The following is a 144,179-nucleotide window of genomic DNA, read 5'->3' as shown; positions in this document are numbered from 1 at the left end:
GGAACTATGCGCCATGTGTTTGTCACTCTCATCAATTGTAATGACTCTTGCATGAATAACAGTTGCCTTAAGTACGCTTAGGGAACATGTAAGTTAACTGGCTAAGGGAGGCCTAAGAAGCTCTTAGTTATGCACAGTAAGGAGAGTAATTGCTAAAAGTAACTAATCAAACCTTTTAGTAGACGAACTTTGTTGACATGTTTGCATATTGATTGTTAGTATCCAGGGTAATTGCATCTAGTTTATTTGTTAGGTTTAGCTGTGAAATAGTCAAAGACACTAAACCACAAGTAACAAGGGAATAAGGGATTATTCTTGGTAATGGGGTTGGGCGACCTCTATAAGGAAATAGTCAAAGCTTATATGTTGTGCATGTTTGACGTTCTCACGGATCTTAATGACTCTTACATGGGTAACAGCTGCCTTAGCTTGAACTAGGGAACATGTAAGTTAACTGATTAAGGAAGGCCCAAGAAGCTCTTAGTTTATGCATTAGGAGAAAAATTGCGAGAAAGTAACTAGCCAAACCTTTTTAGCAGTCAAACTTTAATACATTGTGTTCAAATTAATTGTCATTAGCCTTGGATGGTTATTGCATGCTTATCTGATTTGAAACTGAAAACTTAACATTGCAAGATAGAATAAAGGGTGTGTGCGTGTGGTGATGTGTGCGTGTGTTTTCATCTCTTAAAACCCCCCATTTAGTTATTCTAGTGATTATTTGAATTGATTTGTTGTTTATTAACCATTCCCTGAGGGATCGACCTCGTGCTTGTACGCTTTGCTACTGATGCGATTCGTGCACTTGCGAGTATACTTGGAATGAAATAGATGTTTATTTTGTTCTAAGAAAACAATCAACAGCTTGCGGCAAGGGCTTGCATCTTGGGCTTAAGTGACTCAGAAAAGGCCTCTAGGGTTTCAGTGCATGCGCATGGGCTGCTGGTCTTGGTGCATTGGTGATGAGTGTGCATTTTGCATCACTTTATGATACTAATTCCTTAACCTAGAGTGTTAGAACTCGATATTTTGTGTTTCTTGTCTTGTTTTTGTGTTTTCAGGTCAAATGAAGCAGAAATGAGAAAAAGAAGCAAATGGAGCCATTTTAGGACATTTCCTGGTCAAACCAGGAAAACAAGTGAAATCCTGGTCAAACCAGGAAAAGTACAGAAATCCTAGTCGAATGAGGATTCCTAGTCACACTAGGAAACATCAAGTTCAGAACCATCATTGCGGAGCCAGAAATGTGAAATCCTGATTCGAACAGGAAATCCTGGTTGAACTAGGAAACCTAACCCAACTAGGAAAAGGAGTCCTAATGACACTAGGAGACCCCAGGGGCAATATGGTCATTACGAGAAGCCAAGGAGCCCATGCGCAAGCCCAAGATGCAAGCCCAAGGTGGAAGCCCATGGAGTGAAACCCTAGCCCATCTTGTGCAAGCCACTTCAACCCAACATGCAAGCCCAAAGCCCAAGACCAGCAGCCCATGCGCAAGGAAGGAACCCTAGCTAGGCTAGGCGTGAATCACTTAAGCCCAAGGAGCAGCCCATGCCGCAAGGCCTGATTCACCCTAACCCTAGCTGCTGCCGCAAGTCACCTTCTCCTTGCCTCTCAAGGATCCTCTATAAATATATCATGTACTTCAGAACCCTAGAGCTCTTCCCTCCTCCTAGTTTAATTTTCAGTTTGTAGGTTTTTATTTTCAGAAGTTAGAAAAAGTGAGAGAGAGCCGAATTCAGAGGGATTTAGAGAGAGAAGGTGGCGTGACAAGTGAGAGAGAGAAGGACCAGCCTGCTCCCGCAAGCCCTGGCTCACCTTGCCGTGAGTTCCTCCTGCTTGCTAGGTGCCTCCTTCTTCCTCTCTCCTTGCCGCAGCCACCAGTGTTTGCATCTCTGATTTTGTTTCTTTTTCCTTCTAGTTTTCTATTTTATTGTTGGTTTATGCTACTGAAATTAATTAGTTTATGATTCTGATTTTATTTAATGCATGGTTCTGATTTCATTTGGTTTATGCAATTTAATTTAGTTGTTTAGTTTATGTTTTTAAGTTTGTTTACTTTGTGTTTCTGATTTCTTTTGCAAGCATGAATTGGGACTTTGTTTATTGTTTCTGTTTTGTTTTATTTAATTTAATTATGTAGGGTAGTTATTCTATCTTGCATGTTAGTCGTAGGTCGATTAATGGATTTGCATGTTCTAACAAATCGTTTATCCGTCTCTTGGTCTGTTAGTTTGATGTTTGCATGTATTAAATTTCCACTATCTATTAGAACCCGTCACTAGTTGTTTGCATCCTTTGACTGGCCACCTTAGGGTAATTGCATCTAGTTTATTTGTTAGGTTTAGCTGTGAAATAGTCAAAGACACTAAACCACAAGTAACAAGGGAATAAGGGATTATTCTTGGTAGTGGGGTTGGGCGACCTCTATAAGGAAATAGTCAAAGCTTATATGTTGTGCATGTTTGACGTTCTCCTAAAACTTAATGACTCCTGCATGGGTAACAGCTGCCTTAGCTTGAACTAGGGAACATGTAGGTTAACTGGCTAAGGAAGGCCCAAGAAGCTCTTAGTTTATGCATTAGGAGAACAATTGCGAGAAAGTAACTAGCCAAACCTTTTTAGCAGTCAAACTTTAATATGTTGTGTTCAAATTAACTGTCATTAGCCTTGGATGGTTATTGCATGCTTATCTGATTTGAAACCGAAAACTTAACATTGTAAGATAGAATAAAGGGTGTGTGCGTGTGGTGATGTGTGCGTGTGTTTCCATCTTCCAAAACCCCCCATTTAGTTATTCTAGTGATTAATTACATTGATTTGTTGTTTATTAACCATTCCCTGTGGGATCGACCTCGTGCTTGTACGCTTTGCTACTGATGCGATTCGTGCACTTGCGAGTAAACTTAGAATGAGATAATTGTTTATTTTGTTCTAAGAAAACATTCAACAAGTTTTTGGCGCCATTGCCGGGGAATGGTGTCTAATATCAATGAATTGATTTGATTAGTCATTAGAATTAGGTTATATTAGTTAGATTTCAGTTTTTATTAATTTTTAGTTTTTAATAAATGCCATGCCTTTATATGCATTCTTTCTACTGATTGTGTGTTTTTCTCTTGATTATGTGTGTTTATAAACCCTAAACTTGTTGAAAGGTTGGAGAGGCTCAAGAGCGAAGCTTTAGGTACTTTACAAGTCAGCCCGCAACCTAGTGCATCAGATTCGAGTAGTGAAGAGACTGAGAGTGTCGACATGGCTGAGACAAATGAGATGATGCTGCAGCCCCTGAGCCATTTTTCAGCACCTTCGCTGCCCACTCAACCATCTTGCATTCGGTATGCAACCATAGCCACTGATTTCGAAATCAAGAGTGGCCAGATTCACTTGTTGCCGAGCTACCATGGGCTGAATGGGGAGGATCCGATCCACTTTTTGAAGGAGTTTTCCGGGGTTTGTGAAGTTGCACAGTTGAGGGGTCTGAATGCCGATCAGTACCGTTTGAGGATGTTCCCTTTTGCGCTTAAGGACAAGGCAAAGAGGTGGTTGTATTCGCTGCCCAGTGGTTCCATTTCGACATGGGATGATCTTTCGAGCAAGTTCCTGAACAAGTTTTATTCCATTTCCAAGACAAATTCGATTCGGAAGGAGATCCTTGGATTTGTGCAGAAAGCGGACGAGCCATTCCATGAGACTTGGGACAGATTCAATGAGTTACTTACTAGCTGCCCACACCATAACCTATCTCCTTGGTATGTAATTTGTTGTTTTTATCAGGGATTATTGGAGAGAGATCAAGCCAAGGTGGATTCGGCCCGTTTATGTCAAAAACGGAGGATGAGGCTACAGATTTGTTTGAGTCACTCTCTTTGAGTTCTCAACAATGGGATTCCAATCGTTCGAGAGGAGGATCAAAGAAAGGGTTATATGAGGTAGCTGATGTGCCAAACACCATGGAGGGACAGATTTTGGAAATCAAGACTATGGTGCAGAAGTTATCTTTGGCTCAAGAGAAGATGATGGGTATGCAAGAACAAGGAGGTGATGTGGAACACGTGAATCAGGTTGGGAATTATCCTAGGGTGCCATATGATCCATTTTCTAACACTTATAACCCTGGATGGAAGAAAAACCCTAATTTCAGGTGGAGCAACAACAATGGACAGCAAGCTAGTGGGAGCACCAACAAGCCATATATGCACCCTAATGTCGAGAGGTCTAGTTTGGAGGACAAGATTGCTCAGATTGCTCAAAGCACCACTTCCCTTGCTCAGAGTACCAATGCCTTCATGAACCGTACCGAGCAGCAGATGCAAGCCAATTCGAAGGCTATTGCACATTTGGAGAGTCAAATGGGTCAGATTGCCACTACTTTGGGTCAGAGAGAGAAGGGGAAATTGCCAAGCCAGCCCATCGTCAACCCGAAGAATGAGGAGCATGTAAATGCTATTTTGAGGACTACTCCAAGAAAGAGAGTTAGAGTGGTCAAGACTAAAGAGGTGATTGAGATCATGGATAGTGAGGAAGAGGAGGATCCGGAAATGATTGAGGAGAAAGCTGATACACGTGTGATTCCCCTCATTCCGGACATTGACATCACTAAGTTTCCAGCAACCATGAAGGAGTTGAAGTCTATTGAGAAGAAGGTTGAGGAGCAGGGGCATAGTCACAACGTTCCTAGGGAGATTTGTGGTTATCTCTTTGCATCTTTTCCAAGCAAGAAGAGGGATCCGGGCTCGTTGGTCATACCATGCAGCATAGGGGAGTATGAGATCGCCAATGCCTTAATTGACAATGGCTCAGCTATCAATGTCATGCCGCTGGTTGTGTTCGAGAGGCTTGGATTTGTGGAGGCTGATTTGCAACCGTTTGATTTGAACATTCGCTTCGCCAACTCTTCAGTCGAGAAAGCCCGTGGTATGCTTGTGGATGTTTTGGTTAAATATCGTAAATTACTAATTCCCTCTGATTTCATAGTGCTAGATGTGCCGAGACTTCCGGGCGACGTTTCTATTATTCTTGGGAGACCATTTTTGTGCACCTCTAACATAGAGTACAAAGCAATGGAGAGTACCATGAAGATTCGGCACTACACCAAGCAAGAGGTGTATTGTCTCACTTCCGAGATGCCACAAAGCGAGGAGATCACTTTTTATGGAGAGGAGAAGTCAGAAATGGAGAGCTTCTTCAGTGCGTTCTTAGGGAGTGCCGAGAGTAGCAGTGGCAAGAAGAAGAGGAAAGGACGCAAGTAAAGGAGAAGGCAATGTCAGGCTGAAGACAGAAAAACAAGCGCTTATTGGGAGGCAACCCAAGTTTTTGTTTCGAATAATGGAGGAGTCATCGAGGACCAAGGAGGCCGCGCCTACCCTTGGAGTGTCCACGCTTGCGTACGCAAGTAAACAGTTTCTTTATTTCGCTTCATAAGACAATTTTTCATTTTGGTGTGTTTATTTGGTTTTGGATATTTGCAATTTCCCGTTTCGCTTAATTTGATCATTCTTGCATTTATTTCATATACATTGAGGGCAATGTATCATTTAAGTGTGGGGGGAAAGGCAATTGTCATTTGTTAGTGTTTTTAGGTTAGAACAAGTGTTTAGGGTGTTTTAAGTGTTTTTGAGTGTTTTTAGAAAAAAAAAAAAAAAAAATTTCGTTTTTAGGTTAGGAAAAAAACTTTTTCTTTTGTTTTTAAACTTAGGGTGTCAAAAACCACATCAAAATGCACGTTTTCATTAGATCCCATTCACCTTAGTGATGGATGTGATTCTTTAGAAGTGTGCGACATTGTTTTAAAAACAAAAAGTTTTTGAGTCATTTTGGTTGTTTCAGGTCGTTTTGAGTCCCCAACTAATTGATTTGAGTGTGCATGATTGTTATGAGCATGTTTTAGTATTGTGTGTATATTTGGTGTTCTTTTCATTCTAATAGTGTTCCATAACATATCTTGCAATTCTATGTCATTTGGCCTTGTTGATATGAATTTAGGTTGTGATTAGCATTACTAATGATTATATGCATAATAGAGTAGACTTACATGACCTAAGTGAGCTTTTGAGCCATGTTCTTCAATTCTTCAGTGTTGCGCGCCACTCTGATTCTATCATTGTCATATAAGTTGTTGTTTTGATCTCATTATCTTTCATTTGGTCATTTGCTTGGAATATGCATAATCTTGAATCAATGAGCTAGAACTCTTTTCTTGTGTACACAAAGCATGTCGTATTTGCATAACTCTTGAGAAATGAATTTAGGCCCTGTTTGCATGTGTACCCCATAGCCTGAAAGCCTACCCATTACATGTTTTATCCTTAGTTATCCATTTTGAGCCTTTTAAGCCGTTTTCTTTGTTACCCCATACCAAACCCTAAGTTTGGGGGTGTTACACCCGTTTTACCCTTTTTATGGTACTGCAAGTTGTTTATATGTTGATTGAGGTGAAAAAGAAGTGAAAATGCATAGCTTATACAAAAATGTGTCAGAAAAGTATGTCGGCCGTGCCCAAAGAAAAGAAAAAGAAAAGAAATCAAAGAAAAGAGATGGGACGGTTTCAAAAGAAAAAGTGAGCAAAAAGAGTTCAAATTGAGCTATGAAGTGCAAAGAAGCAAAGTGTACCTCAAAATCTTCTAGTAATACTTGCAATTCCATGAATTTAGCCCTTTGTGTTTCCTTTTCATTTCAATACCCTATCCTAGCCTATGCCTTCATTATAACCCCATTAAAGCCCTAGCTGATCTCAAGAGGTGTGTATTATACTTATGTGGAGTCTATTTGAGAAGGGAGCCTATGGTTATTGATTCTATTTCAAGCATTTGGATTCCTTTCATGAGATCAGTATTTCTTTCTAAAATGTGCCTTTATTTCATGTACATATGTGAGCTAATTGTTTTTGTTACATATTTCCTCTCACATATACTTTTGAGTGCACATATCAACACAATTCTTGAGTGTTTATCATTGAGAGTATGCCATAGTGAGGATTGGAGTTAATCTATTATGTATGTATTGATTTAGTTTTGTTTGTCTAATACTTGAATTTGTGTCAAGGACGGCCTATATGCCAATAGAGGAGCGAGGTATGTTATTTGAAATGTTATTAGAATTTGGAGAATACAATTTATATGCCTTGCTTTCCTATGTGAATAATGGTTGTGCGCATGAATTCAGTTGTTGGGATGTTAGAATCAGTCTTGAGTCTTTTCTTTCCTTTATTTGCTCGAGGACTAGCAAAATCTAAGTTTGGGGGTGTGATGAGTGTGCATTTTGCATCACTTTATGATACTAATTCCTTAACCTAGAGTGTTAGAACTCGATATTTTGTGTTTCTTGTCTTGTTTTTGTGTTTTCAGGTCAAATGAAGCAGAAATGAGAAAAAGAAGCAAATGGAGCCATTTTAGGACATTTCCTGGTCCAACCAGGAAAACGAGTGAAATTCTGGTCAAACCAGGAAAAGTGCAGAAATCCTAGTCGAATGAGGATTCCTAGTCACACTAGGAAACATCAAGTTCATAACCATCATTGCGGAGCCAGAAATGTGAAATCCTGATTCGAACAAGAAATCCTGGTTGAACTAGGAAACCTAACCCAACTAGGAAAAGGAGTCCTAATGACACTAGGAGACCCCAGGGGCAATATGGTCATTACGAGAAGTCGAAATGGATAAGGAATCTCTCATTTTCAAGGAATCCTAGTTGCACCAGGAATTGTTGGTCACAGTCAACTCTACAAAGTCAAAGTTCCAGAAGCTTCTAGAAGGTGGTGGACATCCATGGAAATGAATGGAGGGAAGAAATGAATTTGAATTCAAATGGAAATGAGGGGCAAAATGGGAAGTCAAAAGTCAAGGGCCCATGGGCCCTAGGGATGCCGAACCAAGATGGGCCATGCATGCACATGCATGGGCCCAAACCCTAGCAGCCCAAAGACCATGCGTAAGGAGCAAGATGGCAGCCCATGCATGCGCATGCATGCCATGCAAACCCTAGCAGCCAAGGAGCCCATGCGCAAGCCCAAGATGCAAGCCCAAGGTGGAAGCCCATGGAGTGAAACCCTAGCCCATCTTGTGCAAGCCACTTCAGCCCAACATGCAAGCCCAAAGCCCAAGACCAGCAGCCCATGCGCAAGGAAGGAACCCTAGCTAGGCTAGGCGTGAATCACTTAAGCCCAAGGAGCAGCCCATGCCGCAAGGCCTGATTCACCCTAACCCTAGCTGCTGCCGCAAGTCACCTTCTCCTTGCCTCTCAAGGATTGCACCTCTATAAATATATCATGTAATCGCTGAGTTCTGGCAAACAAACAACAGCCTAGGTCTTACCTAGCTACTACCTCAAAACTTTACTTACTCGGTGAACTAACTCTTCAACCAACTAAAGATACTACTCCACTATTTCCCTTGAACCTTTGTTCTCTAACTAATAAACTTACTCCAACTTCAAACTCTTCTAAATTCAAACCTCTTACTAAGTCTCCAACTTCCAACTTTCCTGAACTTGCTGAGGAGCAGAGAGGCGATGGCAGTGCAGGGGACATTTCTCAAAACTTTCTCAAATATTTTTCATGGCTCAAATAAAATACCTTTCTGAAATCTCTTGAAAATCATTTTCTTTCTCAAACTAGCTTTCACAAACATTTTCTGAACTGATTTTCTCAAACTGATTTCTCAACTGATTTTCTCAAACTGGTTTCTCAAACACTTTCTCAACTGATTTCCTCAAACTTTTTCTATAACATCACCATTCCTCACCCGGGCAGTGTGGGTTCACTCACTTCTCCTCACCTGGTAGCTCGCCACTGCCTCGCGCAGCCGCCCACTCAGGATCTTGGTTCCTGGGTCTTGCAATCCACACACTTCCGGCCGGGTCTAGCTCTGATACCAATTTGTAACGCCCCGATCCTTGGGCCCAAAAATACACTGAAAGTTTGTCCTTTAAACCTCTTTTTAAAGAATGAGCCATGCACTTAATATAATAAATAAATACGTTAAATAAATCAGAGTGTGAGCCCAAAACATTTATGTAAAATTCACTGTATAAAATCAATTGAATCAAATTAATATAAGTCCCACTGCCTCGTCTTCTCCTCACTGCCTCCTCAGCCTGCTTAACCTGCAAAACACCAATAACCACACTGCACCATATTCATGGTACACCGGGTCATTCAAACAAATAACCCGGTAAGCTCACTAGAGCTCGTATGAGTGAAATAACAAAATAATTAACCTCAATAAAATCCTCAACTTCCATAGTCAATATAATCCACAAGAGTATCCATAATTACTCAATCACATCACAAATTCATCAACAAATCATCCAAGCATCAAAATAAACAAAATTCCTCAAATTCACATCTTAAATCCCATCAATAAATAATAATCCTCATTCTGGCAAATCAATTACCTAAACGTCAACTATTAACCTCAATCCCGAATCATTCACATCCTAACTCATAACCTCAATGCATAATGCATTCATCAATTTCATCCTCAAGATTCAAGCCTAGACCTACCCAGTCCTAGTCAAATCAAGTCCTAGCAAACAAATGCACACAAGAAATCCAGCAAAAAGTTAAACTAACTAATTTCACTCACGTCGCTCTTTGAAATCCCCCTAATCTCACTCTTTGGAATCCCCCAGCTTAAAAACTATTTTCAAAATCTCTTCCTTCAAATCCATTTTTAAATCTCCTCAAAACGTAAATCAACTCTGAATGTAACACAGTTCTCAAGCTGAAATCAATATTATCAACTGTATATAAATAATTTAGGCTAAAAACTTTCAACTCAAATAAACCTCGATATACTGAAAAAGCAATGAAACTGTTCAAACGATGAAGTATCAAATCTGAACTGATTTAAAACACAAGGTCTTACTGAAATGTCATTTAAAATATTTACTGATGCAAATTCATTTATCAAAATACTCCACAACTGAAAAAAACTCACGCCACACTAGTACCCGGAGAACTGCTGGTCATACACCGCCGAGTCATCTCTAGGCAAGTGCAGAGCAAATTTATACCTGCTGTGATGCTGGTCATACACTGCCGACTAGGCAAGTGCAGAGCGAGTGCTGGTCGTACACTGCCAACTAGGCAAGTGCAGAGCGAGTGCTGGTCGTACACTGCCAACTAGGCAAGTGCAGAGCGAGTGCTGGTCATACACCGCCGAGTCATCTCTAGGCGAGTGCAGAGCAAATATACACCTGCTGAAGGGGGTACTAATATGGCGGTTTGAAACCGCTTCTGTATACCTCAATCAACCACATCTCAAAATACTCCTTCAGATAAAAACTGAAATTTAATTCTTCTACTAAATACGCTTAAATAAATCATTTTCAAATCATAAAAACTGCTAGATTCAAATCATTTCCAGAAACTATCCATACCCAATTAAATCAAGAAGATAGTTGAATTATAAAATGTGCAAAACATTTCGGAAACCAGAGATCCACTCACAGTCTACCCCGAGCTATACCGAATCCTTCTCCGAAACTGATTCCTACTCACGCCTCCTCACTTGCTTGCCATTCTTACTCACAGTCTACTGTATAATAATTGCTTAATCCTCACTCATATACCTCGACCATAAACATTTCTCAAATTTCTAATCAATCTCTTAGCCTCAAATCCTCGTCGCTTCACTCTCAAGATTCACATCCTACACTTTGCTTCCTCTAACACATAGCAACAAACACACAAAACAGACAATTTTCTAACGGTACTCTACAATAAAACTAGAAAGTTTCACTCACTGTTTAGCCACGTAAAATGACAAAAATGCCCTTCTTGGCTCCTTTGCTCGGATCTCAAATCCGGCAGCATAACAGCATCGGGAATGTGATTTCCCAAGCCCGTGTACCTGTTAAGACCAGACAACCAAATAAACACACACACAATTCACAATTACGCCACTGAACGACTGAAACGGGTGGCCGCCACCCTACACGGTGGCTGCCCGGCCTAGAACAACACCCAAAACAGTTCAAAAACAACAACAAACCTTGAATTATAGTTTCTGGAGGTTCCAAAGAGGCATACCGACGAAGAAGACCACCCAAATCGCCGCCACACAAAGCGGGGCTACAGTGGCCGTGGCTGCAAAATAGGGGAATCGAAATCGAATCACAAATGGCTCAAACTAAGTACACAGACACGAAGGAGACGTCGAGAGGAGCCAAAACGATACCTGGGTCGACGGCCAATTCTCGTCGAAAATGGCCGAAACTGGCCGGAGAAGACGATCGGACAACGATCTTCGATCCGCCGCCGTTTGAGGTCATCGGAGCATGGGGTAAACACTGTGAGACTCGCCGTGGCCTGGGGAAGAGAACCCAGGTGGTCCGGCGCCGCGATTTGGCCGGAAAATGCGAGATCGCCGACGAGAGGCTCGGCCCTGTTTTGCGTCGTTTCTCCGTCGTGGGTGATCGGCCGGAAAAATGAAGGCCACTGGGAGAGAGAGGGGAGGGAGGCGAGCAGCATGGGCCAAGCACCCAGCCCAGCCACCGTCGGACGCGCCGCCACGCGCCGGTGGCAGGAACGGTGAGGGTGAGGGGCGAGAGAAAGACGCGCGAGGAGAGAGAGAGAGACAGAAATGAGAGAGGAAATCTGATTTTTTTTGGGGTTTTAAAACCCACTTTCGTAAAATTTACAAGTTTGCCACTCACTTCACATGTCCGTATCTCTCAAACGGTAACTCCGAGTGACGCATGCCGCATGTCTACGAACTCGTGGACTCGAGACCTTTTCAACGTGCCTAAAGTCAAAGACAAAAGTCCATTAGTTTTAAAAGTCAACTTTTGGGTCAAGCCCAATGTAAAACAAAAAATTAAAAATTAAACCAAAACCCTTTTAAATTTCCAAATAAATTCCCAAAATCCTTAAAATAAATTCGCAACATATTTAAAATAACTCCTTGAAAAATACGGGGTCTTCAACTTTTGGGTCAAGCCCAATGTAAAACAAAAAATTAAAAATTAAACCAAAACCCTTTTAAATTTCCAAATAAATTCCCAAAATCCTTAAAATAAATTCGCAACATATTTAAAATAACTCCTTGAAAAATACGGGGTCTTACAATCTACCCCCCTTAAAAAAAATTTCGTCCTCGAAATTCCCAAGGAAAAGTAAAGGCAAAACAGTTTCACACAAACTCAAGCAAGCACAAGCAATATAAAACACACTTCAGAAAAACTCCTTTAGTCCAAAGAAAACTGAGAATAACGCAAGCAAGACGGAAGATAAAATACGATGACGAATTGAAACCTTCACTTGAGAATCTATAGGTAACGAGCTTGTCGTGTTCCATCTGCATCCATTTTCCAAGATCTTCCGAGTGCATCCAACTTGGTCTTCATTTCCTCGAGTAGCTTGCCTCAATTCTCGATGACTCTGAATTCTCCATCTTCAGAACTTCCATCTTCATGTGCGAGTCGCTCAACCACTTCTGAAGCGTTGCCGCTTGAGATTGCAAAACTGTAATCGCTGAGTTCTGGCAAACAAACAACAGCCTAGGTCTTACCTAGCTACTACCTCAAAACTTTACTTACTCGGTGAACTAACTCTTCAACCAACTAAAGATACTACTCCACTATTTCCCTTGAACCTTTGTTCTCTAACTAATAAACTTACTCCAACTTCAAACTCTTCTAAATTCAAACCTCTTACTAAGTCTCCAACTTCCAACTTTCCTGAACTTGCTGAGGAGCAGAGAGGCGATGGTAGTGCAGGGGACATTTCTCAAAACTTTCTCAAATATTTTTCATGGCTCAAATAAAATACCTTTCTGAAATCTCTTGAAAATCATTTTCTTTCTCAAACTAGCTTTCACAAACATTTTCTGAACTGATTTTCTCAAACTGATTTCTCAACTGATTTTCTCAAACTGGTTTCTCAAACACTTTCTCAACTGATTTCCTCAAACTTTTTCTATAACATCACCATTCCTCACCCGGGCAGTGTGGGTTCACTCACTTCTCCTCACCTGGTAGCTCGCCACTGCCTCGCGCAGCCGCCCACTCAGGATCTTGGTTCCTGGGTCTTGCAATCCACACACTTCCGGCCGGGTCTAGCTCTGATACCAATTTGTAACGCCCCGATCCTTGGGCCCAAAAATACACTGAAAGTTTGTCCTTTAAACCTCTTTTTAAAGAATGAGCCATGCACTTAATATAATAAATAAATACGTTAAATAAATCAGAGTGTGAGCCCAAAACATTTATGTAAAATTCACTGTATAAAATCAATTGAATCAAATTAATATAAGTCCCACTGCCTCGTCTTCTCCTCACTGCCTCCTCAGCCTGCTTAACCTGCAAAACACCAATAACCACACTGCACCATATTCATGGTACACCGGGTCATTCAAACAAATAACCCGGTAAGCTCACTAGAGCTCGTATGAGTGAAATAACAAAATAATTAACCTCAATAAAATCCTCAACTTCCATAGTCAATATAATCCACAAGAGTATCCATAATTACTCAATCACATCACAAATTCATCAACAAATCATCCAAGCATCAAAATAAACAAAATTCCTCAAATTCACATCTTAAATCCCATCAATAAATAATAATCCTCATTCTGGCAAATCAATTACCTAAACGTCAACTATTAACCTCAATCCCGAATCATTCACATCCTAACTCATAACCTCAATGCATAATGCATTCATCAATTTCATCCTCAAGATTCAAGCCTAGACCTACCCAGTCCTAGTCAAATCAAGTCCTAGCAAACAAATGCACACAAGAAATCCAGCAAAAAGTTAAACTAACTAATTTCACTCACGTCGCTCTTTGAAATCCCCCTAATCTCACTCTTTGGAATCCCCCAGCTTAAAAACTATTTTCAAAATCTCTTCCTTCAAATCCATTTTTAAATCTCCTCAAAACGTAAATCAACTCTGAATGTAACACAGTTCTCAAGCTGAAATCAATATTATCAACTGTATATAAATAATTTAGGCTAAAAACTTTCAACTCAAATAAACCTCGATATACTGAAAAAGCAATGAAACTGTTCAAACGATGAAGTATCAAATCTGAACTGATTTAAAACACAAGGTCTTACTGAAATGTCATTTAAAATATTTACTGATGCAAATTCATTTATCAAAATACTCCACAACTGAAAAAAACTCACGCCACACTAGTACCCGGAGAACTGCTGGTCATACACCGCCGAGTCATCTCTAGGCAAGTGCAGAGCAAATTTATACCTGCTGTGATGCTGGTCATACACTGCCGACTAGGCAAGTGCAGAGCGAGTGCTGGTCGTACACTGCCAACTAGGCAAGTGCAGAGCGAGTGCTGGTCGTACACTGCCAACTAGGCAAGTGCAGAGCGAGTGCTGGTCATACACCGCCGAGTCATCTCTAGGCGAGTGCAGAGCAAATATACACCTGCTGAAGGGGGTACTAATATGGCGGTTTGAAACCGCTTCTGTATACCTCAATCAACCACATCTCAAAATACTCCTTCAGATAAAAACTGAAATTTAATTCTTCTACTAAATACGCTTAAATAAATCATTTTCAAATCATAAAAACTGCTAGATTCAAATCATTTCCAGAAACTATCCATACCCAATTAAATCAAGAAGATAGTTGAATTATAAAATGTGCAAAACATTTCGGAAACCAGAGATCCACTCACAGTCTACCCCGAGCTATACCGAATCCTTCTCCGAAACTGATTCCTACTCACGCCTCCTCACTTGCTTGCCATTCTTACTCACAGTCTACTGTATAATAATTGCTTAATCCTCACTCATATACCTCGACCATAAACATTTCTCAAATTTCTAATCAATCTCTTAGCCTCAAATCCTCGTCGCTTCACTCTCAAGATTCACATCCTACACTTTGCTTCCTCTAACACATAGCAACAAACACACAAAACAGACAATTTTCTAACGGTACTCTACAATAAAACTAGAAAGTTTCACTCACTGTTTAGCCACGTAAAATGACAAAAATGCCCTTCTTGGCTCCTTTGCTCGGATCTCAAATCCGGCAGCATAATAGCATCGAGAATGTGATTTCCCAAGCCCGTGTACCTGTTAAGACCAGACAACCAAATAAACACACACACAATTCACAATTACGCCACTGAACGACTGAAACGGGTGGCCGCCACCCTACACGGTGGCTGCCCGGCCTAGAACAACACCCAAAACAGTTCAAAAACAACAACAAACCTTGAATTATAGTTTCTGGAGGTTCCAAAGAGGCATACCGACGAAGAAGACCACCCAAATCGCCGCCACACAAAGCGGGGCTACAGTGGCCGTGGCTGCAAAATAGGGGAATCGAAATCGAATCACAAATGGCTCAAACTAAGTACACAGACACGAAGGAGACGTCGAGAGCAGCCAAAACGATACCTGGGTCGACGGCCAATTCTCGCCGAAAATGGCCGAAACTGGCCGGAGAAGACGATCGGACAACGATCTTCGATCCGCCGCCGTTTGAGGTCATCGGAGCATGGGGTAAACACTGTGAGACTCGCCGTGGCCTGGGGAAGAGAACCCAGGTGGTCCGGCGCCGCGATTTGGCCGGAAAATGAGAGATCGCCGACGAGAGGCTCGGCCCTGTTTTGCGTCGTTTCTCCGTCGTGGGTGATCGGCCGGAAAAATGAAGGTCACTGGGAGAGAGAGGGGAGGGAGGCGAGCAGCATGGGCCAAACACCCAACCCAGCCACCGTCGGACGCGCCGCCACGCGCCGGTGGCAGGAACGGTGAGGGTGAGGGGCGAGAGAAAGACGCGCGAGGAGAGAGAGAGAGACAGAAATGAGAGAGGAAATCTGATTTTTTTTTGGGTTTTAAAACCCACTTTCGTAAAATTTACAAGTTTGCCACTCACTTCACATGTCCGTATCTCTCAAACGGTAACTCCGAGTGACGCATGCCGCGTGTCTACGAACTCGTGGACTCGAGACCTTTTCAACGTGCCTAAAGTCAAAGACAAAAGTCCATTAGTTTTAAAAGTCAACTTTTGGGTCAAGCCCAATGTAAAACAAAAAATTAAAAATTAAACCAAAACCCTTTTAAATTTCCAAATAAATTCCCAAAATCCTTAAAATAAATTCGCAACATATTTAAAATAACTCCTTGAAAAATACGGGGTCTTCAACTTTTGGGTCAAGCCCAATGTAAAACAAAAAATTAAAAATAAACCAAAACCCTTTTAAATTTCCAAATAAATTCCCAAAATCCTTAAAATAAATTCGCAACATATTTAAAATAACTCCTTGAAAAATACGGGGTCTTACAGTATACCCTTGACCATTGACTTTGACTTCCCATTTTGCCCCTCATTTCCATTTGAATTCAAATTCATTTCTTCCCTCCATTTATTTCCATGGATGTCCACCACCTTCTAGAAGCTTCTGGAACCTTGACTTGATAGAGTTGACTTTGACCATCCTTTCATAGTCCAACTAGGATTTCTTGTAAATGAAGGATTCCTTATCCATTTCGACTTTTAGTAATGACCATATTGCCCCTGGTGACAGAACCGCCCCCGGATTCCACCCTAAAACCCGGAGAGGTCCTGCGGAATCCAAATTCAAGGAAAATCCTACCGAAATATTGGCAGAACCTCCCCTGAAAATGGACTAACCCAGAAATTTCAAACCTGTTAAAAACACTTCTATGTCTTTCAACCACCTCTACCACAAACCAAAACAATAAGTTCTCATTCACCAAAGCACAGGACATTCAGAGCATAACTAAATTTCCATTACACTATAAAATTAACTCCTCAACTTAAGGGAATTGACGCCAAAGATCTGAAAGTTCTGCCTCGACGTGGTACAGCCCAACCTCAGCGATTTGTAACACCTGGGGGAAATTTAGACAAAAATAGGAAAATGTGAGATAACTAAGTGAGTGGACAGATTTATGGAAACGAAAACAAAAGTAAACTTTCTTTCTTCAGAAAATCCTTCAAAACCATGTGTAGCTCAAAGACTTCACGTCACTATTTGAAATCCCCCAATTAAAATATACATTTGAAACTTTTCCCAATGATCAAAAGAAAGAAATATATCAAATATTCTTGTAATGAACTCTTTCACAACTTAACAAAAACCTTACATCATCAACATAATTCAAATAGGAAGATTTTATATAACAACTTCAACCTTGAAATTCCTTTTGAACATAGAAAATAATGGTAAGTAATAGAAATGCTGTATCTTATAAAATTTCTGGCTAAAACCTTTTTTGAGTCTTGAACTGATAGAAATAACTAAAAATATTTTTATCTAATAAAGCTTTTAGTAAAAACGTTGGCCATATAAGTACCCATTTGACGGGCTCCACATTGGTACCGTACAAGACCGTCGCACCAAGTGGACCGTCTTCATAACCTTCCACCCGCACCGTCGCAACGCCGTCATGCGAGTGGACTTACGGTGTCCCTTGTACCATCGAATCGCCGTCATACAAGTGGACATACGGTGGCCCTTGTACTGTCGAATCGCCGTCGTACAATAAGCCAAAGTGTCGTACGTGCATGTAGATTGCCCTTCCACCCGCACCGTCGCAACGCCGTCATGCGAGTGGACTTAGGGTGTCCCTTGTACCATCGAATCGCCGTCATACAAGTGGACATACGGTGGCCCTTGTACCGTCGAATCGCCTTCGTACAATAAGCCAAAATATCGCACGTGCACATAGACTACCCCTAAAGGGTGAGGCATCCCGGCACATGGCCCAAAGCCTATATGTGTGCCGTTATGGGTCCCAAAGACCTATCTGTATCTGTACCTGTGAGTGAGGGTACTAATATGGCCATTGAGGGTACTTTCTAAACCCATTCTTGTAAATAGATAAAGTCTGCAAATTACGATTTCTTAAGCTTTTCACAAATCCTCAAATCATGCAATTAATAAATCGTCTCAAAATAATATAATTCTTAAAACCATGAAATCAAATGTCAAGCCCAAACATTATAAATTTATATGCTCATCTCATGAATCCAAATAAATGAAAACTCCGAATGGTTGACGCTAAAACCAAATTTAAAATATTATCTTCCGCATAAACATAAATCTCAATAGATTGAATTGGAAAAACAATCATTCGAAAACCATGAACCTTTTAATATCAAAATCAAATTAACCATTCAACAAATCCAAATAAAACTCAAGGCAACAAATAAGAGTTTAAATTATGAAACTTCATAAAAACGTTTATAAAACCAAGTCCACTCACAGTGAGAATACTAGCTCCGATCCTCCGCCGAATCGTTTCAGCCCACGGTCGTCTCACCCAAAATTAAATCCATAGACGCCTCCTCATTCAGCCCGAAAGCTTTGCGGCTTAATCCCAACGTCACCATCACTTCGAAAACTAAACCTAATTTAAAAAGAACCAGCACAAGTCTTGTTTTTGTCGGAAAGCTCGTCTTACAGAAATTTTCGACATCGGTAAAGTCTCACATTTTTCCCAAAACAATTTCAACTTCTCCAATCACGTTCCGTTCTATTTCTCGAGGGTTACGTAAAATGACCAAACTACCCTTAGAACTTAACCAAAAGCCTAGGGTTTACTCAAACGTTATCTCGAAACTAAATCGATTAGTTTTAGTAAAATGAATACACATGCCCTCATTGGTAAAATACCAAATTAAGCTTCCAGGTTTCGGATTTTGGATTCATAAATCGAAATGGCATCGGGTTACTAATTCTCCCGAGCCAACGTACCTGTTAAGACCAGACAACCAACAATATACAATAGATTCTTCAACTAGCTGTTAAACAACCGAAACAAGCGGCCAACCACCACACACGGTGGCTGCCCGGCCATAAACAACACACAAGAATAACCCCAAATAGTCACCGAACCTAGAATTAAGCTACTAGGACCCTAAGGAAGTGGAAAAAATACGAAAAACCATCCAACCCGCCGCCACGAGTGGCGGAGCCAACGGTGGCAGTGGCGGCACAAACCTAGGAATACCCAAATTCAACTCTAAATAATCCTAATTGCATAATAAAACCTTCAATTGCACAAAAACAATTCAAATTCAAGTCCAATTTCAAGAAATTCGAAATATAAGAAACACCCTAAAATCAAATTTTGAATTTTTCAGAATTGGATAAACACACCTTAGGGGAAAGATAGCCCGTACCTAGAGGGTCAATTTTCGTAACTGGGTCGATGGCCAAATCTCACCGGAAATGCTGGAATCGACGGCGGAAGCCGGCGGCTGCGTTGGGCATCTCGAGCTCATTGCTCCGTCATGGGGCATCATCGGAGCATGGGAGTACCATGGCTGAACTCGCCATGGCGAGAGGATCAAGACCTAGTGGGTCCGGTGTCGCGTCGTCGCCGGAAAGAGCAGATCGCCGGCGAGAGCGTCTTCTCTGTCTCGCGTCGATTCTCGTCTACGGTGGTCGGCCGGCGAAGGGAAAGTGACAGAAAAACTCGCCGTGATGAAAGGAAGTCATCTCTGGTGGTCCGGCATCGCGACGTGGCCAGAAAATAGAGAACATCGGCGAAGAGGCTCGGCCTGTTCTGTGTCACTTCCTCGCCGTGGGTGATCGGCCGGAGAAACAGAGAGTAATGGGAGGAAGAGGGGGAGGAGGCGAGCAGGGGTGGGTGGTCTTGCCGCCATCCCTCGCCGGACGGCGAGGATCCGAAGTGAGAGGAAAGGAGAGTGACCGGAGAGGGAGAGAAAAGAGAAGTCGGGGGAGGGGGTTGTGCGTGAGGAGAGAGAGAGAGATAGAAATTTAAAATAAAAATTTGGGTCTTTCTAGAAATCCCTAGAACCCAAAAGTCTAAATTGGCCCCCCAAACTTTGTTCGTCTGTAAAATCCAAACCGTAACTCCGTTTTACGCGTGCTTCGTGTCTACGAACTCGTGGGCTCGAAACCTATCCAACGGACCCGAAGTCAAAATCGAAAGCCCATTTATTTTAAAAGTCAACTTTGGGTCGGGTCGTTACACCTGGGGTCCCCTAGTGTCATTAGGACTCCTTTCCCTAGTAGGGTTAGGTTTCCTAGTTCAACCAGGAATTCCTGTTTCAATCAGGATTTCTCATTTTTGGCTTGACAATGATGGTTCTGTACTTGACGTTTCCTAGTGTGACTAGGAATCCTCATTTGACTAGGATTTCTGCTCTTTTCTTGGTTTGACCAGGATTTTACTCGTTTTCCTAGTTTGACCAGGAAATGTCCCAAAACGGCTACATTTGTTCCTTTTTCCTATTTATGCTTCATTTGACCTGAAAACATAAAAACAATACAAGAAACACAAAATATTGAGTTCTAACACTCTGGGTTAAGGAATTAGTATCATAAAGTGATGCAAAATGCACATTCATCAAGAGGAGAAGATGGGAAACCTCACACAAGTAGGTGGACTCACGGCTAGGGTGAGTTAGGGCTTGCGGCAAAGGCTCCCTCTCTCTCTTGCTTGTCACGCCAAATTCCTCTCTCTCTCTAGCTTTCGGCCTCTCTCTCTCTATGGAAATCTGAAAATCTGAAAGTCTGAAATATTGGAACCCTAAATTATGAGAGAATAGGATGTATATATAGAGGTGATGGAGAAATCCTTGTGAGGCAAGGTTTTAGAGGGTGTGCGGCAGCAGCTAGGGTTAGGAATACAAAGGGTTGCGGCATGGGCTTGCTTCTTGGGCTTAAGTGGCTTGCGCAAGGTCCTCTAGGGTTTCAATCATCCATGCGCATGGGCTGCCACTTGGGTCTTGCGTGATGGGCTTTGGGCTTCTAGGGTTGGCGCATGCATGCATGCATGCCACCTTCTGGTTTCGGCATCACATAGGCCCATGGCCCATTTGACTTGATGACATGTCATAGTTGACCCTTGACCATTGACTTTGACTTCCCATTTCGCCCCTCATTTCCTTTTGGATTCGAATTCATTTCTTCACTCCATTTGATTCCATGGATGTCCACCACCTTCTAGAAGCTTCTAGAACCTTGACTTGATAGAGTTGACTTTGACCAACCTTTCCTAGTCCAACTAGGATTTCCTGTTAATGAAGGATTCCTTGTCCATTTCGACTTCTCGTAATGACCATATTGCCCCTGGGGTCTTCTAGTGTCATTAGGACTCCTTTCCCTAGTAGGGTTAGGTTTCCTAGTTCAACCAAGAATTCCTGCTCCAATTAGGATTTCTTATTTCTGGCTCGACAATGATGGTTCTGGGCTTGATGTTTCCTCGTGTGACTAGGAATCCTCATCTGACTTGGATTTGACCAGGATTTGACCCATTTTCCTAGTTTTACTAGGAAATGTCCCAAAACGGCTCAATTTGCTCCTTTTTCTTATTTCTGCTTCATTTGACCTGAAAAGACAAAAACAAGACAACAAACACAAAATATCGAATTTCTAACACTCTGGATTAAGGAATTAGTATCATAAAGTGATGCAAAATGCACACTCATCACACCCCCAAACTTAGATTTTGCTAGACCTCGAGCAAATAAAATAAAGAAGAGACTCAAAACTGACACTAACATCCCAGCAATTGAATTTATGCACATAACCATCAATCACATAGGAAAGTAAGGCGTATAAGTTGCATTCTCCAAATTGTAATAACATTTCAAATAACATACCTCACTCCTCTATTGTCATATAGGCCATCCTTAACACAAATCCAAGTGTTAGATGATGAGTGTTCATTTTACGTTATTTTATGATACTAACTCCCTAACCTAGAGTGTTAGAACTCGATACTTTTGTGTCTGTTGTCTTGTTTTTGTGTTTAGGTCTAATGAAGCATAAATAGGAAATAGGAGCAAATGGAGCCGTTTTGGGACATTTCCTGGTCAAACTAGGAAAAAAGGAGAAATCTTAGTCAAATGAGGATTCTTAGTCATACGAGAGAACATCAAGCCCAGAACCATCATTGTCAAGCCAGAAATGAGAAATTCTAATTGGAGCAGGAATTCCTGGTTGAACTAGGAAACCTAATCCTACTAAGAAAAGGAGTCCTAATGACACTAGGAATCACTAGGGGCAATATGGTCATTATGAGAAGTTGAAATGGATAAGGAATCTTACATCTACAAGGAATCCTAGTGGGACTAGAAAAGGTTGGTCAAAGTCAACTCTATCAAGTCAAGGTTCCAGAAGCTTCTAGAAGGTATTGGACATCCATGGAATCAAATGGAGGGAAGAAATGAATTTGAATCCAAGGGAAAATGAGGGGCGAAATTGGAAGTCAAAGTCAATAGTCAAGGGTCAACAATGCCAAGTCATGAAGTCAATTGGGCTTTGGGCCTAGGAGAAGTCGAAATGAGAAGGATGGTGAGGTGGCAGCCCAATGCACCAGTTGCAACCCATTCAGCCCAAATGCCCCAACCCTAGAGCCCAAGCCATGCGTAAGCTAGTAAGGAGGAGGCCCACACGCAAGTCACGTAAACTATAGCCCATCACGCCACTTGCTGTTGCAGCCAGCCCATGTTCTTTTAATTAAAACCCTTGCCCAATGACTAAGCCCATGTGCCTATTCCTTGCCCTAGAAGACTTTCCTTATAATGAAATCCTAATTTGGCAGGAAGATATTTGGAAGACTCAGTCAAAGATAAGAAGGAGTCCTTATCTTGCAAGGAAGTCAAAACCCTAAAATCTGAACATCAAATTTGGACAGAAATTCTGTAATTCTCCAGAACGAATCAGGTAGCATACCATATATGGCTGGAAAGATACGGATGTTAGCTTTGCAGGAAATTTTACGGATTTCGATTCTGAGTTTTCTAGCTCAAGTTATGACTATTTTAATGGAGGTAGCGCAGTAGTTCCGCGAGCTGAATATAAGTTACGCCCAAAAAGATGTTGGGTGTTCATTTTACGTTATTTTATGATACTAAGTCCCTAACCTAGACTGTTAGAACTCGATACTTTTGTGTCTGTTGTCTTATTTTTGTGTTTTTAGGTCAAATGAAGCATAAATAGAAAATATGAGCAAATGGAGTCGTTTTGGGACATTTCCTAGTCAAACTAGGAAACAAGCAGAAATCCTAGTCCAATGAGGATTCCTAGTCACAAGAGGAAACATCAAGCCCAGAACCATCATTGTCAAGCCACAAATAAGAAATCCTAATTGGAGCAGGAATTCCTGGTTGAACTATTAAACCTAACCCTACTAGGGAAATGAGTCCTAATGAGACTAGGAATCACTAGGGGCAATATGGTCATTATGAGAAGTTGAAATGGACAAGGAATCCTACATCTACTATGAATCCTAGTGGGACTAGGAAATGTTGGTCAAAGTCAACTTTATTAAGTCAAGGTACCAGAAGCTTCTAGAAGGTGGGGGACATCCATGGAAACAAATGAAGAGAAGAAATGAATTCGAATCCAAGGGGAAATGAGGGGCAAAATTGAAAGTCAAAGTCAATGGTCAAGGGTCAATTGTGCCATGTCATGAAGTCAATTGGGCTTTTGGCCTAGGTGAAGTTGAAATGAGAAGGATGGTGAGGTGGCAGCCCATCACGCCACTTGCATGCATCCCTTGCACCCATCAGGCCACTTGCAGCCCATTCAAAGCAGCCATGAGCCAACCCTAGAGCCCAAGTCATGCAGCCCACATACGCAAGCCCAAGGAAGCCCTAGCTCATCACGCCTACAAGGTTGCAGCAGCTCACATGTGTGTTTTAAAACCCTAGCCCAATGACTAAGCCCATGTGCCTATTCTTTGCCCTAGAAGACTTTCCTTATTCTGAAATCCTAATTTGGAAGGAAGATATTTGGAAGACTCAGTCAAAGATAACAAGGAGTCCATATCTTGCAAGGAAGTCAAAACCCTGAAATCTGAACATCAAATTTCGACAGCAATTCTGTAATTCTATAGAATGAATCAGGTAGCATGCCATATATGGTTGGAAAGATACGGATGTTAGCTTTACAGGGAATTTTACGAATTTTGATTTCAAGTTTTCTAACTCAAGATATGGCTGTTTTAGTGGAGGTAGCGCAGCAGTTCTGCGAGCTGAAAAGAAGTTACGCCCAAAAAGAGCCCAAATCAGCCCAAGGCCCACTTTTGGCCAAAAATTAGAAGTCTTAAGGAGCAAGGAATACACTTATCCCACATTGGAAAATCAGCAAAACCTCTCCACCTCCTCACTACTATATAAGACCCTCACTCTCTCACATATCATACATCTTCTACACCTTACACCTTTTTATTTTCTGAAAGTTAGAGAGAGAGAGAGAAGTTGGCTGTTCATTTTAAATTTTAATACTCGCAGTGCACGAATCTATATATAATATAGATGGCAAGCAAGGTCGATCCCACGAGGACTATTGTTGATCTTTGAATGATAATCTGAATGCTAAAAAGAAACAAGAGAACAAGACACGAGTGGCTGCCCAAGTTGTCACGCCTAGGGCAGCTGCTCACTTGAAATGAAACATACACACACACACACACGAATGGGAGGGAGTTTGTATGACTTGAAAACAGCAAATTAAACCTACTTTAAAGACTAAGATGCGCAACTAGCAAAGAGTATGAAACAGCAAGTTATCTTGTGAAAATAGATTGATAGATGATACTAGGACTCTAGGACTTTACCACTAGACCTCATATTCAATGTCATGATGCAATTTATGAAACCTTTAATTCCTATTGATGAATGCATTCGCATATTCACCTATGGCAAAGCATGAAATGCATGATTCCCCAAATGTATAAACAAGTGCATGACGTCTACCCTAGTTCTTGTACTCTATATGTGACCTATGCATGGCATCTACATAGGAACGCACAAACAGAATTCATTAAGCTTATATGAGAAAATAAATGCAATTAAACCCCTAGTGCATGGCGTCTACCCTAGGTGATCTAAAATTGATTTCACACAATCAGATTTTAGTCAATTACTAAGCCCTAGATTGTTTATCACTCACATTAGGGATTGATTGGTTATCCTCACCCTAAATTGATTAAATTCTAGATGCATTGATTAAATTCTAGATGCAATAATCCTAGGTGATCAATCAAGGATTGGAAACAACTAGAGAACAATGATAACAGTGAAATCAAAATCATCAAATCCATGGAATTAAATAAATAAGCAGCAACTACATAACCAAACCATTGAATATTCGGCCTAGGGCTGAATCCTAGGCCCTAGAAAACGTGATTAGTTCATGCTAAAAAACAAGAACAGCCACGAAATCATGTTTTTCATCTAACAATTACAAGAAAAGAGAAGAAGAAGAGAAAACACCCAAGGAGAGCTCATGCCTCCAGCAGCCCCTCTCTCTCTATTTTCTGATTTTTTCCAAGTGTGTCTCCTCCAAAATGAGAGAAAGAGATGAATATATAGGGGTGTGCGGCAGCTAGGGTTATCAAGGCTAGGAAAATGCGGCAGCTAGGGTTTGGAGAAAGAAGGATGTGCGGCAGCTAGGGTTTTGGGCTTAAGTTGTATGCGCAAGGCCCTAGGGCCTACCTCTCTCTCTTGCGCAAGGTGTAGCTGACTTCTATGGGCTTGGTGTAGCTGATTTCCTCCCCTATGAGCCTCCAATAAATCAGGAATTAAAATGAAATAAACAAGGTAATATCAAATCTGATTTTTTTAGAGCCCAATTAGGAAAGGAGAGCCTTGCAAGGTGCGGCCAGCCCTTCTCTCTTAGCACACACGCCACTTCCTTGGGCTGGGTTTCCATTTCTTCATGCTCTTGGACCCTCTCTTGATCTTGAGCTTCTCTTTAAACAGCAAAAATTTATTTAAGCTCAAAATGGGTTGATTTGCATCCGTTTAATTCCTATGGGCTTTCCACCTACAAAAGAGAAAAACACAAATAAATAACATAAAATATAGGGACTAAGTACAAAATACATGAAGATAGAGGGCCTAAAATGCAAACATTTAAGGACCCAACATTGGCGCAAGAAGGAGGAGGGCAGCAAGCCTTCTTGCTACCCTAGCCGCATCTCCCTTGGGTTTTTCTTTATTTTCTTTCCCATGTCTTTTTCTTTTGATATTATTTGTTTTCTTTAGTTATTTTGTTTGTTCTTGCTTTCATTATGGATTCAATGATTAGAATGGAAGTTAGATCTTTTATTTTCTTTTCTATGGTTTGAGTTTTTATTGCTTTGCTAAGTTGGATGATGAAACTTTAATTGTAAGTTATGCAATGGTGACACTTGTGATTTAATTTGATGCATGTAGTAAATCTTTGATCTCTAGTAAAATTGATTCTATTTGTTTGCACCCTTTGACTAGCTACCTTAGGGTAATTGTATCTAGATTATGTTGTGAAATTAAATAAGCTCAAAAGGATGATAATTTCAATTGGCAGCAAGTGAGTATCCTCAGAACGTACTCATGAGAAAAGGTATCATTGGATGTTCATAGGTTACATTAAGGTGGGTCTATGAAACGACCCGAACCTCGGGTCCATAAAAATACTGAATCTCAACTTTTTAAACCTGTTTTCTCTTTCTTTGAGCCATGCACAACAACATAAATAAATACAATTTTACCAAAAACATTAAATCGAAAACATTGTGTAAAAACAATTAAATAAAACTCCTGAGTCCCACTGTCTCGTCTTCTCCCCACTGCTTCCTCAGCCTGCTTAACCTGCAAAACAACTACAACCACACTGCACCATATCCATGGTGCACCGGGTCAATCAAACAAATAACCCGGTAAGCTCACTAGAGCTCGTATGAGTGAAATGATGAAATAATTATCCTCAAATTTCATATTTGATAATGATCCACAATATAATAATAATAATCACTCCATCATTCTGGCCAATCAATTGCCTAATCGTCAACTATTAACCTCAACCTCAATCATTCACATCCTAATTAATAACTTCAAACACAATTATATGCCTATACCATATCTCTAACTGGTTCACGATAATCCAATCCACTCATCATATTCCATAATCTTATGACAAATCATCAACATTCTCATCCTCAAGATTCAAGCCTAAACTTAACCAAATCCTAGCAAACACTGCAGACAAGCAACCAAACAAACAAACAGACTATCTAGTTTCACTCACATCGCTCTTTGAAATCCTCCAGCTTTTAAACTTTTTCTCAAATCCATTCTTTAAATCATCTCAAAACTGTAAATCAACCTCTGAAGAACGATTAATGCTCTCAAAATACTCCACAATTGAAACTTCCCGCCATTCTAGTACCCGAAGAACTGCTGGTCATATACTGAGGTAACTAAACTCGCCACATCTCGTGCATAGGCACGAGCAGGCAGATAAGCTCGCCATTTCCCGTGCAGAGCGAATCAATGCACGGGCAGGCAGATAAGCTCACCACATCCCGTGCAGAGCAAATCGATACACGGGCAGGCAGGAATGCTCGCCACTTCTCGTGCAGAGCATATCAATGGACGGGCAGGCAGGATAATCACCACTTCTCGTGCAGAGCATATCAATGCACGAGCAGGCAGGATGCTCGCCACTTCTCGTGCAGAGCGAATCAATGCACAAGCAGGCAGGTAACTAGGCTCGCCACTTCCCGTACAGAGCGAATCGATGCACGGGCAGGCAGGTATTCTCGCACAACCTCAATCACAACATTCCCAAACCATCTCATAAATATCCTTGTTTCGCAATATAACACCTATTGTATTTCTTTTCAGACTCACATCTACATAGGCGTCATCATCAACCCTTACTGTTTTGTCCGAATTACACCGAATCTTTTCGGAAGTTGATTCCTACTCACGACCCATCACTTGTCTGTCACTCAAATCATACTAACATTTCCTCAATAATTAATTTGATCGTTTTGTATAATAACTGTCTAATCATCATTCTCTATCCTCGACAATAACCATTCCTTAGCCTCAAATCCTCGTCAAATCATTCCCATGATTCAAATCCTACACCTAGCCTTCTCTAACATAAGTCAGCAAACACACAAAACAAACAATTCATTAACAATACTCTACAATAAAGTTCGATAAGTATCACTCATAATTTAACTACGTAAAAGACCGAAATACCCTTCACGGTGCCATTGCTCGGATACCAAATTCGGCAGCATAGTGTCCTCAAAAAGGCCTTCGGCTGGTAAACTTTATTACATTTATGCATTATCTTGAATTGCTTGGTTGTATTTCCATCAATTGCTGGTGGATTCTGAATTCTTAGCATTGCAAATGTTTGTTTGTGTGTGTGTGTGTGTATGTGGTGTGCGTGAGTTTCACAATCTACAAACCCCTTGCCGCGTGTGTGTGTTTGGTGATTATAATTGGTAAGTTGAATTGGTTTGATGTATATTTACCTATTCCTCGTGGGATCGACCTCGTACTTATACGCTATGCTTACATGAGCGATTCGTATACTTGCGATCTACAACTTGGTATTTGTTTCTAAATTCCAAGTAAAACAAGTTGTACAAAAAGGAGCAACAAAATGGCCCAAATCAGCCCAAGGCCCACTTTTGGCCGAAAATTAAAAGTCTTAAGAAGCAAGGAATACACTTATCCCACATTGGAAAATTAGCAAAACCTTTCATCACCCTACCTCTATAAATATATCTCATTCTCTCACAATTTGGAAGATTTCATTAGGTCAGACAATTCAGAAAAGAGAGAGCAGCCGAATTGGGAGAGAGAGTGAGAGGGTGGCGCCACTTGAGGGAGAATGAGAGACCATGTGCCGCAGCCCTAGCTCACCTTTGCCGTGAGCCTCCTTGCTGCTATGTCTCTCCTCTTCTTCTCTCTTGTGCTACTGCCATCCTCTTGTGATGTTCTTTGTTTTTCTTTTGATTTTCTTCTTTTTCTTTAGTTAGTTAGTTTGTTCTTGCTTTCATTGTGGATTCAATTATTATAATGGAAGTTAGATCTTTTATTTTCTTTATTATTATGTTTTGATTTTTTATTGCTTTGCTAAGTTGGATGATGAAACTTTAATTGTGAGTTATGCAATGGTAACACTTATGATTTAATTTGATGCATGTAGTAAATCCTTGATCTCTAGTAAAATTGATTCTATTTGTTTGCACCCTTTAACTAGCTACCTTAGGATAATTGCATCTAGATTATGTTGTGGAATTAAATAAGCTCAAAATTATGATAATTTCAATTGGCAGCAAGTGAGTATCCTAAGAACATACTCATGAGAAAATGGGTCATTGGACGTTTATAGGTTACATTAAGGTGGGTCTATGCTCCATGTGTTTACCGTTTTCACAAAACTTAATGACTCTTGCATGAATAACAGTTGCCCTAGGGAATGCCTAACAAAGCTCTTAGGGAACATGCAAGTTAACTGACTAGGGGAGGCCTAAGAAGCTCTTAGTATATGCATAAGGAGAACAATAGTTAGAAGTGTCCTCAAAAAGGCCTTCGGCTGGTAAACTTTATTACATTTATGCATTATCTTGAATTGCTTGGTTGTATTCCCTTGAATTAGTGTGGATTCTGAATTCTTAGCATTGCAATTGTGTGTGTGTGTATGTGGTGTGCGTGAGTTTCACAATTTACAAACCCCCTGTCGTGTGTGTGTGTTTGGTGATTCTAATTGGTAAGTTGAATTGGTTTGATGTATATTTACCTAATCCTCATGGGATTGACCTCGTACTTATACGCTATGCTTACATGAGCGATTCGTATACTTGCAAGCTACAACTTGGTATTCGTTTCTAAATTCCAAGTAAAACAAGTTGTACAAAAAGGAGCAACATTAGATAAACAGAACTAAATCAATATATACACAATAGATTCAACTCCAATCCTCACTATGGCATACTCTCAATGATAAACACTCAAGAATTGGGTTGATATGTGCACTCAAAGATATATGTGAGAGAAAATATGTATCAAAAACAATTAGCTCACATATGTACATGAAATAACGACACATTAGAAAGAAATACTGATCTCATGGAAAGGAATCAACGTGCTTGAAATAGAATCAATAACCATAGACTCCCTTCTCAAATAGACTCCACATAAGTATAATACACGTCTCTTGAGATCAGTTAGGGCTTTAATAGGGTTATAATGAAAGTTTAGGATAGGATAGGATATTGAAATGAAAAGAAAACACAAAGGGCTAAAAACTATGGAATTGCAAGCATTAATAGAACATTCTGAGGCATACCTTGCTTCTTTGCACTTCATAGCTCAATTTGACTCTTTTTACTCACTTTTTCTTTTGAACCCGCCCCATCTCTTTCTTTGCTTTCTTTTCTTTTTCTTTTCTTTGGGCGCGGCATACATACTTTTCTGACACATTTTTGTACAGGCTATGCATTTTCACTTCTTTTCCACCTCAATCAATATGTAAACACATTGCAATATCATAGATAGGGTAAAACGGGTAAAAGGGGAGTAGCACCCCCAAACTTAGGGTTTGGTATGAGGTAACAAAGAAAACGGCTCCAAAGGCTCAAAATGGGTAACTAAGGATAAAATTAGTAATGGGCAGGCTTTTTAGGCTATGGGATTGATGATTGTTCATTTTACGCTATTTTATGATACTAACTCCCTAACCTAGAGTGTTAGAACTCGATCCTTTTGTGTCTGTTGTCTTGTTTTTGTGTTTTTAGGTTAAATGAAGCAATGATGGAGAAAGAAGCTAAATGAGGCTATTTTGAGCTAAAATGGAAGAAATGAGAAAAAGAATCTTGATGGAATCTGCTAGAAGGATCTGGAATCTGGAAGGAATCTTTGGAGAATCTCAGACAGAATCTTTTAGGGAATCTTTTTGGTCAAGGTTGACTTTTGGTCAAAGTCAAAGTCAATGGTCAACTGTGCCACATCATCACATGACATGGACTACACATGCAGCCCATGCACTATGGGCCATGAGCATAACCCTAGCCCAACGGACCAAGGCCATGCGCCTATTGCAAGCCCAATTGGAGGAAGCCCAAGTTGTGTCATTCCAAGGTCCAAGAGCCCAAGTCATAAAGCCATGCGCAAGCCATGCATCCCTAAAGCCCATCACGCCACTTGCTTGTTGCAGCCAGCCCATGTTCTTCTAAAGGAAACCCTAGCCCATCACGCCTACAAAGAGAAAGCCCAAGGAATCCTAGCTGAAAAAGAAGTCAAAACCCTGGAAAATAGAGTACCAATTTCGACAGCAATTCTGTAATTCTCCAGAATGAATCAGGTAGCATGCCATATATGGTTGGAAAGATACGGATGTTAGCTTCGCAGGGAATTTTACGGATTTCGATTCCGAGTTTTCTAGCTCAAGATATGGTCATTTTAGTGGAGGTAGCGCAGCAGTTCCGAGAGCTGAAAAGAGAGTTACGCCCAAAAAGAGCCCAAATCAGCCCAAGGCCCAAGCTTGGCCGAAAATTGTAAGTCTTGGTGTGCAAGGAATGCACTTATCCCACATTGAAGAGAAAGAGAAATCTCAGCCCCACTCTCCTCTATAAATACATCTTTATAACTCAAGGAGAGGGTTCTCCTCTCTGAAATTTCAGAAACCCTAGTTGTTCTCTCTCTCTCTCTCTCTCTCTCTCTCTCTCTCTCTCTCTCTCTCTCTCTCTCTCTCTTGTAGCCGCCAATACCCTAGCCTCCTTTCTCTCTCTTTCTTTTCTCACGCAGCCTAGGAACCCTAGCAGCCCCCATTATTTCTCTTCCCTTACCGCAGCCACCATCATCTCTCTTTCTTTATTTTTCTGCTGAACCGAAGGAGGAGGAAGGAGTCAAGTCACTGCCACCTTGTGCCGCTGCTGCCACCTTGTGCCGCCGCTGCTGCCACCTTCTAAGGATGTTCTCTTTGTTTTTCTTTTGGAATTCTAGTTTTTAATTGTTTTGTTTAATTAGTTTGCTTTCCAACATGGATTGAGAATTTATTTATATTAGTCTGATTTTCTTTTCTATTTTAATTATGTAGGTTTATTTATTCTATCTTGCATATTAGTTGTAGGTTAATTAATAGATTTGCTTGCTTTAACAAATCGTTTATCCGTCTCTTGGTCTGTTAGTTTGATGTTTGCGTGTATTAAATTTCCATTATCTATTTGAACCCGTCACTAGTTGTTTGCATCCTTTGACTGGCCACCTTAGGGTAATTGCATCTAGTTTATTTGTTAGGTTTAGCTGTGAAATAGTCAAAGACACTAAACCACAAGTAACAAAGGAATAAGGGATTATTCTTGGTAGTGGGGTTGGGCGACCTCTATAAGGAAATAGTCAAAGCTTATATGTTGTGCATGTTTGACGTTCTCATAAAACTTAATGACTCCTGCATGGGTAACAGCTGCCTTAGCTTGAACTAGGGAACATGTAGGTTAACTGGCTAAGGAAGGCCCAAGAAGCTCTTAGTTTATGCATTAGGAGAACAATTGCGAGAAAGTAACTAGCCAAACCTTTTTAGCAGTCAAACTTTAATACATTGTGTTCAAATTAACTGTCATTAGCCTTGGATGGTTATTGCATGCTTATCTGATTTGAAACTGAAAACTTAACATTGCAAGATAGAATAAAGGGTGTGTGCATGTAGTGATGTGTGCGTGTGTTTCCATCTTTCCAAAACCCCCAATTTAGTTATTCTATTGATTATTTGAATTGATTTGTTGTTTGTTAACCATTCCCTGTGGGATCGACCTCGTGCTTGTACGCTTTACTACTGATGCGATTCGTGCACTTGCGAGTATACTTGGAATGAAATAGATGTTTATTTTGTTCTAAGAAAACATTCAACAAGTTTTTGGCGCCGTTGCCGGGGAATGGTGTCTAATATCAATGAATTGATTTGATTAATCATTAGAATTAGGATATATTAGTTAGATTTGTTTTTGGTTAGTTTTTTGTTTAAATAAATGCCGTGACTTTACAAGCATATTCTCTATTGATTTGGTGTTTGCTTTTGTAGATGCTGAGAGCAACAATGGGAGAAAGAGGAAGAGAAGACGCAAGTAGAGGAATGACAATGTCAGGCTGAAAGACAGTAAATCAAGCGCTGATTGGGAGGCAACCCAAGCTTTTTCAAGAATCCAAGAGATCACTATAAGGAGGCCGCGCCTACACTTGGACTGTCCAAACTTGCATCCGCAAGTAAAAAATTCCTCCATTCTTGTTTCATTTGACCATTCTTATTTCATTTGTGTGTTTATTTGGTTTTGAATAATTGCAATTTTCCTATTGCTTGTTTTGAGCATTCATGCATTTAATTTGTATACATTGAGGGCAATGTATCATTTAAGTTTGGGGGGAAAGCAATGGTGTCGTAGCTTGTTTATTAGGTTTTTAGTTTTTAAATTTTGTAAAATAAAAAATTTCGTTTTGGCTTTAGAGGTCCGGTCCTCTAGGGCATTTTTCAAAAAAAAAAAAAAAAAGTTTTGTTTCTTTTGTTTTTAAACTTAGGGAGTCAAATCCCACATCAAAATGCAATTTTCTAAGATTCATTTCACCCTAATGATGGAATTGAATCTTTAGAACCTTGTTGCAACATTGTTTTTAAAGTGATTTGAGTCTTTTGTGTGTTTTGGTTAGTTTTTGAGTCCCCAACAAGTTGATTGATTGTTTATGACTTTTGAGAAGCATGTTTAGCATTGTGTCTATGATATGTATTCTTCTTTTCCTAATATTGTTCCATAACCTATTTTATGATTCTATGTGATTGGGCCTTATTTTCATGAACTTGAGTTGTGATTTGCATGATTTAGTGATTCATATGCATCTTAGAGTAGACTTATGTGACCCATGTGAAGTTTTGAGCCTTGTCCTTCATTTCGCGAGTGTTGTACATGACTTTATTCTTTTCTCGTTATTTAAGTCGTTGTATGATCTCATTGTTTTTCATCAAATGCTTGAAATGTATATATTTTTGAATCAATGAACTAGAACTTCTTTCTTATTCTAGGCAAAGCATGTTTATAACTACATGAATCTTAGAAGATGATTTTAGGCCATGTTTGTTTTACCTATAGCCTAAAAAGCCAACCCTTATGTGTTTTATCCCTAGTTAACCCTTTTGAGCCTTATAGCTTTTTCTTTGTTTACCCATACTATATACCCAAACCCTAAGTTTGGGGGTGCTATACCCCTTTTACCCGTTTTACCCTATTATGGTAGTGCAATGTGTTTTACATATTGATTGAGGTGGAAAAGAAATGAAAATGCATAGCTTATACAAAAATGTGCTGAGATTGTACACCGTGCCCAAAAAGAAAAAAAAATAAAAATAAAAAGAAAGAAAGAAATAGTTGGGACGGTTTCAAAAGAAGAATTAAGCAAAAGAGTTCAAATTGAGCTATGTAGTGCAAAGAAGCAAGGTATGCCTTAGAATGATCTATTGTTCTTGCAAATTCCATAGTTTATAGCCCTTTGTTTATCCCTTTCATTTCAATATCATACCTTACCCTAAGCCTTCATTATAACCCCTATGAAGCCCTAATTGATTTTAGAGAAGTGCAGTTCTTAATGTGGAGTCTAGGAGGGAAGGGAGCTTATGGTTATTGATTGTATTTCAAGTGTTTTGATTTTCCCTTCCTTGAGATCTTGTTTCCTTTCAAATGTGCCTATCTTTCATGCTAATATGTGAGCTATTTCTCTTTGATTATATAAATTCTCTCACATATCCTTTGAGTGCACAATTCAACCCAATTCTTGAGTGCTTTATTGTTGAGGGTATCCTTTAGTGAGGATTGAAGTTGAATCTATTTTGTATATGTTGATTTATTTCTTGTTTGTCCAACACTTGGGTTATGAAGAGAATGACCTATATGCACAATGGAGGAGTAAGGTATGTTATTTGAAGCAGTATTAGAATTTGAAGAATAAATGTTATATATGCCTTGCTCTACTATGTTATTGTTGGTCATACTCATGATGTCAGTTGTTGGGAAAGTTAGTTAGTTTGTTTTTGAGTCTTTGAGTCTTTTTCTTTATTTTCTTTGCTCGAGGACTAGCAAAGTCTAAGTTTGGGGGTGTGATGAGTGTTCATTTTACGCTATTTTATGATACTAACTCCCTAACCTAGAGTGTTAGAACTCGATCCTTTTGTGTCTGTTGTCTTGTTTTTGTGTTTTTAGGTTAAATGAAGCAATGATGGAGAAAGAAGCTAAATGAGGCTATTTTGAGCTAAAAATGGAAGAAATGGGAAAAAGAATCTTGAGGGAATCTACTAGAAGGATCTGGAATCTAGAAGGAATCTTTGGAGAATCTCAGACAGAATCTTTTAGGAAATCTTTTTGGTCATGGTTCACTTTTGGTCAAAGTCAAAGGTCAAAGGTCAAAGTCAATGGTCAACTGTGCCACATCATCGCATGACATGGACTACACATGCAGCCCATGCACTATGGGCCATGAGCATAACCCTAGCCCAAAGGATCAAGGCCATGCGCCTATTGCAAGCCCACTTGGAAGAAGCCCTAGTTGTGTCATTCTAAGGTCGAAGAGCCCAAGTCATACAACCATGTGCAAGCCATGCATCCCTAAAGCCCATCACGCCACTTGCTTGTTGCAGCCTGCCCATGTTCTTCTAAAGGAAACCCTAGCCCATCACGCCTACAAAGAGAAAGCCCAAGGAATTCTAGTTGAAAAAGAAGTCAAAACCCTGTAAATAGAGTACCAATTTCGACAGCAATTCTGTAATTCTCCAGAATGAATCAGGTAGCATGCCATATATGGTTGGAAAGATACGGATGTTAGCTTCGCAGGGAATTTTACGGATTTCGATTCCGAGTTTTCTAGCTCAAGATATGGTTATTTTAGTGGAGGTAGCGTAGCAGTTCCGCTAGCTGAAAAGAGAGTTACGCCCAAAAAGAGCCCAAATCAGTCCAAGGCCCTAGCTTGGCCGAAAATTGTAAGTCTTGGTGTACAAGGAATGCACTTATCCCCCATTGAAGAGAAAGAGAAATCTCAGCCCCACTCTCCTCTATAAATACATCTTTATAACTCAAGGAGAGGGTTCTCCTCTCTGAAATTTCAGAAACCCTAGTTGTTCTCTCTCTCTCTCTCTCTTTCTTGTAGCCGCCAATACCCTAGCCTCCTTTCTCTCTCTTTCTTTTCTCACGCAGCCTAGGAACCCTAGCAGCCCCCATTATTTCTCTTCCCTTGCTGTAGCCACCATCATCTCTCTTTCTTTATTTTTCTGCTGAACCGAAGGAGGAGGAAGGAGTCAAGTCGCTGCCACCTTGTGCCGCTGCTGCAACCTTGTGCCGCCGCTGCCACCTTGTGCTGCCGCTGCTGCCACCTTCTAAGGATGTTCTCTTTGTTTTTCTTTTGGAATTCTAGTTTTTAATTGTTTTGTTTAATTAGTTTGCTTTCCAACATGGATTGGGAATTTATTTATATTATTCTGATTTTCTTTTCTATTTTAATTATGTAGGTTTATTTATTCTATCTTGCATGTTAGTTGTAGGTTGATTAATGGATTTGCTTACTTTAACAAATCGTTTATCCGTCTCTTGGTCTGTTAGTTTGATGTTTGCGTGTATTAAATTTCCATTATCTATTTGAACCCGTCACTAGTTGTTTGCATCCTTTGACTGGCCACCTTAGGGTAATTGCATCTAGTTTATTTGTTAGGTTTAGCTGTAAAATAGTCAAACACACTAAATCACAAGTAACAAGGGAATAAGGGATTATTCTTAGTAATGGGGTTGGGAGACCTCTATAAGGAAATAATCAAAGCTTATATGTTGTGCATGTTTGACGTTCTCATGGATCTTAATGACTCTTACATGGGTAACAGCTGCCTTAGCTTGGACTAGGGAACATGTAAGTTAACTGATTAATGAAGGCCCAATAAGCTCTTAGTTTATGCCTTACGAGAACAATTGCGAGAAAGTAACTAGCCAAATCTTTTTAACAGTCAAACTTTAATACATTGTGTTCAAATTAATTGTCATTAGCCTTGGATGGTTATTGCATGCTTATCTGATTTGAAACTGAAAACTTAACATTGCAAGATAGAATAAAGGGTGTGTGCGTGTGTTTCCATCTTTCCAAAACCCCCCATTTTGTTATTCTATTGATTATTTGAATTGATTTGTTGTTTATTAACCATTCCCTGTCGGATCGACCTCATGCTTGTATGGGTTTGGAAGCCCATGAAGAGAGGAGAAAAACCCACTAACCAATTTCTCGATCGGAGCTCCAAGGTGGCCGAAATCGGCAAGAGAAACCGACGGCGCGACTAGCTCTCTCCGGCGATTTCCTACGCACAGGGGTGGCGGGCCGGCGAGGGGAAGCACAGAAGAGAATGGCCGGCTCACAGGGGTCACGACGGTGGTCTCGTGCCGCCGGGAAAATGGCCGGAGGCTGTCCTCCGGTTGTGGTGTCGCGCGCATAAAGAGGAAGAGAGAGATGAGAGTCTGCGAGGGAGAGAGAGAGAGAGAGGTCGGGAGAGAGAAAACTCAGGGGGGTGGTCGGCGTCGGGGTGCTCGCCGGACGTCGAGATCGGCGGTGGCTGGGAAGGGGGGTGTGTGCGCGAGAACGAAAGTTCGAGAGAGAGAGAGAGAGAGAAAGTGTAATCGGGGAGAGAGAGAGGCAAAATCAGTTGAGAGAGAGAGAGTGAGATGAGATTTGGGTTTTAAAAACTATTTAAGTAAAAATTACACATATGCCCCTCGCTTCAAACGCCCATATTTCTTAAACCGTAACTCGGATCGATGAAATCGTGGGCTCGAAGCCTATCCAACCGACCCAAAGTCAAAATCAAAGGCACATTTATTTTGAAAGTCAACTTTGGGTCAACCCCAGATTTTAAAAAAAATTAAGTCAAAACCCCTTTTATTTTCCAAATAAATCCCAAAATCTTTAAAATAAAATTCAACATCCTAAAAGAAAACTTTTAAAATCATAGTTAAAATAAAAATTTAAATTTCGAGTGAAAATTTGGGTCGGGTCGTTACAAAAGGACGCAAACAACTAGTGACGGATTCAATCAGATAATGAGAATTTAATACATGCAAACATCAAATTAATTAATCAAGAGACGGATAAACGATTTGTTAAAGCATGGCATCTCTGAAAATCAACCTACAACTAACATGCAAGATAGAATAATTAAACCTACATAATTAAAATAATAAACAGAAAACTGAAATAAATAAAAAAAATCTGAATTACATAAATAAAATCTCAATCCATAATTATAACAAAATCAGAAACACAAAACTAAATTAAAAGAAGAATTCTAAACAAAAATAATTGAAGAACATCAAGAGGGGGTTGCGGCAAGGCAAGGAGGAGAAGGGAACCACACACAAGCAGGTGGCTCACGGCTAGGGTGAGCTAGGGCTTGCGGCAGAGGCTCCTTCTTCCTTGCTGCCACGCCTCTCTCTTCCTCTCTCTAGAACTCGGCACCTCTCTCTCTCTTTGGAATTCTGAAACTCTGAAAAATAATAAACATTGAAGGTCTAAAGGTTGAGAGAACATGATATATTTATAGAGGTGTGAGGGAGAAATCCTTGTGAGGCAAGGCTTAGGGTTATGCGGCAGCAGCTAGGGTTTGGGAAGCTTGGGCTTGCGGCAAGGGCTTGCATCTTGGGCTTAACTGACTCACACAAGGCCTCTAGGGTTTCAGTGCATGCGCATGGGCTGCTGGTCTTGGCGTATTGGGCTTGGGCTACTGGGCTTCTGGGGTTGGTGCATGCATGCATGCATGGCCCAACTGATTTCGGCATCCCATAGGCCCATGGCCCATTTGACTTGTTGACTTGTCATAGTTGACCCTCATTTCCATTTGAATTCAAATTCATTTCTTCCCTCCATTTATTTCCATGGATGTCCACCATCTTCTAGAAGCTTCTGGAACCTTGACTTGATAGAGTTGACTTTGACCAACCTTTCCTAGTCCAACTAGGATTTCTTGTAAATGAAGGATTCCTTATCCATTTCGACTTCTCGTAATGACCATATTGCCCCTGGGGTCTCCTAGTGTCATTAGGACTCCTTTCCCAAGTAGGGTTAGGTTTCCTAGTTCAACCAGAAATTCCTGTTTCAATCAGGATTTCTCATTTCTGGCTCGACAATGATGGTTCTGGACTTGGCGTTTCCTAGTGTGACTAGGAATCCTCATTTGACTAGGATTTATGCTCTTTTCCTGGTTTGACCAGGAAATGACTCATTTTCCTAGTTTGACCACGAAATGTCCCAAAACGGCTCCATTTGCTCCTTTTTCCTATTTCTGCTTCATTTGACCTGAAAACACAAAAATAAAACAAGAAACACAAATATCGAGTTCTAACACTCTGGGTTAAGGAATTAATATCATAAAGTGATGCAAAATGCACACTCATCACACCCCCAAACTTAGATTTTGCTAATCCTCAAGCAAATAAAATAAAGAAAAAACTCAAAACTGACTCTAACATCCCAACAATTGAATTCATGCGCATAACCATTAATCACATAGGAAAGAAAGGCATATAAATTGCATTCTCCAAATTCTAATAACATTTCAAATAACACACCTCACTCCTCTATTGTCATATAGGCCATCCTTGACACAAATCCAAGTGTTAGATCGATAAACAAAACTAAATCAATATATACACAAAAGATTCAACTCCAATCCTCATTATGACATACTCTCAATGATAAACACTCAAGAATTGGGTTGATATGTGCACTCCACTACAACAAAATTGACTTTTTATGACATTTAATTAATGGCGTTTTAAAAATTAATGTATTATTATGGCGTTTTATTTTAAAATGCCATGGAATGCAATATATAAGTTGTTAATTATGACAATTAAGCAAAAATGTCATTGAATAATGAAACAATGATGTGGATACTACGCCATCAAAAATTGAAAATGAAATGGCTTTTTTTCAATGTCATGGATACTCTAACTAAACCATGACCACTCATAAATGTCATAAAATTAATGGCAAAGGGAACACTGTCATGGATACTTGAATTCAGGACACTCTTTCAACGCCATGGAAAAATTTGGTGAATTAAAAAAATTTTAGCGAAAATATTTGGCTCCAATGGGCGGGAATGAAAATTTTTGTAGAAATACGAGCCTCACCCACCTTTAGACTCAGCCACACACTGAACCAAATTTGGATTACCTTAGTTTCAGCATGGCTCAATCCGGATTGAGGGCAAAGTAAATGTGATTTGCGCTGGAAGATATTAGACTGGAAATTAATTTAAGGTGGTAAGGTGTTGTTTGCTCCAACACTCCACTCTACGCACTGCCGCCGTGAGCCGTGAGGTTTATTTTTCAGATAAGGAGCCAACGATTTTAATTTCAATACGTAAACCAAACAACAATGGCTCAGACCTGCGTTTCCACTTCAGCCTCGTCTTTCAGATTCAACTCCCTCCTCTTCGAAACTTCAGCCTCGTCTTTCAGATTCAACTCCCTCCTCTTCACCCCCAACCCTAGCTCTTGTCTCCAACGCTTTCCTTCCAGGTACTTTCTCACCAACCTCAACCTCAATCTCTATATTTTCTTTTTAACTTTGATGTTTGGTTTCCGAGAATGTGAATTCATTTCTAATTTTGAGTTTTGAATTTTTTATCTTCATTATTTAGTGAATCTCAAATTTCTAATATTAATAGAGGTGTTTTGATTGGCCAAGATAAGAAATTTCATACTTCATAATCCAAAAAAATAACTGCAAACTCAAAATTTCAATTAATTGCTGACAAAAAATTTGTATGTTTAGTCTTAAGTGTTGTAATGTTTATCTAAAAGTTGGGGGAACTTCTTCAGCTTAAGCTCAATTGAGAGGTCATGCTTTGACTTTCCAAACATCTAGGATTAAAAAATTTACCCAATTCTGTACATTTTGTACCTTTACTTTATTCATGAAATTTTTAGCTAAGGTTACCACAAGATAAAGGAAAACTTACAGCTTTCTTTCCATTTTATTGGTGTCAGATAGAACATTAAGTTTTTTATGTTTTGCAGGAAATTGAAAAAGTTAGCTGGAAATGGCAAAAACCTCCCGAGTTCTCCAGTGAAAGCTGTCTACTCTGGTGAATTTTGGGTACCAGATAGGAGTTCTCGTCCAGGAATTTGGTCCATAATGTGGGTTTGGATTTGATTCATGCCAGCATGATTAGTTTTATGTTGGATAAATTCAAGTTAATTTATTTTAATTATGTCATTTTGAATATGATGTTTTAGGGATGATTTGCAATTTCCATCTCCGCTATACTTTCCTGCATATGCACAGGGACAGGGGCCACCCCCAATGGTGCAAGAACGCTTTCAAAGTGTTATTAGTCAACTTTTCTATCATATAAGGTGGTAGCTTAGGTGAGTTCTGCACTTCTAGTTACTATCTTTTAACTCATGGTTTTGTTGATATTTTGACTCTCAGAGCATAATACGTTGTGGGGGAGCTCTTGATGATGACATGACAAATATTATTGTTGCTCAACTTCTTTACCTTGATGCTGTTGATCCTAAGAAGGTCTGTTAGGTGTTATTTTTATACTATTTTATTCATGTTTCTGGTTTCCAGTCTCTCTCTGTCTGTTTGTCTATCTGTCACACTCTCTCTCTCTCTCTCATGCATGCGTCTTGCAATGATTTTTTGGTAAGGTAAAGACAATTGTGCAATTAATTGATCAGTTTGTGTGTCTTCTTGTAACGACCCGACTCAAATTTCAGTAGAAATTAAAATTTTTATTTTTTATTTATAATGGTCATTTAAAGGCGTAGTGGGAGATTAAATTATGAGACTTCGTATTTTGTTCCAAGGAATTATTTTAAATATTTTGAGAATTTATTTGAGAAATAAAAGGTTTTGAATTTAAATTTTAAATTTTTGATTTTAAATTGGGCTTGACCCGAAGTTGACTTTTAAAATTAGTAGGCTTTTGATTTTGACTTTTGGCCCGTTGGATAGATCCCGATCCCACGAGTTCGTAAACATGAAGTACGCGTAAATCGGAATTACAGTTTGGGTTTTACGGACGTTCAAAGTGAGAGGCAATTTTGTAAATTTCATGAAATGGGTTTTAAAAACCCCAAAGGGACCAGAAAATTCTGGATTTTTCTCTCCCCACTCACGACTTACTCTCTCTCCCTGTTTTTCTCTCCCCGACGCCACTCCCCTCGGACACTATCCTTCTCTCCGGCCTGCTTCCCTCGCCGTCCGGCCAGGAGGAGGCAACGGCACCACCTCAGCCTCCCCCTTCTCTCTCTCTCTCTCCTCCCCCGATCTTTTTCTCTCTCCCCGCAGGCTCATCTCTCTCTTCCCCTCTGTGCGCGCGACACCATCACCGGAGGACAACCTCCAGTCACTTTCCCAGCGGCACGAGGCCACCGTCGCAACCCCCGTGAGCCGGCCGTCCTCCTCCGTGCCCCCCTCACCGGCCCGCCACCCCTGTGCGCAGGAAATCTCCGAAGAAAACTTCCCCAGCCGCCGGCTTCTCTTGCCGATTCTGGCTATCTTCGAGCTCCGATCAAGAAATTGGTTAGTGGGTTTCCTTCCTCTCTTCATGGGCTTTCAAACCCATATAGTATAGTTTATCAATTTTGAGCAATTGTGATTTTGGAAAATTGGGGTTTATGACCCATTTCGGGTCCCCTTTAAATTTCAGTTTTCTGGAGGTGTTCTTGGATGTGTTGGGACATTTTTACCCCTAGGAACCCATAATTTATGATTAGTTTTGGGAATTTGAAATAAATTGGAGAAATGGATAGTGTTTGGGTCTTGAGGGACTTGATTGTTAGAGGTTTACAAGCTATTTCGGGTTTGTTTTAAAATTTGGATTTGAGGATTGTTCTTAGATAATTTTTGGACAATATTAATCCATATGAAACCCCATTTGAAGTTTAGAATCGAAAAGGGTGTGGCTTTTGGAGAAATTATGAAATTCGATGTTGGTGGCACCATTTTGAGCGGCGACGGCAGTGGTTCTGACCACCCCGCTGTCATGATGATTATCTAACATCAATTTCTGTAACGACCCAATCCGAATTTCACAAGAAATCAAAATTTTTATTCGTAATGGCCATTTAGAGGTGTAGTGAGAAATTGAATTGTGAGACTTCGTATTTTTCTCAAAAGTTATTTTAGGTATTTTGAGAATTTATTTGGATCATTTTGGGAATTTATTTTGAAAATAAAAAGGTTTTGGTTTATTTTTAATCTACGTTTTAAATTGGGATTGACCCAAAAGTTGACTTTTAAAACTAATGGGCTTTTGATTTTGACTCTGGGCCCGTTACAAAGGTCTCGAGCCCACGATTTCATAGACATGTAGCACGCGTTGATCCGAGTCACGGTTTAGGAGTTACGGATCGTACAAGTGTGGGGCAATTGTGTAAAATTGCACTTAAGGGGTTTTAAAAAGCCATTTTTATTTCTGAAAATTCAGATTCTCTCTCTTCTCTCCAGAAAATTCTACAACTCTCTCTCTCTCTATTTCCTCCTCTCTCTCCCGCAACCCCCCTCGACGGCCCGCAATCCAGGAGGTGCCACAGCCACCACCACCACCACAACCCTTGATGCCGGCCGCTTCCCTGTCGACCCAGACAGCCGTGCGACCCCCCTCCCTCGCCGGCGCCGACCGTCCACCCTGAGCCCCCCAATTTCTCTCTTTCTCCCCTTCTCTGTGCGCGACCACCAGCCACCAACACCAACGTCTCTCGCCGTCGCCGACCTCCGACGACCTCCCCTCAGGCCGGCCGACACCCCTAGTCTTCCCCCTTCCTCGAGCAGCTCCCTTGACCCGCGGAAACAGCACAGAAAACCCCCCAAACCGCCAGCCTTGTTCTCCAAATTCTGGCTAGTTTTTCACCATGAATTCTCCAGTGTTTTAGTGGGTTTTCTCCTTGAGGTATGAGCTTCCTTTTCCCTATGTATTAGCTGTTTATTTTGAGTAATTGTGAAAAGTCGAAAATTGGGTTTTTGAAACCATTTCGGGTTGTTCTTTAATTTTCGGACTAGGGGGCAGTTTTTTTGTTTTGAGTAACAAATTCTATTTCTAGGAACCCCAATTGTGGTTTAAGATTGAAGGATTGAGTGGGTTTAAAGAATTAGGCATTTCTTGGCTAAAAATTTATTTCGGGGCAGTCACTGTGGGCGGCACTTTCAGTAAATTCGAACCCCATTGTAAATTCATGACTAAGGGATTATTAAGGGACAATTTGGTGTGAATTGTTGGTTTTGGATGTTTCAATTATTGTTGGAGAAAAACGAAGATATTTTAGAACTAGTTTGACACCTTGTTAATACCGATTTCACTCTAGGACGAGCTTTCCGACCGAAGTGAGTCTCGGACAAGTTTCTTTTTAAGTTTGGGATTTGTTTTAAATCCTTGGGTGAAATTAGGTTCAGCTGGACAAGTTTTTGGGAATGGATTTGAGAGCGTTTTATCTAACCGTGGTGAAGAACGCAATATCAATGAGGCTCAAGAAAAATCTGACGGAGGATCAACGTTGATTTCGCACTGTGAGTGGACTTCATTTTTTATAAAAGTTTATGTTTCTAAATGTCTATGATTTCATTTATTTAATGGTGGATTTGTGTTGAGAATTGTTATTTAAAGCTTCTTCAAATGATATCCTTTTAGACTAATGACTTTAAAAGAGTGAGACGTTGTGATTTGAGGAAAGATGCATGTTTGATGAGTTGGGTTGTAAAAGGGAATTGTGAAAAGAGTATTTAAAAACTACTATGTAAATGCACGTGTTGACCGGTCGAGCCTGCCTGTGTTAAATGCACGGGATTGTGGCCAGGATACGAGCCTGCTCGTGCGTAGCGACCCTCCATACGAGATTGTGGCCAGGATGTGAGCCTGCTTGGCGGAGTGATCCTCCGTACGAGATTGTGGCCAGGATGTGAGCCTGCTTGGCGGAGTGACCCTCCGTACGAGATTGTGGCCAGGATGTGAGCCTGCTTGGCGGAGTGATCCTCCGTACGAGATTGTGGCCAGGATGTGAGCCTGCTTGGCGGAGTGACCCTCCGTACGAGATTGTGGCCAGGATGTGAGCCTGCTTGGCGGAGTGATTCTCCGTACGAGATTGTGGCCAGGATGTGAGCCTGCTTGGCGGAGTGATCCTCCGTACGAGATTGTGGCCAGGATTTGAGCCTGCCCGTGTGCGGGATTGTGGCCAGGATTTGAGCCTGCCCGTGTGCGGGATTGTGGCCAGGACATAGTCTACAGTACGGGTGCAAGTATAGTGTGAGTTTTAAGTATAAGTGTTTTGAGATATCAGTTTATAAGATAATTTCGGTTCAGATTTGCTATTTCTCAGCTTGGAAAGTTTTATTGCTTTTTCAGTATATTGAGGTCTAATAAGATGATTTTCGAAAATGAATTTGAAAATAGTTTTTAAAACTGGGGGTTTTCAAAGAGTGACGTGAGGTCTTAAAGCTAAGTGTGGTTCTAAAGATTTTTCTGAAACATAATGGTTACTTTTGATTTCATTTTTAATAAACTGTCCACTCATTGAGTTATCTCACAAGTTATCTTGTTTTGTCTTAAATTGTCCCCCCAGGTAATAGCTTTGGTGGAGGTCGAGCCAATAACGTCGAGGCATTTGTGTCCATCTTCTGACTCGGACCCTGTAGGCGCCATTCAATTTTTTTGTAGAAATTCCTTGTAATAGAATAGAAGCTCTGATAACTACTTTAAATATTAAGTTCATTTCTCTGTGAAATTGTCGGGTCTGAGACCCTTTTGGTTGTGGTAGAGGTGGTTGCTGTTCTAGAAGTTCTTTTTAACAGGTTTGAAATTTCGGGGTTAGTCCATTTTCAGGGGAGGTTCTGTCGAATTTTCGGTAGAATTTTCCTTGATTTTGGATTCCCGCAGGACCTCTCCGAGTTTCAGGGCGAAATCCGGGGGCGGTCCTGTCAATTTCAATACTTTTAATAATTGGTTATCGATTTTGGTAGATGGAGGCTGTTCGGGTAGACCAAAGTTTAATTGAGATCTTGGGTGTCGTGAGTCGGGCCAAGGATGTCTTAGGAATAAGTTCTTAGAGTGTCATAGTTTTAAAGAGGCGATTTCTAACCATAGGAAAGAACGTGAAGTAGCTAGGACGTCGGATTTCTTGTACGCACACACACTTTATTGGCTGCTGACATGAGACTAATTATATGCTGTTGCTTTTTATTAGGTGAGGCGACCTTGGATTGTGACGATCCGGCGGAGGATCGAAACTAGATTTCCCCAATTTGTGAGTGGACTTTGATTCTTAATAAATTATGCTTTACTATGTGATTTCAATCTCTTTGGTTATATTTGAATTGACTTTGAGTTTTAAATGTTGAGCTTTCTTAAATAACCATTTATGATAGTTCGAATTTCTTGATCTTGGAATCTATAATTTTAAGCGATCCAGAATTATTTTGACATGCATTTTTACGTGAATTCATATTGCAGATACCTTTATTTAACAGGCGTGTCGTAATTTTACTTAGTTTATGAAAGGATTACATATATCTTGGTTGTTCATCCCATTTAATATTTATGTTTGGTTTGGGACATTTGTGATTTGAGGAAGTGACACTTTAGGGTTTGGATCATTCAGGGAGTTGAGAGAAAAAAAAGGGTTATTCATATGTTTCAAAAGTAAGCAGAGATTTTAAAGAGTATCTTGAAATACTGTGTAAATGCATGTACTGATCAGACGAGCCTGCTCGTGCGGAGTGACCCCTCCGTACGAGATTGTGGCCAGGATACGAGCCTGCTTGTGCGGAAGGGTCATCCGTACGAGATTGTGGCCAGGATACGAGCCTGCTCGTGCGGAGTGACCCCTCCGTACGGGATTGTGGCCTGGATATGAGCCTGCTCGTGCGGAAGGGTCATCCGCACGAGATTGTGGCCAAGACACGAGCCTGCTCGTGCGGAGTGACCCCTTCGTACGAGATTGTGGCCAGGATTTGAGTCTGCTCGAGCGCGGGATTGTGGCCAGGACATTGTCTACAGTACGGGTACTAGTAATGAGGTGACTTTATGAAATTTCTTGAGATTTTCCTTTGTTTGAGTTTTAAGATCTGAAATATGATTATTTGATCTATCAGTGTTCTTATATGAGGTTTTAATTGATATTTTTATCTAACATATCTTGAGGAAGAAATGCTGGAATCTCTTGTATTCCTGGGTTATTCAAATCTTTACGTTTGATGACTTTGTGACGTTTTTCGAAAAGTAGGTGAAATGGTTTTTTTTTTTTTTTTTTTAAATCTTGGGGTTTTTAAAGAAAACTAAACCGTCGGACAAGAAATAAATGAGTTGTTTTATTAAATGGTTTTTAAAGAAAAAGTTTTTAAGTTATTTTGTCCACTCACTGGGATTATTTCCACACGTTTTGATTATTAATGTTTTTCCCCTAGGTGTTAGCGATCATTGAGGTTGAGGTTGGGTCGTACCACGTCGAGGCAGCCAGATTCTCCAATTGCAGTTCGTCAGTATCCTTGAGCTTAATGGGTTCTTCCTTTAGTTAGTGTACTTGAGGTGTAAAATAAATTGGTATGCTCTGATAACCCCGAGTTGGGTGAATAATATATTTGGATGTGGATTGGTTATTGGGTCAGAGACCCTTTTTTGGTTGTGGTAGAGGTGGTTGCTGTTTTTGAAGTGCTTTAAAAGGTTTTGGAAATTTTTGGGTTAGTCCATTTTCAGAGGAGGTTCTGCCGAATTTTCGGTAGGACTTTCTTTGATTTTGGATTCCCACAGGACCCCTTCGAGTTTCAGGGTGGAACTCGGGGGCGGTCCTGTCAACTTGGTATCAGAGCATTAGGTTTTGAATTCCTGTAAACTCCGCACCTGGTGTGCATCCTTTAGTACTCAAAAACGTTATTCTGTTCAAATATGGATATGCCTCCTCGACGTGGCCGACCTCATGGAAGTTGTGGTAAGTTTTTGGGGGTATAGATTGTTTAATTAAAGAACGTTGAGTGATACCATTTCGTTATGTCTGGACTTTAGTTTTGACTAGGACTTGTATGGATTCTTGGACGTGTGAGCTTCGATTTGTTTTAACTAATTCCATCGACAGTGTATTATTAAACGTTTTAATTCTGCGATATGAACACAATCAGATGAAACTAAATAGGAATCTTATGGGAAGTAACATCGTTGGATACTTTTAAATAGAGATTAAATATCGAAGAGGTGGCAAAATAGAGTTCAGTGGAAATTTGGATGAAATATAAATTCTCTTTATATTGTGTGTAGTGATGATAGAGTGGAGAATTGTATCCGTCTGGGATAAAATATAATTGTTAAAGAAAACTTTCATTGGAGACTAAAATAATGTGTTGGGTTAGAAAGGGGTATTACTTTAGAAATTTATTAATTACAACAAAAGGAATTAAGTAAAGTATTATGGCTCGAGACGAGGAATGTTAAAGGAAATTAAGAGGTAGAAAGCATTTGAAAAGTGACAAATCCTAAGGTAGTGGATACAAGTAGTGTTGATAAAAGAAAAAGAAGGAAGGAGTACTTTGTACGTTGGTAGCGTGTGGAGTGGTGAATGAATTTAAGAATGAACCTGGAAATTTGTAGTGATTCCACTAACCATTCTTAACTTGGGGCCTATGATTTTTGGAAGGATTGATGATGACTCAACGGATAGTAATGAGAAGTTAGATCAATTCGGAGATTTTCGTATCATGTGCAGGAAGTTTGGATAATTGGAATAAGGAATGGTTTGATGGATGTATTCACAAATGATTCTGAAAGTTGTGAACAGGTTTTATTTTGAATATTATAGGCTATGGTTAGAGCTCAGAGAGTTAATCAGAGTGGCGCAGCGGAAGCGCTATGAGACTTAGAATAGTCACGTCGGTACATGGTCAATAGAGAGATCAGCGAGGTCGATAGGAGGTACGAGTTCGGGCATCACTTGTCTGTTACGATATATGCTAAATTTCGAGGACGAAATTTTTGTAAGGGGGGAAGGTTGTAACGACCCGACCCAAATTTCATTAGAAATTAAAATTTTTATTTTTTATTTATAATGGTCATTTAAAGGCGTAGTGGGAGATTAAATTATGAGACTTCGTATTTTGTTCCAAGGAATTATTTTAAATATTTTGGGAATTTATTTGAGAAATAAAAGATTTTGAATTTAAATTTTAAATTTTTGATTTTAAATTGGGCTTGACCCAAAGTTAACTTTTAAAATTAGTAGGCTTTTGATTTTGACTTTTGGCCCGTTGGATAGATCCCGATCCCACAAGTTCGTAGACACGAAGCACACGTAAATCGGAGTTACGGTTTGGGTTTTACGGACGTTCAAAGTGAGGGGCAATTTTGTAAATTTCATGAAATGGGTTTTAAAAACCCCAAAGGGACCAGAAAATTCTGGATTTTTCTCTCCCCATTCACGACTTACTCTCTTTCCCTGTTTTTCTCTCCCCGACGCCCCTCCCCTGGGACACTCTCCTTCTCTCCGGCCTGCTTCCCTCGCCGTCCGGCCCGGAGGCGGCGACGGCCCCACCTCAGCCTCCCCCTTCTCTCTCTCTCTCTCTCTCTCTCTCTCTCTCTCTCTCTCTCTCTCTCCTCCCCCGATTTCTTTCTCTCTCCCCGCAGACTCATCTCTCTCTTCCCCTCTGTGCGCGCGACACCATCACCGGAGGACAACCTCCAGTCACTTTCCCAGCGGCACGAGGCCACCATCGCGACCCCCGTGAGCCGGCCGTCCTCCTCCGTGCCCCCCTCGCCAGCCCGCCACCCCTGTGCGCAGGAAATCGCCGAAGAAAACTTCCCCAGCCGCCGCCTTCTCTTGCCGATTCTGGCTATCTTCGAGCTCCGATCAAGAAATTGGTTAGTGGGTTTCCTTCTTCTCTTCATGGGCTTTCAAACCCATATAGTATGGTTTATCAATTTTGAGCATTTGTGATTTTGGAAAATTGGGGTTTATGACCCATTTCGAGTCCCCTTTAAATTTCAGTTTTCTGGAGGTGTTCTTGGACGTGTTGGGACATTTTTACCCCTAGGAACCCATAATTTATGATTAGTTTTGGGAATTTGAAATAAATTGGAGAAATGGATAGTGTTTGGGTCTTGAGAGACTTGATTGTTAGAGGTTTACAAGCTATTTCGGATTTGTTTTAAAATTTGGATTTGAGTATTGTTCTTAGATAATTTTTGGACAATATTCATCCATATGAAACCCCATTTGAAGTTTAGAATCGAAAAGGGTGTGGCTTTTGGAGAAATTATGAAATTCGATGTTGGTGGTACCATTTTGATCGGCGACGGTAGTGGTTCTGACCACCCCGCTGTCATGATGATTATCTAACATCAATTTGAATACTTTTACTAACTGGTTATCCATTTTGGTAGATGGAGGCTGTTCGGGTAGACCAAAGTTTAATTGAGATCTTGGGTGTCGTGAGTCGGGCCAAAGATGTCTTGGGAATAAGTTCTTAGAGTGTCATAGTTTTAAAGAGGCGGTTTCTAACCATAGGGAAGAACGTGAAGTAGCTAGAACGTCGGATTTCTTGTACGCACACACACTTTATTGGCTACTGACATGAGACTAATTATATGCTGTTGCTTTTTATTAGGTGAGGCGACCTTGGATTGTGACGATCCGGCGGAGGATCGAAACTAGATTTCCCCAATTTGTGAGTGGACTTTGATTCTTAATAAATTATGCTTTACTATGTGATTTCAATCTCTTTGGTTATATTTGAATTGACTTTGAGTTTTAAATGTTGAGCTTTCTTAAATAACCGTTTATGATAGTTCGAATTTCTTGATCTTGGAATCTATAATTTTAAGCGATCCAGAATTATTTTGACATGCATTTTTACGTGAATTCATATTGCAGATACCTTTATTTAACAGGCGTGTCGTAATTTTACTTAGTTTATGAAAGGATTACATATATCTTGGTTGTTCATTCCATTTAATATTTATGTTTGGTTTGAGACATTTGTGATTTGAGGAAGTGACACTTTAGGGTTTGGATCATTCAGGGAGTTGAGAGAAAGAAAAAGGTTATTCATATGTTTCAAAAGTAAGCAGAGATTTTAAAGAGTATCTTGAAATGCTGTGTAAATGCATGTACTGATCAGACGAGCCTGCTCGTGCGGAGCGACCCCTCCGTACGAGATTGTGGCCAGGATACGAGCCTGCTCGTGCGGAGTGACCCCTCCGTACGGGATTGTGGCCAGGATACGAGCATGCTCGTGTGGAAAGGTCATCCGCACGGGATTGTGGCCAGGACACGAGCCTGCTCGTGCGGAGTGACCCCTTCGTACGAGATTGTGGCCAGGATTTGAGCCTGCCCGAGCGCGGAATTGTGGCCAGGACATTGTCTACAGTACGGGTACTAGTAATGAGGTGACTTTATGAAATTTCTTGAGATTTTCCTTTGTTTGAGTTTTAAGATGTAAAATCTGATTATTTGACCTATCAATGTTCTTATATGAGGTTTTAATTGATATTTTTATCTAACATATCTTGAGGAAGAAATGCTGGAATCTCTTGTATTCCTGGGTTATTCAAATCTTTACGTTTGATGACTTTGTGACGTTTTTCGAAAGTAGGTGAAATGGTTTTTTTTTTTTTTTTTTTTTTTTTTTTTTAATCTGGGGATTTTTAAAGAAAACTAAACCGTCGGACAAGAAAGAAATGAGTTGTTTTATTAAATGGTTTTTAAAGAAAAAGTTTTAAGTTATTTTGTCCACTCACTGGGATTATTTCCTCACGTTTTGATTATTAATGTTTTTCCCCTAGGTGTTAGCGATCGTTGAGGTTGAGGTTGGGTCGTACCACGTCGAGGCAGCCAGATTCTCCAATTGCAGTTCGTCAGTATCCTTGAGCTTAATGGGTTCTTCCTTTAGTTAGTGTACTTGAGGTGTAAAATAAATTGGTATGCTCTGATAACCCCGAGTTGGGTGAATAATATATTTGGATGTGGATTGGTTATTGGGTCGGAGACCCTTTTTTGGTTGTGGTAGAGGCGGTTGCTGTTTTAGAAGTGCTTTAACAGGTTTTGGAAATTTTTGGGTTAGTCTATTTTCAGAGGAGGTTCTGCCGAATTTTCGGTAGGACTTTCTTTGATTTTGGATTCCCACAGGACCCCTTCGGGTTTCAAGGTGGAACCCGGGGGCGGTCCTGTCACTTCTGATTTCTTAACAAGATAATGTCATGTATGTAAATTTACCAGAAGGATCTGTTATTACTGGTATAATCGATCCTAGGAAACTGTCTTGCTATTTTTACCATTTTTTTTCATAAGGCAGTTGTCGCTGATTACTTGACTGACTTATTTTTTATCTGCTTAGGTATGGCTATCTTTGACACTATAAGGCATATCCGACCTGATGTCTCCACTGTATGTGTTGGACTAGCAGCTAGGTACATGCCTTCTCTTCCCCTGTTACTATTAACGGGTCTTCCAAGTGTTTGTCTATATGTGTTTGGTGTTAACTGACATAGATATAAGGTACCAGTGTTGGTAATGCAAATTTATTCGAACCATATCTCTTTTCCTGCCTCCTAGATACTTTTGACTTGATTTACTTAAACTTTTGTTTAATTTCTTTCCCTCTTTTTCTTGTCTTTGTGTGTGGGACAGTTGAAATTTCTATTTTTCATTGGGTTTTTCTCCCATTTTTCATAAAATTTGAAGGGTGGTGTTTTCATTATTCTTGTGGCTGCATGAGACTGAGGCAAATTTAAGCTTGAAGTGTTACTTATTTTGTGAAAGATTTCATTTGCCTAATACTTATAAGACTGTAATTTGTTAATATTGTATTACTGAATGGCTATGTATTTAGAATCTGAAAGAGTTGTTTGTTGATGGCAATAATTCTTACGTTTTGTTAATATTGGCATCCAAAACAATGTTTATCACCACTCACCATTAATCGATATATATTTGCTTTTTCAATTAATTAACAGTTCTTATCTCATTTAATGAATTGACATCTTGCTGGTGTTACATAGATCAATGCTTTTGATGTGCTAGGCAGCTGGAAATTCTGAGATCTTAAAGCTTCGCAAGATGCTGGAAGATGAGGCAAATCAAAAAGAGAAACTTGAAGGAGACATAGCAACACTACACAGCCAGTTATTGCAACTAAGTTTTGAAGCTGATGAGGTACGTTGGATGTAGAATTCATAAGTATATTGTTGGGAATCGTGTTCCATTATATCCTCTTTCTTTTTTTGCTTTTGTTTTTAGTTGTTCTCACTTTCATTGCTTATTTTTCTGCAGTAGGAATTGTAATTTTTATATGCATAAAATTAGAATTCTTAACTACAAAGGATGGCTTAAAAACCATGTGGTTTTTGATGTATAGCCAATCTTGCTGTTGAATGTGATTGTATTTCATTACCTTGTTCATTTTCCTTACACTATACTGTTGTATCACATGCTTATTCTGAAGTTTTCAAATCATTGTCCCATCTTCATGTTATAATTATTTGTTTAATCTTGGCAAATTCCATAGGATATTTACCTGTGGCACAATGTCTCATCTTCCTTCTCTTTTTTTTTTGTTTTTGTTTTTGTTTTCCTAAAAAAAAAATACTTCATATGGGGAGACTGGCCTGGGAATAATTGCAAAAGTGCAGATGTCCCATATATGTAATTATACTATTGAGTAGGAGAGCATTTGATTTGTAAAATATTATACTCATTACCAAAGGATCCATCCTAGTTATTAGGGAAAACCAAAAAGATAAATTGTGTAATTAATGACAAGTGTTTTTTGTTGTCTTCCAATTATTTTTCTATAAATATAATGATTGTTGAAGATGCTACTGGGGTTTTGGCTAGTGGCCAAGAGTAATCCACATTGAGAATCCCAATTATTTTGGAAGAAGAGGACTTGTGTAGACAATATCAATTGCTTGGAACAAAGGTTTAGAATTGAGTTAGAATGCTGGCTATATGAAAGTTAAAAATGTATATTATATTACATAGTCCAACTAGTGCAGGTATTAAGTAATCCTTATTAAAAGACAAGTATGGCAAGCTAGCGACGAAAATGGTGATATTTGGACTCAATGATTATTGTCTAACATGTGACTTATAAATATGTCTGATTGGGTTACGATATTGTGCTATGTTGAACAAAGCTCACTTTCTATATTTAAAATTCTTGCTATTGTGCCATGTTGAATAAAGCTCTAACTCTATATCTGAATAAAGAACTACTTAGTATCACTGTATCAGTATAAAGCACTACGTAGTAGTATTTTTTTAATGCCAGCTGCATCAGCAAGTAGTAATACATGCTCTCCCCCTAATGTGCAAAAGCAAATCAGGACAAAATTGTAGAAGCTGGTGGTCTTACATGCTCTCCCCCTAATGTGCAATTGCAAATCTAGCAATGAATGGTAAAAATTTTTGTTCTTATGGTTTTTTTTGGTGTGTCTGTTTTCTAATGAATTAAGGATTGAAAGAGTATTAATTTCTGACCAATACAAGTTTTATTATTTGAGATGGGTCTGGTACTCTGGTCTTACATGCTCTCCCCCTAATGTGCAATTGCAAATCTAGAAATGAATGGTAAAATTTTTTGTTCTTATGGCTTTTTTTGGTGTGTCTGTTTTCTAATGAATTAAGGATTGAAAGAGTATTAATTTCTGACCAATATAAGTTTTATTATTTGACCAATACAAGTCCCAAGTGTTTCTGTTCTGAGAGTTGAGAATTTAGTTGTGCGTTGCCTCATCTCAAAGTGCTTATCTCTAGTGGTTAGTTGAGAATTGAGAATGGACTCTAGGCCTAGGAAGTCCCAAATTTATCTGTTTTGTTGGCAGACTCCAACCTCATCATTTCTGTCTGCAACATCCTTGTATTTGCTAGCTTTGATTAATTAAAGCTTTGCCTTGAGTTTGATGAGTTTATATCAACTGGGGATTTAACTCTTCATACATACATACATAGATATGGCCAATGACTTGATGTGCATGATTTTTTTCATCCAAAAGCCTATCTACTCACACTTATTATCATTGTCACTGCAGATCAAGAAGCAAATAGTGGAATTAGGAATGACCTTTACAAGTAGTGCTGCTTTTTGGACAGAATCATCCTCACTCAAATTACCACTAATAGGTTGGCTTTTGAGGTTATATACATGTGCTTTTTGGGACAGTATTTTAAGTTTCTAGTGGTGTATGTACTAGCTAGAAACAATGTCTATATTATTAAACAACATTTCATTATGTGTATTAGGATTTCATTACTATATAATTATCCTTTTGTTGTAATGGTGGAAAACCTTGAACAATTTGGTTGACTTTAATGTGAATTCTAATTTGGTGTTGTCATTCTTATTGGTTTAGCTTTAGATTGCCATAATACATGCATTTGATCAAAATTGATTAGTATTATCATTATTTTTTTCAAATACACCCAATATTCCATGGCATCCTTGTAAAGTCACCAAAAGCAATGGCATTTCAAACATGCCATACATAAATGATCTAGGTCATAATGTTAAACTTTTTCAATGGCAATGTAAACAATGCCATAGACAGGCTTTTCATGACGTTTAAAACACGTCATTGAAACACTTTAACATAGCATTTTTCAGGTGTCGTAGTAGGCCCAACCCTTTCAATAGCGTTTGAATAATCCCATTGAAACACAATTAGATGACAGCTACTGAAAGTCATCTAAAGTTAGCCATTTTAAATGACATTCGGATAACGCCATGGAAAGGTTTTTCATGACTCTGATCAAACGCCATATAATTGTACCCTTTCAATGGCGTTTAAGCCATGCCATGTAAACTCTTTAGATGACATTTATTGAAAGTCATCTAAAGTTAACCATTTTCAATGACAACTCATTAACGCTATGAAAAGACTTTACATGACACGAATCAAATGTCATAAAAAGTGTGGAAGGATGACAATTTTTCAACGTCATGAAAATTGTTTAAGATGACGTTTTCTGGGTGCCGTAGTAGGGTCACCCTTTCCATGGCACTGGTATCTAGGACGTGGTTTGCAGCACCTGAAAAACGCCATGAAAACCCTTCCATGACGTTTTTCAAACGTCATGGAAAGGGTTTTTTGTTGTAGTGAGCTCAAAGATATATGTGAGAAGAAATATGTAACAAAACAATTAGCTCACATATGTACATGAAATAAAGGCACATTAGAAAGAAATACTGATCTCCTGGAAAAGAATCAATGTAACGCCCCGAAGATCGGGCCCATAAAAATACCGAACATCAAACCTTTTAAATCTATTTTCTCTTTCCTTTGAGCCATGCACATAAACATAATAAATAAATTTCTTTCAAATAAAACATTTATGCAAAACCTCTGTATAAAAACATTTTAAACAATACAAAATGGGTCCCACTGCCTCGACTTCTCCTCACTGCCTCCTCAACCTGCTTAACCTGCAAAACACAAACCCTACACCACAACCATGGTGTACCGGGTCATTCAAACAAACAACCCGGTAGGCTCACTAGAACTCGTATGAGTGAAATAACTTAAACAAAAATCCTCAATAATTCTTCAATTTCCAAACTCAATAATAATCCACAAAGAAAAATCCATAAATACTCAAATCAATAATAATTTCATCGCCAAATCACCCAAGCATCATGATAAAACATAATTCTTCAAATTCACATCAAATCCCACCAATAATGATAATAATAATCATTCTTTAATTCAAATGCCTAAACGTCAACTATTAACCTCAACAACAACCATTCACATCCTAACCCATAATCTCAGTGCATAATCATCATCATTCTCATTCTCAAATATTCAAGCCTAGACTTTACCAAGTCCTAGCCAACCAATTCCTAACAAACAAATGCATACACGCATGCAAATCAACAAAACAAACTATCTAATTTCACTCACATCGCTCTTTGAAAACCTCCAGCTTTAAAACTATTTCCAAAATCTCTTCTTTCAAATTTATTTTTAAATCCCTTCAAACCGTAAATCAAACTCTGAAAAACAAATAATACACTCAAGCTGTAAAACTGTTAAAATATCTGAAACAATACGCAAAGCCTTATTGAAACTGTCATTTAAAATATTTACTGATGCAAAATCATTTCTCAAAATACTCCACAACTGAAATCTCACACCAAGTACCCGGGGAACTACTGGTCGTACACTGCTGAGTCATCTCTAGGCAAGTGCAGAGCAAATCTATACCTGCTGTGATGCTGGTCATACACCGCCGACTAGGCAAGTGCAGAGCAAATGCTGGTCGTACACCGCCGACTAGGCAAGTGCAGAGCGAGTGCTGGTCATACACTGTAACGCCCCGAACCTCGGGCCTATAAATACTCTGAAACTTTGACCTTTAAACCTCTTTTCAAAGAATGAGCCATGCACTTAATATAATAAATAAATACGTTAAATAAATCAGAGTGTGAGCCCAAAACATTTATGTAAAATTCACTGTATAAAATCAGTTAAGTCAAATTAAAATAGGTCCCACTGCCTCGTCTTCTCCTCACTGCCTCCTCAGCCTGCTTAACCTGCAAAACACCAATAACCACGCTGCACCATATCCATGGTACACTGGATCATTCAAACAAACAACCCGGTAAGCTCACTAGAGCTCGTATGAGTGAAATAACGAAATAATTAACCTCAAATATATCCTCAATTTCCATACTCAAAATAATCCACAAGAGTATCCATAATTACTCAATCACATCACAAATTCATCAACAAATATCCAAGCATCAAGATAAATGTAATTCCTAAAATTCACATCATAATCCCACCAAAAATAATAATAATCATTCTGCCATTCAAATACCTAAACGTCAAGTATTAACCTCAATCTCGAATCGTTCACTTCCTAACTCATAACCTCAATGCATAATTCATTCATCAATGTCCATCCTCAAGGTTCAAGCCTACACTTTACCAAGTCCTAGCCAAACCAAATCCTAGCAAACAAATGCACACAAGCACACAAAGCAACGAAATAGACTATCTAATTTCACTCACGTCGCTATTTGAAATCCCCCTAATCTCACTCACGTCGCTCTTTGAAATCCCCCTAATCTCACTCTTTGGAATCCCCCAGCTTAAAACCTTTTCACAAATCCATTTCTGAAAATCATCTCAAATGAACCTCGATATACTGAAAAAGCAATGAAACTTCCAAGCGGAGAAAATAACCAATCTGAACTGAAATTATCTTTATAATTGGTATACCAAAACACTTGTACTTTAAACTCACACCATACTTGTACCCATACTTTAGACAATGTCCTGGCCACAATCCCACGCATGGGCAGGCTCACATCCTGGCCACAATCTCGTACGGAGGGTCACTCCGCCAAGCAGGCTCACATCCTGGCCACAATCTCGTACGGAGGGTCACTCCGCCAAGCAGGCTCACATCCTGGCCACAATCTCGTACGGAGGGTCGCTCCGCACGAGCAGGCTCGTATCCTGGCCACAATCCCGTGCATTTAACACAGGCAGGCTCGACCGATCAGTACTCACATTTCCAACTCACAACATTCCATCCACAATTTACTCCGTACTATGCCGAATCCTTCCGAAATTGATTCCCGCTCATAAACCATCACTTGTCTGTCACTTTAAACATACCGACACTTCCTCAATAATTAATTTGATTGTTCTGTATATGATAACTGCCTAATCATCAATCATTAACCTCGACAATAAACAATCCTTCTCTAATTCGGTGACTCTCCATAAAGCAACTCTATAATTCCCCAATTAATTCCTTAGCCTCAAATCCACGTCAGTTCATTCTCATAATACAAATCCTACACCTAGTCTTCTCTAACGTAAAGCAGCAAATCCATAAAACAAACAATTAAACCACGGTACTCAACAATATAAACATATAAGTTTCACTCACAGTTTAACCGCGTGAAAAAATCGAAGTGCCATTCACGGCGCCATTACTCGGATGTCAAATCCGGCAGCATAACGGCATTAGGGATAAGATTTCCCGAGCCCGTGTACCTGTTAAGACCAGACAATCAATAATTTAATAACCAGCTATCACAACTGGGCCGTTCAACAGCCGAAATGGGCGGTAACCACCCCGCACGGTGGCTGCCCAGTCCCAAACCACACACCAAAATTCACAAAACTCACCCACGGGCTTCGGTTGACTGGCCAGAAGTCAAAAACTAACAATTCCAGCCATCGGCACGGCCAACCGCGGCGAGACCCGCGGTGGCCTGTGGTGGTCAACCTGCACAAATTTCAAACTCAAAATTTGCGAAAACGAATTACACAGGCATGAAGGAAACGTTGAGAGGATCAACCTTTAAACCTGGGTCGACGGCCAATTCTCGCCGGAAACGCCGGAAACGACGGCGGAAGCCAGCGGCTGACTTGAACTTCCCGAGCTCATTGCTCTGTCGTGGAGCATCATCGGAGCAGGAGGACACCACGGCTGAACTCGCCGTGGTGAGACGAACAAGATCCAGTGGGTCCGGTGTCCCGTCGTCGTAGGAAAAAGGAAATCGCCGGCGAAAGCCTCTCTCGGTCTTCGCGTCGATCCGTCGCGATGGTGGCTCAGGTGGGTGATCGGCGGCCAGGGGGAGGAAGAGGGAGGGACGGCGAGGCTGGTGGGCCGAAAACCCAGCCCATCCGCCGCCGGAGGCGCCGCCACGCGCCAGTGACAGGGGCGGCGAGGGTGAGGGGAGAGAGAGAGAGAGAGAGAGAGAGAGAGAGAGAAAAATAAGTCTGACTTTTTGGGTTTTAAAAACTCACTTTTGTAAAAATTACAAGTTTGCCACTCACTTCACATGTCCGTATCTTTCAAATCGTAACTCCGTTTGACGCGTGCCGCGTGTCTACGAACTCGTGGACTCAAGACTTTTCCAACGTGCCCAAAGTCAAAGACGAAAGTCCATTATTTTTAAAAGCCAACTTTTGGGTCAAGCCCAATTTAAAACAAAAATTAAAAATTAAACCAAAACCTTTTAAATTTCCACATAAATTCCCAAAATCCTTAAAATAAATTCGCAAAATATTTAAAATAACTCCTTGAAAAATACGGGGTCTTACAATCTACCCCCCTAAAAAAAATTTCGTCCTCGAAATTCCCAAGGAAAGTAAAAGCATAACAACCTCACACAAACATAAGCAATCACAAGCAACAACCAATCACAGTTCAAAGAAACTCTTTTAAATTAAAAGAAAACTTAGAATAACGCAAGCAAGACGAAAAGTAAAATACGATGACGAATCGAAACCTTCACTTGAGAACTGTAGGTAACGAGCTTGTCGTGTTCCATCCGCATCCATTTTCCAAGATCTTTGAGTGCATCCAGCTTGATCTTCGATTCTTTCGAGTAGCTTGCCTCAATTCTCGATGACTATGAATTCTCCATCTTCAGAACTTTCATCGTCATGTGCGAGTCGCTCAACCACTTCTAAAGCGTTGCCACTTGAGATCGCGAAACTGTAACCGTTGAGTTCTGGCACACAAACGTTGACTCCTAAAGTCTCTTAGCTAACAACTTAGGTCCTACCTAGCTACTACTTCGAAAACTCTACTTACTCGGTGAACTAACTCTTCAACCAACTAAAAGTACTACTCCACTATTTCCCTTGAACCTTTGTTCTCTAACTAATAAACTTACTCCAACTTCAAACTCTTCTAAATTCAAACCTCTTACTAAGTCTCCAACTTCCAACTTTCCTGAACTTGCTGAGGAGCAGAGAGGCGATGGCAGTGCAGGGGACATTTCTCAAAACTTTCTCAAACATTTTCATGGCTCAAATAAAATACTTTTCTGAAATCACTTGAAAATCATTTTCTTTCTCAAACTGGCTTTCACAAACATTTTCTGAACTGATTTTCTCAAACTGGTTTCTCAAACACTTTCTCAACTGATTTCCTCAAACTTTCTGTAACATCACCATTCCTCACCCGGGCAGTGTGGGATCACTCACTTCTCCTCACCTGGTAGCTCGCCACTGCCCCGCGCAGCTGCCCACTCAGGGTCTTGGTCCCTGGGTCTTGCAATCCACACACTTCCGGCCGGGTCCAGCTCTGATACCATTCTGTAACGCCCTGAACCTCGAGCCCATAAATACTCTGAAACTTTGACCTTTAAACCTCTTTTCAAAGAATGAGCCATACACTTAATATAATAAATAAATACGTTAAATAAATCAGAGTGTGATCCCAAAACATTTATGTAAAATTCGCTGTATAAAATCAGTTAAGTCAAATTAAAATAGGTCCCACTGCCTCGTCTTCTCCTCACTGCCTCCTCAGCCTGCTTAACCTGCAAAACACCAATAACCACGCTGCACCATATCCATGGTACACTGGATCATTCAAACAAACAACCCGGTAAGCTCACTAGAGCTCGTATGAGTGAAATAACGAAATAATTAACCTCAAATATATCCTTAATTTCCATACTCAAAATAATCCACAAGAGTATCCATAATTACTCAATCACATCACAAATTCATCAACAAATATCCAAGCATCAAGATAAATGTAATTCCTAAAATTCACATCATAATCCCACCAAAAATAATAATAATCATTCTGCCATTCAAATACCTAAACGTCAACTATTAACCTCAATCTCGAATCGTTCATTTCCTAACTCATAACCTCAATGCATAATTCATTCATCAATGTCCATCCTCAAGGTTCAAGCCTACACTTTACCAAGTCCTAGCCAAACCAAATCCTAGCAAACAAATGCAAACAAGCACACAAAGCAACGAAATAGACTATCTAATTTCACTCACGTCGCTCTTTGAAATCCCCCTAATCTCACTCACGTCGCTCTTTGAAATCCCCCTAATCTCACTCTTTGGAATCCCCCAGCTTAAAACCTTTTCACAAATCCATTTCTGAAAATCATCTCAAATGAACCTCGATATATTGAAAAAGCAATGAAACTTCCAAGCGGAGAAAATAACCAATCTGAACTGAAATTATCTTTATAATTGGTATACCAAAACACTTGTACTTTAAACTCACACCATACTTGTACCCATACTTTAGACAATGTCCTGGCCACAATCCCACGCATGGGCAGGCTCACATCCTGGCCACAATCTCGTACGGAGGGTCACTCCGCCAAGCAGGCTCACATCCTGGCCACAATCTCGTACGGAGGGTCACTCCGCCAAGCAGGCTCACATCCTGGCCACAATCTCATACGGAGGGTCGCTCCGCACGAGCAGGCTCGTATCCTGGCCACAATCCCGTGCATTTAACACAGGCAGGCTCGACCGATCAGTACTCACATTTCCAACTCACAACATTCCACCCACAATTTACTCCGTACTATGCCGAATCCTTCCGAAATTGATTCCCGCTCATAAACCATCACTTGTCTGTCACTTTAAACATACCGACACTTTCTCAATAATTAATTTGATCGTTCTGTATATGATAACTGCCTAATCATCAATCATTAACCTCGACAATAAACAATCCTTCTCTAATTCGGTGACTCTCCTTAAAGCAACTCTATAATTCCCCAATTAATTCCTTAGCCTCAAATTCTCGTCAGTTCATTCTCATAATACAAATCCTACACCTAGTCTTCTCTAACGTAAAGCAGCAAATCCATAAAACAGACAATTAAACCACGGTACTCAACAATATAAACAGATAAGTTTCACTCACAGTTTAACCGCGTGAAAAAACCGAAGTGCCATTCACGGCGCCATTACTCGGATGTCAAATCCGGCAGCATAACGGCATTAGGGATAAGATTTCCCGTGCCCGTGTACCTGTTAAGACCAGACAATCAATAATTTAATAACCAACTATCACAACTGGGCCGTTCAACAGCCGAAATGGGCGGTAACCACCCCGCACGGTGGCTGCCCAGTCCCAAACCACACACCAAAATTCACAAAACTCACCCACGGGCTTCGGTTGACTGGCCAGAAGTCAAAAACTAACAATTCCAGCCATCGGCACGGCCAACCGCGGCGAGACCCGCGGTAGTCCGTGGTGGTCAACCTGCACAAATTTTAAACTCAAAATTTGCGAAAACGAATTACACAGGCATGAAGGAAACGTTGAGAGGATCAACCTTTAAACCTGGGTCGACGGCCAATTCTCGCCGAAAATGCCGGAAACGACGGCGGAAGCCAGCGGCTGACTTGAACTTCCCGAGCTCATTGCTCCGTCGTGGAGCATCATCGGAGCAGGAGGACACCACGGCTGAACTCGCCGTGGTGAGACGAACAAGACCCAGTGGGTCCGGTGTCCCGTCGTCGCCGGAAAAAGGAGATCGCCGGCGAGAGCCTTTCTCGGTCTTCGCGTCGATCCGTCGCGATGGTAGCTCAGGTGGGTGATCGGCGGCCAGGGGGAGGAAGAGGGAGGGACGGCGAGGCTGGTGGGCCGAAAACCCAGCCCATCTGCCGCCGGACGCGCCGCCACGCGCCGGTGACAGGGACAGCGAGGGTGAGGAGCGAGAGAGAGAGAGAGAGAGAGAGAGAGAGAGAGAGAGAGAGAAATAAGTCTGACTTTTTGGGTTTTAAAAACTCACTTTCGTAAAAATTACAAGTTTGCCTCTCACTTCACATGTCCGTATCTTTCAAATCGTAACTCCGTTTGACGCGTGCCGCGTGTCTCTGAACTCGTGGACTCAAGACCTTTCCAACGTGCCCTAAGTCAAAGACGAAAGTCCATTATTTTTAAAAGTCAACTTTTGGGTCAAGCCCAATTTAAAACAAAAATTAAAAATTAAACCAAAACCTTTTAAATTTCCAAATAAATTCCCAAAATCCTTAAAATAAATTCGCAAAATATTTAAAATAACTCCTTGAAAAATACGGGGTCTTACATACACCGCCGAGTCATCTCTAGGCGAGTGCAGAGCAATCAATAGCTGCTGAAGGGGGTACTAATATGGCGGTTTTAAACTGCTTTTGAATATCTCAATCAACCACATCTCAAAAATACTCTTCCAAATAAATTCTTCCAATAAATTCGCTTAAATAAAATCATTCTCAAATTGTGAAAGCTGCTCGATCAAAATCATTTTCTAAAGGACAGAAATTCATTAATAAAACTTCCCCAAAATAATACCAAAGACCATTTCCAGAAACTATCCATACTCATATAAATCAAGAACAAAGTTGAATTATAAAATGTGCAAAACATTTTGAAAACCAAAGATCCACTCACAGTCTACCCCGAGCTACACCGAATCTTTTTTGAAACTGATTCTTTCTTAAGACCCCTCACTTGTTTGCCATTCCTACTCACAGTCTACTGCATAATAATTGCTTAATCCTTACTCATATACCTCGACAATAAACATTTCTTCTCTAATTCAGCAATTATCGTCATAACATCTCTATAATTCTCAATTAATCCTTTAGTCTCAAATCCTCGTCAATTCCTTCTCATGATCTAAATCCTATACTTAGCCTCCTCTAACATAAAGCAGCAAATCACACAAAAAAGATAATTTATTGACGGTACTCTACATTAAAAGTCCGATAGGTTTCACTTACAGTTTAACCACGTGAAAAGACTGAAATGCCCTTGGACGGCAAACCCGCTCGGATGTCAAATCCGGTAGCATGACGACATCGGGAATAAGATTTCCCAAGCCCGCATACCTGTTAAGACCAGACAGCCAACAATTTAATATCCAGAGATTGGCCGTTCAACAGCCGAAATGGGCGGTAACCACCACGCATGATGGCTGCCCGACCCCTAACAACACACAAACACTCACCGAGACGCAAACAGATCCTAGAATTGGCCTCTGGATGTCCTGGGGAGGCTGATTGACAAGGAAAACCACCCAACCCGCAACCATAAGTGGCGGAGCCGGCGGTGGCAGCTGCGGTAAAGCGAACCTGAATAAGAAAATCAACAAATTCGAGCCCAAAATCAATACAGAGACTTCAATTCAATTGAAACGGGTCAAAAACAACCCAAAAATCTGAAACTCAAAGGGAAACCCGAAATGGGTATAAGCCCTAAAATTTCAACCTCCAAATTTTTCAAAATTAACCAACCATACCATAGGGGAAAGAGAGCCCACACCTAGATGATCATTTCTCGTAACTGGATCGACGGCCAAATCTCGCCGAAAATGGCCGAAACTGGCCGGAGAAGGCGCGACTTCTTTCTCTTCGCACCGCCGCGTACGATGGTCATCGGCGTGAAAGGATGGCATGGGGAGGCTCTGAACGTGGAGGGGAGTCCATCTGTGGTAGTCCAAAGTCGCGTCGTGGCCGGAAAAGTTAGATCGCCGGCGAGAAGACCTTCTCTGTCTAACGCTGATTCTGTGTCGTCGTTGGGTTTCTGGGTTAGACGCTGCCACTGGGAGGAAGAAGAGAGAGAGACGAGCAGCCTGGGCCAAACACCCAGCCCAGCCGCCGCCACGCGCTGATGGCAGGGGCGGCGAGGGTGAGAGGCGAGAAAGAGAGACGCGGGAGAAAGAGAGAGAGAGAGAGAGAGAGAGAGAGAGAGAGAGAGAGAGAGAGAGAGAGAGAGAGAGAGACTGAATTTTGTGTTTTTAAAACCACTTTTGTAAAAATTACAAGTTTGCCCTTTACTTCAAATGCTCGTAACTTGTAAACCGTAACTCTGATTTATGCGTACTCCGTGTCTACGAACTCGTGGACTCGAGACCTATCCAACGTGCTCAAAGTCAAAATCAAAAGTCCATTAATTTTAAAAGTCAACTTTGGGTCAAGCCCAATTTAAAACGTAAATTAAAAATTAAATTAAAACCTTTTTAATTTCCAAATAAATTCCCAAAATCCTTAAAATAAATTCGTAAAATATTTAAAATAAATCTTTGAAAAACACAGGGTCTCACAATCAAAGTGCTTGAAATAGAATCAATGACCATAAGCTCCCTTCTCAAATAGACTCCACATAAGTATAATACACACCTCTTGAGATCATCTAGGGCTTAAATACGGTTATAATGAAGGCTTAGGCTAGGATAGGGTATTGAAATGATAGTAAAACACAAAGGGCTAAATACTATGGAATTGCAAGCATTAATAGAACATTCTGAGTCATAACTTGCTTCTTGCACTGCATAGCTCAATTTGAACTCTTTTTGCTCACTTTTTCTTTTGGAACCGCCCCATCTCTTTCTTTTCCTTTTGCTTTCTTTTCTTTTTCTTTTTTTTGGGCACGGCATACATACTTTTCTGGCACATTTTTGTATAAGCTATGCATTTTCACTTCTTTTTCCACCTCAATCAACATGTAAGCACATTGCAATACCATAATAGGGTAAAACGGGTAAAAGGGGCGTAGCACCCCCAAACTTAGGGTTTGGTAATGGGTAACAAAGAAAACGGCTTTAAAGGCTCAAAATGGGTGACTAAGGATAAAACATGTAATGGGTAGGCTTTTTAAGCTATTGGGTACACAAACAGGGCCTAAATTCATTTCTCAAGAGTTATGCAAATATGACATGCTTTGTGTACACAAGAAAAGAGTTCTAGCTTATTGATTCAAGATTATGCAAATTCCAAGCAAATGACCAAATGAAAGATAATGAAAACAACGACTTATATGACAACAATAGAATTAGAGTGGCGCGCAACACTCAAGAATTTAAGAACAGGGCTCAAAAGCTCACTTAGGTCATGCAAGTCTACTCTATTATGCATATAATCATTAGTAATGCTAATCACCACCTAAATTCATATCAACAAGGCCAAATGACATAGAATAGCAAGATATGTTACTGAACACTATTAGAATGAAGAGAACACCAAATATACACACAATACTAAACATGCTCATAACAATCATACACAATCAAATCAATTAGTTGGGGACTCAAAACTACCCAAAACAAACAAAAAGACTCAAAAACTTTGTTTTTAAAACAATGTCGCACACTTCTACATATTCAAATCCATCACTAAGGTGGATAAAATCTAAAGAAAAAGTGCATTTTGATGTGGCTTCGACACCCTAAGTTTAAAAACAGAAGTAAAAGTTTTTCCTAACCTAAAAACACTAAATAAACGAAAAAATTTTGTTCTAACCTAAAAACACTAAAAACACAAACAAATGACAAATGCCTTTCCCCCCACACTTAAATGATACATTGCCCTTAATGTATAAGAAATAAATCCATGAATGCTAAAATTAAGTGAAACGGGAAATTGCAACTATCCAAAACCAAATAAACACACTAAAAATGAAAATTGTCTTATAAAGCGAAATAAGGAAACTGTTTATTTGCGTACGCAAGCGTGGACACTCGAAGGGTAGGCGCGGCCTCCTTGGTCTTCAATGACTCCTTCTAGATTCTTCAAAACAAAAACTTGGGTTGCCTCCCAATCAGCGCTTGGTTTTCTGTCCTCAGCCTGACATTGCCTCTCCTTTACTTGCGTCCTTTCCTCTTCTTCTTTCCATTGCTACTCTCGACACTCCCCAAGAACGGGCTGAAGAAATTCTCCATCTCTGACTTCTCATCTCCATAAAAAGTGATCTCCTCGCTCTGCGGAGGCTCGGAAGTGAGACAGTACACCTCTTGCTTGGTGTTGTGACGAATCTTCATTAAGCACTCCATTTCTTTGTACTCCATGTTAGAGGTGCACAAAAATGGCCTCCCAAGTAGGATAGACACGTCACCAGGAAGTCTCATAACATCTAGCACTATGAAATCAAAGGGAATTAGTAAATTATGACATCTAACCAAAACGTCCACAAGCATACCATGGGCTTTTTCAACCGAAGAGTTGGCGAAGCGAATGTTCGAATCAAACGGGTGCAAATCAGCTTCCACAAATCCAAGCTTCTTGAACACCATTGATAGCTGAGCCATTGTCAATTAAGGCATTGGCAATCTCATACTCCCTTATGCTGCACAGTATGACCAACGAGCCCGGATCTCTCTTCTTGCTCGGAAAAGATGCAAAGAAATAACCACAAATCTCCCTAGGAACGTTGTGACTATGCCCCTACTCCTCAACCTTTTTCTCAATGGACTTCAATTCCCTCATGGTTGCTGGAAACTTGGTGACATCGATGTCCGGAATGAGGGAAATCACACGTGTATCCACATTCTCTGTAGTCATGTCCGGATCCTCCTCTTCCTCACTATCCATGATCTCAATCACTTCCTTAGTCTTGATTACACTCACTCTCTTTCTTGGAGTTGTCTTCAGAATGGCATTTACATGCTCCTTATTCTTTGGGTTGACGACGGGCTAACAAGGCAACTTTCCCTTCCCTCTCTGACCCAAAGTAGTGGCAATCTGACCACTCTTGATCTCGAAATCAGTAGCTATTGTTGCATAACGGATGCAAGACAGTTAAGTGGGCAGCGAGGATGCTGAAAAGTGACTTAGAGGCTGCGGCACATTCTCATTTGCTTCAGCCATTTTGACGCTTCCACTGTCCTCACTACTCGAATCTGATGCACTAGGTTGATGGCTGACTTGAAAAGTACCTAACGCTTCGTTTTTGAGCCTCTCTAACCTTGCAACAACTTCAGGGTTCATAAAACACACCTAATCAAGAGAAAACACACAATCAGTAGAAAAAATGCTTATAAAGGCATGGCATTTATTAAAAACTAAAAACTGACCAAAAATAAAAACTAACTACTATAACTTGATTCTAATGACTAATTAAACCAATTCATTGATACTAGACACCATTCTCCGGCAATGGTGCCAAAAACTTGTAGAATGTTTTCTTAGAACAAAATAAACACACTCTCTTTCTCCCAGTGGCCTTCATTTTTCCGGCCGATCACCCACGACGGAGAAACGACGCAAAACAGGGCCGAGCCTCCCCGTCGGTGATCTGCATTTTTTTGGCCAAATCCCGGCGCCGGACCACCTAGGTTCTCTTCCCCAGGCCACGGCGAGTCTCCCAGTGGTTACCCCATGCTCTGATGACCTCAAACGGCGGCGGATCGAAGACTGTTGTCCGATCGTCTTCTCCGGCCAGTTTTGGCCATTTCCGGCAAGAATTGGCCGTCGACCCAGGTATCATTTTGGCTCCTCTCGACGTCTCCTTCATGTCTGTGTACTTAGTTTGGGCCATTTGTGATTCGATTCTGATTTTCCTATTTTGCAGCCACGGCCACTGTAGTTCCGCCTTGTGTGGCCGCGATTTTTGTGGTTTTTCTCAGTGGTTGTGCCTCTTCGGAAACTCCAGGAGTATTTTCAAAGGTCCGTCGTTGTTTTTGGTGTGTTTTGTGTGCTGTTCTAGGATGGGCAGCCACCGTGTGTGGTGGCGGCCGCCCGTTTTGGTCGTTCAATGGCCCAATTATGTTTCTGAATTGTATTTATTGATTGTCTGGTCTTAACAGGTACACAGGCTCGGAAAATCTCATTCTCGATTCCGTTATGCTGCCGGATTTGATATCCGAGCAAAGGAGCCAAGAAGGGCATTTCGGTCTTTTCGCGTGGTTAAACTGGGAGTGAAATTAGATAGCCTATTTCGTTGCCTTGTGTGCTTGTGTGCATTTGTTTGCTAGGATTTGGTTTGGCTAGAACTTGGTAAAGTGTAGGCTTGAATCTTGAGGATGGAATTAAGGATGATTATGCATTGAGGTTATTATTTAAGACGAGAATGATTTGAGATTGAGGTTAATAGTTGACGTTTAGGCAATTGATTTGCCAGAATGATGATTATTATATATTGATGGGATTTGATTTGAATACGAGGATTTATGATTTATTTTGATGCTTGGATGATTGGTGATGAAATTATTGTGTGATTGAATATTTATGGATATTATTGTGAATTATTATTAAGCATGGAAGTTGAGGATTTTATTGAGGATAATTATTTTGTCATTTCACTCATACGAGCTCTAGTGAGCTTACCGGGTTGTTTATTTGAATGACCCGGTGTACCATGAATATGGTGCAGTGTGGTTAATGTTTTGCAGGTTAAGCAGGCTGAGGAGGCAGTGAGGAGAAGTTGAGGCAGTGGGACCCACTTTAAATTGTTTAAACGATTTTATACAGTGAATTTTACCTAAATGTTTTGGGCTCACACTCTGATTTATTTAACGTATTTATTTATTATATTAAGTGCATGACTCATTCTTTGAAAAGGGTTAAATGACAAGGTTTTTAGATTGTTTATGGGCCCGAGGTTCGGGGCGTTACACAAGCTTTCCCATAAATTAGCCGAAACGGAGACATTCCAATGGGTGTCATGTAAGCAGTGCGATAAGCCCATAATGCATCATTAAGCTTGGTAGACCAATCCTTCCTATTGGCAAGTACAGTTCTTTCCAAAATGAACTTGATCTCACGATTAGAAATTTCCACTTGCCCACTCGTCTGGGGATGATAGGGAGTAGCCACTTTATGCCTTATTCCATATTTTTTCATCAAGGCTTCAAACAGCCTATTGCAAAAATGCGATCCTCCATCACTAATGATTGTTCTTGGGGTACCAAATCGCGCAAAGATATTGGTATTAAGGAAATTCAGGACCACTCGAGCATCATTAGTCTTACAAGCGACAGCTTCCACCCACTTCGATATATAATCAACTCCCACCAGAATGTACTCATATCCAAAAGAAGACGGAAATGGCCCCATGAAATCTATACCCCAAACATCAAAGATCTCAACTTCCAACATGTAGTTCAGCGACATTTGATCACGAGCAGAAATGTTTCCCATCTTCTGACATCTATCGCACGTGAGGTAAAACTGATGACAGTCATGAGAAATAGTGGGCCAAAATAAACTTGCTTGAAGAATCTTGTAAGCTGTCTTATTTCCTCCTCCATGGCCTCCACACTCTTTAGAATGACACATCTCAATGATATTCCTTTGCTCCATTTTCGATACACATCGTCTTATCAACTGATCTGATCCATATTTGAACAAATAAGGATCATCCCACACATACTGTGTAAGACCCCGTATTTTTTCAAGAAGTTATTTTAAATATTTTGCGAATTTATTTTAATGATTTTAGGAATTTATTTGAAATTTTAAAAGGTTTCGGTTTAAGTTTTAATTTTTGTTTTAAATTGGGCTTGACCCAGAAGTTGACTTTTAAATTGAATGAGCTTTTGATTTTGACTTTGGACTCGTTAGGTAGGTCTCGAACCCACGAGTTCATAGACACGCGGAACGCGTCAATCAGAGCTACGGTTTGAAAGATACGGGCTTTTGAAGCGAGTGGCAAACTTGTAATTTTTACGAAAAGGGGTTTTAAAATACCCAAAAGTCAGATTCTCTCTCTCTCTCTCTCTCTCTTCCCCCCGCGTCTCTCTCGCCCCTCACACCCGCCCCCCCTGTCGCCGGCGCGTGGCAGCGCGTCCGGCGGCGGCTGAGCTGGGTGTTTGGCCCAGGTTGTTCGCCTCTCTCTCCTCTTCCTCCCAGTGGCAGCGGCTAACCCAGAAACCCAATGACGACAAAGAATCGGCGTTAGACAGAGAAGGTCTTCTCGCCGGCGATCTAACTTTTCCGGCCACGACGGGACTCCGAACTACCACAGATGGTTTCCCCTCGTCGCGGCGAGCCTCCCTGTGCTCTTCCCTAGCTCCGACGACCTCCCACGGCGGCGAATCGAAGCCACAAGGCCGATCGTCTTCTCCGGCCAGATTCGGCCATTTCCGGCGAGAATTGACCGTCGACTCAGGTATAAAAGTTGATCCTCACAACGTCCCCTCCGTGCCGGTGTAATTTGTTTACATTAATTTTCAGTTTTGAAATTTGTGCAGATTGACCACCACGGACCACCGCGGGTCCCGCCGCGTTTGGCCGTTCCGATGGCTGGAATTGTTAGTTTTTGGCCTCTGGCCAGTCACCCGAAGCCCGTGGGTGAGTTTCTGTGTGGTTTGTGTACTGTTCTAAGTCGGGCAGCCACCGTGTGTGGTGGCGACCGCCCGTTTCGGTCGTTTAGCGGCCGTTTGTGTTTCTGATTTGTAATTGTTTGGTTGTCTGGTCTTAACAGGTTCACGGGCTCGGGAAATCTTATCCCTAATGCCGTTATGCTGCCGGATTGGAGATCCGAGCAAAGGAGCCAAGAAGGGCATTTTTGTCATTTTACGTGGCTAAACTGTGAGTGAAACTTATCGATTTTTAATGTAGAGTACCGTTAATGAATTGTCTGTTTTTGTGTGTTTGTCATCTTATGGTAGGAAGACTAAGTGTAGGATTTGGATCATGAGAATGAATAGATGAAGATTTGAGGCTAGGAAATTAATTAGAAATTATAGAGTTAGCCCGAGAATAATTGCTGGATTAGAGAAGAAATGCTTATTGTCGAGGTATATAAGTGAGGATTAAGCAATTATTATACAGTAGACTGTGAGTAGGGATGACAAACAAGTGAGGGGGCGTGAGTAGGAATTAGTTTCGGAGAAGGATTCGGTATAGCTCGGGGTAGACTGTGAGTGGATCTCTGGTTTTCGAAATGTTTTGCACATTTTATAATTCAACTATCTTCTTGATTTAATTGAGTATGGACAGTTTCTGGAAATGGTTTTTGGTATTATTTTGGAGAAGTTTTATTAATGAATTTATGTCCTTTAGAAAATGATTTTGATCAAGTAGCTTTCACAATTTGAGAATGATTTTATTTAAGCGGATTTATGGGAAAAATTAAATTTCAGTTTTTATCTGAAAGAATATTTTTGAGATGTGGTTGATTGAGGTATACAGAAGCGGTTTCAAACCGCCATATTAGTACCCCCTTCAGCAGGTATATATTGCTCTGCACTCGCCTAGAGATGACTCAGCGGTGTACGACCAGCACTCGCTCTGCACTTGCCTAATTGGCGGTGTATGACCAGCATGATATTCGCTCTGCACTTGCCTAGTAGGCGGTGTACGACCAGCATGATACTCGCTCTGCACTTGCCTAGTCGGCAGTGTATGACCAGCATCACAGCAGATATAAATTTGCTCTGCACTTGCCTAGAGATGACTCGGCGGTGTATGACCAGCAGTTCCTCGGGTACTAGTGTGGCGTGAGTTTTCAGTTGTGGAGTATTTTGAGAAATGAATTTGCATCAGTAAATATTTTAAATGACATTTTCAGTAAGACCTTGTGTTTTAAATCAGTTCAGATTTGATACTTCTTCGTTTGAACAATTTCATTGCTTTTTTAGTATATCGAGGTTTATTTGAGTTGAAAGTTTTTAGCCTAAATTATTTATATACAGTTGATAATATTGATTTCAGCTTGAGAACTGTGTTACTTTCAGAGTTTGATTTACGGTTTGAGGGGATTTAAAAATGGATTTGAAAGAAAAGATTTTGAAAATAATTTTAAAGCTGGGGGGATTCCAAAGAGTAAGATTAGGGTGATTTCAAAGAGCGACGTGAGTGAGATTAGGGGGATTTCAAAGAGCGACGTGAGTGAAATTAGTTAGTTTAATTGTTTGCTGGATTTCTTGTGTGCATTTGTTTGCTAGGATTTGGTTTGGCTAGGACTTGATAAAGTGTAGGCTTGAATCTTGAGGATGGACATTGATGAATAAATTATGTATTGAGGTTAATTATTTCGTTATTTCACTCATACGAGCTCTAGTGAGCTTACCGGGTTATTTGTTTGAATGACCCGGTGTACCATGGATATGGTACAGTGTGGTTATTGGTGTTTTGCAGGTTAAGCAGGCTGAGGAGGCAGTGAGGAGAAGACGAGGCAGTGAGACCTATTTTAATTTGATTTAACTGATTTTATACAGTGAATTTTACATAAATATTTGGGCTCACACTCTGATTTAGTTAACGTATTTATTTATTATATTAAGTGCATGGCTCATTCTTTGAAAAGAGGTTTAAAGGACAAAGTTTCAGTGTATTTTTGGGCCCTAGGATCGGGGCGTTACATACTGTCTGACGTCATGCAAGAACTTCTTCCTTTGGTAGTGTGTCAAATCATTGGGCAACACTCCACTTGCTAGATAATTCGCTATGTCAGCATACCATGGAGTAGTTAAGATGGCAAGAAGTTGCTCATCCGGGAATGATTCTCGTAATGATAATGTGTCCTCTTCAGATTGTTCTTCATTGACAAGTCTACTCAAATAGTCTGCTACCACATTTTCACAACCTTTCTTGTCTTTGATCTCAATATCAAATTCTTGTAGCAACAGAGTCCATCTAATCAACCTTGGCTTTGCATCCTTTTTATTCAGCAAATACTTGAGAGCGGCATGATCTGTGTAGATGGTGATCTTAGACCCAATCAAATAACTTCTAAATTTCGCCAACGCAAAGATCACAGCAAGCAACTCTTTCTCGGTAGTAGAATAATTCAATTGAGCATCATTCAGAGTTCTACTTGCATAATAAATCACATGTGGCAACTTCTCAACTCTTTGCCCCAAAACAGCTCCAACAGCATAATCACTTGCATCACACATGAGCTCAAATGGCAAATTCCAATCAGGTGGCATAATGATCGGAGCGGAGGTGAGTAGCTTCTTCAACTTGTTAAATGCAACCAAGCAATCCTCATCAAAATCAAAATTCACCTCTTTTTACAATAAGGTGCACAAAGGCCTAGAAATCTTAGAAAAATCCTTAATGAACCTCCTATAGAACCCAACATGACCTAGAAAACTCCTTACTTCTTTAACACTCAATAGAGGCGGCAATCTTTGTATCACATCAATCTTAGCCTTATCAACTTGTATGCCCTCTTTTGAAATCACATAACCCAATACTATCCCTTGTTGGACCATAAAGTGACATTTTTCCCAATTAAGCACTAGATTGGCTTCTTGACATCTTTTCAGAACTAGAGACAGATTATCCAGACATGTATCAAAAGAATAGCCAAAAACAGAGAAGTCATCCATAAATACCTCAATGATTCGTTCTACCATATCGGAGAAAATAGACATCATGCATCTCTGAAATGTTGCGGGTGCATTACACAATCCGAAAGGCATCCTCTTATAGGAAAACGTACCAAATGGACATGTGAACGTGGTCTTCTCTTGATCCTCGGGTGCAATAGCAATCTGATTGTACCCACTATAACCATCCAAAAAGTAATAGTGACTATGGCCAGCCAACCTTTCTAACATCTGGTCAATGAATGGCAAAGGAAAATGACCCTTTCTCGTCGCGGTGTTCAGCTTCCGATAGTCAATACAAACACGCCAACCAGTTTATGTCCTTTGGGGAACCAACTCATTATGCTCATTCTTCACCACAGTAATACCACTTTTCTTTGGCACCACTTGAACAGGACTAACCCACTTTGAATCACTAATAGGATAAATAATACCAACATCCAACAACTTGATTACCTCATTACGCACGACTTCCTTCAGAGTTGGATTCAGTCTCCTTTGGGCATCACGGGTAGGCTTAGATTCCTCTTCAAGTAAAATCCTGTGCATACACACTGTGGGTGAGATCCCCTTGATATTGGCTATGGTCCATCCCAATGCTAACCGATTCTCTTTCAGAATTCTCAGGAGTCTTTCTTCCTCACTTGTCCTCAAATTAGCTACAATAATGACAGGCAAGGTCTCATTTTCCCCTAAGAATGCATATTTCAAATGCTCATGTAACGGTTTTAGCTCCAATTTAGGTGCTTGCGCAATGGAAGGGAGCAGCTTAGGATTAGTGGATACTAACATCTCAAACTGGTTGAACCACTTATTCTTGAGAGTTCGGGTGCCTTCCAAAAGTGTATGGACTTTTTCCACTTGTTCATCTTGTCCACTGGATTTTTGCGTTCCCAAAGCAACCTCCAATGGATCTTCTGCAAGGGTAGTTTCGCACACTTCCTCAACCAATGGATCCAAACTATCAATCCTCAAACAATCATCCTCCTCCTTTGGATACTTCATCGCACCAAAAACATTAAACTCAACTGTTTCACCAAGAACACACATCGTCAACTTCCCATTACTTACATCAATCTTGGTGTTTGCCGTGGCCATGAACGGTCTTCCCAATATGATTGGTAACTTATTTCCTCTAATTGGGGTGTCCTCCATTTCAAGAATAATAAAATTAGCGGGCATGATCAAATCTGCAACCCGAACCAGCACATCTTCAACCACTTCTTTCGGAATCGTAACTGAACGATCTGCCAATTGAAGAGTAACACTAGTAGGTTTAAGTTCTCCTATGCCCAACTGTGCAAAAACTGAATACGACATCAAATTGATACTTGTTCCCAGATCCAACAATGCCTTCTCAAATTTATGATTCCCAACCAAACATGTAATTGTGAAACTGCCAGGGTCTTTCAACTTAGGCGGCAACTTTCTTTGCAAAACAGCACTCACTTCTTCGCTTAGACACACCTGCTCATGTTCTTAGAATTTCCTCTTATGTGTGCACAATTCCTTCAAAAACTTGGCATACTTAGGAATCTGCTGAATAGCATCAAGCAAAGGAATGTTGATTTCCACTTTCATAAACATCTCCAAAATTTCCTTGGCTTGCTCATCTTTATTCTGCTTCCTTTGACGTTGAGGGAAAGGCAATGGAGCTCTTGGGATAAAGGAAGTAGTCACGGCCTTCTTGCTAGCTTGCGTAGCAGTGAGCTTTTCTTGTTTCTTTCTTTCCTCTTCTTCTTCATCCTTAACCTTAACTTTATCTCTCTTGTACTTTTCCACTTGTTCAGGCTCTAAAATCTCAATTTCATCCTCATTGTCTCGATTATCATCTTGAGTAGTGCCCACTTTGTTGTCAATAACTTTCCCACTTCTCAGAATAGTGATTGCTTCGGCCTTATCTTGAATTGGTGCACCTTTTACCACTTTGTCCAAAGTTAAGGTCACTTGTTCCATTTGGGCTTCCAAGTTTGAAATAGCCGTAGCTGTAACATTCAACTGCTCCTCAGTTTTATTCATGAACGACTTGGTATCATTAGACATCGAAGTTGTACTCTGAGCTAATGCGGCAATCATATCCTCCAAATAAGTGCTTCGTTGCTCAACAGGGGACTGTACACTCTGTCTAACTTGAACTTTTTCAACCTCAAAACATGACTCTCCTTGTGATGACCTAGCTTCTTGATTTGCCATCAGAACCTGCATCATCTGCTTAAGCTCGGACATCTCAGCTTTCATAGCTGATTTCTTTTCCACTCTTTTCCGTCTATTCCATTGTTTCGAATTCAACGCCAATGTATCAAAGAGTGTCTATGCTTCTTCAAAAGTCTTCTTTTTCCAGTGCTCTTCCACATGTCATATCCACCATATTACGATCTTGATCCAATAAACCCTCATAAAAGTACTCAATCTGCATCCATGGGGCAAAATTATGGTGTGGACACAAAGTCCGAAGCTCTTGGTACCTTTCCCAACTCTCATGAAACACTTCATCCTCTGATTGTGTAAACCCTAAGATTTGCTTCCTCACAATGGTAGTCTTACTAACTGGATAGAATCTCAACAGAAACTTAGATGTCAATTCTTCCCATGTTTTAATAGAAGCAACCTGCAAGGAAAACAACCAATGTTTAGCTTTATCTTTAAGAGAGAATGGAAATAACCTTAACTTCCTTTGATCATCGCTCAACCCCCTCAGCTTGCCAATCTCGCATATCGCATGAAATTCCTTAATATGCACGTAGGGATCTTCTCCTTCTAACCCATGAAATAGTGGAAGAAGTTTGATCGTCCCACTTGAAATTTCAAAATCAGCTTCTATTTGAGAGTAAGCAATACATGTAGGTTGAGCTAGAAGCGTTGGAGACGAATAATCACTCAAAGGTATTCTCATTTGAGAGGCACTCGGCTGCAAGGTCTCCTCGACTTCCTCCTCTTGTTTCTCTCCTTCGTATGCTCCATCAGATTCACTCCCTCTCGACGACACAAGAGTTGACCTCATCCTTAATGGTGTCCAATTGAGTCTCGGCCTGCCCTTGTGTGCACTAAACACCTTTTGGCTTTCTGCACCTGAAAGAGGAGTGATCTTCGAATTTCATTCTTCCATTGTACCTTAGAAACAAGAGAGATCAGCAAGAACCAAAATAAAAACAAAAAATAAAATCTAACCAAAATGACTCAACTAAAGTTAATTAAACTAGCAATCAACACAAATAACAATTCCCTGGCAACGGTGCCAAAAACTTGTTGTATGTTTTCCTAGAGCAATTATATTTAACCTTTTTAACAACTCTAGGTTAACTCGCAAGTGCACGAATAGCGGAGTAGCAAAGCTTACAAATACGAGGTCGATCTCACAGGGAATTGTACTAGTGTAATGATTACTAACTCAATTAAATTCAATTAAATCTTCTCTAACTCACACACGCAAATGGGGGGTTTTGATTGGTTTTGAGACTAGACTAAACTAACAAATAAGTAGCAACACTTTAAAATAGCAAACTGAATTAATTTAGATAGAACAATGGTAAAGAAACACTAGGGGTTAGAATCCACCATTAGCATACTACTCACTTTATTATGGATACTAACAATCAATATGCTAACATGTCAACAAAGTTCGTCTACTAAAAGGTTTGATTAGTTACTTTTAGCAATTACTCTCCTTACTGTGCATAACTAAGAGCTTCTTAGGCCTCCTTTAGCCAGTTAACTTACATGTTCCCTAAGCGTACTTAAGGCAACTGTTATCCATGCAAGAGTCATTACAATTGGTGAGAGTGACAAACACATAGCGCATAGTTCCAAATTAATGTACTCTACGTCATCTATGATCCCTTTTCTCATGAATATTATCTTAGGATACCCACTTGTTGCCTACTGAAACTATCATCCTTTTGAGCTTGTTTAGTTTCACAACATAAATCTAGATGCATGCAACCTAAGGTGATCAGTCAAAGATGCGAAGCAAATAGATCGAGTCAATTTAAACAGAGATCCAAGATTTGTCATCATATAAACAATTAAAATATCAATAATTCATAGTGAAAGTAAATAGCATCGCTAGGGCTTCATCCTAGCCCTAGCCCAATATTCAACTACACATAATTAAATCCATAAATAAATAAAGCATAATTAAAACAATGAAAATAAAAAGAAATAAGGAAGAGAGATCAAGCCACGACAGCAGCAAGGTGGCGAGATGGTGGCGGCAAGAAGGTTGCACGGCTGCAAGGTGGTGGCGTGATGGCTGCTGCTCGGCCTTGGGCTCCACGGAAAGGTTGCTGGGGTGCTCGGCAAAGTGGCAACAAGGTGGTGATGGCGTGGCTGCGGCAAGGCTTCTTCCTTCTCCTTCGGTTCAGCACAAAATAAAAGAAAACACAAAGGAAGGTGGCTGCAGCAGAAAAATAAAAAGAGAGAGATGGTGGCTGTTGCGGCAAGAGAAAGAGAGAAAGAAGAAAAAGATGGAGCAGCTGCTAGGGTTCCTAGGGCTGCGTGAGAGGAAAGAAAAAGATGAGAGAATAAAGGGGTGTGCGGCAAGAAAGAGAGAGAGAGAGGCTAGGCTAGGGTTTCTGAAATTTCAGAGGAGAGAACCCTCTTTCTAAATTATAAAGATGTATTTATAGAGGAGAGTGGGGCTGCTATTTTTATTTCTCTTCAATGTGGCATTGCTGAAATTTAACTTAATGGATCAGGGCCACACTCACTTAAGCCCATTACACACAACAATCAGCTCTTATGCGCCATTACCAAGCCCATAGCCTTCTGCCCATGCGCCAGCCCCTAGGCCTTCCACTTAAGCCCATGCCGCACTCTCCATAGGGTATCACGCCTAGCCCAAGCCCAATAGCTTGGCCGAAAATTTATCTTATCCATTTGTGCTTTGGCCCAATGTCTTCCAGAAGCTTCTAGAACCATTGACTTGTTGACTTTGACTTTTGACCACTTCTCCTTGTCCACCTAGGAATCCTAATCGACTTAGGATTTCTATGTCACTCGAAATTTCACAATTACCATTTTGCCCCTCATGACTCCTATCTTCATTAGGACTCTATTTCCTACTCGGATTAGGTTTCCTAGTTCAAGCAGGATTTCCTGCTTCAACTAGGATTTCTCATTTCTGGCTTCGGATTGTCATGATTTCTTCTTATTCAAGCTTGATCTTTCCTTGTGAGACTAGGAATCCTAGTTTGACTGAGATTCAGCATTTCTTGGTGTGACCAGGATTTCTCCACTTTTCCTAGTTTGACTAGGAAATGTCTAAAAATGGCTCTTTCGGCTCCTTTTCTCTTCTTTGCTCATTTTATCCTATAAGAACAAAAACAAACTAACAACATACAAAATATCGAGTTCTTGCACTCTGAGTTAGGGAGTTAGTATCATAAAGTAGTGTAAAATGAGCACTCAACATCTGGGCGGGACAAGATGGTTGTGGTGGAACTTATCCCACCATTTGATTAGGATTTTTCTTCTCAGGTTTGGAATATATATTCCTTCATCCTCTTCAAGAGGAGAGATTTCATAGACCCATTTTAGGATCCATATTAAGTCATAAAGATAAAAGAACCAAAGTAAAGCTTCCCAGTAATCTGCTATATCAAAGTTAGCAGATCGAAATTTGTAAAATGATTCTTTTAAATCCATTGGAAGGATGTCCTCAGAGGGACCCCAGATTAAAAACCAAGCTTTAAACCAATTGGGAAGATGGGTTTTATCTTTGACTTGAAAGTTGAAAAACCATGATTGAGAAAAGATCTCATTTTGGATGCACAAACAATTTTCCCATGCATGTATATAGTCAAAATAACTGTAAAAGTTTGGGAAAAGTTTAGAATTTCTAAAATGTCTTTTAGACATGGGACTTGATCCCCAATCCTTTAAGGAAAGAATCTTTAAAATGTACATTTGTGAAGAACCAATGACTCTTTTAGAATCATTCCTGTAATTGTGGGTTATTTTAACCGATCTAGTCTTTATTAAGATGGACTCATAATAGAACTGATTTTTCCCCTCAAATTTAGGGTGTAAGTAGCCTATTAGATATATTTGTGCTACTTCAGCAGGACTACATTCCATATGGATCTTTTCAATGGGTCCCAAAGAGAGGTCCATTGAAGATATGTAAGGAGTCCTTTTAGGACCCTCTTCTATTAAAGGCTGCTTATTTTTGCCTTCCAGGGGACTTCTTTGTTCCCTGTGCAGGTTTTGATTTCTGTGCTGCATCTGTTGCTGCATCTGTTGTACTCGTCTCATTCTTGCCCTGCAAAAATTCTCTTGTTAAAAAATCTGGAAGAGAATTATATTCACCTTTAATATGCTTGATTTGGAAATCAAATGCAGATAAGATGACTTGCCATCTAGCAAAGATTTGTTTTGAAGCAATATTTTTAACATCTTTAGTTAAACATCTTTTGCAGCTTTACAGTCTACTCTTATTAAGAATTCTTGATTTAATAAATCACTTTCAAATTTAGTTGCTGAAAGGACAATAGCAAGGATTTCCTTTTTAATAGTTGAGTATTTCTGTTGTGCTTGTTTCCAAACACCAGATGTAAACATTACCAATTGTTCCTTACTATTAATTCTTTGTTTAAGGATTCCTCCATACCTGAGATCTGAAGCATCAGTTTCAACAATTTTAAATGCTTTTGGGATTGGTATGGATAAACATGGAAGCTCTTTAGCCTTGGCTTTAAGCCTTTTTAATGCCTGGGTGTGTTCTGTAGACTAGGCCAAAGGATTCTTTTTTAGCCTTTGATATAGGAGCTTGCTATCTTTAGCCAAGTCTTGGTAGAAGTCTGATATATAATTTAGACTTCCTAAAAACCTTTGAAGCTGAGTTTTTTCTTTAAGTTCATCAGGGAACTTTTCAGCAAATATATTGGCCCTATTAATGGGAATAATTGTCCCATTAAAGATATTGTGGCCTAAAAATTTGATTCTTACCTGGAAGATCTCCATTTTCTTCGCAGAGACCACAAGACCTGCATCTGTAATTACTTTCTGAAATATTTTTAGATGCTTGATGTGTTGTTCAAAAGTTGATGAGAAAATCAGAATATCATCAATATAAACAATAGTAAAAGATGAATAAGGGTTAAAAATCTCATTCATAATGTTCTGAAATTCTGATGGAGCATTTTTAAGACCAAAAGGCATTACATTCCATTCATAATGCCCAAAAGGAACTGTGGAAGCTGTTTTATATCTTTCTTCCTCTTTAATTTGGATTTGCCAGTATCCAGACTTCATATCGAATTTTGAGAAGATGGTTGATTTACACAACCTACTTAATAAATCTCTCTTATTTGGAAGATGATATCTTATCCATCTAAGAGCTTTATTAAGTGGCTTATAGTTTATTATTAACCTTGGAACTCCTCGTTCTATCTCTGCTGCCTTTTCAACATAAAATGCTGGACAACTCCAAGGGGAGGAACTTTTCCTGATTAATCCTTTGTTTAAGAGATCCTTTATCTTTTCTTTACACAATTCAAGATGTTTACTGTTCATCTGTATTGGTCTTGCCTTTGTGGGAATCATGGATTCCTTGAAGTCCGGTTCATAAGGTAGAGACACTATATGGTGCTTTCTGTTCCAAAAGGCATTAGGCATATCAGCAAATATTTCTTTTTTCAAAATATCTTCTATGGCTTTTACCTGACTTTGCGCTTGAGGGGTGCCAAGCACCTGTTCAGTATGCTTATACTGAATTTCTTCTTTTAAGGAAAAAAGAAATCTTTCCTTTCCTTCTATTTTCTCCTTTATTGAGTTAATATACTTAATTGACATGGGGTTCCTGGATAAATTCAAAATTAATCTTATCACCATTACTTACTGCTTTTATTCCTGTGGCTGTAACCTGCATAGGGTAGAGCTTGTTAAGAAATGGAGTACCAAGAACACAATTTTGAGATAGATCTTTTACCATTAGAAATGGTGTTTCTAGACAGATTCCATTATTACAGACTGCTGCTTTAGACATTTTGTAATTAATCTTCATTATTTTGCCATTGGCCGCATTTAAGGTTTAGGTAGTTTTAGAAAAATACTTAGTGGGTACCAAACCTTCTCACATGCAATTAAGATCTACCCCGGAATCCATTATGGCTACAATTGTAAAACTGTAATTGTAACGCCCTGAACCTCGGGCCCATAAATGCACTGAAACCTTGACATTTAAACCTCCTTTCAAAGAATGAGCCATGCATTTGACATAATAAATAAATACATTTAATAAATCATAGTGTGAGCCCAAAACATTTAAGTAAAATTTACTGTATAAAATCAGTTAAATCAAATTAAAATAGGTCCCACTGCCTCGACTTCTCCTCACTTCCTCCTCAGCCTGCTTAACCTGCAAAACATCAACAACCACACTGTACCATATCCATGGTACACCGGGTCATTCAAACAAATAACCCGGTAAGCTCACTAGAGCTCGTATGAGTGAAATAACGAAATAATTTATCCTCAATAAAATCCTCAACTTCCATACTTAATAATAATTTACAATAATAACCATATATATATTCAATCACACAATAATTTCATCACCAATTATCCAATCATCAAAATAAATCATAAATCCTCGAATTCACATCTTAAATCCCATCAATAAATAATAATCCTCATTCTGACAAATCAATTGCCTAAACGTCAGCTATTAACCTCAATCTCGAATCATTCACATCCTAACTCATAACCTCAATGCATAATCCATTCATCAATTCCATCCTCAAGAATCAAGTCTAGACTTACCAAGTCCTAGTCAAATCAAGTCCTAGCAACAAATGCACACAAGAAATCCAACAAACAGTTAAACTAACTAATTTCACTCACGTCACTCTTTGGAATCCCCCTAATCTCACTCACGTCGCTCTTTGGAATCTCCCTAATCTCACTCACGTCGCTCTTTGAAATCCCCCTAACCTCACTCTTTAGAATCCCCCAACTTTAAAACTATTTTCAAAATCTCTTCCTTCAAATCCATTTTAAAATCCCCTCAAAATTGTAAATCGACCTCTGAAGAACAATTTATACTTCACAACCAAAACCTCACTCCACAAACTGTAAATCGCTCGCCACTTCCCGTGCAGAGCGGATCAATGCACGGGCAGGCAAGTATGCTCGCCACTTCTCGTGCAGAGCGAATCTATACACGAGCAGGCAGGAATGCTCGCCACTTCTCGTGCAGAGCGAATCAATGCACGAGCAGGCAGGATGCTCGCCACTTCTCGTGCAGAACGAATCTATGCACGAGCAGGCAGGATTTCTCACACAACCTAACTCACAACATTCTCAGAACCATCTCATAACCATGCTTGTTTTCACAATGTTTAAATGCCCCATGTATTTATCCTCATATTCATCTCACATATGCATCATCATCGACACTTGTTGTCAGACAAATTATTCTTTAAACATTTACTCTCAGTTTACTCCGAGCTATGTCGAATCAAGGAATCCCTTCCAAAATTGATTCTTGCTCATGACCTTTCACTTGTTTGTTACTCAAATCATACCAAATGCTTCCTCAAAAGTAACTTGATTGTTCTGTAAGATAATTACCTAATTATTTTCATTAATCCTCGACAATAAGTGTTTCTTCTCTAATCCAGCAATTATTCTCGGGCAACCCTATAATTCCTAAATAATTCCCTAACCTCAAATCCTCATCAATTCATTCTCCTAACTCAAATCCTACACCTAGTCTTCTCTAACGTAAAGCAGCAAATCCATAAAACAGACAATTAAACCACGGTACTCAACAAGATAAGCAGATAAGTTTCACTCACTGTTTAACCACGTAAAATGACAAAAATGCCCTTCTTGGCTCCTTTGCTCGGATCTCCAATCCGGCAGCATAACGGCATCGGGAATGAGATTTCCCGAGCCCGTGTACCTGTTAAGACCAGACAATCCACAAATACAATTCAGAAACACAATTGGGCCACTGAACGACCGAAACAGGCGGCCGCCACCACACACGGTGGCTGCCCCACCCCAAACAACACACAAATTCACAGAAAACTCACCACAAGCTTCGGGTGACTGGCCAAAGGCCAAAAATCAACAATTCCAGCCATCAGTGTGGCCAAACGCGGCGGGACCCACGGTGGTCCGTGGTGGTCAACCTGCGCGAATTTCAAAACTCAAAATCAACGAAAACAAATTATACAGGCACGAAGGAGACGTCGAGAGGATCAACCTTTATACCTGGGTCCACGGCCAATTCTCGCCGGAAATGCTCGAAACTGGCCGGAGATGTCGCCGGCCATCTCAGCCTCGATCCGCCGTCGGGGAGCGTCGGGTGGACGATCGGAGCACACCACCGTGCTCGGCTCAACGAGTAGAAGAAGATGAGGGTGGTCGCCGGCCTCGAACTCGCCGGAAAAGTCACGTCAACGCCGGAGCTCCACGGATCGGCCTTGAACTGGGTCTCGGGTCTCGGGCGTTTCTGGGCTGCGCCGCCATCAGGGGGAGGAAGAGGGGAGGGAGTGTGCGCGGGGAGGAAGCTTCGAGAGAGAGAAAGTGTAGTTCGTGAGAGGGGAGAGAGAAAACTGAAAAAAATTTCAGTTTTTAGGTTTTTAAAACCTAGCCCAAGCAAAATTACAAATTTACCCCTCACTTTAAAAGCCCGTATCTTTCAAACCGTAGCTCCGATTGACGCGTGCCGCGTGTCTACGAACTCGTGGGTTCGAGACCTACTTAACGAGTCCAAAATCAAAATCAAAAGCCACCTAGTTTTAATAGTCAACTTTGGGTCAAGCCCAATTTAAAAGAAAATTAAAAATTAACCCAAAACCCTTTTTATTTCTCAATTAAATTCCCAAATTATTTAGAATAAAAACTTGAAAAGATACGAGTCTCTCAAATCCATTTCCCAATATGCCTCTACATGGCCAAAACGAATAAAAATTAAAATTTCTTCTGAATTTTGGGTCGGGTCGTTACAGTAATCTTGATCCACGATGATGGTAACTTCTACAAACCATCTTTGGGTAAGAACCCTATCAATCTTATTGATGAATCCTAAGTCATTAATTTCTTCTCTCTGTAAAGGATTCCTCTACTCCTTTTCCTTTAATTTTTTTCTATTTCTTCTGAGAATTCTTCCTCGAATTCTTGTTCTTCAAAGTGTTCTGAGAGTTTAGATAACTCTAGAACATCGCCCCTATTTTTTAAGTCTTTTAACTCCTCTTTGACTTGCTGCATTTCCTTCTTGAGATCTGGTATTGTTGTTTCTTGGGTAGACCTTTTTCCTTTTGAGGCTTGTATCCTGTTTAGGATATTCTGGAAGCTATATGGTTCAAGAGAGGAAGATGATTCTTCTCTCCTTTTCTCTTGGATTCTATTGGCAAGTCCTAGATATTGTTCTAAATATGCTATTTTTTGGGCTGGATCCTCTATTTTGTCAATTAAATCTAAAATCAATTTATCCTGACTAGTAAGAACATTTAATTCCATACCTTTTAGCTCACTGCATAAGCAATTACCTTCTAGGCCTTCGCTAGAACTTGAAAAGTCTTCTTCCTCACTGTCTTCTAAACCAAAAACTTCTTCGCTGGAAGAGTCTTCTGATTCCGTAAGGATCCTGAGAAGTTTTTCTTTCAGTTCTTCATCTATTTGGAGAGCATTGATCTTGTCTTTCATCCTGCATTCACTTTTGTAATGGCCTACCTTTCCACATTTAAAACAAGTTGGTCTTTTCTTTTCAAATTCCTTTTTTGGTTTTTTCTTTTCATATTTTGTTGATCTTTTATGATCCCTTTAGGATATGTGACTTGATCTTGACTTTTCCAATTCTTCCTAGACTTATACTTTGATTGACCCCTTTTATAAGATTTATGAGATTTTGACCTTCCTTTCGGATCCCTAGGAATGCTAGAAAATCCGAATTGTTCACAAAAGTCTCCCATTTCTTTTCCTCTAAAAGTCCTTTCTTTGTCTAATTGCCTTTTGAGCTTCATATCAGTACACAAAGCTAATCCTTCAGCACAAATTTTAGAGATTAGCTCTCCGAAAGTAATTCTGTCATAGAGGATTCTCCCTCCCCCTTTGTTTTTTAGCCTTGTTCTGACCTTTTCCCCGAATAATGGAGGAAGTCCAGAAATGAACTTCTTTCCAAAATTCTTGATGGCAATCTTCTCTGGTGAAGACCTTGGCTAAAAAAACATCTTTATACCTCCTAAATTGGGATAAAGTGGAGCACCTAAGATTCATTAGGACTTCTCTTGACCTATCTTGCTGTACGTCCACCGTTCCTATAAAATGCAGAGTGATAGTATAAACCAGGGTATTTACCCCATCACCCTCATCACTCTCAATTTCTACCTCATTTTCCTGTTTTATGATTGTTTTAGAAGCATTTAGGATTTCATTTTTGGTATCTTCTCTTAAAAAGTCCCACCATCCCCTCAGTATTCCTGAGAATCCGGTAACTATAGCTGAGTAGCCATTTGGCTTTCTGTATTTCCTGCCGCTCTTCTTGCTGTAGCATACATTAGCATTTGCCTAATGACATCTACAATTTGGTATTCAATTCTCCCATCTATATTCCATTCAACAATGGATCCTGCATCAAATCTAGCTGTATCAAAATGGAAGTTTTCTTCAAAACCTATATCTACAGGTGTGGGCCTGTGATAATAGTTTCTTGTCGGTGCCATATGTATTGGATTTCTTTTATTAAAAGAAATTCTATTTAACTGCGAGTTTTCTGGTTGGTCTAAGAAGACTTGCTGTAGATCTTCTATCTCTGATTCTTCTTCTTTGGACAAAACATTAACAATTGGACCCTTTCTTATGTCTAACTTGGTCAACCTATTTACAATTTCATCCATCATCTCTTTATGTTGGGTGACCCGTCCTTTCATCTTATAATTTTCTATCTTTGGTGGTGGCTTAAACATTACTCCCTGATCTTTAAGAATGGGTTTTGAACTTTCTGCCTTGAAAGCTACTTCTTTTGTTACTAACCCTTTTATAGAATCTTCGATCCTAGAGGTTTGTGCTCCTAAAGATTGAAGATAGAGGTTAGTGTAGTTTCCTTGTGATAAAAGACTTCCCAAGTGCTCTGTTGTGACTTTATCTATTTTTGATAGATGATCAGCCTTAAATGGAGAAGCTGTTCCTCCATTTATTTCCAAGGCTTCTGCTGGAGGATGTATTGATCTTACCATCTTTCCTTTTTTTGTCATATAGTTCTTAAAAGGATTCTCCAGTGTATTAATTACATTTTCATATTCTTCTAACTTTTGTCTCCTAGCAAACCCTTCAAACCAGACGAAGAAAGCCATATACCTTCTATTTCTACTTATATGTGCATTATAGGCTCTATGGAACACATTTTTCAAGTCTGAACAAAAGGCTTGTTCAAACCATTCTCTCTTTGCCTTATTCTTTTGACTCATGAATTCCTTTTTTAAGAGTTCATGGTTAATTTTAAAAGGGTTTTCTACCTGTAAGACATTTATAAAGAGATCACCTTCTAAGTCAGAAAAGGTAGGTGATTCAGGCCTTCTCTGTGGCCTAGGCTGGGCTTCAATATTAGGAGTTTCTACCCTGTACCAAGGATGGTTGAATTGATTTAAGGTTTGGGTAACGCCCCCCATGATAAAATTATCATGTTCATTTTCTGTTTCTCTAGGTGCCTGGAAAGACCTCCTAGCACTAGAATTTCTAGCGCTAGAGGTTTCATTAAGTGAGCTGACACTTGTTCTTCCTATTCTGGCTGTTCGTGTAGAGGAAAACCTAATCTCTACATCACCATCTTGATGTTCAACTATTTGTTCTACTTCTTGGTTTTCTAAAGGTCTAGCTGGCACTTGGTTCTGTAGTGTCCATTTCTCTGGAAGAGATATTTCATCCCACATGATTGTCTTTGGGACAACTACATTAGCCTTACCTAGATTGGCTTGGAACAAGGTGGTTTTACCTTTGGCTTCTAGGTTGTGGGCATCAGAACACAATGTATTCATTGCCTTGTAGTATATACGGTATACTACAGCCATATTCTGAGAACCTGCAATCATGTTAAACCCTTGGGTTTGAATGTTTAATGTTAAAGCCTTTAAGGCCCCTTCATCTGCAAGAGAAATTGAAAAGTTGGGAAAGCAATTAAAAAATACTGGGCCATCACTTAGTGATGATTCAACCACTCCCAATAAAGAATCTAAGAACACATTATGCCTGCAATCCCTTACACAGATGAGAACATAAGTTTTAAGTCCAGTTCGAGCAAGAGGTTTTAGGGTTTAGGGTATAGGGTTTAGGGCCTGCAATCCCTTACACCGAAATAACGTTTTCTTGCATTCATAACACCACATGTAGTTCATTTGGTTTAGAATGCTAATCCTAATATGAGAAAGTGCTTCTGCATGTCTTTCTTGCCAACTGGGTATATTTTGGTGTAATTTGGATGAAATTGGACCATGTATGCATCGAAATGATGTTTTTGTGCATTCTTAACACCAAATGTGGTTCAATAGGTTTAGAACGCTAATCCTAATATGGGAAAGTGCTACTTCATGTCTTTCTTGCCAATTGGAAACGTTTTGGTGCAATTTGGTCCAAGTATGCACCGAAATGACTTTTTCTTACGTTCTTAAAACCAAATGTGATTCATTAGGTCCAGAACGCTAATCCTAATATGAGAATGTGGTTCCCCATGTCTTTCTTGCCAACCAGAAACGTTTTGGTGTAATTTGGTCCAAGTATGCATCGAAATGACTTTTTCTTGCGTTCTTAAATCCAAATGTGGTTCAATAATTCAAGAACGCAAATCCTAATGTGGGAAAGTGCTTGTCCATGTTTTTCTTGCTAACCAAGAACGTTTTGGTGCAATTTGGACCAAACATGTATCGAAATGACTTTTTCTTGCGTTCTTAACAACAAATATGATTCAATAGGTCTAAAACGCTAATCCTAATAGGAGAAAGTGCTTCTGCATGTCTTTCTTGCCAACCAAGTACGTTTTGGTGTAATTTGGATGAAATTGGACCAAGTATACATTGAAATGACGTTTTCGTGCGTTCATAACACCAAATGTGGTTCAATAGTTTAAGAACACTAATCCTAATATGGAAAAGTGTTTCTCCATGTCTCTTTTGCCAACAGGGAATGTTTTGGGGCAATTTGGACTAAGTATGCACCAAAATGACGTTTTCTAAGGTTCTTAACACTAAATAAGGTAGTTTAAAACGCTAATCCTAATATGAGAAAGTGCTTTTGCATGTCTTTCTTGCCAAGCAGACACATTTTGGTGTAATTTGGACGAAATTGGACCAAGTTGGCACCTAAATGACGTTTTCGGGCGTTCTTAACACCAAATGTAGTTCAATAGGTCTAGAATGCTAATCCTAACAAGAGAAAGTGCTTCTGCATGTCTTTCTTGCCAACCAGGAACGTTTTAGTGTAATTCGGACCAAGTATGCACCGAAATGACTTTTTCTTGCGTTCGTAATAGCAAATGTGGTTCATTTGGTCTAGAACGCTAATTCTAACATGAGAAAGGGCTTCCTCACGACTTTTTTGCCAACCATGAACGTTTTTGTGGAATTTAGATTTTTTCTTACGTTTTAACCCCAAATATTGTTCATTAGGTTTAGAACGCTAATCCTAATATGAGAAAGTGCTTCTCCAAGTCTTTCTTCCCAACTGGAAACATTTTGGTGCAATTTGGACGAAGTATGCACCAAAATGACTTTTTCTTGCATTCCTGATAAGTGTGCATTTTGCATCACTTTATGATACTAATTCCTTAACCAGAGTGTTAGAACTCGATATGTTGTGTTTCTTGTCTTGTTTTGTGTTTTCAGGTCAAATGAAGCAGAAATAAAAAAAAGGAGCAAATGGAGCCATTTTGGGACATTTCCTGGTCAAACTAGGAAAATGAGTCAATTCCTGGTCAAACCAAGAAAAGAGCAGAAATCCTAGTCAAATGAGGATTTCTAGTCACACGAGGAAACATCAAGTCCAGAACCATCATTGTCGAGCCAGAAATGAGAAATTCTGATTGGAACAGGAATTCCTGGTTGAACTAGGAAACCTAACCTTACTAGGGAAAGGAGTCTGAATGACACTAGCAGACCCCAGGAGCAATATGGTCATTACGAGAAGTCGGAATGGATAAGGAATCCTTCATTTACAAGAAAGGTTGGTCAAAGTCAACTCTATCAAGTCAAGGTTCCAGAAGCTTGTAGAAGGTGGTGGACATCCATGGAAATAAATGGAGGGAATAAATGAATTCAAATTCAAATAGAAATGAGGGGCGAAATGGAAAGTCAAAGTCAATGGTCAAGGGTCAATTATGACAAGTCCACAAGTCAAATGGGCCATGGGCCTATGTGATGCCGAATTCAGAGGTGGCAGCCCATGCATGCATGCGCATGCCATGCAAACCCAGCAGCCCAATGCGCCAAGACCCAGCAGCCCATGCGCATGAAGGAAACCCTAGGAGGCCCTGCGTGAGTCACTTAAGCCCAAGAACCAAAGCCTTGCCGCAAGCCCATATCCCCTAAACCCTAGCTGCTGCAGCATTCTACCCTAGCCTTGCCTCATAAGGATTTCTCCCTCACACCTCTAAAAATATATCATGTTCTCTCAACCTTTTGCCCCTTCAGTTTTAATTTTTTTTTTTCAGAGTTTTAAAATTCCAAAGAGAGAGAGAGGTGCTGAGTTCTAGAGAGAGAAAGAGAGAGGCGTGGCAACAAGGAAGAAGGAGCCTTTGCCGCAAGCCCTAGCTCACCCTAGCCGTGAGCCACCTGCTTGTGTGAGGTTCCCTTCTCCTCCTTGCCTTGCCGCAGCCCCCTCTTGATGTTCTTTAATTATTTCGTCTAGAATTCTTCTTTTATTTCAGTTTTGTGTTTCTGATTTTGTTATAATTATGGATTGGGATTTTGTTTATTTATTTCAGATTTCCTTTATTATTTTAATTATGTAATTTATTTATTCTATCTTGCATGTTAGTTGTAGGTTGATTTTCAGTTATGCTATGCTTTAACAAATCGTTTATCCCCGTCTCTTGATTAATTAATTTGATGTTTGCATGTATTAATTCTCATTATCTGATTAAATCCGTCACTAGTTGTTTGCGTCCTTTGATTGGCCACCTTAGGATAATTGCATCTAGTTTATTTGTTAGGTTTAGCTGTGTACTAATCAAAGACACTAAATCACAAGTAACAAAGGAATAAGGGATTATTCTTGGTAATAGTTTTGGGCGACCTCTATAAGGAAATAATCAAAGCTTATATGTTATGCATGTTTGACGTTCTCATAGATCTTAATGACTCTTGCATGGGTAACAGCTGTCTTAGCTTAGCACTAGGGAACATGTAAGTTAACTTATTAGGGGAGGCCTAAGAAACTCTTAATTTATGTCTTAGGAGAACAATTGCGAGAAAGTAACTAATCAAATCTTTTTAGCAGTCAAACTTTAATACATTGTGTTCGAATTAATTGTCATTAGCCTTAGATAGTTAGAGTATGCATATTTGATTTGAAACTGAAAACTTAACATTGCAAGATAGAATAATGGGTGTGTGCGTGTGGTGATGTGTGCATGTGTTTCCATCTTTCTAAAACCCCTCATTTAGTTATTTTTTTGATTATTTGAACTGATTGGTTGTTTATTAACCATTCCCTGTGGGATCGACCTCGTGTTTGTACGCTTTGCTACTAATGCGATTCGTGCACTTGCGAGTATACTTGGAATGAAATATATGTTTATTTTGTTCTAAGAAAACATTCAACAAGTTTTTGGCGCCGTTGCCCGGGAATGATGTCTAATATCAATGAATTGGTTTAATTAGTCATTAGAATTAGGTTATATTAGTTCGTTTTTATTTTTGGTCAGTTTTTAGTTTTTAATAAATGTCATGCCTTTATAAGCATTCTTTCTACTGATTGTGTGTTTGCTCTTGATTAGGTGTGTTTTATGAACCCTGAAGTTGTTGCAAGGTTAGAGAGGCTCAAAAACGAAGCGTTAGGTACTTTTCACGTCAGCCCTCAACCTAGTGCATCAGACTAAGGATATAGGAAGCGTCAAAATGGCTTAAGCAAATGAGAATGTGCCGCAGCCCCTGAGTCACTTTTCAGCACCCTCGCTGCCCACTCAGCCGTCTTGCATCCGTTATGCAACAATAGCTACTGATTTCGAGATCAAGAGTGGTCAGATCCACTTATTGCCAAGTTACCATGGTTTGAATGGGGAGGATCCGATCCACTTCCTAAAGGAGTTTTCTGGGGTATGTGAGGCCGCACAATTGAGGGGATTGAATGCTGATCAGTATCGTTTGAGGATGTTCCCTTTCGTGCTTAAAGACAAGGCAAAGAGGTGGTTGTATTCGCTGCCCAGTGGTTCCATTTCGACTTGGGATGATCTTTCGAACAAGTTCCTGAACAAGTTCTATTCTATTTCCAAGACCAATTCGATTAGGAAAGAGATCCTTGGATTTGTGCAAAAAGCTGATGAGCCATTCCATGGGACTTAGAACAGATTTAATGAATTGCTTACTAGCTGCCCACACAACAACTTATCCCCTTGGTATGTGATTTGCTATTTTTATCAAGGACTCTTGGATAGAGATCAAGCTAAGGTGGATTTAGCATGTGGTGGTGCATTTATGTCGAAAACTGAAGATGAGGCTACAGAATTATTTGAGTCACTTTCTTTGAGTTCTCAACAATGGGATTCTAATCGTTGAAGAAGAGGATCAAAGAGAGGATTATATGAGGTGGCTGATGCGCCAAACACCATGGAGGGACAGATTTTGGAAATCAAGACTATGGTGCATGTAATGACCCAACCCAAATTTTCACTAGAAATTTAAATTTTTATTTAACTATATTTTTAAGAGATTTTTTCTAAAAATGATGTTGAATTGTATTTGGAAAATAAAAAGGGGTTTTGATTTAAATTTTTTATTTTGTTTTAATTTGGGATTGACCCAAAGTTGACTTTTAAAATAAATGGGCTTTCGATTTTGACTTTGGGTCCATTGGAAAGGTTTCGAGTCCATGAGTTCGTAGACATGTAGCACGCGTCGTTTCGAGTTACGGTTTGGAAGATACGGACATGTGAAGTGAGGGGCAATTTTGTAAATTTATAAAAGTGGGTTTTTAAATACCCAAAATCAGAAAATCTTTCTGATTTCTCTCTCTCTCTCTAGAATTCTCTACAAGCTTCTCTCTCTCCCCTTTTATTTCTCTCACCCCCGCACTCTCTCTCCCTGTCTTCACTCTACTCCCGCACCCCCCCTGCGCGCATCAGCCCCAGCCACCCTCACTCACCATCGCTGGCCACTCTGCCGGCCTCGACCTCCGGCGAACACCTCGGCACCGACCCCCCCTTTTTCCCCAAGCTCACCCACTCTCTCCCTCTATCTTCTTTCCCCCGCGACTAGCCCTGCACACACAACTGCCACAGCCAGCTCCACCTCGCCGTCGACCACTTCCCGCCGACCCCGACCCTCCGGCGACCCCCTCTCTCGAGCTGAGCAGCTCCTCCAGCCAGCCCAGCCACCTCTGCGCGCGAATCCAGCTCAGAAAAGGCAGTCTTGACCGCCGGCTTCTCTCCCCTTCTCCGACCAGCTTTCCGGCGCCAATCACCTCCATCCTAGGTGGGTTTCGTTCCTCTTTCTTTGGGTTTTCATTCTCTTAAGCTTAGGTTGATTAATTGTGAGTAATTGGGAATTTGAAATTTTGGGAATTATAGCCATTTCGAGATTATCTTGGGTTTTCGGATTCGGGGGCTGTTGTGTTGTCGTCTAGGACAAATTTTTTCCCTAGGAAACTCAATAGTTGTTTAGGACTGAGAAAATTAATGGGTTTGGTTGAAATTAAATAAAATTGGTTGAATTTGGAGTTGGGGCAGCCACTTTGGATGGCTCCTGCAGTGAGTCCGAACCCCCGCTCCCATTCGTGAATAAAGGATAAATTTTGGACAATTGAGGAGTGAGTTATTGATCTTGGTTAGGACGTTTTTGGTTAGGCTGAGCCGGGGAGCTTCCGGAGTATTTGTGTAGGGGTTTGGGGTCTATGAGTGGAGGTTGGGAATCGTCGAACTAGAATGGGAGGCGGGTGTGACGTTAAGTTAAGCACACATTTACATTTAAGTGCCTTGAGTCGGAACTAATTATATTTCGTTGATTGTCTATTTTATAGGAGAGACGACCACGGCCCGAAACGATTCGGCGGAGGATCGAAGCTAGGGCTATCTCTGTGAGTGGACTCTCGTTTCTTTAAATGATTTATGAAATTTGCATTTTATTTTGGTTAATTGAATTTGTTTTAGTAATAACAAATGTGTGCGAACTTTGGTTTTCAAATAAATTCATTAAAGATTTCATTAATCCTATTATGCATAATATCTTGAATTGATTTGGGATTTGATCAATGGCGATGGTTTTCGAATTTCAAATGTGTTCATAAATAGTTTTTTTAAACCATATATTTACATGTTAGTTTTAATGAGTTGTTGGGCTTTGGGAAAGGAAATTTGGTTTCTCATTTTATTTACAATGTTTATCGAATATTTCAGTTTTGTCGAAAAGTGTTATTTTGATATCTGTATATTGAATTTGATTCGAATTTCGTATGTTGGCTTATGGATTTAAAGTTTCTGTTGAGAAAGTTCATGATAATTATTTTCGATGGAAAAAGGATCTATTATTTGGGTTGTGGAAAAATGGTTTTCAAACCACCCTTGCAGTACCCTCCAAGTTATCAAATACATAGGTCTTTTGGACCCATCACGGCACACATATAGGCTTTGGGCCGTGTGTCGGGATGCTTCGCCCTTTGGGGGCTACTCTGCGTGCACGTATGACCAGGATTGCCTACACGTGCTGATTTTATTCACACGTGTGTATGGCCAGGATATTGCCTGCACGTGTTGGATTTACTCCACGCGTGTGTATGGCCAGGATATTGCCTGCACGTGTTGGATTTACTCCACACATGTGTATGACCAGGATATTGCCTGCCTGTGCGATGCAGGAATTCCGCACAGGTGTATGACCAGGTTATTCAGGGTATATAGCATGGTGGAAAATGAAATTGGTATTTTCAAGAGTTTAAATATGGATTTTAAGTAAGAACTACTTTTCGAGTTTTATAATGATTTCGATTTTATTATTTTTATGATTTCGTTAAATTAAATGATTTGCTATTGGGAAAATGTGTTTTGGGTTATCTTTTCCTGGAGTTCCATTAGTTTTATAATACTCTTAAGCTTGAAAATGGTTTTAAAACTGGGGGATTTCAAAGAGTGACGTGAGGTTTTTGAGCTAAACGTGTTCTTGAAGGATTTTCTGAACAAGAAGATTTTCTTTATTTTCGTTTCCATAAACCTGTCCACTCACTGAGTTTGTCTCACGATTTATCTTGTTTTGTCTTAAATTGTCCCCCCAGGTAGTAGCTTTGGTGGAGGTCGAGCCGATAACGTCGAGGCATTTGCGTCCATCTTCCTACTCGGACCCTGTAGGCGCCATTTAATTTTTGCAGAAATTCCTTGTAATAGAATAGAGGCTCTAATAACCACTTTAAATATTAAGTTGGTTTCTCTGTGAAATTGTTGGGTCTGAGACCCTATTTGGTTGTGGTAGAGGTGGTTGATGATTTAGAAGTGCTTCTTAACAGGTTTTTAAATTCTAGGTTAGTCCATTTTCAGGGGAGGTTCTGCCGAATTTTCTGTAGGATTTTCCTTGATTTTGGATTCCCGCAGGACCTCTCCGGGTTCCAAGGTGGAATCCGGGGGCGGTCCTGTCAATGTAGAAGTTGTCATTGGCTCAAGAGAAGTTGATGGGTGTGCAAGCATAAGGGAATGACGTCGAACAAGTTAATCAGGTTGGAAGCTATCCTAGGATGCCGTATGATCCTTATTCCAACACTTACAAGCTGGATGGAAGAACAACCCAAATTTTAGGTGGAGCAACACTAATGGACAGCAAGCTAGTGGGAGCAACAACAAGCCTTATGTGCAACCTAATGCCGAGAGGTCTAGCTTGGAGGATAAGATTGCTCAGATTGCTCAGATTGCTCAAAGCACCAATGCCTTCATGAATCGGACCGAGCAGTAGATGCAAGCCAACTCGAAGGCTATTGCAAACTTGGAAAGTCAAGTGGGTTAGATTGCTACTACTTTGGGTCAGAGAGAGAAGGGAAAGTTGCCTAGTCAGCCCGTCGTCAACCCAAAGAATGAGGAGCATGTGAATGCCATTCTAAAGACAACTCCAAGAAAGAGAGTGAGAGTAATCAAGACTAAGGAAGTGATTGAGATTATGGATAGTGAGGAAGAGGAGGATCCAGACATGACTGAAGAGTATGTGGATACACGTGTGATTCCCCTCATTCCGGACATTGATGTCACCAAGTTTCCAGCAACCATGAGGGAATTGAAGTCTATTGAGAATAAGGTTGAGGAGCAAGTCGCAACGTTCCTAGGGAGATTTGTGGGTATCTCTTTAAAACTTATCCGAGCAAGAAGAGAGATCCAGGCTCATTGGTCATACCGTGCAGCATAGGGGAGTATGAGATTGCCAATGCCTTAATTAACAATGGCTCAGCTATCAATGTCATGCCGCTGGTGGTGTTCAAGAAGCTTGGATTTGTGGAAGCTGATTTGCACCCATTTGATTCCAACATTCGCTTCGCCAACTCTTCGGTCGAAAAATCCCTTGGTATGCTTGTGGACGTTTTGGTTAGATGTCGTAATTTACTAATTCCCTCTGATTTCATAGTGCTAGATGTTTCGAGACTTTCTGGTGACGTTTCTATCCTTCTTGGGAGGCCATTTTTGTGCACCTCTAACATGGAGTACAAAGCAATGGAGTGCTTAGTGAAGATTCGTCACAACACCAAGCAAGAGGTGTACTGTCTCACTTCCGAGCCTCCGCAGAGCGAGGAGATCAATTTTTATGGAGATGAGAAGACAGAGATGGAGAATTTCTTCAGCCCGTTCTTGGGAAATGTCGAGAGTAGCAATGGTAAAAAGAAGAGGAAATGACGCAAGTAAAGGAGAGGCAATGTCAGGCTGAAGACAGAAAACTAAGCGCTGATTGGGAGGCAACCCAAGTATTTGTTTTGAAGAATCTAGAAGGAGCATTGAAGACCAAGGAGGCCGCGCCTACCCTTGGAGTGTCAACGCTTGCGCACGCAAGTAAACAGTTTCCTTATTTCACTTCATAAGACAATTTTCATTTTGGTGTGTTTATTTGGTTTTGGATAGTTGCAATTTCCCGTTTTGCTTAATTTGAGCATTCAAGCATTTATTTCTTATACATTGAGGGCAATGTATCATTTAAGTGTGGGGGGAAAGGCATTTGTCATTTGTAGTGTTTTTAGGTTAGAACAAGTGTTTTTAAGTGTTTTTAGGATAGAAAAAAAAAATAATAATTTCGTTTATTTGGTGTTTTTAGGTTAGGAAAAACTTTTTACTTTTGTTTTTAAACTTAGGGTGTCAAACCCACATCAAAATGCACGTTTTCTTTCGATTTCATCTACCTTAGTGATAGATTTGAATCTTTAGAAGTGTGCGACATTGTTTTAAAAACAAAGTTTTTGAGTCGTTTTTGTTGTTTTGAGTCCCCAACTAATTGATTTGATTGTGCATGATTGTTATGAGCATGTTTAGTTTGTGTGTATATTTGATGTTTTTTTCATTTTAATAGTGTTCCGTAACATATCTTGCAATTCTATGTCATTTGGCCTTGTTGATATGAATTTAGGTGGTGATTTGCATTACTAATGATTATATGTATAATAGAGTAGACTTGCATGACCTAAGTGAGCTTTTGAGCCCTGTTCTTAAATTCTTGAGTGTTGCGCGCCACTCTAATTCTATTATTGTCATATAAGTCGTTGTTTTGATCTCATTATCTTTCATTTGGTCATTTGCTTGGAATTTGCATAATCTTGAATCTATGAGCTACAACTCTTTTCTTGTGTACACAAAGCATGTCGTATTTGCATAACTCTTGAGAAATGAATTTAGGCTCTGTTTGTGTACCCCATAGCCTGAAAGCCTACCCATTACATGTTTTATCCTTAGTTACCCATTTTGAGCCTTTTAAGCCGTTTTCTTTGTTAACCCATACCAAACCCTAAGTTTGGGGGTGCCACACCCCTTTTACCCGTTTTACCTTATCTATGGTATTGCAATAAGTTTACATGTTGTTTGAGGTGGAAAAGAAGTGAAAATGCATAGCTTATACAAAAATGTGTCAGAAAAGTATGTATGCTGTGCCCAAAGAAAAGAAAAGGAAAAAGAAATCAAAGAAAGAGATGGGGCGGTTTCAAAAGAAAAAGTGAGCAAAAAGAGTTCAAATTGAGCTATGAAGTGCAAAGAAGCAAGGTATACCTCAGAATGTTCTTTTAATGCTTGCAATTCCATATATTTAGCCCTTTGTGTTTTCCTTTCATTTCAATACCCTATCCTAGCCTAAGCCTTCATTATAACCCTATTTAAGCCCTAGCTAATCTCAAGAGGTGTGTAGTATACTTATGTGGAGTCTATTTGAGAAAGGAGACTATGGTCATTGATTCTATTTCAAGCATTTGAATTCCTTTCCATGAGATCAGTATTTCTTTCTAAATGTGCCGTTATTTCATGTACATATGTGAGCTAATTGTTTTTGTTACATATTTGCTCTCGTATATACTTTTGAGTGCACATATTAACCCAATTCTTGAGTGTTTATTATTGAGAGTATGCCATAGTGAGGATTGAAGTTGAATCTTTTATGTATGTATTGATTTAGTTTTGTTTATCTAACACTTGGATTTGTGTCAAGAATGGCCTATATGACAATAGAGGAGTGAGGTGTGTTATTTGAAATGTTATTAGAATTTGGAGAATGCAATTTATATGCCTTACTTTCCTATGTGATTAATGGTTATGTGCATGAATTCAATTGTTGGGATATTAGAGTCAGTTTTGAGTCTTTTCTTTATTTTATTTGCTCGAGAACTAGCAAAATCTAAGTTTAGGGGTGTGATGAGTGTGTATTTTGCATCACTTTATGATACTAATTCCTTAACCCAGAGTGTTAGAACTCGATATTTTGTGTTTCTTGTCTTATTTTTGTGTTTTCAGGTCAAATGAAGCAGAAATAGGAAAAAGGAGCAAATTGAGCCATTTTGGGACATTTTCTGGTCAAACTAAGAAAATGAATCAATTCCTGGTCAAACCAGGAAAAGAGCAGAAATCCTAGTCAAATGAGGATTCCTAGTCACACTAGGAAACATCAAGTCCAGAACCATCATTGTCGAGCCAGAAATGAGAAATCCTGATTGGAACAGGAATTCCTGGTTGAACTAGGAAACCTAACCTTATTAGGGAAATGAGTCTTAATGACACTAGCAGACCCCAGGGGCAATATGGTCATTACGAGAAGTCGGAATGGATAAGGAATCCTTCATTTACAATAAATCCTAGTTGGACTAGGAAAGGTTGGTCAAAGTCAACTCTCTTAAGTCAAGGTTCCAGAAGCTTCTAGAAGGTGGTGGACATCCATGGAAACAAATGGAGGGAAGAAATGAATTCAAATTCAAATGGAAATGAGGGGCGAAATGGGAAGTCAAAGTCAATGGTCAAGAGTCAACTATGACAAGTCCACAAGTCAAATGGGTCATGGGCCTATGTGATGCCGAATTTAGAGGTAGCAGCCCATGCATGCATGCGCATGCCATGCAAACCCAGCAGCCCAATGCGCCAAGACCCAGCAGCCCATGCGCATGAAGGAAACCCTAGAAGGCCTTGCGTGAGTCACTTAAGCCCAAGAACCAAAGCCTTGCCGCAAGCCCATATCCCCCAAACCCTAGCTGTTGCCGTATTCTACCCTAGCCTTGCCACACAAGGATTTCTCACTCACACCTCTATAAATATATCATGTTCTCTCAACCTTCAGCCTCTTCAGTTTTCATTTTTTTTTTTTCAAAGTTTCAGAATTCCAAAGAGAAAGAGAGGTGCCGAGTTCTAGAGAGAGAAAAAGAGAGGCGTGGCAACAAGGAAGAAGGAGCCTTTGCCGCAAGCCCTAGCTCACCCTAGCCGTGAGCCACCTGCTTGTGTGAGGTTCCCTTCTCCTCCTTGCCTTGCCGCAGCCCCCTCTTGATGTTCTTTAATTATTTCGTCTAGAATTCTTCTTTTATTTCAGTTTTGTGTTTCTGATTTTGTTATAATTATGGATTGGGATTTTGTTTATTTATTTCAGATTTCCTTTATTATTTTAATTATGTAATTTATTTATTCTATCTTGCATGTTAGTTGTAAGTTGATTTTCAGTTATGCTATGCTTTAACAAACGTTTATCCCGTCTCTTGATTAATTAATTTGATGTTTGCATGTATTAAATTCTCATTATCTAATTGAATCTGTCACTAGTTGTTTGCGTCCTTTGACTAGCCACCTTAGGATAATTGCATCTAATTTATTTGTTAGATTTAGCTGTGAACTAATCAAAGACACTAAATCACAAGTAACAAGGGAATAAGGGATTATTCTTGGTAATGGTTTTGGGCGACCTCTATAAGGAAATACTCAAAGCTTATATGTTGTGCATATTTGACGTTCTTATAGATCTTAATGACTCTTGCATGAGTAACAGCTGCCTTAACTTAGCACTAGGGAACATGTAAGTTAACTGATTAGAAGAGGCCTAAGAAGCTCTTAATTTATGTCTTAGGAGAACAATTGCGAGAAAGTAACTAATTGATGAGTGTGCAATTTGCATCATTTTATGATACTAATTCCCTAACCTAGAGTGCAAGAACTAGATATTTTAGGTCTTGTTAGTTTGTTTTAGTGTTTTGTAGGTTAAATGAAGCAATGATGGAGAAAGAAGCTAAATGAGGCTATTTTGAGCTAAAAATGGGAAAAAGAATCTTGAGGAAATCTTCTAGAAGGATCTAGAATCTGGAAGGAATCTTTGGAGAATCCCAGATAAAATCTTTTGGGGAATCTTTTTTGTCAAGGTTGACTTTTGGTCAAAGTCAAAGGTCAAAGTCAATGGTCAACCGTGCCACATCATCACATGATATGGACCACACATGCAGCCCATGCACTATGAGACATGCGCATAACCCTAGCTCAAAGGACCAAGGCCATGCGCCTATTGCAAGCCCAATTGGAGGAAGCCCAAGTTGTGCCATTCCAAGGTCCAAGCGCCCAAGCCTATGCCACACTCACTCAGCTGACCCAAGGCCCAAGAAAGGAATCCTTCATGCACAAGGGAAATCTCATAAGATTCAGTCAAAGATCACAATGAATCCTAGCTGAAGAAAAAGTCAAAACCCTGGAAAATGAACACTAGATTTCGACAGTGATTCTGTATTTCTACAAAGCGAATCAGATGTCATGCCATATATGGTTGGAAAGCTACGAACGTTAGCTTCACAAGAAATTTTATGAATTTTGATTCCAAGTTTTCTAGCACAAGATATGGCCATTTTAGTGAAGGTAGCGCAGCAGTTCCGTGAGCTAAAAAGAAGTTACACCCAAAAAGAGCCCAAATCAGCCCAAGGCCCATGCTTGGTCGAAAATTATAAGTCTTGATGTGCAAGGAAAGTGTCAATCCCACATTGAAAAGGAGAGGAAAGCTTCAGTCCCCTTCACTCTATAAATACATCTTTATAACACAAAGAGAGGGTTCCCTCTTGCAAGTTCTAAAACCCTAGCCTCTTTCTATTTTTCTTGCTGCCTACCCTAGCTAGCTCTCTCTCTCTTTCTTCTTTTCTTTTCTTGCTGCAGCCACCTCTCTCTTCTCTTTATTTTTGTGCCGAACCCTAGGGGAAGGAGAAGGGCCTTGTCACGCCACCACCTTGTAGCCACGCCACCACCTTGTGCCACCTTGCCACTGCCACTTTGAGCCATCACGCCGTCACCTCCACCTTGCTGCCGTGGCTTGCTCTCTTCTCTTCCCTTTTATTTGCCTAGTTTTAATTATGTTTTATTTTATTGTGAATTTAATTATGTGTAGCTAAACATCTAGTGAAACACCTCGTACCTCGGGCCCACAAAAATTTACTGAAATATCAACCTTTTAAATCGGTTTCTCTTTTCTTTGAGCCATGCACATAAATATAACTAAAAATAATTTTACCAAAAACATTTAAACGAAACATTGCGTGAAAACAATTAAATAAAACTCCCAAGTCCCACTGTCTCGTCTTCACCCCACTGCTTCCTCAGCCTGCTTAACCTGCAAAACAACTACAACCACATTGCACCATGTCCATGGTACACCGGGTTATTCAAACAAACAACCAGGTAAGCTCACTAGAGCTCGTATGAGTGAAATGACTTAAGCAATAATCCTCAAATAATTCTTCATTTCCCATGCTAAAAAAATAATCCACAATAAAACTCATAATTTCTCAAATCGCATAATAATAATTTCATCCAAGCATCAAGACAAACATAATTCCTCAAGATTCAAGCCTAAACTTTACTAAGTCCTAGCCAGCCCAAATCCTAGCAAACAAATGCACGCAAGCACACAAAGCAACGAAAATAGACTATCTAATTTCACTCACGTCGCTTTTTGAAATCCTCTAGCTTTCAAACTACCTTCAAAATCTCTTCCTTCAGATCCATTTTTCAATCCCCTCAAAATTGTAAATCGACCTCTGAAGAACAATTTATACTCCACAACCAAAATCTCACTCCACAAACTGTAAATCGCTCGCCACTTCCCGTGCAGAGCGGATCGATGCACGGGCAGGCAGGTATGCTCGCCACTTCTCGTGCAGAGCGAATCAATGCACGAGCAGGCAGGAATGCTCGCCACTTCTCGTGCAGAGCGAATCAATGCACGAGCAGGCAGGATGCTCGCCACTTCTCGTGCAGAGCGAATCAATGCACGAGCAGACAGGTATGCTCGCCACTTCTCGTGCAGAGCGAATCAATGCACGAGCAGGCAGGAATGCTCGCCACTTCTCGTGCAGAGCGAATCAATGCACGAGCAGGCAGGTATGCTCGCCACTTCTCGTGCAGAGCGAATCAATGCACGAGCAGGCAGGAATGCTCGTGTAACGACCCAACCCAAAGTTGACTTTTAAAAATAATGGACTTTCGTCTTTGACTTTGGGCACGTTGGAAAGGTCTCGAGTCCACGAGTTCGTAGACATGCGGCACGCGTCAATTGGAGCTACGGTTTGAAAGATACGGGCTTTTGAAGCGAGTGGCAAACTTGTAATTTTTATGAAAGTGGGTTTTAAATACCCAAAAGTCAGATTTCCTCTCTCTCTCCTCATTTTTCGGACTCTCTCTCTCCTCTCTCACGCGTCTCTCTCTCTCTCTCTCCGGTTTTCTCTCTCCCCGCGACCTCTCTCTCGGATCGATCCTCGGTCGTCCGGTGTCGGACTTCAGCGATCCGACCGGCGATGGACTCGTCTCCACGCCGCCTACCTCCCAGTGAGGTCCGATCAGCCAACCCAGCCGCGACGACGGCGCAACGGCGCGATTTTTGAACGAAGCTCTCCGACGACGACGCGACTTTTCCGGCGAGTTCGAGGGCGACGATCACTTGGGTCTTCTTCCCCAGTCCACGGCAAGTCCGGTCGTGCCACCCCCTTGCTTCGACAACCCCTCGCGACGGCGGATCGTAGCTGAGAAGTCCGCTGGCTTTCGCCGCCGATTTCGAGCTTTTCCGGCGAGATTTGGCCCTCGATCCAGTTATGAGAAATGATCCTCTAGGTATGGGCTTTCTTTCCCCATTGTTATTGCGTGTCAATTTTGAGAATCTAAAGATTTGAAATTTTAGGGCTTGTACCCATTTCGGGTTTACTTTGAATCGAGCATATTTGAATGAACTCTGAGTTGTTTTTGGTCCAATTGAAGTGCCTAGGCTGATTGGGGTTGATTTTTAGTTGAAAAACAAATTTGTTTTAGGATCGGTCGCCGCTGCCACCGCTGCCTCCGCCACTTGTGGCGGCGGGTCAGCGGCCGTTTGTCTCTTTTTGCCCACATTGAACTCCTAGGAGATCCTTGGAGGTTGTTTGGTGAGTTCTGTGAAATTTCTGTGTTGTATAAAGCCGGGCAGCCACCGTGTGTGGTGGCGGCCGCCCGTTTTGGACGATTAAACGACCAGTTGTGAATTCTGTAATGATTTAGGTTGGTTGTCTGGTCTTAACAGGTACATGGGCTCGGGAAAATCTCATTCCTGATGCCGTTATGCTGCCGGATTTGGTATCCGAGCAATGGCACCGTGAAGGGTATTCCGGACTTTTACGTAGTTAAATTTTAAGTGAAACTTATCTGCTTATATTGTTGAGTACTGTGGTTTCATTGTCTGTTTTAAAGATTTGCTATTTTACGTTAGAGAAGATTAGGTGTAGGATTTGAATTAGGAGAATGAATTGACGAGGATTTGAGGCGAAGGAATTAATTGGGAATTATAGTGTTGCTTAGAGGAGAGTCACCAAATTAGAGAAGGATTATTTATAGTCGAGGTTAATGATTGATGATTAGGCAGTTATTATATACAAATGATCAAACTAATTATTGAGGAAAAGTCAGTATGTTTCGAGTGACAGACAAGTGATGGTTTATAAGCGGGGATCAAATTCGGAAGGATTCGGCAGAGTTCAGAGAAATTTTGGGAAAAATGTTGTGAGTTGGAAATGCGAGTACGGATTGGACGAGCCTGCTCGTACGGAGAGACCCCTCCGTACGAGATTGTGGCTAGGATACGAGCCTGCTCGTACGGAGAGACCCCTCCGTACGAGATTGTGGCTAGGATACGAGCCTGCTCGTACGGAGAGACCCCTCCGTACGAGATTGTGGCTAGGATACGAGCCTGCTCGTACGGAGAGACCCCTCCGTACGAGATTGTGGCTAGGATACGAGCCTGCTCGTACGGAGAGACCCCTCCGTACGAGATTGTGGCTAGGATACGAGCCTGCTCGTGCGGAAGGGTCATCCGTACGAGATTGTGGCTAGGATTTGAGCCTGCCCGAGTGTGGGATTGTGGCCAGGACATTGTCTACAGTACAGGTACGAGAATGATGTGAGTTTTAAGAATAAGTGTTTCAAGATATCAGCTTCCAAGGATAAATTCAGTTCAGAGTTTGACTTACGACTGAGGGGATTTAAAAATGGTTCTGAAAGGAGATTTTTGAAAGTAGTTATAAAGCTGGAGGATTTCCAAGAAACGAAGTGTGTGAAATTAGATAGATGGTTGTTGGGTTGCTTGTATTGCTTTTATTTGCAAGGACTTAGTAAAATCTAGGCTTGAATCGTGAGGACGGAAATGATGGTGTCTATGAATTGAGGTTATGAGTTAGAAAGTGAACGAATCGAGATTGAGGTTAATAGTTGACGTTTAGGCATTTGAATGGCATAATGATTATTATTATTAATGGTGGAATTTGATGAGAATATGAGGAATTATTGTTTATCTTGATGTTTGGATAATTGTTGATGAAATTGTGATGTGATTTGAGTAGGTATGAATATTTTTGTGGATTGTTTTTGAGTTTGGGGATTGAGAAAATTATTGAGGACAATTATTATGTCACTTCACTCATACGAGCTCTAGTGAGCTTACCGGGTTTGTCGTATAACCTGGTACACTATGGATGTGGTGTAGGATTTGTGTTTTGCAGGTTAAGCAGGCTGAGAAGTAGTGGGGAGAAGACGATGCAGTGGGACCCAGAGAGATTTATTTAATTGTTTTTACTCAGTGGTTTGTTTAAAATGTTTTTGATTGAATTGTATTTACTTATGTTGTTGTGCATGGCTCAAAAGTAAGAGAAAACAGATTTAACAGTTTGATGTTCAGTATTTTCATGGGCCCGAGGTTCGGGGTGTTTCAGCTCGCCACTTCTCGTGCAGAGCGAATCAATGCACGAGCAGGCAGGAATGCTCACACAACCTCAATCACATCATTCTCAGAACCATCTCATAGCCATCCTTGTATCACAATGTTTAAATGCCTCATGTATTTCTCCTCAGATTCATCTCTACACATGCATCATCATCAACACTTGTTGTCAGACAATTTATTCTTTAAACATTTACTCTCAGTTTACTCCGAGCTATGCCGAATCAAGGAATCCCTTCCGAAATTTATTCTTGCTCATGACCTTACACTTGTTTGTCACTCAAATCATACCAAATGCTTCCTCAAAAGTAACTTGATTATTCTGTAAGATAATTACCTAATCATTTTCATTAATCCTCGACAATAAGTGTTTTTTTTGTTTCTCTAATCCAGCAATTATTCTCGGGCAACCCTATAATTCCTAATTAATTCCCTAACCTCGAATCCTCATCAATTCATTCTCCTAACTCAAAATCGTACACCTAGTCTTCTTTAACGTAAAGCAACAATCACACAAAACAGACCATTCAATAACAGTACTCTACATTAAAAGTCCGATACGTTTTACTCACAATTTAACTACGTAAAAGATCGAAATACCCTTCACGGTGCCATTGCTCGGATACCAAATCCGGCGGCATAACGGCATCGGGAATGAGATTTCCCGAGCCCATGTACCTGTTAAGACCAGACAACCAACCTTTAGATATTCAGAGTTCACAACTTCCGTTCAACGACCGAAATGGACGGTAACCACCACGCACGGTGGCTGCCCAGCCCCTAACAACACACAAACACTCACCAATATGCAAACAAACCCTAGAATTGGCCTTTAGATGTCCTGGGGAGGCTGATTGACAAGGAAAATCACCTAACCCGCCGCCACAAGTGGCGGAGCCGACGGTGGCAGCGGCGGCACAAACTTAAAAATACCCAAATTCAACTCCAAACAATCCTAATCACATAATTGAACCTTTAATTGCACAAAAACAACACGAATTTGAGTCCAATTTCAAGATATTCGAAAATAACATAAACCCTAAAATCGAATTTCTAAAATCTCAAAATTGAACATCAACACCTTAGGGGAAAGATTACCCGTACCTAGAGGATCGATTTTGTCAACTGGATCGATGGCCAACTATCGCCGGAAACGCCGGAATCGGCGGCAGAAGCCGCCGGCCTTTGCATCGTCGATTCGCCGCCGTGAGCGATCACCGAAGCAAGGGGGTGACGCTGCTGGACTCGCCGGAGCCTGGGGAAGAGAACCCAAGTGGTCGTCGGCCTCGAACTCGCCGGAAAAATCGAGTCGCCGTTGAGAGCTTCGTTCAGAAACGGCGTCGCTGCGCCGCCGTCGCGGCTTGGTTGGCTGATCAGACCCCACTGGGAGGTTTGCGGCGTGGAGGCGAGTCCAACGCCGGTCAGATCACTGAAATCCGACGCTGGACGACCGAGGGTCGAAGAGAGAGATCACGGGGGAGAGAGAGAGAGAGAAAAAGGGGAGGAGAGAGAGAAAAGGGGGAGGCTGAGGTGGTGCCGTCGCCGTCTCCTGGCCGGACGGCGAGGGAAGCAGGCCGGAGAGGAGAGTGTGCCAGGGGAGGGGCGTCGGGGAAAGATAACAGGGAGAGAGAGTGAGGCGTGAGAGGAGAGAGAAAAGTCCAGAATTTTCTGGACCTTTGGGGTTTTAAAACCCACTTTTATAAATTTACAAAATTGCCCCTTACTTCACATGTCCGTATCTTCCAAACCGTAACTCGGATCGAAGCGTGCTACGTGTCTATGAAATCGTGGGATCGAAACCTATCTAACGGACCCAAAGTCAAAATCAAAAGCCCTTTTTTTTTTTGAAAGTCAACTTTGGGTCGGGTCGTTACATCTAGCTAGGGCTAGGATGAAGCCCTAGTTATGCTATTCACTTTTGCTATGGATTGTTGAATTTTTATTTATATTACATGTTGATAAATCTTGGATCTCTGTTATATTTGAATCTATTTGTTTTGCATCTTTGATTGACTACCTTAGGTTGCATGCATCTAGGTCATATTTAGAAAAAATCTCGTCCTCGAGATTACCTGAGTTAACTCAAAAGATGCGGGTATCTTTTTCTCATGTCGAATTCCAGTTCCCATGTCGCTTACTCGACTTTGTGGCGCTGCCACTGAACTTTCACAAGTGGTACCTTCTTATTCCTGAGTTGTTTCGTCTCGTAAGCAAAGATATAAACAGGTCTTTCCATGTAAGACACGTTAGGTTCGAGCGGTAAACCAATCCAAGGCATCACTTGAGAGATGTCAGGCACACTCTTTTTCAACTGGAACACATGGAATACATTATGTATGTATGCCAACTGAGGCGGCAACTCCAACCTATAAGCAACTTTCCCGACACGTTCCAAAATCTTGAACGGTCCAATATACTTGGGTGCCAACTTGCCTCGCATACCAAACTTAAATGTACTCTTCAAAGGACTAACTTTCAGAAACACCAAGCTAGTCCTCAACTTGGAATTCCAGAGGATTCCTCCTTTGATCAGCATACAATTTTTGCCTACTCTGGGCGGTTTCTAGTCGTTTCCTGACTATCTTGACCTTTTCGGTGGTTTCTTTAATCACTTCAGGACCCAGAACAACTCGGTCCTCAACATCGGCCCAACAGAGTGGCGAACGACATGGCCTTCCGTAAAGTGCTTCGTACAGTGCCATCTTGATACTGATTTGATAACTATTGTTATATACGAACTCGGCGAGCGGTAAGTACTCACTCCACTTACCTCTGAAATCTAGAACACAAGCTCACAACATATCTTCCAGTATCTGAATAACTCTTTCAAATTGCCCATCCGTCTACGGATGATAAGCACTGCTAAGATTCAACTGAGTGCCTAATTCAGATTGTAACTTCCGCCACAATTGAGACGTAAACCAGGGATCTCGATCGAAAATAATCGTCTTCGGAATACCATGCAATCGAACAATCCATTCGACATAGAGATCAGCAAAATAATCAAAGGGTGAGTTTATCTTGACCGGCAAGAAATGAGCTGACTTCGTGAGTCTGTCCACGATAACCCAAATACCATTGCGCCCTTTTATAGTTCTTGGCAGATCTGTGATGAAATCCATAATAACACAGTCCCACTTCCACTCTGGAGTAGGTAACGGTTGCAACAATCCAAACGGCTTCTGGTGTTCGGCTTTCACTTGTTGACAAGTCACACAGTGATTAACAAAATCAGCCACATCCCTTTTCATACCTTTCCACCAGTATCTTCGTTTCAAACCTTGATACATTTTCGTTCCTCTAGGGTGCATAGCAAAACTGGTAGTATGAGCTTCGTTTAGAATTCGTTGTCTTGGTTTTTCCTGTTTGGCACAACTATCCGGCCTTTGTATCTCAAACTTCCATTAGAATGTACCTTCCATTCCTCAGGTGCATCTCCTGAGTATACCTCCTTCTTTTTCCGTTGTATCTCTGGATCCTCTTCCTATTCTTGAACTAATTCTTGCTCCAATTGGGGCTCAATCTGCATACTTGCAATCCTTCCATCATGGCGTATGTTAACTTTGTACTGATCCAAAGTCTGTAGGATCTCCCGTTCAGCCATCAATAAACTGGCTAGAGTGTTTTTCTTTCTGCTCAGTGCGTCAGCTACTTTGTTGGCTTTTCCTGGATAATACTGTAATTCAAAATCATAATCTTTAAGATACTCCATCCAGCGTCGTTGTCGCAAATTCAGATCTCTCTGAGTGAATATATGCTTGAGGCTTTTGTGATCCAAGAAAACAGTGAATCGGCCTCCACAAAAGTAGCATCTCCAAATTTTTAGAGCGTGTACAACAGCGGCTAACTCCAAATCATGAGTTGGATAATTCTTTTCATATTCTTTTAACTGTCTTGAGGCATAGGCTATCACTTGCCCATTCTGCATCCGTACACATCTGATTCCTATTATGGACGCGTCGGTGTAGACTTCATAAGGATCTTTATCGTTGGATAAGACTAACACTGCGGCAATTGTCAGTCGCTTCTTGAGCTCTTAGAATGCTTCTTCACACTTCTCGTTCCATTCAAACTTGACTCATTTTTTGAGTAATCGAGTCATCGGGGTAGCAATCTTGGAAAAACCTTCTACGAACCTTCTGTAATAACCTGCTAATCCAAGAAAACTACAGACTTCTGTCATGTTCTTCGGTTGTTCCCAATTGAGAACTGCTTTGATCTTGTTAGGATCAGAAGATAATCCTTTTTCTGAGATGATGTGGCCAAGGAACTGTACCTCTCTCAGCCAAAATTCACACTTTGACTTCTTGGCGTAAAGTTGCTTTCCAAATAATGTCTGTAGAACAATTCTCAGATGCTCTTAATGCTCTTCTTTAGTCTTGGAGTAAATCAAGATGTCGTCGATAAAGACAATAACAAATTTGTCCAAGTATAGACGGAATGCTCAGTTCATCAGGTCCATGAATGTGGCAGGTGCATTTGTCAATCCAAATAGCATCATAACGAACTCATAATGTCCGTATCTGGTACGAAAAGCAGGCTTTGGGATATCTTCGTCTCGAACTCTGAGTTGATGGTAGCTGGATCTGAGATCAATCTTTGAGAAGTACTTTGATCCACTGAGTTGATCAAATAACTCGTCAATTCTAGGCAATGGATACTTGTTCTTGATAGTGACTTGGTTCAGCTTCCGGTAGTCTATGCAAAGTCGCAATGTTCCATCATGCTTTTTGGCAAATAGAACAGGGGCTCCCCATGGTGATATACTTTCTCTGATAAAGCCCTTCTCCTTCAAGTCATCTAATTGCATCTTCAGCACCAACATCTCGGCTGGTGCCATGCGGTAGGGCGGGATTGAAATAGGTTGAGTGCCTGGTATAAGTTCAATCTTGAATTCTACTTCTCTTGTTGGTGGGATTTTGGGCAGATCTTCTGGAAAAACGTAAGGGTATTCGTCTACCACTGGTATTGGTTTATCTTCCTTCTGCTTGGCTTGTGTGGAAATGATGAGTGAATAGCATAACATAACTCTCTTGCTTTTGAAACAAACTTCAGTAATGGTTTGATGGATTGTAGTGGTTTGTGCAATTGGATGATCACCTCTTCTTTTTACTCATGACTACCTTCACTTTTCTTTTCTCACAATCGATCTGTGCCTGATTTTCTTGTAACCAATCCATTCCTAGAATAAGATCGTAGTAATCCATGTTCAAAGGGTATAGGTTTGCTGTCAAGACTCAGTCTTGGACTACTAGTTGGCAAGATTGGTAAATTCTATCTATCTCGATTGTTGTTCCAATGGGTGTACTCATGTGGATGGTTTTAGCTAAAGGTTTAGCATGCATCCTAATTTCTCATTAAAGCTAACAGAGACAAATGAATGTGAAGCACCGTATCAAACAAAATTCTAACTTCAGTATTAAAGAGAAGTATAGTACCGTCAAGTGGGGCTTCTTCCTGGTTAGCTCTTACAGCAAAAACTCATCCTCCACTAGCTGGTTGTGGTCTTTCTCTACCACCTCTTCCTTGTCCTCCACAGTTGTTGGGTTGTGGTGATGCCTGTTGCAATGGTTGAGCTCTAAATGGTTGTGGTGCAGCTTGTATCTGTGGTTGTGGCTTGGGGGCATTCTGTTGTGTTCTAGTAGGACAATCATTTTTGTAGTGGCCTTCACCTCCACACTGGAAGCAAATTTGAGGCCTATTCCTCTTCCAGTTTCTTTCGTTTCGGGAGGGACCTCCCCTCTGAAAATTTCTTCTTTTTCCTAGTCTTGTTCCTTCAGACCTCACAATTTCCCTTTTTTGACTTGTTACGAGGAAATCATGCTCCTAAGCATAAGCAGCATTGACCACATCTTTGAAAACTTTAAACCTTTGACTTGCCAAGTATTGGCAAATCTCGTTCTTCAGACCTTGCAAAAATCTGACAATCTTTGCCTTCTCATCATTCATGGTAGATAGGACGAAACGTCCAAGTTTAGTAAACGAAACCACGTATTCAGAAACAGTCATGTTTCCCTAGCCAGATCTCCACCATTCGTCAGCTTCGCCTTCAAACACATGTGTAGCTAGCCAGATCTTGTACTCATTTGGTGCGTTAATCGACTCGAGCTTCTTCTCGATGTGCGTAACCTAATTCTCAGCTAAATCGGGTTCAGAACTTCCGTAAAACTTCATCGACTTAGTCTTAAGGAAATGATCTAAGTACTCGCCCCGTCGCTTATCCTCACATTCAGCGGGAGTGAGACGGTTACCAGCTTGTTGAGCAAAGAAAGCCTGCATAAATTCAGCCATTTGTTACGGGTCGAACCGATTATTGGCATTACTATTAGTTCGATCAAAACGGGGAGGCATCTTGTCAACAAGACTGAAAACAAATAAGGGAATGATTGACACAAATAATACAAGGAACAAAAGTGTTTCAAGGAAAGACTTATCGAAGAATGTGTTTGGGTGGAAACTTCGAAAGAATCTACTAAATCAACTCTAGGTTTGCATATCCTGCATATTAGTAAAAATAATCTACTAACAATTTTACAAAGTTATTTTTCCAGGTCATACCGCTCTGATACCACTTTTTTGTGACGCCTCGAAACTGGAAACATCACAGCGGCACCCGTCTTAAAGATCCTAAGACTATAATATCTCTTACCCAAAGTATTATATTTCCAAGCTCTCTAAAACGAGTTAAGCCCTTTTTATTGAAGAATCCGGGTTAAATCAGATTAGTAAAAATACAACGGAAGAAATTACTGAATATACCTTATATTATAAATAATAGTAAAGAGTACCAACTCGTGAGGGTTATATGTTCACTAGAACAGAAAATGGTTTTTATAGCACTTAAAAAACGCTATTAAACCCCTTTTATAGCGTTATTGGAAACGCTATGACAACCGACGTTATAATAGACCCAAGGTCTTTTATAGCATTTTTAGAACGCTATAAAAAAAAAAATTTCTATAGCATTTTAAAACTGCTATAAAAGATATATATAATAGCGTGATAGAAATGCTATAGAAATATATACAATAGCGATTTTAAAATGCTATTATTGTGGCTTTTAATGGCATTTTAAAACTGCTACAATATGTAACAATCTTTCATAGCATTTTAAAGAAGCTATAATAATTATTACTATAGCATTTTTATAATGTTATCGTTAATTTTTTTCAAATATATAATAGTTATTGATTACATATTTTGGTACTAGAAATTTTTTAAATGTAGCTATAATAGTTATTGATTCCATAATTTTTTTTTTTTAGACTTTTTAGATTGGTACTAGAAATTGTTTAAATTATGTGCTATCAAGTATATATGTAAATTAAAAGAAACAATTGGAACTAAAACACATCATTAAATATTTTGGTCCTCATATACAATATAAAGAAGTTACTTCAAATACCAATGTTAAGGCCGGCTGCATAAGCATAATAGTTTCATAAGTGCCATAGTTTCAAATTGGCCTTTATAAAACACTAATACGTAGGTCCTAAATATAGTAACAAAAAGTAGCCTAACTTGTTAACTCTCTTCAAAATAAAGCCTCCAATAGCCAAAAGACTCCAAACTGCCAAAACGCAAATATCCAATTATATCCAGGTGCCTCCAAATTGCCAAAAAGAATAGTTAACAATAAGTTTCATTAGTACCCTCAATCTACTAAAGGTTGTAGTTCTAATACGGGAGGACTACCTCTATAATGTACCAAATAAAAACATGCATATATGTGACCCTCTTAAATACACGAATTTGTGATGTATCAAATGGTATAAGAAAAGAAGAAAACTGAAAACAAATCCTATGTGTGCCAATAAATGTCCACTCATTCAGAAGTTTACATATTCACATTAATATACTACTACCATGAAAATAAAGCAATCAAAAAGTTTGGATTAATATTGAATTAACCAATTCCAACACAAAACCACAACTAATTAAAAATTGAATTGAAAGAAAGAATGTATATAATGTCCAAGGTTGCTCAAATTTCACTATAAATCCTTCAATTTCAATTTAATCTTTAGGGTTGGGGTCCTGGGCCTGTGTCAACCACTAGCGTAGGGTCTGGACCCTTTAACAGCTCTGGCGCTTTGATTAATCAATTTCATGCCTGATTGCCTGTCCATCCATTGAGACAGGGCATGAGGGCCTTGTTGCTCCTACAATAATCTACAATACTAGTTTCTTTCACCACAAAGGTATCAATAAGATTAGTGTTTGTCAATAGACTCAGTACTGTCATTGATAATGACCTCTTTGATAACAACTCTATGACTATGCAAAGGCATTTCATCACCATTTGTGAGTTGAATCATAATATTTCAAGACAACATTTTACAGTGCCGACACTGTTTCTGTAACATATAGATTTAAGAGTGAATAATTTACTCTGATGAAAAAAGTAAACTTATCTAAATTTAATGATAAAAAAATGTGTTTATGTAGTTAAATTGCTATGAGTTAACCAAGAACTTTTAGTCCCTGTATGTAAGGTAAAATAATCTTGAAATCAATGGATATCATATTTTTCTAGCTACCACTCAAAGTGGAAATTGTTTGGGCCCATGATATCTTGTTAAGGATCTGACTTCTGAGATGTTGTGACTAGTTAATTTGGTACTTATCAAACTTACTATTAAATGGTTGAGGCTAGACATGAACCCTAAGCTTTGCCCAATCCCTACAACTAAGATTTAAGCCCAAATCCAACTTAACTCAAATTTCAAACCAAACTTGCAAAATTTTTGGAATTCTGGCTTGGCTGAGCTGGAACAATTCATAGAATTCAACTTTGTCCTGACTAAAATTTAAAAGAGAAACCCACTTTTTATAATTCACCGCATGAAAATTATAAAAATAAACAAATTAAAGACTGCTTCCCTATTTCAAAAGGTATATAAATGCATCTGCAAAGACATCTATTCCAACGAATCCTTATCTAACCCAGAATTCAATTTTTTTCCATCAAGATTAGCCATGAAAACAAAAATGTCCAAGCTCCAATGCTGACAGGACCGCCCCCGGATTCCACCTTGAAACCCGGAGAGGTCCTGCGGGAATCCAAATTCAAGGAAAATCCTACCGAAAATTCGACAGAACCTCCCCTGAAAATGGACTAACCCAGAAATTTCAAACTTGTTAAAAAGCACTTCTAACATATCAACCACCTCTACCGCAACCAAATAGGGTCTCAGACCCAACAATTTTAAAGAAAAACCATCTAAGAATTTTAAGTGTGATCATCAGAGCCACTATCCTAATACAAGGAATTTTTACAAGAATGGCTGTAACTGCCTCGACGTGTTTGGCTCGACCTCCACCAAAGCTACTACCTGGGGGGGGGGGACAATTTAAAACAAAACAAGATAAACCGTGAGATAACTCAGTGAGTGGACAGTTTAATAAAAACAAAAACAAAAGTAAACTTCATGTTTCAGAAAATCCTTCAAAACCCCGTTTAGCTCTAAGACCTCACGTCACTCTTTGAAATCCCCCAGTTTAAAACCATAAAGTTTATTTAAACTTAAGAAATCCCATAAAACAATATATATTTCTCAAGATAACAATTTCTTAAAACAAACGAACTGAAAAACATCGTAACAACAACCTTGATAGAATTTAAAAGAATCCCTCATTTAAAATCATATTAAATAATCTCTGAAAATAACCAAATTCATTTTCCACCATGCTATATACCCTGAATAATCCTGGCCATACACCTGTGCAGAATTCCTGCATCGCACAGGCAGGCAATATCCTGGCCATACACACGCGTGGAATGAATCCATCACGTGCAGGCAATATCCTGGTGAAACGCCCCGAACCTCGGGCCCATGAAAATACTGAACATCAAACTGTTAAATATATTTTCTCTTACTTTTGAGCCATGCACAACAACATAAGTAAATATAATTCTGTCAAAAACATTTTAAATAAACCACTGAGTAAAAACAATTAAATAAATCTTTCTGGGTCCCATTGCCTCGTCTTCTCCCCACTGCTTCCTCAGCCTGCTTATCCTGCAAAACACAAATCCTACACCACATCCAAGCATCAAGAAAATCAAGATATCTCAATTGCACATCAAATCTCATCAATAATAATAATTATACTCTGACAAATCAATTGCATAATTGTCGACCATTAACCTCAATCATTCACATCCTAATTAATATCCTCAATGCATAGACACCATCATTTCCGTCCTCACGATTCAAGCCTAGATTTTACTAAGTCCTAGCAAACAAATGCAATACAAGCAACCCAACAACCATCTATCTAATTTCACACACTTCGTTTCTTGGAAATCCTCCAGTTTAATAACTACTTTCAAAAATCTCCTTTCAAAAACCATTTTTAAATCCCCTCAGCCGTAAGTCAAACTCTGAACTGAATTTATCCTTGGAAGCTAATATCTCGAAACACTTATTTTTAAAACTCACATCCTTCTCGTACCTGTACTGTAGACAATGTCCTGGCCACAATCCCGCACTCGGGCAGGCTCAAATCCTAGCCACAATCTCGTACGGATGACCCTTCCGCACGAGCAGGCTCGTATCCTAGCCACAATCTCATACGGAGGGGTCTCTCCGTACGAGCAGGCTCGTATCCTAGCCACAATCTCATACGGAGGGGTCTCTCCGTACGAGCAGGCTCATCCAATCCGTACTCGCATTTCCAACTCACAATTTTCCCAAAATTTCTCTGAACGCTGCCGAATCCTTCCGAATTTGATCCCCGCTTATAAACCATCACTTGTCTGTCACTCGAAACATACTGACTTTTCCTCAATAATTAGTTTGATCATTTGTATAATATAACTGCCTAATCATCAATCATTAACCTCGACAATAAACCATCCTTCTCTAATTTGGTAACTCTCCTTAAAGCAACTCTATAATTCCCCAATTAATTCCTTAGCCTCAAATCTTCGTCAATGCATTCTCCTAATTCAAATCCTACACCTAGTCTTCTCTAACGTAAAGCAGCAAATCCATAAAACAGACAATTAAACCACAATACTCAACAATATATAATAGATAAGTTTCACTCACAATTTAACTACGTAAAAGACCGAAATATCCTTCACGATGCCATTGCTCGGATACCAAATCCGGCAGCATAACGGCATCGTGAATGAGATTTCCCGGCCCATGTACCTGTTAAGACCAGACAACCAACTTAAATATATACATAATTCACAATTGGTCGTTTAATCGTCCAAAACGGGCGGCCGCCACCACACACAGTGGCTGCCCGGCTTATACAACACAGAAATTTCACAGAAACTCATTAAACAACCTCCAAGGATCTCCTAGAAGTTCAAAGTGGGCAAAAAGAGACAAACGGCCACTGTCCCGCCGCCACAAGTGGCGGAGGCAGTGGTGGCTGCGGCGGCACAATCTAAGAAAATGGTTTTTCAACTAAAAATTAACCCAAATTTAACCTAGGACCTTCAATGGGATGAAAAAACAACTCATAAATCATTCAAGTAGGCTCAATTCAAGGCAAACCCGAAATGGGTACAAGCCCTAAAGTTCCAAATTTTTCGATTCTCAAAATTGACACGCAATAACAAGGGGGAAAGAAGGCCCATACCTCGAGGATCATTTTTGACAACTGGACCGACGGCCAAATCTCGCCGGAAATGGCCGAAATTGGCGGCGGAAGCTGGCGGCCGACTTGGCTTCCCGAGCTCATTGCTCCGTCGTGGAGCATCATCGGAGCAGGAGGGCACCACGGCTGAACTCGCCGTGGTGAGGCGAACAAGACCCAGTGGGTCCGGTCACCCAAATCTCGCCGGAACAGTCAGATCGACGGCGAGGCTCAAATCGGGTCTAGGCTGGTTTCAGGTTTTCGGGGCTTTTCTGGGTTGAACTGAGGCCAGGGGTAGAGAGAGGAGAGGGCGGCGATGCTGGTGGGCCGAAAACCTAGCCCATCTGCCGCCGGACGCGCCGCCACGCGCCGGTGGCAGATCGGCGAGAGTGAGAGAGGGAGAGACACGCGGGAGAGGGAGAGGATCGGGGAGAGAGAAGAGAGAATCCCCAGAAATTTCTGGATTTTGGGTATTTAAAACCCATTCCTACAAAATTACAAAATTGCCCTTTCCTTCAAATGCTCGTATCTTTCAAATCGTAACTCCGATTGACGCGTGCCGCGTGTCTACGAACTCGTGGACTCGAGACCTTTCCAACGTGCCCAAAGTCAAAAACGAAAGTCCATTATTTTTAAAAGTCAACTTTGGGTCGGGTCGTTACACCTGGCCATACACACGTGTGAATAAAATCAGCACGTGCAGGCAATCCTGGTCATACGTGCACGCAGAGCGGCCCCCAAAGGGCTAAGCATCCCGATACACGGCCCAAAGCCTATGTGTGTGCCGTGATGGGTCCCAAAGACCTATCAAATCTGATAACCTGGAGGGTACTGCAAAGGTGGTTTGAAAACCATTTTCATAACCAAATATTAAATCTTTTCTCATCGAAAGCAAATATTATCGAAACCTTCCAACAAAACTTAAATCAAAATGCCAAAGTGTATTATTTCAAATAAACATGAAACAAATCCAAACTTTCGACAATACCCAAATTATTAAATAAACCACATGAATGAAACAAGAGACTAGATTCTTTTCCAAAGTCCAACAACTCAGAAAAATCAACATGTAAATCTAGGTTTTAAAACTTATTTATGAACACATTTTGAAATCCGAAATCCATTGCCATTGGTCAAATCCCAAACTAAAATCAACATCACAGAATAATTAAAATGATACGATTTTTATAACTTATTAAGGATTAAACAACCAACTCAAAGATTTTTATTTCTCAAACAATAATTAGAAAACAAGTATAAATTAAATTATAACTTCCATAAACATTTTCAAAATAAAAGTCCACTCACAGTGATATCCTAGCTTCGATCCTCCGCCGGATCGTCACGAGCCACGGTCGTCTTGCCTAAAATAAATCAATAAAACATAAGATTAGTCTCGACTTCAACGACCAATTACAAGGTGTGTGTATAAAACTAGGTATTTTGTTCAACCCCCTATTTTCAACGGTAAAAAATCAACTTCATCTTAAAGCCCATAAACTCAAATCAGTATATATATATTCTTCCCGGCTCAGAACCCACAACACACCAAACTTTTTAATCCGTCAACTCTACTCAAATAAAACTTCTTGCATAGGACAACACGATCGCGTGTCGTCCGAAAGTCGTTTCGGTAACCAAAAGTATCCAAATAACACCCAAAATTGAAGTTTCGTCAATTTGGGTAACACCCAACAGTCCAAAACAACGACCGACTTAATGTGAGTTCTTGATTTCGTGTCATCTTAAAGAATTGACGGCTGAGTGGTCGGAACCACCTCCATCGCCACCCACCATAGTGAATCCTACAAATTACTCCAAATTACTCCAAATTTTGATCCTAAACATCAATCATCCTTCCTAAGAGGTAGAAATCGCCCACTAATAGACCAAGAACAATCTCCAAAACCAAATTTCAAAGCACACACCGAATTGGCTTTAAACCCCCAAATTTCAAGTTTCAAATTTCTAGTTTTTAACAACCAAATACATAAGGGAATGAAAAACCTAGTAGGAGAGAAGAAAAAACCCACCGGAAAAAGCATTGATTGGCGACGGGGGATGGCCGGAATCCGGAGAGCAATGGCGGCGGGCTGGGTGGTCTCTCTGGGTTGTTCCTGTTTTCGCGAGTGTGGGAGCTGGGCTGGCTGGAGGAATGGCCGGGAGAGGTGGTCGGCGTCGGGGGAGGCTCGCCGGAGCCTTAGGTCCTCGAAAAAGTGACCGGACGTGGCTGGGTGGCTGGGGCGGGTGCGTGCAGGGGTGGGTTGCGACTGTGTGTTGTGGCCCTCGTCGAAGTGGTGGCTGGCTGGGGGGATCGGCGCCGACTCGCCGGTGGTCTTGGGTCGTCGAGATGGCGGCCGGAGCTGGCTGCGCCGGTGAGAGAAGAGAGGGGGAGGTGAGTGAGCTCGGGGAGAGAGAGGGAGAAGTGAGTGTGCGAGAGAGAGAGAGAGAGAGCGAGAGAGAGAGAGAGAGAGAGATAATAAAAAGGGAGAGAGAGAAGATTCTAGAGGGAGAGAGAAAATTCTAAAAAAAATCTGATTTTCAAACCCAATTTGTCCATTTTACGAAATTGCCCCTCGCTTCAAACGCCCATATCTTTCAAACTGTAACTCGGATCGACGCGTGCTTCGTGTCTATGAAAAATCGTAGAGTCGAAACCTATCTAACGGACCCAAAGTCAAAATCGAAAACTCATTTATTTTAAAAGTCAACTTTGGGTCAAGCTTAAATTAAAACAAAATAAATAAATCAAAACCCTTTTCATTTTCCAAATAAATCTCAAAGTCTTTAAAATACAATCCAACATCTTTTATAAACCTCTTAAAAAAAACATAGTTAAATAAAAATTTAAATTTCTAGTGAGAATTTGGGTCGGGTCGTTACAAATGCATGGTATCACCCTTGTATCAAACATAGTGAATAATTTTGGTATTGCCAATCAAAACATGATTAGATTGAAATGCCAGTCTGCTAGAAAATGCAAATACAGTTAACACAGTTTTACAGACTGAGAAAAGTTACCATGGAAAGGAAATGATTGATTAAAATCTATGTTGACAATATTGCTCAAAATCTAGTTTAGAACTAAAATTTGAGTTGATAAATGTTTACCTAATGTGGCATAATAACTTTGTCTGCAGGCCATGTTGTTGTACTGTCAAGAGCTTCTTCAATACAAGTCATATCAGATGTAGGCCTCCATAAAAATGCTTCAGGTTTCCTTGCTAAATCTACCCAAATCTCATTGCATTCGGTCCTAGAGAAGTAGGATGTACAAGCTGTTTCGGATCACTTGAAGACCAACGTCCTTCAGCCACTATTTCACCAGATCCAGTCCAATCTAACAACTTGCACTTGTTGTTTGAATTTTATTCATACTCTAACCACAAGGCAATCATAACAAACAAAATGAATGTATATTACTTATCTTTAGATTGATATTTCAACATGTTAATTTATGTATGAAAATTCAGAAAAAGTTAGTATTTTACCAATGGAGAAGATATATTCTCATTGTCTCCAGCTTGTTGACTCATGGGCATAACAACTTTGTCAGCTGGCCATGCAACTGTACTACCAATAGCTTCTTCAATACAAGTCATATAAGATGTAGGCCTCCATAAAAATACTTCAGGTTGCTTTGCTATATCTATCCAGACTCTCATCGCATTAAGCCCAAGAGGAATGTGATGAACAAGTTCTTTTGGATCACTTGAGGACCAACGCCCTTCAGCAACTACATCCCCTGATCCAAGCCAATCCAACAACTTGCACTTGGCTTGTGCGTTATTGACAGGACCGCCCCCGGATTCCACCCTAAAATCCGGAGAGGTCCTGCGGGAATCCAAATTCAAGGAAAAATCCTACCGAAAATTCGGCAGAACCTCCCCTGAAAATGGACTAACCCAGAAATTTCAAACCTGTTAAAAAGCACTTCTAATCATCAACCACCTCTACCACAACCAAATAGGGTCTCAGACCCAACAATTTCACAGAAATCCAACTTAAGATTTTAGAGTGGTTATCAGAGCTGCTATTCTATTACAAGGAATCTCTATAAAAATTAAATGGCGCCTACAGGTTCCGACTAGGGAGATGGATGTGACTGCCTCAACGTTATTGGCTCGACCTCCACCAAAGCTACTACCTGGGGGACAATTTAAGACAAAACAAAATAAACCGTGAGATAACTCAGTGAGTGGACAGTTTAAATAAAATGAAAACAAAAGTAAACTTCTTGTTTCAGAAAATCCTCCTAAACCACGTTTAGCTCTAAAACCTCACGTTACTCTTTGAAACCCCCAGTTTAAAACCATTTCAAAATTTCTTCTTTCAAATCTATTTTAAATCACCTCGAACCGTAAATCAAACTCTAAAAAATAATTAATACTCAACAACTGAAACCTCACGCCACACTAGTACCCGGGAAACTGCTGGTCATACACTGCCGAGTCATCTATAGGCAAGTGCAGAGTAAATCTATACCTGCTGTGATGCTGGTCATACACCGCCCACTAGGCACGTGCAGAGCAAATGCTGGTCGTACACCGCCAACTAGGCAAGTGCAGAACAAATGTAATGCTGGTCGTACACCGCCAACTAGGCAAGTGCAGAGCGAGTGCTGGTCATACACCGCTGAGTCATCTCTAGGCGAGTGCAGAGCAAATATATACCTGCTAAAGGGGGTACTAATATGGCGGTTTATAACTGCTCATTTAACTTCATAAAATTCATAACTCAAATCAAATCCATGTCAAACGATACTTAAATCATTGAAATTTACCACATATGTTCATAAGGAAAATGTTTAACTCTCAAATCAATATTTCTAATTCAAGACTCATGATAACCAAATAATAAAATCATAATTTTAAGAAAACACTTCCAAATCAAAGATCCAATTCAACTTCTATTATCTCTCAAACAAATTCAATAACCAAATGAATAAATCATGAATTTATAAAAGTATTTGCAAAATAAAGTCCACTCACAGAGAAGATTCCTAGCTTCGATCCTTAGCCAGATCGTCTTGAACCACGATCGTCTCACCTATAATATAAAACAATAAACATCCTATTAGTCTTGACTCAATAACAACTAGAGTGTGGGTGTAAATGAACCTAACGTCACGCCTCTTACTTGTTTGGCTCAACGATTAAATTACTTACTCACAAAAATCTCAAAACACTCCCTCCTTCCTCAAAAACTACTTGGCTCAAACCAACCTCAATCCGAATTTAAAACATAAATAAATATATAGCCTACCTCCAAAACCACGATTTATTTTAACGTTAGTTTCAATAACGGAAGGGTACCCAAACATTTACCAAAAGCAATCCGGACATTTCTCAGACTTCCACCCTTTCCAAAATCGACGACCATTCCCAATAGACTCTCAAAAAGGACCTTAGAAATAAGAATTAGAAATTGAAAGGTCATCACCACTGCTGCCACTGACCAAAGTGACAACTCCAAAGATCAATCTCACCCAAAACTCCTAATTTCTTCAAGTTTCTCATTGGAGTCGACACTTAGAGGTTTTACTAGTGGAGAAATTATCCAAAACCACTCTAAAAATTTCCACAAAACTCAGCCAATCCCTAGCAAATCCGAAATGGGTTCCAACCCTTGCAATCAAACTTCTCAATGTCCAAAATCCTCCAAATTAACTCTGATTTTTTATGCTAATCATAGAATAACCTTCCTAAGAGTGAAAATTATCCAAAATACAACAAGATTAACACAAAATCTCTACCTTCAAGGAATCCCGAAATGGCTTCTTAAATTCACAAATTTTAAATTCAAGATTTTTAAGCTACAAATCAGAGGAAATGAAATTCCAACGAAGAAGGAAGGAAACCCACAGAAGAAGGAAGAAAACCCACCTGAAACCGAGCCAAATCAACGTCGGAAATGACTGAGATTGACAAAGAGAGGTGGCTGGCTCGCTGGTTTTCCGGCTTCGATCCGCCTCCGTGGGTGGCTGGGTGATGAGGTGAGTGGCAAGGAAGTGATGACTGGTCGGAGGAGAGTGTTTCCCGACCGGTAGGGCAGCTGGGTTTCGCCGGAGTTTGTGGTGGCGCGCGGGTCAATGCAAAAACAGAGAGAGAGAGAGAGAGAGAAGTAGGGAGGCTGGGGGGTGGGGGGTGGGGTCGGCGACGATGAGAGGGTCCCGCCGCCGGCCTCTGGTCGCCGAGAACTTGGCCGGAGCTGGCCGCGGGGGTGAGAGAAGAGAGGGGGAGAGTGGCTCGGGAAAAAGAGAGAGGGCGAGAGAGTCCGGGTGGGGTGCAGACGCGGGGGAAAAAATGAGGGAGGAGAGAGAGTGTTCTAGAAAATTCTAGAGAGAGAAATCCCCTTCAAAAATCTGATTTGAAATTTTAATACCCAATTTGTCAATTTTACAAAATTGCCACTCGTTTCAGACGCCCATATCTCTCAAACCGTAACTCGGATCGATGCGTGCTACGTGTCTATGAAATTGTGGACTCGAAGCCTGTCCAACCGACCCAAAGTCAAAATCGAAAGCACATTTATTTTGAAAGTCAATTTTGGGTCAATCCCAGATTTAAAAAAATTAAATCAAAACCCCTTTTATTTTCCAATTAAATCCCAAAATCTTTAAAATAAAATTCAACATCCTTTAAAAAAAACTTTTAAAACCATAGTTAAAATAAAAATTTAAATTTCGATTAGAATTTGGGTCGGGTCGTTACAACCTTCCCCCCTTACATAAATTTCGTCCCCGAAATTTAGTAGAAAACGTTAATTTATGTGGATTGTTGTTGCAAACTTCTTATCACCCATCCAAATTTCCGATTCGTCACATAACTAGATAATTTACAGACAAGACTAAACTTGATCCTTTGACCCAAAAATTTTCAGGACAAAAATCCAAATTGTAGTAAAACCTGCAAACCCAACCTCTTTTCAACAATCATAAGTTAAAAAATATGCGTGATTTTGGCATTTCCTTCCGCTCGAGAAAACCAAGGATATTTAAACTAAGGAAATCGCTCCGCAACGAACCTAAATAAATTATGTAAGCCTCAAAAATAAAAACTTGAAAATGTGATAGAAACGCCAAACCCTAGATAAAGTTTTCAGGGATAAAACCATTACGAAGTAAATCAATTTAAAACCTTTAAATCATTTGAAAACCACTCTAACTCGCAATCGAGAAAGTTTATTTCTTATCAACAATCAAAATGAGAATACGTGACACGCCAGAGTGTGTGTGTGTGTCCCAGAGTCTATAAAAAATATAGCATTATGCCCAAAGATGGATAACGTACCCATGATGACATCTGGTGAAGCCAACGCGTCCTGTTGTGTCATGGCAAAGACTCTGCCCTGAGCTCTAGGGCGTCCTGACTGGCCCCTCTGCTGTCCTCCACCTCTACTGACATGGCTGGACTGAGCACCACTACCAGACGTAGCACCTGCAGTCTGTACTGTTCTTTGCCCCTGATTCTGGGCCCCAGAAGTCTGTCCCCGAGGAAGGGCTGAACCTGAAACTCCACTATCTCTCTGGTGTAAGGTCGGACAATCCTTCATGAAATGCCCTATTTGTCCACAGCGGAAACAACCCGCGCTTCCTCTCTGACACACCCCATCATGATACTTTTCACAAAGATTACATCGCGAACGATTTGTCCTAAGGGTTCTACTACCCTGAGACCCACTGAACTCTCCTGGACTTCTCGTCGAACTTCTCACGGACTGATGACTAGAGCTCTGTCTATGCCCAGATCCTCTACTACCACCCAAGTCACGTATTAAACCTCTGAATCCACCACCCCTTGAAGAGCTGGAGCTCAAACTGCCCCTCTTGGATGGTCCCTGACTAGGGCCACCCATTGTAGCACTCGAATAAGGGCGACGTCTTGCTTCGCTGCTGCCCCGCTCAGCTAAAGATCTCTCAACTCTCATGGCAGCATCTCTCAGTGAAGAGAAGGTGGAGTGGTTAGCTGCAGTGACTGCCGTGCGAATGGAGTCTTTCAAACCCTCCTCAAACCTTGAGCATCTGTCTGTCTCATCTGCCACAAGTGCTGGGCAAAATCTAGAAAGCTCAGTAAATTTCCTCTCATACTCTGCTACTGACATAGATCCCTGTCTAAGCCTCAGGAATTCGGCCCTCTTCTCATCACAATAAACCCGCGGATAGTACTTCTCGTAAAAGACTCTCCTAAATCTGTCCCAAGTGACCTCCACTGCGGTGAGTCCTAAACGCTCAGAGTCCCACCAAAGATAAGCGTCACCCACTAGCAAGAAAGTAGCCAAGACTAACTTCCGGTCATCGGGGTATCCCATAACCTCAAAGATCCTTTCGAGTTGTATCATCCACTCGTTAGCCACACTGGGATCCGAAGTACCCGAAAAATTTGAGGCCCCAAGCTTACGGGCACGCTCAATGCTATATTCCCCCTCGGGAAAAGCCCTGGTGCGAACAGCAGTAGTCACTACCTCGGCTAGCCTATCAATAGATTGCTCGAAACCCTGTGTCGTCTCATCAACACCTTCTGCTACCCTATGGTGGGTCCCCGGTGGTCGGCCACGTCGTCGGGGAGGCATAATACCTATAAGAAAGCCAAGCACTTATCAATAATGGGGATGCACATTTAGTGCAGATTCAAGGAATCTAAAACCTAATGCTCTGATACCAAGTTGACAGGACCGCCCCCGGATTCCACCCTAAAACCCGGAGAGGTCCTGCGGAAATCCAAATTCAAGGAAAAATCCTACCGAAAATTTGGCAGAACCTCCCCTGAAAATGGACTAACCCAGAAATTTCAAACCTGTTAAAAAGCACTTCTAATCATCAACCACCTCTACCACAACCAAATAGGGTCTCAGACCCAACAATTTCACAGAAATCCAACTTAAGATTTTAGAGTGGTTATCAGAGCTGCTATTCTATTACAAGGAATCTCTATAAAAATTAAATGGCGCCTACAGGTTCCAACTAGGGAGATGGATGTGACTGCCTCAACGTTATTGGCTCGACCTCCACCAAAGCTACTACCTGGGGGACAATTTAAGACAAAACAAAATAAACCGTGAGTTGACAGGACCGCCCCCGGATTTCGCCCTGAAACTCGGAGAGGTCCTGCGGGAATCCAAAATCAAGGAAAATTCTACCGAAAATTCGACAGACCTCCCCTGAAAATGGACTAACCCCGAAATTTCAAACCTGTTAAAAAGCACTTCTAGAACAGCAACCAACTCTACCACAACCAAAAGGGTCTCAGACCCGACAATTTCACAGAGAAATGAACATAATATTTAAAGTAGTTATCAGAGCTTCTATTCTATTACAAGGAATTTCTACAAAAAAATTGAATGGCGCCTACAGGGTCCGAGTCAGAAGATGGACACAAATGCCTCGACGTTACTGGCTCGACCTCCACCAAAGCTACTACCTGGGGGGGGGGGACAATTTAAGACAAAACAAGATAACTTGTGAGATAACTTAATGAGTGGACAGTTTATTAAAAATGAAATCAAAGTAACCATTCTGTTTCAGAAAAACCTTCAGAACCTCACTTAGCTCTAAGATCTCACGTCACTCTTTGAAATCCCCCAGTTTTAAAAACTGTCTTCAAATTCATTTTCGAAAATCATCTCATTAGACCTCAATATACTGAAAAAAGTAATAAAACTTTCCAAGCTGAGAAATAGCAAATCTGAACCGAAACTATCTTATAAACTGATATCTCAAAACACTTATACTTAAAACTCACACTATACTTACACCCGTACTGTAGACTATGCCCTGGCCACAATCCCGCACACGGGCAGGCTCAAATCCTGGCCACAATCTCGTACGGAGGGTCACTCCGCCAAGCAGGCTCACATCCTGGCCACAATCTCGTACGGAGGGTCGCTCCGCACGAGCAGGCTCGTATCCTAGCCACAATCTCGTACGGAGGGTCGCTCCGCCAAGCAGGCTCGTATCCTGGCCACAATCTCGTACGGAGGGTCGCTCCGCACGAGCAGGCTCGTATCCTGGCCACAATCTCGTACGGAGGGTCGCTCCGCACGAGCAGGCTCGTATCCTGGCCACAATCCCGTGCATTTAACACAGGCAGGCTCGACCGGTCAACACGTGCATTTACATAGTAGTTTTTAAATACTCTTTTCACAATTCCCTTTAACAACCCAACTCATCAAACATGTATCTTTCCTCAAATCACAACGTCTCACTCTTTTAAAGTCATTAGTCTAAAAGGATATCATTTGAAGAAGCTTCAAATAACAATTCTCAACACAAATCCACCATTAAATAAATGAAATCATAGGCATTTAGAAACATAAACTTTTATAAAAATGAAGTCCACTCACAAATTAGGAAATCTAGTTTCGATCCTCCGCCGGATCGTCACGAGCCACGGTCGCCTCGCCAATTTCTGGATCGGAGCTCGGAGGTGGCCAGAATCGACAAAATGGCCGGCGGCGTGACTAGCTTTCTCCGGCGATTTCCAGTGCACAGGGGTGGCGGGCCGGCGATGGGAGGCACGGAGGAGAACGGCCGACTCACGGGGGTCACGACAGTGGCCTCGTACCGCTGGGACGGTGGTCGGGAGCTGTCCTCCGGTGGTGATCCTGCGCGCACCAGAGAGAGGAGAGAGGAGAGGGTGTCGGAGAGAGGGTGAACTCGAGGGGAGGGTGGTCGGCGTCGGGGTGCTCGCCGGAATCGAGGTCAGCAGTGGCTGGCCGGCGATGGTGGCTGAGAGGGGAGGGTGTGCTCGCGGGGAGGAAGCTTCGAGAGAGAGAGGGAGTGTAGTTTGTGAGAGGGGAGAGAGAAAACTGAAAAAAAATTTCAGTTTTTGGGTTTTTAAACTTAGCCCAAGCAAAATTACAAATTTGCCCCTCACTTCAAAAGCCCGTATCTTTCAAACCGTAGCTCCGATTGACGCGTGCCGCGTGTCTACGAACTCGTGGGTTCGAGACCTACTTAACAAGTCCAAAATCAAAATCAAAAGCCACCTAGTTTTAATAGTCAACTTTGGGTCAAGCCCAATTTAAAAGAAAATTAAAAATTACCCCAAAACCCTTTTTTTTATTTCTCAATTAAATTCCTAAATTATTTAGAATAAAAACTTGAAAAGATACGAGTCTCTCAAATCCATTTCCCAATATGCCTCTACATGGCCAAAACGAATAAAAATTAAAATTTCTCCTGAATTTTTTGGGTCGGGTCGTTACAATCTTCCCCCCTTAAAAAAAATTTCGTCCTCGAAATTTAGATATCTTGTAAAGGACAGGTAGAAGCCAAAAAGCATCATCTTGCCAACTAGTTGCAAGTCAAACTTCTAGATTCTACAACAACCCTTAAATGATAGAGGAAAGTGTGTGGTACCAGGGCCCAACAAAATACATGTATTTTGCCCAAAGATAGAAATTGTACCCCTCATGACTTCCGGTGAAGCCCAAGCATCCTGGTGCGTCATAGCGAAGACTCTGCCCTGGTCCCGGGGACGTCCTGGCTGACCCCTCTACTGTCCTCCGCCCCTGATGACATGGCTGGACTGAATACTACCACTCGACTTAGTACCCGCAGTCTGCCCTACTCCTTGCCCCTGACTCTGACTCCCAGAAGTCAATTCCAGAGGAAGGGCTGAACCTGAAACTCCTCCAATTCCCTGTTGTAACTTTGGGCACTCCCTCACAAAGTGACCCGTCTGCCCACAATGATAACATCCAGCACTACTCGCGTGACATACCCCAGTGTGGTACCTACCACATGTACTACATGCTGGGCGACTTGCCCCACGATGGCGTCTATCTTGGGACCCGCTCGACTGTGCTGAGCCTCGACCCGAACTACTCACAAACTGATGGGTATGACTCTGTCCATGCCCAGATCCTCCACTATCCCTAAAGTCACGTCTTAAACCTCTGAATTCACCGCTCCCAGAAGATTTGGAACTGAAACTGCCCCTCTTGGATGGTCCTTGACTAGAACCACCCGCTGTAGTACTCGAAATAGGGCGACGTCTCGCCTCACTACTGCCTCGCTCAGCTAAAGATCTCTCAACTCTCATGGCAGCATCTCTTAGTGAAGAGAAAGTGGAGTGGTTAGCTGCAGTGACTGCCGTGCGAATGGAGTCTTTCAAACCCTCCTCAAACCTTGAGCATCTATCTGTCTCATCTGCCACCAGTGCTGGGCAAAATCTAGAAAGCTCAGTAAACTTTCTCTCATACTCTGTTACTGTCATAGAACCCTGTTTCAACCTCAAAAACTCCGCCCTCATCTCGTCGCAATAAACTCTGGGATAGTATTTCTCATAACAAGCTCTCCTAAATCTATCCCAAGAAATCTCAACTGCCGTGAGTCCCAATCGCTCCGAGTCCCACCAGTAATAAGCATCACCCACTAACTGGAAGGTAGCCAAGACTAACTTCCAGTCATCGAGACATCCCATAACCTCAAAAATCCTCTCGAGTTGTATCATCCACTCGTTAGCCTCATTGGGATTTGAAGTACCCGAAAAATTTGAGGCCCCGAGCTTACGGGCACGCTCAATGCTGAATTCTCCTTCAGGAAAAGCCCTAGTACGAACGACAGCAGTCACTGCCTCTGCTAGCCTATCAATAGATTGCTCGAAACCCTGTGTCGTCTCATCGCCACCTTCTGCTACCCTAGGGTGGGTCCCCGGTGGTCGGCCACGTCGTCGAGGAGGTATAATACCTATAAGAAAACCAAACTCTTATTAATAATGGGGATGCACATTCAGTGCAGAATTGAGGAATCTAAAACCTATTGCTCTGATACCAAGTTGACAGGACCGCCCCCGGATTTCGCCCTGAAACTCGGAGAGGTCCTGCGGGAATCCAAAATCAAGGAAAATTCTACCGAAAATTCGACAGAACCTCCCCTGAAAATGGACTAACCCCGAAATTTCAAACCTGTTAAAAAGCACTTCTAGAACAGCAACCACCTCTACCACAACCAAAAGGGTCTCAGACCCGACAATTTCACAGAGAAATGAACATAATATTTAAAGTAGTTATCAGAGCTTCTATTCTATTACAAGGAATTTCTACAAAAAAATTGAATGGCGCCTACAGGGTCCGAGTCAGAAGATGGACACAAATGCCTCGACGTTATTGGCTCGACCTCCACCAAAGCTACTACCTGGGGGGGGGGGGACAATTTAAGACAAAACAAGATAACTTGTGAGATAACTCAATGAGTGGACAGTTTATTAAAAATGAAATCAAAGTAACCATTCTGTTTCAGAAAAACCTTCAGAACCCCACTTAGCTCTAAGATCTCACGTCACTCTTTGAAATCCCCTAGTTTTAAAAACTGTCTTCAAATTCATTTTCGAAAATCATCTCATTAGACCTCAATATACTGAAAAAAGCAATAAAACTTTCCAAGCTGAGAAATAGCAAATCTGAACCGAAATTATCTTATAAACTGATATCTCAAAACACTTATACTTAAAACTCACACTATACTTGCACCCGTACTGTAGACTATGCCCTGGCCACAATCCCGCACACGGGCAGGCTCAAATCCTGGCCACAATCTCGTACGGAGGGTCACTCCGCCAAGCAGGCTCACATCCTGGCCACAATCTCGTACGGAGGGTCACTCCGCCAAGCAGGCTCACATCCTGGCCACAATCTCGTACGGAGGGTCGCTCCGCACGAGCAGGCTCGTATCCTGGCCACAATCTCGTACGGAGGGTCGCTCCGCCAAGCAGGCTCGTATCCTGGCCACAATCTCGTACGGAGGGTCGCTCCGCACGAGCAGGCTCGTATCCTGGCCACAATCTCGTACGGAGGGTCGCTCTGCACGAGCAGGCTCGTATCCTGGCCACAATCTCGTACGGAGGGTCGCTCCGCACGAGCAGGCTCGTATCCTGGCCACAATCCCGTGCATTTAACACAGGCAGGCTCGACCGGTCAACACGTGCATTTACATAGTAGTTTTTAAATACTCTTTTCACAATTCCCTTTAACAACCCAACTCATCAAACATGTATCTTTCCTCAAATCACAACGTCTCACTCTTTTAAAGTCATTAGTCTAAAAGGATATCATTTGAAGAAGCTTTAAATAACAATTCTCAACACAAATCCACCATTAAATAAATGAAATCATAGGCATTTAGAAACATAAACTTTTATAAAAATGAAGTCCACTCACAAATTGGGAAATCTAGTTTCGATCCTCCGCCGGATCGTCACGAGCCACGGTCGCCTCGCCAATTTCTGGATCGGAGCTCGGAGGTGGCCAGAATCGACAAAATGGCCGGCGGCGTGACTAGCTTTCTCCGGCGATTTCCAGTGCACAGGGGTGGCGGGCCGGCGATGGGAGGCACGGAGGAGAACGGTCGACTCACGGGGGTCACGACAGTGGCCTCGTACCGCTGGGACGGTGGTCGGGAGCTGTCCTCCGGTGGTGATCCTGCGCGCACCAGAGAGAGGAGAGAGGAGAGGGTGTCGGAGAGAGGGTGAACTCGAGGGGAGGGTGGTCGGCGTCGGGGTGCTCGCCGGAATCGAGGTCAGCAGTCGCTGGCCGGCGATGGTGGCTGAGAGGGGAGGGTGTGCGCGCGGGGAGGAAGCTTCGAGAGAGAGAGGGAGTGTAGTTCGTGAGAGGGGAGAGAGAAAACTGAAAAAAAATTTCAGTTTTTGGGTTTTTAAACTTAGCCCAAGCAAAATTACAAATTTGCCCCTCACTTCAAAAGCCCGTATCTTTCAAACCGTAGCTCCGATTGACGCGTGCCGCGTGTCTACGAACTCGTGGGTTCGAGACCTACTTAACAAGTCCAAAATCAAAATCAAAAGCCACCTAGTTTTAATAGTCAACTTTGGGTCAAACCCAATTTAAAAGAAAATTAAAAATTACCCCAAAACCCTTTTTTTTATTTCTCAATTAAATTCCTAAATTATTTAGAATAAAAACTTGAAAAGATACGAGTCTCTCAAATCCATTTCCCAATATGCCTCTACATGGCCAAAACGAATAAAAATTAAAATTTCTCTTGAATTTTTTTGGTCGGGTCGTTACAGCCCCCGGATTCCACCCTAAAACCCGGAGAGGTCCTGCGGAAATCCAAATTCAAGGAAAAATCCTACCGAAAATTTGGCAGAACCTCCCCTGAAAATGGACTAACCCAGAAATTTCAAACCTGTTAAAAAGCACTTCTAATCATCAACCACCTCTACCACAACCAAATAGGGTCTCAGACCCAACAATTTCACAGAAATCCAACTTAAGATTTTAGAGTGGTTATCAGAGCTGCTATTCTATTACAAGGAATCTCTATAAAAATTAAATGGCGCCTACAGGTTCCAACTAGGGAGATGGATGTGACTGCCTCAACGTTATTGGCTCGACCTCCACCAAAGCTACTACCTGGGGGACAATTTAAGACAAAACAAAATAAACCGTGAGATAACTCAGTGAGTGGACAGTTTAAATAAAATGAAAACAAAAGTAAACTTCCTGTTTCAGAAAATCCTCCTAAACCACGTTTAGCTCTAAAACCTCACATTACTCTTTGAAACCCCCAGTTTAAAACCATTTCAAAATTTCTTCTTTCAAATCTATTTTAAATCACCTCGAACCGTAAATCAAACTCTAAAAAATAATTAATACTCAACAACTGAAACCTCACGCCACACTAGTACCCGGGAAACTGCTGGTCATACACTGCCGAGTCATCTCTAGGCAAGTGCAGAGCAAATCTATACCTGCTGTGATGCTGGTCATACACCGCCCACTAGGCACGTGCAGAGCAAATGCTGGTCGTACACCGCCAACTAGGCAAGTGCAGAGCAAATGTAATGCTGGTTGTACACCGCCAACTAGGCAAGTGCAGAGCGAGTGCTGGTCATACACCGCCGAGTCATCTCTAGGCGAGTGCAGAGCAAATATATACCTTCTAAAGGGGGTACTAATATGGCGGTTTATAACTGCTCATTTAACTTCATAAAATTCATAACTCAAATCAAATCCATGTCAAACGATACTTAAATCATTGAAATTTACCACATATGTTCATAAGGAAAATGTTTAACTCTCAAATCAATATTTCTAATTCAAGACTCATGATAACCATGTAACGCCCCGATCCTAGGGCCCCAAAATACACTGAAATTTGTCCTTTAAACCTCTTTTCAAAGAATGAGCCATGCACTTAACATAATAAATAAATACATTTGATAAATCAGAGTGTGAGCCCAAAAACATGTGTGTAAAAATCACTGTATAAAATCAGTTAAATCAAATTAAAATAGGTCCCACTGCCTCGACTTCTCCTCACTGCCTCCTCAGCCTGCTTAACCTGCAAAACATCAACAACCACACTGTACCATATCCATGGTACACCGGGTCATTCAAACAAATAACCCGGTAAGCTCACTAGAGCTCGTATGAGTGAAATAACGAAATAATTTATCCTCAATAAAATCCTCAACTTCCATACTTAATAATAATTCACAATAATAACCATATATATTCAATCACACAATAATTTCATCACCAATCATCCAAGCATCAAAATAAATCATAAATCCTCGAATTCACATCTTAAATCCCATCAATAAATAATAATCCTCATTCTGGCAAATCAATTGCCTAAACGTCAGCTATTAACCTCAATCTCGAATCATTCACATCCTAACTCATAACCTCAATGCATAATCCATTCATCAATTCCATCCTCAAGATTCAAGCCTAGACTTACCAAGTCCTTGTCAAATCAAGTCCTAACAAACAAGTGCACACAAGAAATCCAACAAACAGTTATACTAACTAATTTCACTCACGTCGCTCTTTGAAATCCCCCTAATCTCACTCACGTCGCTCTTTGAAATCCCCATAATCTCACTCACGTCGCTCTTTGGAATCCCCATAATCTCACTCTTTGGAATCCCCCAGCTTAAAAATTATTTTCAAAATCTCTTCCTTCAAATCCATTTTTAAATCCCCTCAAACCGTAAATCAACTCTGAAAGTAACACAGTCCTCAAGCTGAAATCAATATTATCAACTGTATATAAATAATTTAGGCTAAAAACTTTCAACTCAAATAAACCCCGATATACTGAAAAAGCAATGAAACTGTTCAAACGAAGAAGTATCAAATCTGAACTGATTTAAAACACAAGGTCTTACTGAAAATGTCATTTAAAATATTTACTGATGCAAATCCATTTATCAAAATACTCCACAATTGAAAACTCACGCCACACTAGTACCCAGGGAACTGCTGGTCATACACCGCCGAGTCATCTCTAGGCAAGTGCAGAGCAAATTTATACCTGCTGTGATGCTGGTCATACACCGCCGACTAGGCAAGTGCAGAGCAAATGTCATGCTGGTCGTACACTGCCAACTAGGCAAGTGCAGAGCGAGTGCTGGTCGTACACTGCCAACTAGGCAAGTGCAGAGCGAGTGCTGGTCGTACACCGCCGAGTCATCTCTAGGCGAGTGCAGAGCAATATATACCTGCTGAAGGGGGTACTAATATGGCGGTTTGAAACCGCTTCTGTATATCTCAATCAACCACATCTCAAGACTATCCTCCAGATAAAAACTGAAATTTAATTCTTTCCATAAATCCGCTTAAATAAAATCATTCTCAAATTGTGAAAGCTGCTTGACCAAAATCATTTTCTAAAGGACATAAATTCATTAATAAAACTTCTCCAAAATAATACCAAAAACCATTTCCAGAAACTGTCCATACTCAAAAAAATCAAGAAAAGAGTTGAATTATAAGATGTGCAAAACATTTCGAACACCAAAGATCCATTCATAGTCTACTGTATAATAATTACTTAATCCTCACTCATATACCTCGACAACAAATATTTCTTCTCTAATTCAGCAATTATCATCATTCCATAATCTTCGAAAATAGACATTTCTCATCTAATCAGTACTTAATCCCAGGGCAACTCTATAAATTCCCAACTAACTTCTTAGCCTCAAGTCCTCATCAATTCCTTCTCATGATCTAAATCCTATACTTAACATTCTCTAACATAAAACAACAAACACACAAAACAGACAATTCATCTACGGTACTCAACAATATAACCAGATAAGTTTCACTCACTGTTTAGCCACGTAAAATGACAAAAATGCCCTTCTTGGCTCCTTTGCTCGGATCTCAAATCCGGCAGCATAACGGCATCGGGAATGTGATTTCCCGAGCCCGTATACCTGTTAAGACCAGACAACCAAATAAACATACACACAATTCACAATTACGCCACTGAACGACTGAAACGGGTGGCCGCCACCCTACACGGTGGCTGCCCGGCCTAGAACAACACCCAAAACAGTTCAAAAACAACAACGAACCTTGAATTATGGTTTCTGGAGGTCCCAAAGAGGCATACCGACGAAGAAGACCACCCAAATCGCCGCCACACAAGGCGGAGCTACAGTGGCCGTGGCTGCAAAATAGGGGAATCGAAATCGAATCACAAATGGCTCAAACTAAGTACACAGACATGAAGGAGACGTCGAGAGGAGCCAAAACGATACCTGGGTCGACGGCCAATTCTCGCCGGAAATGGCCGAAACTGGCCGGAGAAGACGATCGGACAACCATCTTCGATCCGCCGCCGTTTGAGGTCATCGGAGCATGGGGTAAACACTGGGAGACTCGCCGTGGCCTGGGGAAGAGAACCCAGGTGGTCCGGCGCCGCGATTTGGCCGGAAAATGCGAGATCGCCGACGAGAGGCTCGGCCCTGTTTTGCGTCGTTTCTCCGTCGTGGGTGATCGGCCGGAAAAATGAAGGCCACTGGGAGAGAGAGGGGAGGGAAGCGAGCAGTATGGGCCAAACACCCAGCCCAGCCGCCGCCGGACGCGCCGCCACGCGCCGGTGGCAGGAACGGTGAGGGTGAGGGGCGAGAGAAAGACGCGCGGGGAGAGAGAGAGAGAGAGAGACAGAAATGAGAGAGGAAATCTGATTTTTGGGGTTTTTAAAACCCACTTTCGTAAAATTTACAAGTTTGCCACTCACTTCACATGTCCGTATCTCTCAAACGGTAACTCCGATTGACGCATGCCGCATGTCTACGAACTCGTGGACTCGAGACCTTTTCAACGTGCCTAAAGTCAAAGACGAAAGTCCATTAGTTTTAAAAAAGTCAACTTTTGGGTCAAGCCCAATTTAAAACAAAAATTAAAAATTAAACCAAAACCTTTTAAATTTCCAAATAAATTCCCAAAATCCTTAAAATAAATTCGCAAAATATTTAAAATAACTCCTTGAAAAATATGGGGTCTTACAAACCAAATAATAAAATCATAATTTTAAGAAAACACTTCCAAATCAAAAATCCAATTCAACTTCTATTATCTCTCAAACAAATTCAATAACCAAATGAATAAATCATGAATTTATAAAAGTATTTGCAAAATAAAGTCCACTCACAGAGAAGATTCCTAGCTTCGATCCTTAGCCGGATCGTCTTGAACCACGATCGTCTCGAACCACGATCGTCTCGCCTATAATATAAAACAATAAACATCCTATTAGTCTTGACTCAATAACAACTAGAGTGTGGGTGTAAATGAACCTAACGTCACGCCTCTTACTTGTTTGGCTCAACGATTAAATTACTTACTCACAAAAATCTCAAAACACTCCCTCCTTCCTCAAAAACTACTTGGCTCAAACCAACCTCAATCCGAATTTAAAACATAAATAAATATATAGCCTACCTCCAAAACCACGATTTATTTTAACGTTAGTTTCGATAACGGAAGGGTACCCAAACATTTACCAAAAGCAATCCGGACATTTCTCAGACTTCCACCCTTTCCAAAATCGACGACCATTCCCAATAGACTCTCAAAAAGGACCTTAGAAATAAGAATTAGAAATTGAAAGGTCATCACCACTGCTGCCACTGACCAAAGTGACAACTCCAAAGATCAATCTCACCCAAAACTCCTAATTTCTTCAAGTTTCTCATTGGGGTCGACACTTAGAGGTTTTACTAGTGGAGAAATTATCCAAAATCACTCTAAAAATTTCCACAAAACTCAGCCAATCCTTAGCAAATCCGAAATGGGTTCCAACCCTTGCAATCAAACTTCTCAATGTCCAAAATCCTCCAAATTAACTCTGATTTTTGATGCTAATCATAGAATAACCTTCCTAAGAGTGAAAATTATCCAAAATACAACAAGATTAACTCAAAATCTCTACCTTCAAGGAATCCCGAAATGGCTTCTTAAATTCACAAATTTTAAATTCAAGATTTTTAAGCTACAAATCAGAGGAAATGAAATTCCAACGAAGAAGGAAGGAAACCCACAGAAGAGGGAAGAAAACCCACCTGAAACCGAGCCAAATCAACGCCGGAAATGACTGAGATTGACAAAGAGAGGTGGCTGGCTCGCTGGTTTTCTGGCTTCGATCCGCCTCCGTGGGTGGCTGGGTGATGAGGTGAATGGCAAGGAAGTGATGACTGGTCGGAGGAGAGTGTTTCCCGACCGGTAGGGCAGCTGGGTTTCGCCGGAGTTTGTGGTGGCGCGCGGGTCAGTGCAAAAACAGAGAGAGAGAGAGAGAGAGAGAGAGAAGTAGGGAGGCTGGGGGGTGGGTCGGCGACGACGAGAGGGTCCCACCGCCGGCCTCTGGTCGCCGAGAACTTGGCCAAAGCTGGCCGCGGGGGTGAGAGAAGAGAGAAGGAGAGTGGCTCGGGAAAAAGAGAGAGGGCGAGAGAGTCCGGGTGGGGTGAAGACGCGGGGAAAAAAATGAGGGAGGAGAGAGAGTGTTCTAGAAAATTCTAGAGAGAGAAATCCCCTTCAAAAATCTGATTTGAAATTTTAATACCCAATTTGTCAATTTTAATACCCATCTACATATAATTTTTTTTATAATGCAATTAAGTAGCAACTTTATTGATGGAGAAGAAGCATTTTCCTGTTCCCCACACCACTACAAAATAGCATTCAGACAACGGATTTTGACCGTTGTGTAAGTTTCTCATTTACCGTCGTCTAATCGACCAATGTCTATTCATACCCCAATAGACAACGGTCGAAAACCGTTGCATGTCCTGGTGCACCTACACAACGGTTATACATGTACCACCATTGTATATACACCTTTTAAAATCAATGATTTGGAGGATACCGTTGTTGAGTGCCAATTTAAACATCGGTTTATAGTTAAGAACCGATGTGTGGAGATATGTTAAACAACGGTTACCTTATATAAAGAATTGGTTTTACAACTATGACAGGACCGCCCCCGGATTCCACCCTGAAACCCGGAGAGGTCCTGCGGGAATCCAAATTCAAGGAAAATCCTACCGAAAATTCGGCAGAACCTCCCCTGAAAATGGACTAACCCAGAAATTTCAATACCTGTTAAAAGCACTTCTAAACCGCAACCACCTCTACCACAACCAAAAAGGGTCTCAGACCCAACAAATTTCACAGAGAATTCAACTTAAAATTTAAAGTGGTTATCAGAGCCTCTAATCTATTACAAAGAATTTTTACAAAAATTAAAAGGCGCCTACTGGTCCGAGAAGGAATAGAGATGTAACCGCCTCGACGTGATTGGCTCGACCTCCACCAAAGCTACTACCTGGGGGGACAATTTAAGACAAAAGAGAATAAACCAGTGAGATAGGCTCAGTGAGTGGACTAATTTATGGAAACAAAAACAAAAGTAAATTTCTTTTTCAGAATTTCCTTCAAAACTACGTGTAGTTTAAAAACCTCACGTCACTCTTTGAAATCCCCCATTTTTAAAATCATTTCCAAATTACTGTAAGCGAGTTATAAAACTAATGAGACTCAAAGTAAAGATAAATCAAAACTCACTTCTCAAAAGCCACCCATCTAAATAAACAAAGTCATAGTAATAATAAAATCGAAATCATTATAAAACTCGAAACGTAGTTCTCACTTAAAATCCACATTTAAACTCTTGAAAATATCAATTTCATTTTCAACCATGCTATATACCCTGAATAATCCTGGCCATACACCTGTGCGGAATTCCTGCATCGCACAGGCAGGCAATATCCTGGCCATACACACGCGTGCTGTGAATCCAACACGTGTAGGCAATATCCTGGCCATACACACGCGTGGAGTGAAATCCAACACGTGCAGACAATATCCTGGCCATACACACGTGTGAATAAAATCAGCACGTGCAGGCAAATCCTGGTCGTACGTGCACGCAGAGCAGCCCCCAAAGGGCGAAGCATCCCGACACACGGCCCAAAGCCTATATGTGTGCCGTGATGGGTCCCAAAGACCTATGTATCTGATAACCTGGAGGGTACTGCAAAGGGTGGTTTGAAAACCATTTTTTCCATAGCCCAAATAAATCCTTTTTCCACCAAGAATAAAAATAATCATACTTTTCCAAGAAAAACTTTAAATCCATAAACATAAATTCATAGCTCAATTTAAATTCAATAGGCATAAATCTAATCCATTCTTTTCGATCAAAACCCAAGTAATAAATGATCCATATTTAATAGGAAGCTAGAGTTGACAGGACCGCCCCCGGGTTTCACCCTGAAACCCGGAGAGGTCCTGCGGGAATCCAAAATCAAGGAAAATCCTACCGTAAATTTGGCAGAACCTCCCCTGAAAATGGACTAACCCAAAATTTAAAAACCTGTTAAAAACACTTCTAAGATATCAACCACCTCTACCTCAACCACATCATAAATATATAAACTCAAATCCTTTTGTATCCTTCTGAACTTTTTCCTCAAACAACTCTCAATATACTGAAAATCAATAAAACTGCTCAACTGAGATCGTCGTCCTTCAAAACCTTTGCTGTCATAAACCCATAACTTAAAATACTAAACAACTGAAAACACACACCAAGTCAGATACCCGGAGAGTCTGTCATACATGCGCAGAGCCGAGAATCTGTCATGCGCATGCAGAGCCATAAATAATCTGTCATACATGCGCAGAGCCGAGGATCTGTCATACGCATGCAGAGCCATAAATAATCTGTCATACATGCGCAGAGCCGAGGATCTGTCATACGCATGCAGAGCCATAAATAATCTGTCATACATGCGCAGAGCCGAGGATCTGTCATACGCATGCAGAGCCATAAATAATCTGTCATACATGCGCAGAGCCGAGGATCTGTCATACGCATGCAGAGCAGCCCCCAAAGGGCGAAGCATCCCGACACACGGCCCAAAGCCTATATGTGTGCCGTGATGGGTCCCAAAGACCTATCCAATCTGATAACCTGGAGGGTACTGCAAAGGTGGTTTGAAAACCATTTTTCATAACCAAAATCATAGATCCTTTTTCCACCGAAAACAAATATCATTGTACTTTTCCACGAAAACTTTAAATCCATAACTTATAGCATAACTCCAATTAAAATCAAAGTGTATAAACCCAACCAATTCTTTTCGAACGAAAACCGAAAAATAAAATAAACCATATGAAGAAAATCATAAGCTAAAATCCTTTCCACGAGATATTCATTCATTCAACTACGTAAAAGACCGAAATACCCTTCACAGTGCCATTGCTCGGATACCAAATCCGGCAGCATAACGGCATCGAAAATGAGATTTCCCGAGTCTGTGTACCTGTTAAGACCAGACAACCAACAATATACAATAGATGTTTCACGTAGCTATTAAACAACCGAAACGAGCGGCCAGCCACCACACACGGTGGCTGCCCGGCCATAAGCAGCACACAAAAATAACCCCAAATAGTCACCGAACCTAAATTAAGCTACTAGGACCCTAGGAAAGTGAAAAAAATTATGAAAAAACCATCCAACCCGCCGCCACAAGTGGCGGAGCCGACGGTGGCAGCGGCGGCACAAATCTAGGAATACCCAAATTCATCTCCAAATAATCCTAATTACATAATAGAACCTTTATTTGCACAAAAACAATTCAAATTTAACTCCATATTCAAGAAATTCGAAATAGGCAAACCCCTAAAAATTGAATTTCTAGAATCTCAAAATTTAACATCAACACCTTAGGGGAAAGATTACTCGTACCTAGAGGATCGATTCTCGTAACTGGATCGACGGCCAATCATCGCCGGAAACGCCGGAATCGGCGGCGGAAGCCGGCGGCTGACTTGGCTTCCCGAGCTCATTGCTCCGTCGTGGAGCGTCGTCTGGATGAACGGAGCCCATGGTTGAACTCGCCGTGGTGAGAGGAAGAGGACCCAGTAGGTCCGGTGTCCCGTCGTCACCGGAAAATGTGATCGCCGGCGAGCTCATTTCTCTGTCATTGCGTCGATTCTCCGTCTACAGTGGTCGGCCGGCGAAGGGGAAGGCTGCTAGGGGTCGGCGACGGCGAGAGGAAGTCGCCGGTGCCCGTCGCTGGTCGTGGGGTGGCCGAACGGTGAATCTGCCGAGAGAGAGAAGCGGCGAAGATGGAGAGAGAGAGAGAGAGAGAGAGAGAGAGAGAGAGAGAGAGAGAGAGAGAGAAAGAAAGAGAAAGGCCAGGGAAGGTGAGTGGGGGTGGCTGGTGATGGCTGGGATGAAGGGTGTGCGCGCGGAGGGAGGTGCGAGAGAGAGAAGACCCCCCCGGGAGAGAGTGCGGGTGAGAGAAAAATAAAGGGAGAGGGAGAAGCTTTTAGAAGATTCTAGAGAGAGAAAGAGAAATCAGAAAAAATTTTCTGATTTTGGGTATTTAAATCCCACTTTTATAAATTTACAACATTGCCCCTCACTTTAAACGCCTATATCTTTCAAACCGTAACTCAGAATGATGCGTGGTACGTGTCTATGAACTCGTGGGCTCGAAACCTATTCAACAGACCCAAAGTCAAAATCGAAAGCCTATTCATTTTAAAAGTCAACTTTTGGGTCGGGTCGTTACAACCTTCCCCCCTTACAAAAATTTCGTCCTCGAAATTTAGTATAAATGTAAATGATAAGTGACCCTCAAATTCAAAGTCTTCTATCACGTTTCGAAACCGATCCCTCCAATGTATGATCCAACCGAAAGACTTGACCAAAGTTAATCGCTCCTTATATGCAGTACCTCGCTTCTCTGATCTAAATAAATTCGAGGTGGATTGTAGCTATGTCGATATCCAGAGGTGAGCCTCAAGCTCCTGTCTCAAAATTATGGTGATGACGTACCCTGAAATTCGTTAGGTGATCCATTAAAAGTTTCCTCATTGTACCGCAGAAGTATACGTCACGAATAGGTAACAAGAGAGCGTCGTCGTGTCAATAAAGAAAATCAAGATAAGACGTCAATATCATTATCAGTGCATGATCGTGTATTATGCTGTCTGACCACAACAATATACAATCGAAGTGTTTGCTAAAATACTTGAGTTGACCCGCGAGTCCTCAACTTGCATGACTCATAGCTGTAGTCCATAATTCTGTTTCCATATCCAAAGAAAACCCGAATTCTCACCCAAATTATCTCAATTCATATCAATCTCATTAATCTCCTTGCTAACAACATGTCAGGGTGATAAGTCTAAGTCTCACCATGCTTCCATTGCGCTACTCTAATTGAATTTGTGAGCTCTAACAATAACCAATACTATTAAAGATAGAATCCGATGACAACCTCGAGCATCGTTATTACGTCTTCGTCCATCAAGTAATCATTAACCTCCAGTCGAGAAAGTTTTGTGGGTTACTAAAATTTTCGGGTTCGCCCCTGACTTAATTCACCACTTCACATGCTACTGACAAACAATGTACTTCTTCTCTCTTTTTCTTTTATCAACACCACTAGCATCCATTACCTTAGGGCAGTCACTTTTCAAATGCTTACTACCTCCTAATTTTGATTATAGTTCCTCACCTACGGTCGTGTCACCTTACTCAGTTTCCTTAATTTTCCTCCACATATACAATCCAATCCGTAGACATCTATTCTTGTTTATCTTTACTATAATCCATCAATTCTTAACCGTAAATCATAAGTTCCATTCCATAACGAGGCCTGACATCAGTCCAACATAACTTATACATTTATCAATTCTTTAGACATTTATCCTCAACACAAGACACCAAGCTTTCCTTCCATCACATGATACTTAAGCCTCCAAAATGGTAAAACTCTTCCTTACTATCCATCAAGTCATCATCAACTCAACTTTTAAAAGGTTAGAATCACAAAAGTTCAGTCCATTCTTAATTTAATCATTGCTCAGTACGCTATCGACGTGTGATGAGTTCCCTTTATGTTCATTTTCAATACTTACTTAA

At 40.7% G+C, this 144,179-nt stretch overlaps 3 long non-coding RNA genes across 4 annotated transcripts; 2 read left to right on the top strand and 1 right to left on the bottom strand.

Moving 5' to 3' along the window:
• Nucleotides 1-40,226: 40,226 nt before the first annotated feature.
• LOC147292874 (uncharacterized) lies at nucleotides 40,227-41,151 on the top strand. Its single transcript, XR_015120518.1, has 3 exons — nucleotides 40,227-40,306; nucleotides 40,808-40,927; nucleotides 41,027-41,151. It is a non-coding gene; the product is annotated as an uncharacterized LOC147292874 (long non-coding RNA).
• A 10,798-nt stretch (nucleotides 41,152-51,949) lies between these two features.
• On the top strand, nucleotides 51,950-52,924 carry LOC147292873 (uncharacterized). The gene is made up of 2 exons (XR_015120519.1): nucleotides 51,950-52,179; nucleotides 52,793-52,924. It is a non-coding gene; the product is annotated as an uncharacterized LOC147292873 (long non-coding RNA).
• Nucleotides 52,925-60,902: 7,978 nt separating this feature from the next.
• On the bottom strand, nucleotides 60,903-136,865 carry LOC147292872 (uncharacterized). Of its 2 annotated transcripts, none has more exons than XR_015120263.1 (4): nucleotides 136,495-136,865; nucleotides 136,309-136,403; nucleotides 136,061-136,167; nucleotides 60,903-61,086 (listed from the first exon to the last, which is right to left on the bottom strand). It is a non-coding gene; the product is annotated as an uncharacterized LOC147292872 (long non-coding RNA). The 2 variants fall into 2 exon arrangements; XR_015120264.1 differs by lacking the exon at nucleotides 60,903-61,086 and adding an exon at nucleotides 134,193-134,304.
• Between the last annotated feature and the right edge of the window lie 7,314 nt (nucleotides 136,866-144,179).

The sequence above is a fragment of the Dryas octopetala genome, chromosome 2, assembly GCF_963921425.1.
Source record: "Dryas octopetala chromosome 2, drDryOcto1.1, whole genome shotgun sequence".
Classification (NCBI taxonomy): Eukaryota; Viridiplantae; Streptophyta; class Magnoliopsida; order Rosales; family Rosaceae; genus Dryas; species Dryas octopetala.
The sequence above is the reverse complement of the archived record's forward strand: the minus strand, read 5'-3'. Positions and strand labels throughout refer to the sequence as shown.